Below are 144,179 nucleotides of genomic sequence, written 5' to 3'. Positions count from 1 at the left end.
ATGGGCCGACAACTGTGTAATGTGCGTTGGACATTACACTAAGGAAATGAGGAAGGGAGGGTCAGTGGAGAGCACCGGAGCTGAGCCTTTTTTTATTCAGTGTCATCAACAGAAAGAAAAAAGGCCGGAAGAGACGATAAAGACGATAATTAAAATGAGGTCGATAGATTTAATTTATCGTCCAATTAATTGATTTATCGTTTATCGCAACAGGTCTACTTGTTAGCCATGTTTACTATCGCTTTCTGAACAGTTTGATTCATGTGCCTCTTGTGATGTCATCAACTCAAACAAATGAGAAATGGCACCTTTTTTTTTCTTCCCCAAGAGTGCACTTTTTAAAAACGTTGTGTATTGTGAAATTGAGTAGAGGAAATGCACACTTCCTTGCGCAGCTACGGTTTTAATTGTCACTCTATGTCTGCTAGTGAACAAACAGACACACTGAGTTGTATCTTTCACTGAGATCTTTGAGCATCTATACAGTTAGACAACAGTGGAAATAATTTCACAGTTGAAAATCTCTATGTGGACTGACAATCCCTAAAAAAATTATTTGAGTCATGCTAAAACCTTTCACTTCATTAGCTGTGTTTACCCTTCTCCAGCCAGGACCGTTTCTGTAAGAGAACAATAACGTCATTGTTTTAACCACGGAATGGGACGATTACTCCACCTGTCCAATGCCAAGACTCACACATACTTACTGAGTTTACACAGCTTGATTGTGACTGGGCACCTTTTTGTTGGAGCTGCTAATATGTTTGCTGCTGAACCCATGTTTTGTGCTCAGACATGTCTGAACATTTGGTCATTGTCACATGCTTTCTGTGTGCAGAAAAGCCCAGCTCTGGTGGCCTCGGTGTGCCTCCAAGGCCCCCACAGTGTGTTTAGTTTGTGCGAGGGTCATCCATCAGAGGCTTCTCTGTGGTGGGGTTGGTGGTGGTGGGGGTGGGTGGGACTCATCTCTCACCCCTGCTGAGACTCAATCTGGAGAGTGGAAGAAGTCTCCATTGTGCCCGCAGCATCCTGATCCCTGCAGCCCTCTAGAAGATCGCATTTCATTTATAACCCTCTGCTTATGGAACTGGATTGCGGTTCTTGGCGGTGGTTATGGCCTGAATGCAGACATACGAGTTCATGTTTGCGTGATTGTCAAGATCAGAAATCATTGGGTAATTAGGAGGAAATATTTTTTTAAAAATTGCTTTGAATTGAGGCACAATTAGTCCACAATTAAACAGTCAATATCTTCCTTTCAGAAGAGTTTGCTCTTGGTGTTTTCTTTTAGTACAAATCAATACTTTTGAAGTTTTAAAACAAAAACATCACAGCGGTTTATGCAAACACTGTGCTAAGAACTTTTCACACTCGGACGCGGATGATTATTCACTCGAGTCATGGAAGTAAAGGGGGAAAGTTGTGCCTCCAATATTCTTTTTATGGCGTCTTACTGTCGGAGCGTGTTTACCATTACTGGAAAACGCATGACATGTCAGGATGGCTTTCTGGTAAAGATAGATTAAGCTACTCGCTACTTTCGATTTATTTATTTTTTTTCAGAAATGTTGTATATTCCAGAATACCTGTGATTGTATTTCAAAACATATCCTATAGCCAAAATACACATTTTCATTCTACTAGGCCTGCTACTAAAAAGATTTGCCTTTTGCCAAAAATAATAACTAACGCAGAAAAGAACTGTGCTGTTCCGTGTGTCAGCACTTCTGGAATTTAATGTTAACTTGCGCTGTATTTAATGAGAGTAAAAATGTTAAACGACAGATAAAACAATATTTTTAGTAAACTGCAGAGAATGTGAGTCACTGGTTGTGAATTGTATATTTTGCACTGGACTTAATTGTGTTTAACCCAGATTAGATGGATTCTCCCATGTAGTCTTCCATGTGTTTTCTTTTTTTGTTTGTTTGTTTGTTTAGTTGTTCGTTTCTATAAGCATTGCTGCTGCTAAATTTAAATCCCAAATAAACTAAGCTACCCAAACCGTGACTGTAAATGCTTTACATGTTCCATAATCTGTACATGTCGGAGCTTATCTTAGAAAAGTCATTGCATTTGCATTACGTGGCTGTTTTTACAGCATCTGATGATTATTTACATGTGAAATGGAGGTGGGAGGAGGTGGTGCGCCTGCAATGATTGTACTGTGTGAAACACGTACTGAGTATGAAACATGTACAGCACTTATGGTCACAGTAGAATCAGGCACACATCAGCTGTGAGAGACACATCAATAAATGCAGTCATTTGTTTCTTAAAACATGCAAACCTGTAAAATCTTGTTCTCTGTTCTCAAAAAGGAAGACCATTTGTGACGCACGACCTCCGACTTCTATTTCCCTTGTAAATAATCATCAGCTTCTGTGAAAGTAAACAGGTTCGAGTGTTGTGGCACAAAGTTGTGTTTGCATAAACGGATTGGAGTTGCTTTAAGATGCAAGAAGTCTGTTTTGGTCATGGAGCGTCTAAGATTAGCTGTTAGCGTTAGCCTCAATGAGTAACTAACTTGGTCTCTTTAAAAAAAAAAGACATTATTCATGTAAATCAATATTTTTGCTTGTTACATCGGTTTACGTTTATACCAGGTACCGCATTTCACACAAATAGCCACCCAAGGCAAACTTGACCACGGTTTAAATGTTCCTTGCATAAACTGCAACGGGTGCTTATGAGATTTGAGTTGTTTTAAGACTATAAAAGTTGCTTTGGTTTTAATATTTCAGATTTTTGGGCTGTGTTGGCTACTCTGACCAGAAATACTTTACATGTTTTAATCTGCTTCACAAGGGAAGCTTAATGATGTCGGACAACCTCCAGCCTCTATTTTCTGTGTGTATAATTAAATCATATATTTCTTTATTTCGAGCAAGTAAAATGTAATAAATAATAACCATCTGCCTCTGTGTAAACAATTGCCCGATGCAAACACGACAGTGGTTCAAGGCCCGCTACGTCATGGAGGCTGCGCGCTATCCCTTTAAATGAAGTACGATTCAAAAGAAAAACATCCTCACATCTTTCTGCTTACAGGGGACATGCCTTTCTTCCCTCACCATCTTCCTCTTCTCTTGCTCTGCTGCCTCCCTCACAGCTGTATAATACATGTGTTGCGTTTGTCGTGCAAACAGAGCGAGGGAGCCCATGTTAGGTAAGAACAGGCTGTGGCGTCATGCACCTTGTGCTTGACTGGGGAGAGCATACACCTCTGCACTGCACAACTGCTAAGAACCAATAGTCAGTATACGGCGCACACTACAATGAGTTGTATCACAGGAGATAAGCTGCCAGCATTTTCTGAGGTACACAATGTTCAAAATGTGCTGGGAATGCAGCTGTATCAGTATGGCTCCCATCCTAAGGGAAGGCTGTTGAGGAAGGTTCAGACACACGTTTACAGCTGGTTCAAGGAACATCAAAATGTCATTGGAAACAGCTAGGGACACAAGCGGTGACAGGTGTATCCTTCCGCCACAGAGGAGATCTGTTTATCCCTGAAGTGAACAGAGTGGAGGTAATGTTGAGTTTATTTCACTGTAGTATATTTTGTACAGCCCTCATAACCTCAGCATACTCTCCATAATAATCAGAAAAGATCTCTAATATGGTCGTTGTTGTCAACCACTGCTAACCACTGATAACATCTAATGAAAGAAAATTCTAATAAAACATAAAAACGGAATATTAACTCTTGACGTAACGTTTGCCAATCTATCATGTTCAAGTTTTATTAAAATGTGTTTGATCCCACTTTGATCGAAAGCTTTTGAAATGTGTACTCTAAAATCTGTTCTAATAAAGTAGTCCAAAAGGCTTGAAAAGCAAGCCACTACCGTAAATAGAAACCTACTCTTGACTGAACACTTGGTAATCCAATCAGAGCTCTGGTTTAGAGGGGGTTGACAATGACGTAGTAGGGTTCAACCAATAGGAAAGGGGTATCTGGTAGCCGTCCTAGCTGAGCCGCATCACCATCTCCTCGATGTCCGTGGCGGAGGACTACTATATAAAAACAAACCAGCCCAAGTTTTAAAGGGCAGAGTTGTAAAAACTCCCAGGCTGAAGGGGAGTTATCTTGTGGACGCCTGTATCCCGGATTCATCCTTTATCCCGCAGACACAACACCGCCTGGATCTACAGCTACAACGTCGGCAACAATTTTCTATTTGATTCGTACAGCTACAGTAGTGCTGCGCGAAGTTTAACATCTCCAGGAACGGGACTGTTGAGCAAGAAAGGGCCTGCTGTGAATTTCTAGGTAAGTAAATATTAATGAAACGTTAAATTAATACTCATTTATGGGTGGAAAAAGTCGCGCATTGTTTAGTCATTTCGCTTCTCGACAGCGACAGTAGTTGTCGAATATGTCTAACCAGCTAGTTTATTATAATCCTACGTAGCTTCCTATCCGTCAAGCTGGCTGTCAGTTCAAATTAAACCCGTTTCTCTTTCTTCTGTTCGCATGACATGGACTTGAGCCCTTTGCTCTCTCTCTCTGTGCGATTGTATTTAATTTGCCTTAGTGCGAAGAGCGCAGATAAGCAGCTGGTCGAGCTAAACATTAACAGTTCCTGTGGGTTAGCTGGTTAGCTTCCTACATTTGTGTTCACACCCTCTTTAAGTTGGCATCCGAGCGCTATCTGCTCATCACTGACGGGGCGCATAGTGGCGATAAACCAGTTCGGTTAGTAATTCTCTCTATATATAGTTTTTCTAAAAGTGTCTTTTTGTGATGAAGCGTCTGTTTTAACGGTTACGGCTGGACCCTGAATAATGATTATGTAATTGCAATTCCTGTCGCGAGCTCCTACGTGCTCCTCTTTCCAACTGTAGCACAAGCCGCGCGAGAAAACACAGGAACCTCCCAGGTCGGAGGCATTTTTCAAAACACATTTTCTCCTGCTGAGCACCACTCTGGAGGGGCTGGGTTGCCTGAACATGTCCGTGTGTCCAATATGAGGTAGCTGCAAATCCGACCCCCCTAGAGTTGGCACTTCCCCCCTTCAACCCCCCCTCCCCAGAGGTCAGCCACATGAGCGTTTATCTGTCACACTAAACCGCTGGGGAACACGCACTGCTGACACCATCTCTGAGTCAGTGGACTGCGTTTATTTATAGCTCCCGATTATTGTGCAGCAAAGCTGCATGCCAGGCTGCCCAGAGTAAATGGGCACGGCTAGGTTTAAGAATCTCAATGCAAGACCACCTTGAGGTGGAAATATCGCGATATTTCTAGTAATAATAGCTGCTGCTCCTGCAGAAATAATCTAATATACCGGTTACAGTTATAGTGATACCTACTGTGACATTTGTTTTGATAAATGACATAAGAGTTTTTAGGTGTTTTGTAAAAGATTGTTTTTGCTGCTGTGCTTTTTATAGAGGAACACAAGAAGAACAAGCTCAGATCTTCTCCACAATAACAGATATTTAGCAAAAACAAACATCTGCTCAGTCTGCTCCTACTGCCCACATGCTGAATGTTTTTGGTGACAAACTGAAACTCTTAGTAGCTCCATAGTGTGTTGTTTTGCACTGAATAACTAGATGATGATTTAAAAATATCACCATGCCCTTTGGGACTTGGCCGCCTTAGTTTTCTGAAATACTGAAGGTGTTCTTTTTTGTTGTTGTTAATTTTTGGTGTTCATCTTTGTTCAGATTTTAGTTTGTGTCAATATTTAAAAGTTCGCTAAAGGAAAAACAAATTCTGGTAGCATTGGTTTCGAGGATGTTCTTCCTTTTGCATTTTTATGTAGTTCGTATCGACATCATCGCCCTCTGCTATTACATCACTTTTGGATGTTGGCTGCTTAACAGGCGTGCTGGTGGTAGTTTCTGTATTTTCAGACGGCTCTTGTGCTAAAAGGAGTGACTGGGTGTTGCTCCTTTAGCTTCCATGCCATGACTGGGCATGTTTCTCAGGCTGGAAATATTAAACACAGTTGAAAGTTGTCTTTCTTGTAATTACAGTAAGCATCTTCTGTTAGCCAGCTGATCAGCAATATGCAGCAGAAAGTAGGGGGATTTGTTGATTGTAGCTGCGGTATACCTGGCTATAGAAATCAGTCCTTGCCCAGTGGCTGAACAAGTTAACAATTTCTTCATTTTTCTTTCTGTTTCAGGATCTTCAACCAAACACTGTCAGAAGGATATTGACTTTTCAAATTCTCAACTGATCCTGGCTGCTTTGGAGGCTCGCAACGCCACGATAAAGCAACTGTGACGGTCGAAGCTAAGTCGAAGCAGCTATGCAGCTTGAAATTCAAGTAGCACTTAACTTCATCATTTCCTACCTGTACAACAAACTCCCGAGGCGGCGTGTGAATATTTTTGGCGAAGAGCTCGAGAGGCAGCTGAAGAAGAAGTATGAAGGCCACTGGTACCCGGACAAGCCGTACAAAGGCTCGGGGTTCCGGTGCATCCACGTAGGCGAGAAGGTGGATCCCGTGGTGGAGCAGGCGGCCAAAGAGAGCGGGCTGGACATCGAGGACGTCCGGAACAACCTGCCCCAGGACCTGAGCGTCTGGATCGACCCGTTTGAGGTCTCCTACCAGATCGGGGAGAAGGGCCCCGTCAAGGTGCTGTATGTGGACGACAACAATGAGAACGGCTCTGAGCTGGACCGGGAGATCAAGAACAGCTTTAACCCCGAGGCGCAGGTGTTCATGCCCATCAGCGACCCCGTCGGGGCGTCCTCAGAGTCCAGCTCGCCGTCACCTCCCTTCGGCCAGTCGGCTGCCGTCAGCCCGTCGTTCATGCCGCGCTCCACCCAGCCCTTAACCTTCACCACCGCCACCTTCGCCGCCACCAAGTTTGGCTCCACCAAGATGAAGAGCAGCGGCCGCGGCGGCGGCGGCAACAACAACAACAGTAGCACCGCCGGCGGCGGAGGCAGCGGTGGCAGCACCAAGGCGGCCCGCACCTCCCCCACCAACAACCTGGGTCTGAATGTCAACACTCTACTGAAGCAGAAAGCCATGTCCACCTCCATGCACTCGCTGTACGGGCTGGGCCAGCAGCAGAAGGCCTCCGCCCTGTCGCCCAACGCCAAGGAGTTTGTGTTCCCCAGCCTGCAGGGCCAGTCCAGCCCCGGGGCCGCATTCCCCGTCGACGGCCCGCTGGGGCTCGGCCCCCTGCAGTACAACAATGCCTTCGACGTGTTTGCGGCCTACGGAAGCCTGAACGACAAGTCGCTCATGGACGGGCTCAGCTTCAGCCTGAGCAACATGCAGTATTCTAACCAGCAATTCCAGCCGGTCATGGCTAACTAAGCTAACATCATCAAATATGCTATTTATGAATGACGGTGGCTCAAAGAGAAGGGAAAAACAACTAAAATGAAAAAAGAAAAACGCACACCTATCAACCGAACTGAAGGATTTAGCTGAATAAGCAGTGATGCGCATGTGCCCAGATGGGTGGGGGCCGTTTTTACTGAGCCCCCTTTGAGTTTCTACTGAAAGCTTGTTGTACAAACACATCCAAGCTTGAATTCAACATGCATCATTGTTTTTCTTTTTCCTTTTTGCCAACCAAGCACAAACTTTTTTTTTTTTTTTTTTTTTTTTTTACTTTGAGGAACTACTCCCAAAAAAAATAAATAAATAAAAAATAAAAGCTTCAAGTTTTGGCCTCTTACAGTATTTTACAGGTGGTAAGACGAGGCTGATTTTTACAAATTGGCACTACTAAGTGGGGTTACTTGGTCTTTTTCTAATTGTATAATTTAATTTAGTACAGAGTTTGTAAGATATCAGAGTATATATTGTTTCTATGACATGGTGTTGCATTTATATCTTTTTACTACTCCAGTGATCTGTGATGGCTGCAGCAGCTTTTCCTTATTTTTTTTTTCTTTTTTAAGGATAATTGTTAAAGAAATCCATCTTTGAAAAAAAGGACAAAAAAAAAAATCAAATATTCAGAAGATTGTGTACAAAGTTACCTTAGTGGTGGAATTGAAGTGTAGGAATATTTGCTTTTTTCTGAAAGATGAATTGTATTTTCTGTTAAGAGGTTTAAGATTTTTGCTATACTATGGACAAAAAATGTACTCGTATGAATATTAATTTTGTACCTACATTGTGCAATACTTGATAAAGAAAAAATACGGTATAACAAAGTATTTTGAGTCAGTGTCTTACATGTCAAGAGGGACTGAAATAGTTTATATTGTTAAGTTTGTATTAAATGCTTAAAAATGATATGCTTGTCTTTATTTTTTTTAATTTCATATTTGCACCCTGGTCTTTTTAATAAAATAAACTGCAGTTGAACATGATCCTGTTGAAGTGGCTTTTTTTAAAATTTTATTCTTAATTACCCCTGACGTCCCTTATGATTTAATCTGTAATAGTTTTCCAATGGGTGATCAGGCAGATGAGGAACGCGTCATAATTTGTGCGCTCTAAACTTTGAGTCTGGGGAATTGCAGGTTGACGTATCCGAATCCGCCAATAAAAGTCAATTTATCAGCTGTTCTGTAAAGGGCAGAGCATTATGTAACTTTATGTCTTCGTCTTCCTGCTGATTGCAAGGAACATAAATGTTGGCAAATGCAACATTTGCCAACAAACGCTCTGGATTTTGGAGTCGAGGAAACGACCTTGGAGCAAGTTGAACATTAGTTAGCTGTTGGCAGTGAGTCGCCAAGATTTCAAAGTCTGAAAATAAACTGTCAAGTAATGCAATCTAAGATACCAAGTCTAACTTTGAACCTTTCTAAAAGGCTCACTTTTGCTCCTCTTAATGTGCTTTTATCTGATGGAAGCCCTCAAAAAAGTAGCTGTCAAATTAAACAATCTGGAAAGTGTCAATTTGTATTGAGTCGTTGTCCAGCTTTACACATCTAGAGGTTCAGGTTTGTGCCAGTTCATTTGCAAAATAGTCAAATTTCAAGTTTGCGTGAAATTATTGTAGATATAATAAATGCAGCTTTCTGGAGTTTTCTCATTTCTTTAATAGAATAATATTTCTACAACAGTGACACAAAGTACCAGTTAAATATAGTTTTCTTGCCATTGGCTTGGATTTCTTATTTATTCACATTTTTCCATATCAGACGAAATATGTCCATCTTTTTTTACTATTTTGTAAAAGTATGTTTTTTTCTCTATCCTTAAACTTAAACATCAAAATACAATGACTGTACGTTAGAAATGACATACATTTCCTATATTAGGTGTTAGAAGGAGTCTTTTCTTTTTTTTCAAAATGTCAACATTTGTGGCTTTAAATTTTATTTTTGCTGGTCTGAGGTCAAAAATAGCTCTTTTGATTGTAGAGTTTCAAATGACTCGACCTCTGTGAGATGCTCAAGATTACAAATATTGTTTAACTGAACACAGGAGGACTCGATTTATAAACTGGATGCAGTTTGTTGCACTGAATTTTAATTAAGTGCAACAGATTAAAAGAAATCTGGAAACTAGTTATAGTTTTTCTTCCACTTCCAGATTGTACTCCATTTTGTGTTGTTCTAACAAATTAAATCACAAGAAATGCAGGGAAGTGTGTGTTTGAAATGTGACAGAGGAGAAAATGTGAGTAATTTGAAAACTTGCAAGGCACTTTTGCAAAAAGGCTGATTGTTTTTCTCCTTTTATTTACTTCCCTTTGACCAAAACATGTTGGGACATGTTTCAGCACTGTGCCTCCTTTGTGGTCACACAAGTTGTGTCCTAACCATTGAACTGCACAATGTTGCTCCTTAAATGACAATAAGAACCACAACAAGTCGCAAACCAGGAAAGCAATTTATGTGTATGAACATGAATGTCGGAATTTGGTGGTGGCAGCATCATCATTTGGGGTTATTTATGTCATGGTGGATGGAGTCACAGCATTAACGTTTACCACAATTTTAGCTTCTATTTAGCTTTCTAACAGATTTCTTTACTTTTCAGTGGAAGTGTACATGATTCATTTTTAATTGTACATTATACTTATAATGTACACATATATATGTAATATACAACGTCTATGCTGCTGCAACCAACATTGCGATGCTATTTTAAGCTTGAGTAGCTTTTGTGATATGCTATCTCTTTTTTAGCATAACCCGAGCACAACAACTAAAACAACAGTCTTTTCCAGCGTCCCATCAGATGTTTTTTTTTTTTTTTTAAGTAAAAATTAAAATTTAGCTGCTAAGAAAAGCAGGTTTATTATCCATCATTGTCATTTGCAGCTGCCGCTTGTGCGTCAGGTTTATGGATGTATCAGAAACACCCAAGTACAAAGGTTCCATATGGAACTTTTGTATGTATAAAAAAACAAACAAAAAAACAATTGTGTTTAAATGTTTGACATGTAAAATCTATGTAAATTAACATGTTAAAGTCCCAATTGCGATGATGTGATATGTATGTGTGTGTGTGTGTGTGTGTGTGTGTGTGTGTGTGTGTGTGTGTGTGTGTGTGAGTGTGAAAAAATGTTTACATCATAAAAACTCGGGATCTCAACAGGAGTGTGTACATAGATATTCACTGCGTTGTGATACACCTAAAGTGCAAATACCTCAGATCAGTTTTCTCATCCAGTAAGTCATCCATCAGTGATAAGTGACAGCATAGTCGTTATACAACATGGGAGTGGGAAGCTTTGTGCCTGTTTTTGGATTCTGTCTGCGCTGATGAAATCCAAATCTCACCTCAGATTGCTGTAGCAAATAAATTGCTCCAAATCCCTGGCGTGGCAAATGAATTCCCGTGGGCCTCACGGGGAGGAGAGAAGCTTGTAGGAAGGATTAGACAGAGAAGTGATTTTTGGTTGTTGCCATTCCATCCTTGTAAGCCGTAGTCACACCGAAAAGAAAAAAAGAAAAAAAAACAATTTCACTTTCAGAGCCAGTGGCGTCAGCTCTTTTGTGTAGAAATCTTTTGTGCTCTTATAACTCTTATGCTTTATGGGTTTATTGTCAGCATTCCAGGGCACTAAATTGAGAATCAGCAAAGAGTCAAAACTGCTTATCTAGTCAGTTTTTTTTTTTTTTTTTGCATTTCTGGAACTCATTCCATGCTGGAAGTGGTTTACTGCCCTCTCTTTCAGCCCCCCTGCTGCAGCTCAGATGGATGTTTTTCCATGAGCGCAGCGGCCCTGCCGTCAGAGTGGACAACAATATGCAGAACACACCAAACACAGGTTGGCTCATGGACCCCGAGTTCCACATGACCACCTCAGCTCTCTGCGATAAACAGGCCTGCAGATGGTCTGGAGTCACACCAGCTGGGAGACTCCCAGGGTGTGAGGTGTTGCCTTGCTGTGACTCCATCTTGTCTGTTCTGCAGACGGCGCGCTCTCCTTCTGCTTCAAAGGGAAATTTCCGCACACATTTCCCCGCCCCCCACGGTATTAATCACAGGTCCACATCATACTGTGCTCCTAACACACCTAACAAGCGTGTTGAATTTGGTTTTGTTTTCATGTGCATATGCCAGTGAGAATGCTGCATTTTGAGGCTGTATTTCTCATGTTGTGAGGAACAATCATGGAAGATAATGTAAGACATAAGATAAAATAAGATCAGAGTTTTGTTTTTAGCATACCTGTAAAGGTGTGCAACACCGCAAACAGCATATTTTGTATTCGATCCGTCACCGAATAAATACAGTATCACACAGATATACAGTAAATGTTTTATGGACAATTCATGACAGCACTCAATACATCAAAGAATACAATTTGCAAACCGAAGTGCACATTATACCGTGATTCTGAATATACAAAACACGTAAATACAAAAGTAGGTTTATCTTTACACCATATATTACGGTATCAGACTGGAGCTGCCGTGAGACGTTCAAATAAAATACCAAGCACCTGTTTGCGTCTCAGTAATAGCAATAAACTGTGAACTCACTGACTTCCTTGTTAATAAGTTCAATTTTTCCCGATGGACGTGACACACTGCTACATGGGTCAGCCTCTGCTGTGGCGTAGATGTGTGTAACCAAGTCTTTAATCATCCAAGAGCACGAAAGTTCCTCTCTGCCTCAGAGGAAGAGACTGGTACCACAAGGAGTAACCCCAACCAGAGGTTCAGTTTCAGTGAATAAAACTTGTGGCTCTAATGGCAAACCTTTGAGAATGTTTGTAGCCTCCTCACAGGAACTGTACATGTAATTACATTTGAACATGGGAAGCTGGATTTCCAGCTGCTGGGTAGTCATGAGCCACAGGGTCAATACTTCCAGAAAGCGAGATGTTATCCGCCCTGCTGGAAATGTTCAGTGAACTGTGTGTGAATAGGATCAAGTACCTTAAAAAAATCAAATCTGTAGAGTAGGCGTTTTAGGAGCGAAACTACTTGAGTATCCACTAAAGCACTTGGGTGGTTCCCACACTCTTGGCAATGTTATTGTCTAAATCTAAAGATGCCTTCTTAAAAATATTTTTGGAAGACATCGTCACTTCTCTTGCCATTGAGAGTAGAGTCAATTTCCCAAACAGCAGCCTGCGTACCAGAAACAGTCTGTGTCCTGCTTTGAGGAGACCTGTTGAGACACCCTTGCTCTCCTATGGCTGCTTCTGCCACCACACGTCCTTTCATAAACTGCTGAAACAGGCCATTTGCAGGGGCTGCATTGGGAGAGACACCCCAGGCCATTTCTTCTAAGGCAGTAAGGATAGAGTTATACTGTGCGAGAGCAGAAGATATAGCACTGTGTCTTACAATCCAGCTGGTTGCACACAGTAGCTTCAGGGCAGTAGTGGTTTCATGATCACATATTGCTATCTGACAAAACAACTGTTTGAATTTGCCAGACTCCCCACACAAAACTCCCCATCTGATCAGCCCAGTCAAGGGTATCTTGCACAACTCTAGAAGCTGCGCATGCCTTCTGTGCTACCAAATCCACACTGTGAGTTCCACGGAGTACATGTAGAGCTGGTGGCTAGTTTTCCTGTGTCCCAGATATGTTTGCATTGACATCATAGGTCTGCCTGTGCAGTGTCTATGGCAAGTTTAGTCTGCAAAGTGCATCTAAAGCAACTTTTGAAAGATACGGCCCTGTTGTTTCGGTCACAGAATGCATCCCAAAAAGATTCTTCAAAGGGTTCAAGTCATGATCCACATAACAAAGACATACAGATTCTTGCTCTTGACCTGATATGTTTTGTGTCCCATCAACAACAAATGCAAACTTTGAAAAACAGGGTGGTCTTCTGCCTTTTCTTTGAGATGTTGAGATGTTACTCTTCTTGTAGAGCCAAACCTTTCCGAACTAAATATTTGATGGAGCCCACATTCTTTGACAAGCTGTGCCTGTTGTCTGGCTATGAGGCTACAGTGTTACCCTTTTTGAGCACAGACATTCATTGTTTGGACGTGCAGCTGACTTTTCGCGCGTCCTGAGAACTTCTTAAGAGCCTTTTTCCAATTCCTCAAGCCTACACTCACAAAGGCAGGATCTCATTTGCTTGCAAATGATGACGGGGAAGACGGAAAGACAGTTCTCGCTGGCTCGGCCTCTTTCTTGCCTCATTTTAAGGGGTTTAGGTTATCCTTAACTACCTGTGTAGTTTTGTTGCCATAGGCTTAGGCTGCTGGAGGACAAACGTACCGCTTTCCTTACTTTGCTACTTTCTTCTGCTACTCTACAATTTGCTATTATTTCAAATGTTAGTTTTTATGTTTTCTCAAGGGTTGGTTTCTTCGCTCCATTGAAGTTACATCTGGTCTGGCATTCTGTTTGGCTTGAATACCTTCCTGAATTATGCTCTCCCTCTCCTATAGTGCTTTTCATTAACACAGAAGGTACTCCTACATCAATTTCATTTTCGTCTGTCTGCTCTGTCTTCTCGGCCATGGCAGACGGAGGTTTCTTCCTGTTAAAGGAGAGTTTTTCCTCTCCACTGTCGCTGCATGCTCTTCCAAGAGTGAAGGCTACAAGTCAAGCCGATCTTGATGCAGTTTGATAAGTACGATTAACTGGAATATAAGTATGATGGAGTTGAAGTGACTTTTTCTGTGTAAGGTGCCATGTGTGTTGTGAATCGGCGCTGTAAAAATAAACAGAAATTGAAATAATAGGGAACGTCTTGGCCTGAATGTAGATTGCGACCTTGATCGACACCCCAGTTCTATTCCCAGCCTGTGATCAGCGTTGTTGCTGTCATTGTTTGAAACCGAGGACGGCACCTGTTCCCGAGCTGCTGGCCGAGGCGGTGACATTTACGAGACCCTCAGGCCGGAGGGTACGAGCTCTCGGGCCGTGTGAGCGAGTGGGAAGCGCGTCTGCGTGTCAGGCAGCAGAGCCTGGCGTTTCCCTGCGTCGGAAAATAAAAACAGAGTGGGGAAAATGAAAACGAGTCTCATCCACTCTGTGTTATTTGCTGATAAACCCCGAGCCGAGGCCCTAATGAAATCAAGCTGCGCCGTGTTTGGCCAGCACTGAACCTCAGTCAGCTGCTGCTTTCAACCGCTGCCAACTCATTTTACAGGGGATCATCTGGTCGACCCGACTCTTTATCTGGAGCCGTACCATCACTCAGCCTAAGAGCAGCACGTCCCAACTATATGGACTCCTAATCCATATTTCATTGCCACTCTATAACCGAGAGAGGAAGGTGCAGAGCTGAGTGTGCTGCTGCTGCCAGTGCAGTCAGTGTGTACTCACCCGCCCCCCTCTTTTCCTCCCTCTCGCTCTCTTGTTTGTTTTGGTCTGAAGGCGCAGTTGAAGGCTGCTGTACCGAAAGGGTGTTGCACACTTGAATAGGTTTAAAAATAGAAATTGCAGGGTTTCTGCGTCATCACGGGAGAATCCTCTCCTCCGCCCTCACCCGCCTCCCCGCAGCGCGCCGCGGCTGAGTGCACAGAGGGAGCCGCTTGTATGCTAATGCACCGGCCGTCATCATAGCTCGCTATGACGTCAACGCCCTTAGAGGACTGTGCTTGGGTGAGTCCTTGAAGTTATTCGGAGCGCGCGTGTTCATGGGCCTCTCATGTCCATGGTATGAAGGGAAGCTGGAAAAGCAGGCAGGTCAGGAGGAGAGAAGTGTGACGGGAAAAAAGTGGGACAAAGAAGATACAGAAATTTTTTGTTTTTTGTTTTTTTTCCCCCCAGGCTTCAATAATGGCAAGCAATGTAGCCATGACAACACCTTTCCATCACCTTTTTATGAAGATAATGACTCGCTGGAGCAGAAAGGCGTGCAACTGCTTTTGAATTAAGCCCCTAGCAATTGACCAAAGGTGTGTATATATATATATATATATATATATATATATATATATATATATATATATATATATATATACACACACAAAACCTGCCGCGGAAATAAGTTTGTTTTATTAGAATGTGGGAGGTTGTGAAAACATTCAGGGTCTCTCAAGTAATAGTTCTTACACACATAATAATGGAAAAATGACAGCATTGGTGAGAAAGTGGGGTTAAAATGAGTTGGTGAGCAGGTTAAAGTATTTCACAGCCTTTGATCTTTTCTACATATTGTTGCGTTTTAAAGAGTAGTAAGCACACTTTATTAGGATTTAATGTGATAGATTAACACAGAATAGTGAATAATGTTGGAGTGCAAAGAAAATATGATTTTCTCTTTTTCAAAATTCTGAAATGTGTGGCTTGCTTTTACATTCTATGGCAGCTCAGAAGGGTCAACAAAAGGCAAAACCCACAATACAAGCTATATGCTAAATTGGCGGTTGTGCCAGAAAATTTATCATGACTTCAATTTTAGCATAACTTCCATTGAGTCCCAATAAAATACACCAAAACCAGTGTTTTAAAGTGACTAAGGGTGAAAAACCTCAACAGCTTGTCATTTTAGCACTTTCTTGTAGAGTTAACATATATTTAGATAATATTTCAAAATGAATCATTAAAAAAAATACAAGAAAATCTTTTGTGTTCTTCTCATTGACCTCCCTTGAACACAAACATGTTGGGGCATGTTTCCACACAGGAACGTAGCTCCATGGTGAAGGTGGGCTCCGCCCAAATAACTTTGTGGTTTACTGTGAGGATCCTTATGTTCACATAGAAGTGCAACGCCAAACATTTACGTTATAAAACATATTGAGGCCTGTCTGAGGTTGGGTCCATTGCTTCATTTTTTTGAGTGGTAATTTACAGATACTGTGACTTGGCTGGTTGGCTGCAAGCTTCTCCCTCACAATTATAAACTCTGTAAAAAGTACTGTAACTTACCTAAATGCAAACTAAAAGTTGCTGCTAAAAATTTGATATCACAAAGGTATTCTCACGGTAAGGAGATAAGACCCTAATTGGACACAGAAAAATAATGATTTTATAAGATTATTTTATTAAATGAAACAAATGCCAACCATAAGACACTGTAACATAACAATGTTAAAACCAGCCCAATTCCTGGTTTTCTGCCCAAACTCAATCAAATCAAAATTCTGTTGTGTCCTGACTGAACTTGGTATTTGATCATCTGCTTCTGATGTTTCATTTCACTATAACAATGTAGCTCACCTCTATTAGCATTGCTAGGATTTACTCACTTTTATTGAGGAGTTTTCTTTGTTCATTCGTCTTTCCACTCCCTGATTTGATGTTGTCCTCTTGTGACATCATGGCGAATAGATTTCTACATCTCCCCTCAATTATGCTTATGTTTATGGCTTAATAACAGAAAGGGGAGGGAAAAAGCCTGTTTGTTAATACTGAAGACCCCTCAAACAACCACACCGTCCCATTTGTACACCTCGCTTCGCTTTTATAGCCTGCTGTATCCTCTGCTTCAATTTACCCTCACAAATCCCCAGGATCCCATTTCCACCTCCTAAAAAACTATTGAGCGCTTCTTTCCCATCACTAAACTGCAGACGGGTGCTATTAGGACTCTCCAGTGAGCGTTCCAGGGATCCAAAGAAATCAGAAGCCGTAATCATTTTTGTCAGTGAAAACCTCGGGCTGCACAGGGCGATAAATTGGTGAGCATCACAAGTGGCGGTTTTCTTTCTTGCAAGAAAAGACTTTTGTAGCTTTAAATCTTTATCAGCTTGGTCCAAATTCCCAGTCTCTGCTGAAAATTAACAGTCAAACAGTGAAGCATGATGCTGCCACCACCAAGCTTCACTGTGGCTTGAAGAGTGCCTGATGAAGATTTCTCCACACTGTAGATTTTAGTGGTCAACTCAGATTTTGCATGGTTGCTTACATTATAATTCAAATGGGCCGACCATCAGACTCCAAAACTTACCTGGATCATTACCTTGATTCTTTCATGCATGTTTAAGAAATCATTTAATATCCCATGGCAACCATTTGGCTGTGCAAACGTCCTGGGTGGACTTAGCCCCTCCTCCTAGGACGAAACTCCTCCTCTGAGCTACAACTTCCAAGTTTTCGCCGCACTGAGTCGCTCTACAGTGACTTCCCCACTCAACTCCTTCAGACTAGCCAGCAGCAATTGGCAAACCCTTTCATAGGTCATCGCTGGTAAAAACGTTCTTTTAAAGGGTTGATAGAGGAGCCATGTTGTGATGACTTCCTGAAGGCGGAGTTTCATAAAGAGCAGGAGCTTCTTAAAGAGACAAAGGCCCAAACTCCAGGCTCAAAATTGCTAACTCGTGAACGCATCAAATTTCAAAGCCGTGTATTTATTTCTTTCCTCCTCAAAATAATGCACTATTTTTTGCTGGTCTATCACATAACCTGCTGCAATAAAATATGCTGTGGCTTGTGGTTGTAACATGAAAAATTGAGAGAGAAAAAAGACTACTTTTGCAAGCTAGTGTCGACTAAACTATGTTTTTTAGCTTGTGAGCTTCATGGCCACATTGCTCCGGTTGTTTGAAGACAACCGAGTCATAAGGAGATGGCTTTGGTGTAATACACCCTCCTACCCGGCTCAGCTGTACCTCTTCCGCTCTACTCCCAGCTCATCGCTCTCCCCAGAGCCTGGGAAGTTTCCCCGGTATTTGATGTTCCCCGTCTGTGTAATTTAATCTCAGTGATTCCCTGCAGCTCTCCCCGACCATAAACCTCTCCTCTAATAATAGGAAACCCAGGCACAGCCACCTCTCTAATCTGTGCCTCAGTGCGTGGATGTTAGGGCGCAAGCTACTCCTGCCTCTGCGGCGCAGAGATAAGGCCGCGGTTATTTCAGCCTCTCTGAACTCATTCTCCCACACTGTGAAAGTGACGCCAACTCAGAGAAGAAGGATGGTCTCTGCGAGGAGGACCTCCGAGTTTACTGCGGCAGAGTAAACTGCTTCTGTTGTCCTCCTGTCTGGAGAATGAGCGCGTTAACGCTCGCTCGCTGGAGTTTAAGCGCAGCATTGAGACGTGAGAGAGAGGAGTTAAAATGATAAAAGTGTTTGGAAGTAGCTCAGCTGGCATTTGGAGCTCTGTGATGAGTCTGGAACATTGTGACACTGATGATGTGGCCTATTTGGGAAAAATAAAAAACAACTCTTCCAAATGAGGTTTCCTCGTGCTCCAGTTTTTTTTTTTTTTCAGTTGACACAGAACTGTAAATAGAATCCACCTTACAGTATCTGTTTCATCCTTTCTGATATTATTGCTGTGATTAATGAGTGTGCTTAGGATTCATTCTTTCTTTTATATGCTCTTTTTTTGTTCACGTCCAGGAAATGGAGTGTAGGGCTGACCCACTTTTTCATTTAGCACTTAAGCATTTATGCTAATGTTTAGCGCACCTAGCTTTCCCTTAATACATTTTTCTGGCTAAATTCTAAAGCGCAAATCTATTTGACAACCTTTATTATTATTGTTGAGAATTCTTCAAGTAGTTAGTCGTGTATATTTGTGCTCTTATTTTGAAGTGGGTGAAGACTGTTAGCAGTTTTGTTTCCTCTCCTTCCGTTCTCCACCCCTGACGCGGCTTGACAAATTACACTTCATATGTACCCAGAATGCATTGCTGTAGAACGACAACCTGTAGCTCAAATCAGTTTAAAATTTGCTTACACCCTTTGTGCTTTCTGACTGAAGCCCTACTGAGCTCAATTAGGCAAAATCTGCTACAAAGTTAGCGATACTCAACAACTATAAAATTGAAACAATGAGTGAAATGTCTGTTCCAAAGCATCATGGGTAATAACAGATTTAACCCCAGTGAAGGTGATGTACTACAATACAGGTTGTGTATCAACATTACCCACCATGTAGCTCTTTAGCATTAGCTTCAGCTAATTGGTGTTGGTGTAGAATGTTAGCAGAACTAATGTTTGTGATTAATGATTTATGGTTAGCAGCACAACAATCTTTTTAGCTGGCAGTGCCTCCACTAGTTAATTTACATGAGCAAAAATTCCTTGGTATTTTCTACTTTTACTTCCTAAAAGGGATAACCAGATTGGGCATTCAGAGAGTCAGCTGTAGCATCCATGTTCTGTCACCATGGTCTTTGTAACACCATGAAAACGTACCTGTATCCTTCTGGATTTCTCCTGTTTTTGTTTTCCCGTCACTCAGAGGTGTTTCAGGAGCAGACTAGGATTCAGTCATACATCTAGTTCTATACTGGCCTTAATCCACAATTGGTCATGGAGGGGTGACCAATCATTTACTACGACAGCAATGTACGTATACGCTCTGACCTAAGGGCAGTTTAGAGAGATCTTAGCCCAACATGTTGGCCGAGTCACATGAAGCTTCATCATCAGAATGATGTGTTTGAAGTCTATACTGAAACAACTGATGAACGATGTTGGCACATGGGTGGAGTTTTAGTTTCTGGTTTCTCACTTGCTTAATTGTTTTTTACTTGCCTTGAGTAAATATACACTAAAGGGGAGCCACCCGAAGATGACTCACTGTCAGACATTCCTGAGTCTGATAAACACAAGTTAAGTATCCACCAGTGCAACAACGCCTTGCATGAGCATTCATACCACTTAAACACAAACCTCATTGTTTTACTTTGGATATTTTTTTAGTGACTTATCACTCTGACATCCCTACCCAATCCAGCCAACTGTCTTCAGAAGTCATCTTTGTGTAAGAAAAACTCATTAAACTAGATGTTCTACAATAATGAACAAACAGCATTATGAATACCTATTTCATTGGGTCATTGGGTGAGAGGCACAGTACACCCGGGACAGGTCACCTGTCCCTTAGAGAAACACACACGCACACCTAAGAACAATTCAGAAAGACCTATTAACACGACTGTCATGTTTTTGAACTGTGGGAGGAAGCCAAAGTACCTGGAGGGAACCCACGCATGGAGAACGTCCAAGCTCTATTCAGAAGGACCCCGGGTCGAGATTCAAACCCGGGACCTTCTTGCTGCAAGGCTAATTTGCAAAAATAAAAGAAACAATAGGGAAATGTTCAATCTGTAGAGGTCCAAAATGAGGTCTAGATCAAATAAAATCTGATAAAAATACATGGGCGAGTGTAGTCGTTATGGCATTAAATGTAAGAATCTTACTACATTTCCTAGATTTGTTTCTCTTACATTTGCTGTCCCTGTTTAATAAAGCAGCAGACAAGAGACAGTTTTACACAGAGCAGGAGTGAAAGCTGCAGAAGACGAACGTGTTCGGCGTTTGCTGATCAGATAGGGCAGCTGAAGTTTTGACTGCGGATGTCGTAAATCATGAACGACAGGAGTTTTCCTGGATCATCTTTGTTTGACCAGGCCGAGGTCCCACCGCGCCGAAGCCGCCGCCATCATGTTTCATTTATGGCCCACATCAAAATAGCCGCGCCGCAGCCGGCTCGGGCTCCAGCCGTTATTATTATTTCACTTTTGGCAAAGAGACGAGCCGAGAGTTCAGTGCCGCACGTTAAGCAGCCCTCTCCCACCGTTTAAATATTTCACCAGCCGGGGAGAGGTAATGGCATTCTGATGCGCTACGCGGTATTCAGCAAAAGGTCAAGGTGGAATGGAAAGATTCGCATCTGTGCCATTTTTAGGACTCCTCAGCAGCAAGTACTGCTGGGTAATCTGTCAACTGGAGGAGCACCAACCTTAGATCAGTGCTGTGCGGGTCGATGGAGCTTTCATTACGGTACTCACACCAATATTGACCCATTTCCTTTCTTTTTCTCTCTCTCTTTTTTTGGTTTGCAGCCCTTTAAGAGTTCCAGAAATAAAATCTGCCGATATACTTTGACTATTGCAAAAAATTTCCACTTGTCCGACTGGACAAAACACATCCAGAGCATCGTGATGTCACTGCTGGTGATAATGGGCGGACTTTGAGCCTTCAGGCACACACAGATGCTTCCTTGTATCACGCTTTCGTCTCTTATCGGGCCACAATAGAAACATCGAGAAAAGAATGCGGCCTCCGCCTTCCTCCTTTGTTTCCCTTACAGCGACTTGAAACTTCTGCCTGTGAGAGCAATAGTTTCATATTAGCTGCCCGCATTCCCCTCATTCATTGAGGCGGATGGTTTGACGCGGTCAAAATACGACACACATTCAAGGCTGATGCTCGTTGTTCCTCCCACGTGGTTTTCATCAGCTCATTTCAGGAACAAACCACTGTTGGCACGGTGATGATATATATAAGAAATGAAACTCAGCAGGTAAAAGTGTTCATTACAGTTTTTACTTTTGTTACAAAACCCGTTCTTTCCAAAAATTGGACGACTTCTTATAAAACCGTTTTGAACTGACAAATTGACTAAATTTCTACAGAGCCTTTCTGGTCACACTCACCGCTGATGATGCTTTACACTCAAACACATGACACTGGTGCTGTGTTACTGTGTTTTATGCAATGAAATGTTTATCTTCTTATTTAAAAAAAAAAAAAGAAATTTAAGTATTTGTAAATTTGCATCTTTTAACATATTTCTAATAATCCTAAAAAAATCTGCCATTTTTTAAAACTCAATCAATCGATTAATCATCAGAATAATTGATAGAATAATTGATTGCTAAAATATTTGTTAGCTGCAGCCCGATTGGTGTACGTAGTCTTCCAAATGTCTTCAACTTTTTCACAACTTCAGATGATTTCACTGATGGACAAAGTGAAGAGTAGAATATATGGGATTCAACTTATTTTCAAATAAAAATCCAAATAAGGTGTTGTGAGTATGAGTATTAAGCCTCCTTGAGTAAATTCTCCAAACTTTAGATGTGCTTACGTTTTAGCCTATTCTTCTTTGCATAATGGCTCCGTTACACCATTATTCATATTTATTCACTGGTGGATTCGAATTTCAAATTATGAGACTTATTAAAGCAGCTTGTTGGATTTTATTTCATTCCTGGGGATCAAAATAGGCAAGAAATGGGCTCACTAAACATATATGTGTTTGTATATTACATAAAATATACAGAGGTTCTTGTTTGTATTTTAAAAAAGGTATTTTTTTATTTTTTATTTTGCAAGGCTCTGTAGAGTTGTGAGTCTGGTCACGTAATAGTGAATGGAAAACCAATATTTGATGGCAGTAAGAAAATCCTGAGTGGGCTCCCACTTTCCCATTCTATTAGTTATGCAATTTATCACCAGTATGATTGTAATGCTGATAAGAAGTTTAGACAAGTCTGTTTAAGGAATGCTGCTCATGATATGGATCTGTTTGATTAACACGCCTCACACTCTCAGGAGACATCAGTATTTACAATATAGAGTTTATGACACACTGCCTTTGATTCTGTTGCTGAGAATATAACCTTGTTGCTTTGTGAATAGATCTGAAACCATTACTAGAGACTTCCCTTAGGTTTTGTGAACGTGTATTAGTATATATACATATAGCCTGTTACTGGTTTTAATAAATAAGGAAAATTCTGCATTTTGCACACACTGTGGTGTTGGTTTTCCTCCCCCTGCAGGGAAACAGTCTAAGGCTGGATTCACACCAGGCCTGTTTGGTCCGCTTTAATGGAGCTCTGGTTTGGTTGCCTGGAAAGTCTGGTCGGTTTGATGAGGTGTTAATGCGCAAACCTACAAACCTCGTCTTGGTTTTGGTTGAGGGGAATTTGGTGCAGTTTGAATGCATATTTGAACGCTGAGCGGACCGGAGTCAGCGGGAGAAATGACTGATGAATGACTACAGTTGATTTGAAACTCCATTTCTATTTATGTTTCATGGAGAATGAAGTTGTGCTCACGTGTCTTCTTTGGACGTTTTTGTGTCATTCCCTTCAGTGGTTCTTGATGCAGCACCGTCACAGGCGAAGTGATGAACAGGTTTTTCAGTTTTTGGTTCATTTGAATGCAACAATGTAACATTTACGTAGCAAATGTTGAAAGTTTGGTCTCCAGTCGCCCGATAGTCTACTGGACTGGTATCTGGTCTGGGATCAGAGGTCACGCAGTCCTGGACTGTAACCAAGCAACTGATTTTAAGATTATCAATCTGGTCATAGACCTGCTGTGGTTATTATTATTATTATTATTATTATTATTATTATTATTATTATTATTATTATTATTATTATTATTATTATTATCAAAGCACCTTTACTAGCTTTCAACATCAATGCAAAGTCTAGTTTCTTTAATTTAGTTTGACAGGAAAGTTCTGTCAAACTCAGTGGTTAAATGAGAGACGTTTGTATTTCGGATTTCTGTTTTAGTTGCTGCTCTGAATACAGTTAGATAGGCTGTGTATGTACAATCAACATTTTTCTTTTCTTGCCAATTCCATGACTTGCCATTAAGATTATTCAAACAGGTTCAGGTGAAGTCTCTAAACTTCAGCTGGTGGTAGTTTTTCCAAGTGGTGATGCTTGAAAACAAAACAAAAATAAAATGGGACACAATATCTGAAGGGTTCTCCCGTTGAGATTGAAGTATGTCCAACACTCCTTCATTCTCACTGGTTGGACATGAAGGGTGTCCAACACTCCCATCCTGTTTTGGTTCCATAACACCAGCTGGATCTCGTGTTCAAGACAACGACTGGCTCGATTGGTGACAAACTACCAGAAGAATTTCAGCATCTGGCCGTCTTATTGAAGCAAATAAGCCGTCTTATTGATGCTTCTTCTGGAATTATAGAAAGACTGCAGTCCTGGTGCAAAACCAGTGTCCATACTGGAGATCAAGTAACAATACCTGAGATGACAGAGCATTTTGTCACACCTAATGTGTGTGTAGTCTTATTTTACAGTCTCTGCAAACACACACACACACATGTGGCTTGTTTACTTGCGAGTCCTATGCTCTGAAAAGCAACTTTTCACTTGGAAATTTCCTCCACCCAGAGCCAGCGTGTGTGTGTTTGCGTGTGTGTGTGCGTGAAGGGGTGTGTGTGTGTGTGTGTGTGTGTGTGTGTGTGTGCGCGTGCATGTATGCATGTGTGTGTGTGTGTGTGTGTGTGTGTGTGTGTGTGTGTGTGCGTGCGTGTGTGTGTGTGTGTGTGTGTGGGTGTGTGTGTGTGTGTGTTGGAACTAAACAGCTTCTTGGTATGAAGACTCTCATTATGGAAGCTGCTCTTTCATCCTCTGGTTCAAAGCGCGGCCCGGCCGTCGGCGGTGGGCGAGCAGACACAGACTAATGCTAGACGGAAGGAGAGCAGGAAGGGGAAGCACAGAAGATCAGGGATGGACGTTGGGATACAGTGGAGGGAGAGACGAGAAGGGGAATGTGAGGACAGAAGAGGATGGACCCCAGAGGGCCGGAGCTAAACGGCAGGCAGAGACAGGTGGCCTCGTTGGGTAAGTGAGGTGGGGTTGTTATGTAACCACGGTGACAGTGATGAAGGTCTCAGTCTGCATTCATCCATTATGCTCTGTCGAACGTCGCTAAGCCGCCAGGGCTAAAGACAAAATGTGAGCAGCGTTTCAAATAGGCACAGTATAACTCTGTCGTATGGTGGAGCTGATTTCTCGGGCACATTTTTAAAATTCATTATGGACAGACGGATGGACGAATGGATGGATGGACGCCAATTTCCTAACTTTTATGTTTTGGTTCCTTACTCATCCAGATCCTTAACAGATTTAATTCATCTCAAATCAAATTCAATACCTTTCAAAACTCACATTTCTATAGTTTTCTGTCTATTTTAACAATTTAAAAGGTTCCATTTTTATTTCAGGCAAATATTTCTTGTGCTTTTCAGTAACAGTCCCTGTTAGCATGGATGGACAGATGTCTGCTAACGTTATTTTTCCATACTTCCTGTACCAGACTGAACTCAAAGCTCTCCACATGTTTCCTCCTATCTACACTCCCCGCTCTCCCTCCTTCCGCCTGCTGACATCACGCCGCATATCAACTGTTTTCATCAAGCTGTTGTTATTTTCCTTTCCTCCTGCCATGAGCTGGCCTTTCCACGGGGGCCACAGATATTTTCTCCTCTTTTTTTTTTTTTTTTTTTAATAGCCTTCAGCTCCTGCAGCAGCAAATCAATGGAGCTCCATTCTGCTGGCGCGGCTTGCAGAGCGAGCGTTCAGCTGCTGACATCTGCCCCACCGTGTAACCGAGTGGATTGGGTTTTCATCTGTACATCGGCCCCGTGTCACGAGAGGCGGGCGAGATGAGATGTGGCTGCTTACTGCGGCTCGCGGCTAAGTGTGTGTTCCCATCTGTAACCCACCCTCATCATCATCCTCCTCCTCCTCACTGTCAGCCGTCTTTTGTGATCAGTGTAGCAGAGGTCAGTGTCAGGAGGTTTTGCATTTCATCTTTCCGTATACACAAGTGTGTCTCTGCCTTCCTTTATCTGTGTGTGTGTGTGTGTGTGTGTTGTTCTCATTCATCAGGCCAATAAATTATTAGCAGGTGCGACCGCTCAGATGCCTTTGAGGTACCGGGGGCAGCGAGGAAAGAGAAGGTCAGTCCTCTCGTGATTCTGTCAACCGCCGGGTTTCAATCATAACCCAAGGCCTCGGTTCGCTCTGTATGAGCAGCCGGTCAACCTGCGGCTCTGTCTGTTAAAGAGTGGAGAAATCAAGGTTCACGTTTTCTGCTCTTTTGGCCTTTTCAGACAGGCTGCGTTCAAAGCCTAATAAGAGAGCAAAGGAAAAACTGGAGGTTTTTTCTTTTTTAGCCGAGGTTCAGGTTTAAAATGTCAGAAGTGACAATCTGGTGCTTGGCAGCTATTGGTCATAATTGGGAGTGTAGAGATACATTTGGTTCGCGATACATGATATTTGATTCTTGAGAATAGATTGGGAGGAAAACTGAGATTTCACAGCAATAGCCTAGGGAAGAATGAATAGGAATAATTTTTAAAAGTCTGGAAAATGAAGGTTTCAACTTTCTCTAGCCGTGCGTCGGCTCACAGACAGAATTTATGTAACCAGGAGCAACTTAAACTCCTTCTATCAGTCTGTAATAATGACAGTAAACAGATGGAAAACTCCCACGGTCTCCATGGAGCGACTGGCAAGGAAACATATCTCGTCACCTAAGCAACAACAGAGTCTGATTATTTTTCTTTCAAACTCTCCTCTTCATTTCCTCATTGGCGTTCCATCGTTTTTTGTTTTTTTTTTAAGGTTGGGACTCGATAAACCTGCTGAGCTCCATGCAGGAACTCGGTTATTGCTGAATGTTTGCCGACCTGTTCGGGGAAACACCGGCAGCAACGCTGGGTACCTGCTTCCTTCCTGGTGCCGAGCACTCAAGCCAAAGTCGCGGCGTCCGTACGCACAAACACGAGGATTTACAGAGCGAGCCTCACATCATTCATTAGGATTAACTTTAGTGTTTATTTGTGAGCGAGTCAGCAAAGCGCTTGTGTTTGTCATTGATGCAATGCACTTCACACCTTTATGGAGTGTAAAACAAACGAGCTGTCAGTGATGCGGGTGAGATCAAATGCTGTGTGCGTGTATGATTCACTGGCGGTGGGCGTTTGGAGAGCTTCTTCTTCTGCATGCTAAACTGATGCCACAGGCTGTGAGGGTCAGCACATACCAACGCTCAGGCAAAGGACAGCTCAGGTTGGGAGGACGAGCTGGATTCCCGTTTCTCTGGGCGACAGAAACACTTTGAGAGTTTGAGAGTCTACTGAACCCGTCGCCTGATGGTTCCTTTCGCACTGATGGTCCTGTTGTGTTTTACCTCTCTCCCTCTTTGAAGTAAACTTTTCCAAGCTGTCTGGAACCATTTGTTTTGGAAGCAGGGTAAACAGTGGCGCACACTTCTTTCAGCTGGCTTAGAGCTGCAGTATGTAATTTTTATGAGAAATGTTTGTTTTTTTTAACATATTTGTTGAAGCTGTCACCGTTCCGTGACAGAAGATCTGTGAAAAGATCGATCTCCTCCGACTCCTCTGGGAGCAACTCGATCTTTTAACAGATTATCTGTCTCATGATATACCAACGACATAGCGACAGTTTTAACGAAAATTGGTAAAAAAAAAAAAATAAATAAAAAAAAATATATATATATATATATATATATATATATATATATATAATTATTATTATTTTTTTTTAATAAAAGTGACAGACTGCAACTTTAACTAAGTTCAAGATTGCTGTTCACAAATGCTTTCCACTCAACCTTAGTAGAGCTAGCACTACTTTGCAAAGAAGAAAAATCTCAGTCGGGATCGATGGCTAGAAAACTTGCAATTAGAAGAGCAGTAACATGTGCAAGGTACTGTCTGTGTGTGTGTGTAAAGTAAAGTTTGAGGGGTGTATAAATCCATCTGCGTCTTTTCCTAGGAGCTGCAGTATTATCCTGTCCCAGTTACCACTGAGGTTTCTTAGCTTCTCGGCAGCAAACTAATGCAAATATGAAAATTGCATCCCCTCCAATGTGACAACCTAAAGGCAAACAGCTAAACAAATCAGTCTCCAGACTCTGAAGGCAGAGCTCGCCTGCTGCTCTTGTTTAATGCAGGAGGCATTTTGCAGTGCGGGGATGAATAAAACATCAGAGCACCTTGTTTATTTCCATCCTTCAACCGTAACTCGTTCTTTACATAATTGAATTCTATCTGGCCCGTTCGAGGCAGTGCATCTAATTGAACCTCTAGCCGTTAGCTGGGGAATGATTTGTTTCCATAACGCCGACTCTGAATTCTCACCAAGCGGAGCTCGGTGGGATCGCATAAGGGTCGGTGTCGGGGCCTTCGGCCCCACCTGTGGTAAGAGAGTGGATTGTTTGCATCATCTCCAAGCTCTTGCTGGAGGGTTTTCGAGCCGCTCGTGTTTGCTTCTGCCTGGTGTCGGGGATCGTTCAGTGTGTGAGTAGCCATTCTCACAGCGGCCAACACACCAAACAGAATCTGCGCCGCGCTTCCTTCCCTCCTTCCTCTCCTTCTTCTTCCACACAATGTTTTTCTGTTCATGTGGAATGTGTTGCCCGATCTGTTATGTTGCACGTTGCAGCAGACTCTTCCTCCCCACTTGGCAAGCTTTGCTTGTGAAAGATGTTTCCCTCACTCTCTCCTGACTTCTCTATGGACGCCATTGTTGCCTGAAATTGATGGTCACATTCAGGTCCTTCTTCCTCCTTCTCACACAGGACTGCGCCACATTAGGATTCAGCACCAACATGGAAACAGGGGGAGCCACTTGTGGACACATGTGGGAAAGGGATAAAGGAAGAAGGGCAGCTCTTAAAGGAATAGTTCAGAATTTCTAAAGGGAAGTATTGTTAAAGTCGTAACAAAAGTCATTACCTAGTCTCCATAACTTCTTCATTTACTAGAGATCTATGGTTGCTTTTTTACAAGATCGCTGCCGTTTCTTTCGAATGTTGATCGGCAACTCCAAGACACCTTTCGTCAGCTGTAGTTGTCATGACAGGCCAGTAGAAAGCACTGGCCTGGCATGACAGGCCAGTGCTTGAAGCACATTTACAATGTGCTTCCAGCTCATTGTAAATGTCTCACATGTAAAACATATATTCCTTATCAGAAATTGTGCTAAACTGAACAGGCTAAGTAGCACAACGCAGCACAATGCTATCCTCCATTTTTCTTGTTGCGACACACTTACAGGCAAATATGTCAAAAACGTATTGTTATGAAAGTTATATACTGCAGCTCTAATGGCAAACGTTTTCATAAAGTGACTCGGCTTTACTCAAGAGAAATCCTGGGAGGTCAAACAGTTTGATAGAAGATTTACAGGTTCGACATCATTTGCATCTGAAAAGCTGTCAGGCGACATAAAGGCACCCGGTGGCTCAGTGACAACCAGTCAACATCACTCGAGTGAAAGTTAGCAGAGTGTGAGAGGAGTTGTCCGTGTTACTGCAGCCAGCTGGACCCGGAGACTCTGACCAGGTCCTGTCTCCTCCAATTAGCCCCACTCAGCCTCTCACTGCTCCTAATTTAATCCTTCTGCTGAGCTCAGCCCGAAGTAAACAGCTCATGTGCTCAGGCTATTTCACTACTAACCCTCAATGCTTCTCACTGGCAGCAGCTGTATTAAACAGGTCCGTGTGCAACCGATGTGTGTCGAACAGGGTCTTAGCAGCTATTACCGTCCCTCACTCCCTGCTTGTCTCATATAAACACCCAGAATGCCTGTGGATCAGCAGGGAAGAGCGGTTGTTAGCTGGACTCCTGGTTCTAACCTGTCCTGCGTGTCCTTGGGCAAGACACTGAATTACCCGTTGCCTGTCTGCAAATTGATGTGTGATTGTGTGAGCATGGGGAAATTGGACTTGTTGTTGAAAAGTGCTGTGGCTGGCCGGTAAAAGTAGCACACTGCCTTGCAAAAGTTTGGATAACTATTGAGCTTTTCAGCAATAGGTCAAGTTCAAAGCAAGGAATTGGTGGTTAAGCGATGAATCATAAGAAGGAATGGGTGGCATTTTCAGGATTGTTGAAAAATAGTTCCATCAAGAAGGTACACATTAACTAACATGGCCTTTTGTGAAATTGTGATTGTCCCCTGTACCGAATAACTGCTTGTGCTACTTGCTACAATCGGCAGTGAGTCTTCGACATTGTTGGGGAGGACTTTCAACCATTTCTTCTCTGCTGAATTGTTTCAAATCCGCCACATTGGAGGACATTCAACAGGAACAACTTTCTAAAGTCGTAACACCGTATCTCAATCAGAACTAAGTGCAGACTTTGACTAAAACACCCCCAAAACTTTCCAGAGGCAGACCCGCTTGTGAACTTTTGCTCATTGTCCTACTGAATAACCCATGAGAGACTGAGCTTATGACCACAAGCCAATATTTGGACATTCTCCTATAGGATGTTCTTCTAGGGAACAGACTTCAATCCACCATCACTCTGTTTGACTGTCGATGTGATGTTCTTTTCTGTTAGTTTTATGCCAGTTGTAATAGGACGAAGACCTTCAAAAGCCCTCCACTCCTTTCTCTTCTGTACACAGGATCTCTGAAGGTGGGCCTTTATTTTCTTTTACTTCAACAGTTTGCCTGGGACTCTAATAGGTTGCCATCTTGGCCAGTTTCTTTCTTAATGTTAAATCTTGAACACTGACCTTAAGAGAGGAAAGTGAGGCTTGCGGTGCATTATATGTTGTCCTTAGTTATTTTGTGACCTCCTGGATCAGTTGTTCATGCACTTTTGGAGTCATTTTGGTAAGGTTTGCCATTATTCGATGTTTTCTCTAGTTGTAGATACCAGTTTTGATGTTCTGATATATGTAGTTACGGCCAAAACAATAAGAACAGAAGAAATCTGTATGAAGGCGAATACTTTTTTATGATTGTAGAAGATATCCAGTATCTGCACAAACCTATTGGTTGTCAATTTGTGATGCAAATGTAGAATAGTTTTCTCGGTTGTGGTAGATTTTGTAAGCTAACGTGGCCGAGGCAGACATTTTCACTCCATTCATACTGAATGGTAGAAACAGTCTCTGAGTATTTACACTACCACCATAACATTTTATAACATACATTTACGAGCATGTCAGCTTCTGAGGGCAGACTTGACTGATGCCGTCAATAATTATGGAAATTAACATTCTCCAAGTCATCCCAAATGACATCATTCCTTTGAGAAATAAAAGCTTTGAAGGTTCAGACATCCAGCCCTCAGACACAAAGCAGTTTGTTCTTCCTTGCTTGAATGTAGACGTTCTACGGCTGATCACATATTGCTGATTCAGTTACCGAGCTGTGTATCGGTGTATAAATGTGAGCGTTTGTGAGTGCGAATGGGTGAATGTGACTCTAGTGTAGTGTCAAAAATGATTGGATAAAGCGCTATATAAGTTCAGTCTATTTACCATTTAATGCTGCGGAGGTCGAACGAGGCCAAGTTAAAGAGCAGCGCGTACTAGAAAACAAAAAGTAAGCTGATCCTGATGTTTTGGAGTAAAAGAGGATGTGGCGGAGGTGGAGGTTACATTGGAATGAATGGAGCGGCTGAACATGTGGGGATCATGCATGTGCTAGCTGCCGTTGTTGCGGTGATTGACGGCCGGTTTCAGGTGAACTGGAGTGAAACCAGAGACTTGGAGGAGAACAGACGCTCACAGGCTCAGGTTGATTGGGTCAGTGTTTCCACTCACACCTCACCATCCTTCAAAGGACTGTGCTGCAATGAGACACCCTGTCTAAGCAGGTTGTTCGGTATTCAAGGAGGTAAAGCATCTCTCCGACTCAGCACGCTGGAACCTTTGCTAGGCTCACATCTTCGTTTTCTAACTGTTACTTATCACCCATGTGAGTTATAATAGAATCCACATAGACAAAAATCCCTATGTGCCGCAACGTTTTATTTGGATCGTCACAGGAATGCATCCACCCATTCCCTTGGGATAGCTCAGCACATTTTACTCATTCATGCGTAATTTCTGAATGTCGTGCAGCCTCTTATGATTAAACCAGCAACAGTTTGGACAAATCGGAGAAGACTCCGCTTTACAGCCTCTGATAAACTTAAACCCTAAAGACCAACCAGCAGTAAGACCTGCCGTTGATTAACTTCAATTGATTGATTGATTGATTGATTGATTGATTGATTGATTGATTGATTGATTGATTGATTGATTGATTGATTGATTGATTGATTGATTGATTGATTGATTGGCACAAATTGGGAAAGTCCTTTGGAGCAATATCTAAGCAACTCCAGATTCTAAGATTGGAGTTGCTTTACAGAAATAAAAGTTATTTGGATCTGTCACCATTTTGCCAAAGCATGGAAGGTAGACCAAGCTGTTTACTTCACATGACGGGAAGTTAGGATATTCATGAATAACAAAGGATACACAAAGGCTTAAGCCTGCCATTTCCTTGACCATAACAAAACATTGGACTGCCTGTAGGGAAGCAATTCCTGTCACCATTCACTGAAAAAATGACAACAAAAGACAAAAAAAGCATAAAAAACTGACACCTTCAAGACAAAGATCAGTCAAAAGATATGATTAGAGGTGTGGAGGTGAGACTTTCAAATTTAATGAACTGTGAAGCACGGTGGTGGTGGTATCATGCGGTATGACTGTTTTGCTGTAAACACTACTGGTGCAGTGCACAAGGTGACTGAAATAATAAACAAGAACCTCCAGGTTCTTCAAATCGAGGATCGGAGGTGTGAAAGTTGGACCAAGTGTTTCGAAATGACGATCCTCAACAAATCGAAACTGCTTTCATAAAGGAAAAGGCAAAAGGAGGCATGCATAAAACTATTGGAACTGTCCTATTCCCATTATTCCTAATGTGATTAGGATATTTCTAGGTCTGCTGGCCAACAGCTTTTGAATCATTTTTCTACAGCTTTGCTATCCAGTCCAGTAAATGTGCTTCTTAGTCAACGTTTTTCCCAAAAGATTCAGTCTCATTTGTCTTAGTAGTTAGTTTAATATTCTTGTTTTTTCTTTGCTTCTGGATATCCTAAGTCTTTTTTATTTGCCCCTTTAGGCAATCTTTACTACCAGCTCCCTTATTAAATAAACCGTTTGACAAAAGGCCATTGTAACCAACTTCAGTCCTGGTTGGATGTTTTATGTTTTCCTGACAAGAAAAGGTGTGACAAATTTTTTTTTATTCTTTATTTACAATAAATCTCGACAACTCGCTCCAAAGGAATGAACTCAATGATGACATGGCGGAACCTAGAGAAACACCAGGCAGTAGATCTGCTCTCTTTCTTTAAATAGACTTTCCAGACACAAGGCAGACTGCACCTCGCGTTGCCATGGCCCCTTTATTTGTTTACATTTTTAGCTCGTGACATCATGCATATGCCGACTGTGTCACGTGCCTTGGCCGAGCCCCAGCAAGAATTCGTAGCTGTTTAACCTGATCGGAATAATCTGCCACAGCAATGCGCTTTGTCTCACTGCAAGACTTGGAAAACAATGATGACCTAAAACAATGACGGCATTAGTGACTCAACTGGGCTATTTCGGATTTGAAAAGGTGTCGCATATACATGCACAGGCTACGTTTTCTGAAAAGTGAAAGGTTGGTTGCTGTGGTGGCGCATGGGGGTTTAGGACAACCCACTTAAGGAGGCCGTAGTTCTCGACGTCACAGGTTCAAGTCCCGGTCTGATGGCCTCTGCCACATGTCTTCCCACTCTCTCAACCACTCAAATAAAGGCCACCTGTGCCAAAAAGCCTTTAAAAAAGTGAAAGGTCTTCATTGAAGATGGGGTGACGGTAGAGACGGGACAGGTTGTTTGCTTAGTGTTTGAGATATTTCAGTATATCACCTCCAGGCGATAGTAATCAGTGTTTTCTCCACCATCTGAAACAAAACTAACTAAAAATCTCTGCTAGCAGCTTAAATGGACGCTGTATTCAATATTTTTCCCTCTTTGTCACACGGGACAGCTGTTTTTTTATCCGATGCTGATTTCTTAACCCATCATTTGATCCACATCAAAACACTTCTAGTATTTCATGTCCTTTTTGTTTGTCTGCCCACAAACAAAAAGCTTCTCACTGTATTCATATTTACAATTTTGCTCTATGTTGCTCCGATGCACCAAAATGTGCTGTCTTTCTTGCTGTTTCGCAAAAAATTCAAAAAGTATTGATGGTTGTAGAGAGACGACTAATCAGATGGGTCGGTACATTTCAGCTTTAGTTGTTTGTAAAGAAGTACAGTGAGGTTCAGAAAAACAACTTTGTTTGAAATTAAATGTATTGAAATGAATTATTCCTAGAATAATTACTAGTTTCTACTTATTATCATTATTATTAGTAGTAGTAGTAATGACCATTCTTTATATTAAAGAATTACTACCATATCAAAATCTGCCTTTCAATGAAATAAGATTTGAACCAAAAACATTTTTATCTTTTAGCATTTTCTTCACTCAGACATTGTAGGATTCATAATCCAAAGCTTGAGGTTAGACCTTTTTTTTTTAAAGACCAGTACTTTTTCATGAGCTCCAGGTCTGCTCTAGACTCCAAGAAACATTATGAGAAAAGTTAAACTAACATGAATAAGAGAAACTGGCCTACCAGCAAAAGATTAGCTCAGAAATGTACACACACACACACACACACACACACACACACACACACACACACACACACACACACACACACACACACACACACACACACACACACACGCACACACACACACAAACACACGCACACACACACACATACACATACACTCATGTGTTAGGCTGCAGCTTAGGTGCAGAGAAACTAATACACTCGTAAAAACAAACTATCTATCTCATTACGTCCAGAGGAGGAGTTTGCAGCAAGTTGGATTGTGAGCAAATTAGTTTGTACCCTGAGGGCTGAGTCGATGCCAGCCTCAGGGGCCTTCTCAATGTTTGCGTGTGTGCGTGTGTGTGTGTGTGTGTGTGTGTGTGTGCGTGTGTGTGTGTGTGTGTGTGTGTGTGTGTGTGTGTGTGTGCGTGTGTGTGTGTGTGTGTGTGTGTGTGTGTTTGTGGATATCTGTTGTTGCTCTGCCTGAGTTTTCTGGAGGTAGAGGACATCACACTTGCCCCTCTGTCTCTGCCAGAGTCCAAAAATAAGTGGGCACCTTTATCGACCCCCTTGTTGATGAATTCATCTGGGGGTAAATGTCAGCGGTGTGTCAGCAGTGGGTATTATATTAGTCTGCTCATGTGTCTCTAGCTACCCTTCTTCATCAGCCGTACATCGCCTTGCACAGTTTCACCCCCCTCCTCTCATCTCTCTCTTTGTATTTACTTTGGGAGCCGAAGTGGCTCCTTTTAATTTTAGCCCTGTGATTAACTAGATGGCAGGGCTCAGGTTGTAAATAGATGTTCTTGTCATACGGTTGTTGTTTTTTTCCTGGTTAGGAGACGAAGCAGCTGACTGGAATACCTGCAGAATACTAAACACAGCAGGCGCTGCAAGGCTTAGGGTCAACGCGAGTAACACACGTACAGAAATGGTATTCCTAGCGCATAAGCTTTTTTTTTTTTTTTTTTTTTTTACATGGGATTGTATGTGATAGACCAACATAAAGTAGTCAACAGAGAATCGTTGAGGTGAAGGAACAGTGCAGACGGGTCGAGGTTTAAAGCTGAGTTAGGTTACATGGGACAATTTCTTACTTCATATCAAAAATGAGATTTCTCTCTTTGCTCTTTTACCCGACTCAGTCAATATTCACCTGGAAAACCCACTGACCTCGACCAGTGGCGCAACTACACATTATTCAGGTGGATGCGAAAACGTAGAACTGCTCCCCCCCGCGGTAAGGAGCGTCAGGGTGAAGGAGCGTCAGGGTGAAGGAGCGTCAGGGTGAAGGAGCGTCAGGGTGAAGGAGCGTCAGGGTGAAGGAGAGACGCTCACTCGCAGGGGGCTACATGGTAGGAAGACTGTGGGAATTAACTTGTGATGAATCGATGGGCTTAGCAATCTTAACTACAGCACTATGGACCTTCTATTTTTAGTTTTTTGTTTTGTATTTCACCATCAACTGACAATGCGGATTAAGGTTCAATTCTCAACAAAAAAAAAAGTCCAAGAGGTTAAATTATCTTAATTAATCAAAAAGCATGTCAGGCAGTGTCAGTTTGAGCATTCACGATGCTGATGTGAGTAAATCTCCCTCGATGCAGACAGAGCGTCTAAAGAGCATAACATGAGCTTGAGTAAGATTAGGGTTAGGGATCAGTGCTGCAACATTTTACCAGCTCTTGTTGACTGCATGTCAGTTGCAAATATATGGTGGAGTCTTAAAGTTGCAAAATGAGAGTTGTTCTTGTTAACAAATGTATTCCTTACCTTACCTAGACTTAAGTCACACCATAACACCAAGTCGTACACCTAACCTCACAGAAGGGGTTGACCACATTAGGAATGGACATTCATCCCCCTTCAGACATTTAGTGAACTTCTTTTTAAGAATTCGCCTTACCCATTGCCAGAAACCTTTTGCTTTGGCAGCCATGTCAACACCAACTTATCACATGATGGGGGACGAATTCAAAAACCCAGCTGTCTGCATCACCTGATGCCACGGAAAAAATAACCGAGACTCCTGAACACATGGCGGCAGGGTCAGATGTTTAAAACAGGCCGAGGGTTAAAACGGTGGAGACGGTAGCTGAGTTCGGCGCCTGGCAACAGAAAGACATAAAAATAACAACAGTAAGGGTTTAATACACATTCACAATCATGACTCAAGGAAAGACTGGGACAAATAGTCATGTCAACTTGATGCCAACAATAAAAATTCAAGAACGGTGGTGTTGTGTGGTAATGGTGGAGTTGGTTTATGATTTGAGTGACAGGCTAAAGAGGTTAGCATTGGCATCCTTTCCCAGAATGCTTTCTTAGAAGCTAAAACTGTTTTGTCGAAGTTGGGTTTAAATACCTCAGCCCAATTAATTTCTTAAAAATATGTACCAACTTCTTTCTTACTGACATCTGCTGAAGTTAGCATGCTACCTTGTTAGCACTGATCCCTGTCAGAGTAATACTAATTTACAGAAGCTGGAACCTCCATCCATCCATCCATTTTCTTGCACCCTTTTTCCCTCAGTGGGGTCGGGAGGGTTGCTGGTGCCCATCTCCAGCCAACGTTTCGGGCGAGAGGCGGGGTACACCCTGGACAGGTCGCCAGTCTGTCGCAGGGCAACACAGAGACACACCGGACACACAACCATGCACACACACACTCACACCTAGGGGCAATTTAGAGAGGCCAATTAACCTGACAGTCATGTTTTTGGATTGTGGGAGGAAACCAGAGTACCCAGAGAAAACCCACGCATGCACAGGGAGAACATGCAAACTCCATGCAGAAAGACCCCAGGCTGGGAATTGAACCCAGAACCTTCTTGCTGCAAGGCAACAGCTCTACCAACTGCGCCACTGTGCAGCCCCAGCTGGAACCTGATGCTGCATAATAATATCGCCTTTTAAAATGTACGGTTTAGCTTTGAGCTGCAGTGATACTGTTAAAGAACAAAATCAGTGACATGACTGCTCAATAGCAGACAAAAATAGCCTTAATAAATACAAAAATCATTACCCAAATAATAATTTTATAAACTAAAGAAAAAAACCTATCAAACATGAAGATACACCAATTGAAAGAAACTGTGCTGTATTTTTTTTAGGTTGCACATAGCCACAGCAAAATGATATAGCATGGCATTTTATGGACCTGGACACAGAAGTCCAGAAGCACACGGAAGCAAAAATCCATGCAGACACACACACACGCGCACACACACACACACACACACACACGCACACACACACACACACACACACACGCAGAGACACATCTCCACGCTCCCACTGCAAGTGTGTGAGATGAAGAAGTGTGACGCCAGCACCGCACGTCACAGACTTAGTGGCTAAATTTGGCGGCTCTGAGTGGGTGTCGATGACAGCGGCAGAAGCCCAGACACTCTCTGCACATCAACAGGTCAAACACTTTGAAGGAAAATATAAGTGTGTAGCTTTTAAATCACTCTATGTACTGAAAGGCAGAGAACAAACTTCCCCCCTTGAAGTTATCCACACTTTACTGAATTACCGCCACAACATTCAGTGTATTTCTGAGGGCACTGATCTCACAGATGAACACAAAATATATCATTGCAAAGTGAAAAGAAAAAGATAAATGTATTTTAAAAATGTTTGACAAATAAAAGTCGGTAAAATTAGGCATGTGTTTGCTCTGATATCCGCTTACTCTCTACTGTGCTGCAGCTTCTTCCTGATAGGATAACCTGTCGTGAATGCTAAGGCTAGTTAGCATAGCAACAGATGATAGTGGATAAACAGTTTTCCTGCAACAATAACTTGTTTCTCATCCATCAGCACATACACAAGCTTGACTGACAGCGCTAAGACCCACCTCTTGGCTCTGATTGGCTGTTTTCAATCAGTCCCTTTTTTCAGACAGATTGATCTTTTCACAGAATATCTGTCTCATATATGCTTTCGGAATTGATGGCAGTTTCAACAAATATGTAAAAAACATGTTTTTCATTAAAGTCACACGCTGCAACTTTAATACACCATCTCCACGGTAAAACGTGACTGTGTTAGTATCATGGAAGTTAGTTCAACTGGGTAGCGATACATACTGTACACTTAATATTTAAATGCACAACTGAAACATCTCAGTTATGTTCAATGCATTTCCACTCTGACAGTCAGAGTTTTATGTGGACAAGTAATATTCAGACCGGAGCATCATTAGCATTCACTGTGAATCCAGACGACCTTGCTAATCCTCTGACCTTTTCCTCAACTGATTAGCAATTTGCTCATTGTGCCAGGCGTTTCCATTCCCTCCATCTCATCTGAATAAATGTGTGTTTCTTTTATTTTGTCACCTTTAGCCCTTTGATCCGGCGTACATCACGGCTGAACTGAATGGCGGATAATTTTGCCACAGCTTGGTGCCGACGAATCAGAGGGTTGCATTTCTGCTCCGCTTGGCTTTGTCCCTACAGCGTTAGAGAGTCTCCGTTCACACATCTGAAATCCATATGTCACTATGTCTGCAACGCTGATGCTAGGTGTTTTATACATGCTGATTTGTTAGCTAAAGCGTTAAAATATTCAGCATATATTTAGGTAGAAAATGTAAAAAAAATAAATAAAAAAAAGATCATTCATCTGGTCTGGTTGCGTTAGGGTTTTGAAATCATTGCCATTTTTGCACTGTCAGATCATGATGTCTGAAGACGCCTACCTCAACCTTACCCACAGTCTGCACTCTGGTTTAGATGAATCTGTGTGTCTGAACATGCAGGAGTCAAAAAGCAATGAGGGAAATGCGTCATGCCTCGCAAAAGTATTCACAGGCCTCGAACTTTTCCGAATCTCATGATGTCTCAGTCTCAAGCTTCGAAGTTCTTTTTGGGGATTTTATGTGACTGACCTAAGCAGAAAGTAGTCCTGCTTTCTGCTGTACGGAAAGCAATGTAGAGTTTTCACAATGTTTTGTAAATAGAAAAATAAAAAAAGCATGGCTAGATTTGCGTTCAGTCCCACTGAGTCGGCCGTTTCTAAAACCATCTTTTCCTTCTGCAGATTTACGTCTGTAAATCTCTTGCAGAATGTCTCGTTGCACCTCTGGGGACTCAAACCTTTGCACCCAATCTTCTTTGCAGAATAGCTCATGGCTAGTCAGATAAGATGGAGAGCGTCTGTGGAAATCAATTTTTAAAGTTTCGCCTTCAAATTGGTTTTATGTCTGGGATTTGACCGGGCCATTTACCAGATGAATATGCTTTCATCTAAACATTTCTTTGTAGCTCGGGGTCATTGTACTGCTTTGAGGTGATCAACCACCACCACCCAGTGTCAGGACTTACACAGACTAACAGGTTTTCATCCAAGCATGTGCTGAATTTAACTCCAGTCATCGGTTTCCCCGTCTGTTATTAAGTACCACAAGAAATTTCTAGAGTATTCTTCATAGACCTCATGGATATTAATGGTATCCTGACACTTATCTGGATGTTTTTATTTATGACCACCACCAAATTAAACCAAATTGCTCTATTGTGTGGTCAGAACCCCTCTGTACATGCATCTAGTTTATCGATTTGTTACTCATATTCTGTTTTATTAGCTAAACAAGGCAAGTTGATCCGGTAAGCAGCCACTCCAAATCAAATAAGTTATCATTTATTAGTCCCACTTTATCGCACTTGGGAGAAACAACTTGCATACAAGTCCTTGGGGTAAAATGGCTTTGTAGAGGAGACTGTTTTGTTTTGTTTTGCAGGCTTTGTTAATGAAAGCTATAATTATCACACAGCAAAATCAATATTCTCACTTCCTTTAAGGGGGAAAAAAAAAGCAAGAAGAAGGAGGGGGGGGTTCAGTAAGCCTGGAATGAGCCATGGCACTTTGGCTCTGCAGGGCTGGGGAATAAGATTTATGAAGAGGCTGTGTTCATAGCTGATTGGCCCTAATTGTCTCCCAGCTAAGCAAGAAACCCCATTCTGCTAAATGAGCCAACGATCAAATTCTAATTTATTTATTAGCTGGCAGAATCACAGAATCTCTTCATCACGCAGAGGAGAGAGCACCGACAGCATTTTTCAGGGTTTTGGGATGACAAATACTCCATGTTAAAGTACAACTTAAGTACCTTAAAACATTTCCGTGACTTGAACTCTGAATCTGTGTCGCGTAGAGTCTCTGTTTGTCAATTAGTCTTTTGTCGACACTACATTAGTTTTGTTAAACATTATTCTGATTGACGGCTATTTCATGACAAAATTTCTTCGAAGAAAATCCCAATGATGACTTTTTAAGACATTCTTCAATTCTGCTCACTGATCCAGCTAAGTCCGTTTTAATGAGGAAAGGAAAGCCCTCTTGGCAATTACTGAATAATAACTTTCATAGCTGATTTATTGAACATTTGGAAGATTATTGTTTTGTCTTATTTTTGTTATGTGTTGCTGCACACAAGCCAGTTCATCTATTCCTTAATTCCACCAAATTAATTTTGTAAGACATCTGCCTTGTCTGACAAATTTTAATGATCTGAGTGTCGATTTAGCAAAAGCGATAGTGGTTTGAAAAATTCATTTCTATTCAGTTTGGTGCTGTTTATGCTGAGCAAGTTCAAGACAAAATACACTTTTAAAAGACAGAGACTTATAATTTATTCCCTACTAATTAAATTAGAAAAGCCACTCAATTACAACTCCGTCCAGTTAGAGTTCAGTACTGGCAGAAAATAGGATCAGATTTTTGCCAATTTATCAAGTAATAATTTGACCTTTTTTTAAATTTAAACCCCGTCTACCTCTCAAAAAACCAGATGAATCACCAAGACCTTTCTGAATATAGCTATAAGAGTTCAACAAATCATCTTTGATGAATGATCCTTTTTCAATAGCTAGAACACATTTGAAATGGTTTGTCACATTATTTATTGTGCAGTATTTTATTTATTTAATTTTTTTTTTTACAAAAGTAAAGGAGAGCACTTTCTTAAATCAAAGAAGTTCCACTTACATCACTTTTCAAAGTAACCTGACAGCTCAGTTCTGAAATTAAGATGAAAATTATTTCCAGGTGGATTAACAACTAGACTTATCATGTGTCTCCCAAGTAAATTGATTCATGTCATTTTTGGTATGCTGCATAGATATTTGAAACATTACCCAACAGAGTATATGTTCGATATAAAAAAATTCTCAGTTTTAAAAAAGTTATTTTAGTGAGAATTATGAGAGTACAGCATAAAATAACGTATTTTTGAGGTTAGAAAGAAGAATAAGTAGTTTTAGCTAGCACACTAAAAGCTATTAAGTCAGATAGTCTATTAGCCAGTTTGGCTAGATCAATGTTACAGTACAGTATTGTATGGTATAGCAGTATAGTGTGTAAAGGTATACGGTTTGTAATTTTACCATCTGATCTGGTCTGGGATGGGATGGGATGGTACAATAAGGTATTGGACAGTATGTTATGGTACTCCTGTTAAGTAATACATCCTGGTCAACCGTGCTGTGAAAATGGAAATGGACCTTTAACAAAATAAACCTCCAGAATAGGTGACCGCCTGTTGACAGCCTCAACCAGGCTGATGGGGCCTACGTCTGCATTACTAGTTCTGCTTTAGCTTCAGTAAACCTTGGCCTTTCTTATTAAATTGGCCTCTAATTGCCAGTATTAAAAGTCTTAAAAAACACTCCCTACAATAGTGGCCTGCCAAATAGTTGCCACATGGCAAATAAAACAAGTGGTTGATAAATATTTCCACTGTTTAAGGCTTTGCCTCATTGACGTTTTTCTAATTTCCTGAATGGGTTAGTTGTGCTGCCACAGCTGTAAACCCAGCTTAACGATTGACAGGAACACCAAATAAAGATTTGGTTTCAGCTCCTTGTTTTTTTTATTAGCAATGTTTGTTCTCCTCTGTCACAACTACCATAACTAACTACTTTTCTGGTAGCCTCTCTGCCGGCACTGTTAATGTTACAGTATCATTCAGGCACCACAAAGAGCTCTGTCTGTCTGTGCTGTACTTTCAACGCTTAATCCTACCAGGATTTTAAAAATATCCAAGATATTTACATCCCTGTGGTGTTCCTGACATAGGCGTGTCATGAATATATCTCTGTTGAGCTTTGACTGCTCTGCCTCCACCTGACGACGCCCAAAAGGCAAACAGCTTTCTTCTTCTTCATTTGATATCAACTCCCAGACAGAGATAATACATTCTGCGCTATAAACTAGCAGGATATGAATACACCCTTAACGGGCTGTAACATGATGCTGATAACAAACATTATAAAGCCACAAACATCTGTCTTCAGAGCAAACACACACACTATAAGCTTTTTCTTTTAGATAGTAAAAGTTAGGATACATTATTTCTTTTAAAGTAGGATCTGTGTAAAAAAATAAAATAAAATAAAAAAACTCCTTTGTACATTCAGAGCTATTAAAGAAGTCAGACACTAAACCAACAGAGACTGTTTGTTTGTCTGAAAACCGTCTTGCGTCCTGGACGGATTCAGAAAAAAATAATGAGAAGTCAGCTAATGAGGCCAAAGGGTCACTAATGGTGAGTAAATTATTTGTGATGCAGCCCTGCTGTATAATGAACACATCTCTCTTGACACCTTCAGAAAGATTAATCTGGCTCGGATTTTACACTTGATAATTACTTACGCTGCAGCAAATGGAAATAGATATAAGTCTGCCTTTTTGAAGCAGATGCAGTGAATTAGTCACTCTGTGGGTGTGAGTAGAGTTTGAGGGACTTAATTGATTATTTAAATCATGCATTGGTTTCATGACATAGCTGACAGAGGCAACATAGTTTGATAGGTTCACATTACGGCTTTTGGAAAATTATGGTTGCATATTAATCTAAATTTCTAAAAAAGCGGAAATAATCTTCTTTGTCTCTTTATTCATCTTTTTTTGTGAATCCAGGCGAAGATTCCGTTTAATTTCAGCGTCAGACAAATTTAACCTGAGTAAATACAAAATACAATTTTTAAATAATTATTTTACTGAGGAAGAAAATCAAATCAACCTGGAAAAACATAATTACCATCTAAGTCCAAAAGCTGCTATTAAGTTTTTATGATAACAGGCAATTAGTCTTTTATGTTGCTATGGAGAAATCATAGCCCACTCTTTTTTCACTGAAGAGTTAATGCGCATTAACCTCTTATTAAAGGTCACGCCATGCCGTTTCTATTGGATTTCAGTCCATACTTTGACTAGGCCACTCCAAATGTTTTTAATTTTAATAATTTTAGGCATTTAAAGGTGGAGTTAATGGTGTGATTTAGATCATTATTATGCTGTATAACCTGAGTCACAAACTCACGTCCAGACGTTCTCCTCCAGGATGTGATGCTGGAGCTCATGGTTTCATCAGTGAACAGGTGCTGAAGCAGCAAAGCGGTTTCAGATCAGCAGTACAGATGACTCATTAATACTGACCTTTACTTAGGGCAGCTAGGGCCTGCAGTGTTGCACCTGTTTGCTTGGGGTTCTTTGTGACCTGCTAGATGTCGATACCAAACCTAGGGAGGCTCACCGCTTCACTGTGACCGCACACTGCATCTCGTTTGGTGGATTTAACCCCAGAGGAGGTGTGTGTACGTGACTGAAGCGGTTTCCCGGTTGGCAGAGGAAGTGAACAAATAATCAAATCTTAGATTATTGCCATACCAAAGGACGTGTGAGTAATTAGGAGCAGAAACGCCGCGCTGTGACTTGCTGACCTAATTAGCGGTGACGTGCCGAATGCTCCGAATGACGGCAGCCCAACATCATCCCTGTCGATAATCATTCAACCTCATAGAGGTTCTTAAATAAGTGATTTGTAGCTAAAAATGCTGCCACTTTTTGACGACACAGTGATATGTTCTAACAAGCTTGCCCACTCAGTGACCGCTGTAAGTGTGTAAAGAAGACATTTTTTTAATGATCTGTTCAATGACAGACGTTTCCCTCCTAACCAATCGTCTCCCATCCACGTTCTCTACCGTCACAAGTCGGTGAGCCTGTTGCACATCTCAGCTGTTGCTATTTGCTTCTTTGGGTTGGTTGGTTGGTTTTTGATGTGAAAGTGTGTTAACAATGTAATGTGATGTGGAGTATTAATTCTATGCAGCATCAGCAAACCAGATTTTTTAAATCTAGATTTTATAGTCCCATATTAATACTGAACTCAGCTTTTAAAAAATGTGGTTAATCGCAGGTACTTTATGACCTGTGAAAGGGCCAATTCATTTTTACCAACTGCTTGATGTTCTGAGAGGATTTAAAGGGGCAGTATTCTTTTTTTCTTTTTTTTTTTAGCTTTATGTCATGTTATAGTGTTATTCCCGGCAGTGTTATTGATTCTTTCATGCATGTTTGAGAAATCCTTTAATCTCCCGCGGCAACCATTCAGCTGGGAAAAACATTTGTTGGGACCTTCGAGGCGCAGCTCCTCCTCAGAGCTAAAATGTTGCTATGTGGCTAGAAAATACAGAAATGTATTCTTAAAAAAGTCAAAATGGAAGAAGTGTGTTGGTGGGGAAATACGTTTTTATTTATTTCCAACACCGAGTTTGTTCTTGGTTATCTTCTCTGTGTCAGAATCAAGACGTTCATCACCGAGCCGCCCTCGGGGCTGCTGCAGTTTTCTCCTCCATCCTCTGTGGCCCCTTCATCAAACACACTCTTACTCACTATCTTCTGGGTAAATATAGCAGACAAAGTCATCCATGTGTGCTTATTTCCAGTCCAGACACACAGACAGACACACGCACACACACACACACACGCACACACACACACCCTCACACTCTCTCTCAGGACAGATGCGCAGGCTTGAACGACACATTGTCTTTGAGCGGTTGCTAAAAAAAAGCCCCTCTATCCCCCCTCTCTCAAACCCCTCTACCCGCTCAGAGGTTAGAGACAGAATTGCATAACGGCTGTGATGTCAGCGCCGCTCCTCGCGGCGTAACAAGTGACGCTGATGGCCATGAACACAGAGGGAGGGGGAACACAGATGGAAAAGCTCAGAGCGGCAGAAACAGGGAGGAAGGAAGGAGAACGTCTGATGTCACGCCGCGGCTTGCTGCTCGCCCTGAACACGTTAGGCGTTTGTTTGCAGGCTCGTCTTCCTCCCACATGAAATGATGACTCAGAATTAAGCAGCAAGCATTTTTCATGCAGCAGCGATTGGTTGGTGGAAACTTGCCCTTGAATGTTTTTCTGCTCCGTCTCTCGCTCCCGGTGGGTGTTGGAGATTGGTAGACGTTAGTAAGCACGCTGCATCCATAAGGAACAACTGTCTGGATTCTTGGTTTTGTTTTGTTTTGTTTTGTTTTTGTTTTACTCAACCAAATCCAAGTCTCGTGGAATCCCATTTCACACGTCGGGTTTGAATGCATCGTTGAGGCGTAGGGTTGGTTTGAGTTATTTCATTGCGAAAGAAAACCGTCACACCACCGCTCAGGCCTGGACGAAGGCATTTCTTCCACTGGTTTGTGCTTTGCAAAAGTATTCACATTCTGAGAAAAGCAAGGATGTATGCAGGGATTTACACTGGGACACTTTGCACAAACAGTAAGAAAGTCTGTTTATTTCTCCCTCTATGGTGCCACATTAGTAAGGAAATAACTAAATTACCCAAATTCTTGAGACACCCTCTAGAAACACTTATTTTAACGGTTCAGACTTAACACTATCGCAGAAGCTAATATCTACCATCTTCTTTATGTCTGCTCTTGGTGTTTCAGCCAATCAACACCAAAGGAAAGTGAATGGAGCTCCAGGATTGGCTGCTTTGCAAACGCTGGCCGGTAGCACGTCAAGTAGCATTGAAGCTAGGAATTACAGCTTCTCAAGCTCAAACCTGGAGAACGTCATCCCCCAACCCTAAAGCTGTTCACAATCAGCAGAGAGAATTTGTCAAATTTGTTTACATATTCAAACACATTTTCCTTACAAATGTGGCCCAGTTTGAAGGGAGTCAAACTGGTTTTCCAACTTGTTTCTATAGCAAAGGGAAAAAAATAAAGAACAACCAAATTCCAATTTCCATTGAAATTCCATTGAAACTGATTCAATGACAACCAATCAAACTGTCAGGTCTGCAATTAAAAAGAAAACGAAAGAAATAAAAATGTGCAGAATCTGCATCGCTAGTATCTTTCCTGACCATGGTGACTTGATGATGCCGACGTTAGCTTATGGTTGTGGTGCCTCGGCGGACGGCGTCCTCCTTCGCTCATCATTCTCTGAAATGAAACATCATTCTGTTTTGTACAAACAAGAAAGTTTTATACGAAACATCATGTTTTTCATCATTTTTGACCAAAAAATTGCAATAATTAGCATTAGCGCAAAATAAGAAAAATTGCAAGAATTTGTTGATTTTGCGTGAATTTCCACAAAAATTTGCAAGAAACTGGAGGCACTGATTGATGTAATCTGGTAATAAGTTGATAAAAACTGTTTTGATCAAATAATATTTAAGCACACAATGAATATCTTGGCAGTTCTTGGTGTCCCTCTAAAGACTAGAGGGCCACATAAAAAACTATAGCGGGCCAGATTTGGCCCCTAGGCCTCGAGTTTGACACACGTGCTCTGAAGGATTTCAAGTGAATTTTATGATAGGAACATCGGTGCCTTTCAGCCAAAAAAGAAAAAGAAAAGAGAATTAGCATTTTTATTTGGAGAAATGGCCGCCTAATTAGAGAACAAGATTGAAGAAATAATGAGAGAGCAGTGGATCGCAGCGGGGACGACGGAGGAGGCAGATACTTTCGCCTGTATTGTCCTGAGCTGTGGAGAGTCCGGGTTAAGCTGCGGTCTGACGAACAGGAGCAGGTGTTAAAAAATAAAACTCTTTCCTTGAATACAGGTGAAATTTAAACCGGACAAAGGCAGTTGCTTATTTTGACACTTCAGCCTACATTGTGGCTGTTGGATTAAAATCACCCGCCCTCCCTCTACCCTGCGTGCGGTGCAATCAGAAACCTTTTTTATTGCTTCCAGTCGTCCAGACAGGAAGCCCAAGTTGCTGTTGCTATGCTGGAGACGGAGTCCAGGCGCTCGGCGTCCCGACAAATATTCCACCGCTCAAGCGAGCGGAGAGAACACCGGCGCTGACGTGAGGCCGCTGATGTCACGCTCTCTGCGTGATGGCAACAGCAGCAGTTGTTCCCCAGCTGTGAATGTAATCATGTCCCCAACACACACACACACACACACACGCACACACACGCGATCCCCACCGCCGCACACACACACACACTCACACACACACACACACACACACACACACATGCACAATTTGATGTTTAGTTGAAGCCTGGAGATAATTCCAAATATAGCATGGGGGTGAGGGGGAGTTGAGTGAATCATCAGGAGCTGCTAAATGTGTGTGTGTGTGTGTGTGTGTGTGTGTGTGTGTGTGTGTGTGTGTGTGTGTGTGTGTGTGTGTGTGTGTGTGTGTGTGTGTGTGCGTGCGTGTGTGTGTGTGTGCATGTGTTTGCCTTTTGCTGAGCTTATATTCATCAGCCGTTCTCTTTGAAATGCACACAAACAAACATTTTAGCAAATATCGGTTTCTGCATTTTTTTTTCCGGTTACAGTTGCCTGTGAAACTATTCCTGCATTTTGAATGTTTTTTATACATTAGGTGAACTAGGGTGAGAATTTATTGTATTGTTTATCATTTATTGTGAACATTTCTTGTCATGATAAGAATTTTGATTTATCGCTGTCTTGATAAATCTCAATTATAAACTAAACTGACATTGGAAATATTATTTGTAGTATTTTCTAAACTGTTCCACAAGAGAAATTAACAGCGTTAGCTTCTGTGTGTGTGCTAACACGGAAGTTAGCAGCGTTAGCTTCTGGGCTAACACGGAAGTTAGCAGCGTTAGCTTCTGGGCTAACATGTGAAGTTAGCCCAGAAGCCTCTAAAAAAATGCTTGTTTTAGAAGCAGTAGACTTTTAACTTCTGGGCAGGTATCGCCTCTGGAAGCCCACAGACAATATGCTCCGAAATATGTAAAGAAACTTGTAGAATATTTTTCTCACTTTCATTCTCTATTCAATACTTATTTCATTTATTTAGCGTACATGCTGCCCCATGCCTACCAATTTTAGTTAGCTATGCTATGCCAGCTTGAGATCAAAGCATTGATAAATCTGATTTGCAGCCAATCAGAAAAATGAGCATGACAAATAGCATTTCTATAAATTATTTTAACTTATGCTGTATGATAATGATTGAGAAACAAATGAGATGTTATGATTTTTAAAAAATATATTAGAATTAATTATTTTTCTTGCATTTTCTCCCCCTTATCTTCCCTCCAGTTTTCTGAAGTCCTCCCTCCCCTTTTCTTTTTTGTTTGATCTGCTCCTTTAAACTCTGAAGAAAGGCTCACAGTGTATGTCACATTGTGAAGGTTAAACCCACTCCGGCCACAGACGCGTCCAGCCTCATGAAAGAACATCATGTACTGAAGCCTGTGCGCGTGAGCAGCCATTAGCGTCCACCGCTGTGGAGCAGCTGGAATAAATGCACAGGAGAATTGCATTCAGAGTCAGAGGACTTCAGAACAGCAGTTTAGCCTGAAGGTTAGCTTAAGAGACTCTGGGAAAAAAAATAAAAGAAAAAAGAAAGGAGATTCACATTTTCAGGCTCCCCGGAGACAGACCTTAAACCTTGAGAAAGCCTGACGAGCTACATGAAAAGGCAGTGACTCATCTAATCTTGTTTTATCGCCGTGCCAATCTGTATTCATGCAGACAACTCATCCCAGTAAGTCTGCATGTTCGCCCCCCGCTCTGCTCTCTGAGCTCACGTTGCTGCTGCTGCTGCAGAGGCTTCCTCTCAGGTTCTGCAGATGTTCTGTTTTCCATTTTGCCGACACGCTTATCGAGGATTCATCAGGTATAGCTCTGGAGGGTTCACGACCTCACATCGGGGAAGGTGGGGGGAAAGGATGAAGGGGTTGGGAGGAGGAGTGTTGTGGCATCAGCTCAGATGGTGTCTGACAGCCGACTTTACAGAACAAAGCCTTCCTTTATCTCCTGCCTTTTTACGCAAATATCTTCATCACATTACATCAAGAGTGGAATGTTCCAGTGCTGGGTTTCCTTTACCTCTGCAGGAAAGAAAAGACCTTAAATCCCTGCAGGCCTGGATCAACCTAAGGAGGGGATGAGCCTAGTTTATTCTGTTTGGTAAAATAAACTACAATATTTACAGTATGAACTACAGATGCTTGTTTTAGAAGCAGTAGGGCTTTCAGGTTATTAGGCAATAATCCGATTCCAACCTTGACCGTGTAACAATGGTGTCTTTATTATTTTTTATTCTTTATATATTGTTTATATTCTGATTATTGTTGCCTTTGGACAACCTGGACAATAAGTCAATAACAGTATATATCGTGATAGGCACGTGATGAGTATCAATGAATAGCACGTCTAGAATGTTCTGTAATTTCACTGAACCGCATTGCATTCTGGGAGAGGCAGAAGAAACGCTCTGGCTGCTCAACCACTCACGGCTAGCTAAGCAAAGGTTGGTGGCATCAACTAACTCACTTACTCTTTGGTTACCTAGCAACAACCCATTGAGTAACCTGTGCAGCAGCAGTTTCAGATTTTGCCGCATCCTGCCTCATAAATGCTTAAAAATGAACAACAGTGGCATGATGTCACCAGGGAAAATGAGAACAACGAGAGGAAACTGGATGAAACACACACGGTCACATCACCTGTTTGGCAGAATTTCAGATATTTCAAACAAAAGAACTATTCAGTAATTATTGATATTGACTGATATAAAATGCTTATCACGATGCGTTTTTCAGCCTTAGGTAAGACTAACTTATAACTTAGTTTTACATTAGAAGCTTCTTTTAAGTCAATATTTCCTTAATATTGATGAAAAAGAAATAATTAAAAGTCAAATAATCTGCCAGTTGAACTAGTTTTTTCATTTTTATTAAGGAATTATTGACTTGAAACAAACTCCTATTTCTTGCTGAAAAGCTACTTATAAGTTAACTTGTACTTATATTTCAAATGCACCAAGATATGTTCACTGGAAACCAGACCAAAAACACTCGGTAAGATTTTGTGTCTCATGCAGTGTGTAAAATAAATAGTACAACCTGTTTAACAGTTTTGTTTTTTTGTTTTGTGTTTTTGCTGAAACTCTGAAAAACTTAAAGAACTTAAAGAACTATGCACTACTTTCTGTTGGTGTAAAATCCCAACAAAATATGTCAAAGTTTGCAGTTACAACTTGACAAATTATGAAAAAGTCCAAGGGGTGCCAATCCTTTTTTTCCAACACTCTTCAAACATTTCTTAAAGGTGCAGATATTTTATAATTAGTTCTCGTAAGCTGCAAAACAAAACTCTCCAGAAAAACGATCCCTTTAAAGCGTTTCTTTTTTTTCTTTTTCCCAACCTTCAGATAGTAAAAGAAAGGACAACACAGACCGGAATGAGAACGCCTAGGCTTCCAGCGCTTGCTTTGTGAGCTCCTGAATCGCGTATTGTTCCTTTAATAGGAATCATTTCCCACCACTCAGATCTGCTGCAGTTCCTTCCCATCACATCTTGTGATGTAAATGAACACTGAGCAGATGAGCTGTAGAAATAGAAATCTTCTTTAGTTCCAGTTTACATGAAGCAAACACTCATTACTTGTGTGTGTGTGTGTGCGTGTGTGTGTGTGTGTGCGTGTGTGCGTGTGTGTGTGTGCGTGTGTGTGTGTGCGTGTGTGCGTGTGTGCGTGTGTGTGTGTGTGTGTGTGTGTGTGTGTGTGTGTGTGTGTGTGTGTGTGTGTGTGTGTGTGTGTGTGTGTGTGTACTGGCGTCATCGCGGGTTAGCAGATTGTTTTCTGTGTTTAGGCTGTTATGTGTGTCAATATGTCTCAGCAATTCTGAACAAATTTGAGCGTGGGAGTGTTGGCTCGCCGGCCCCCGTGTGCCGTTGCATGTATATGTGTTTGTGTGTGTGTGTGTGTGTGTGTGTGGTCGAGGGAGAAACGAGAGAGCGAACATGATGTACCCAGGCACAGTTTTCCTGGCCCGTGTCCAGCTGCAGGAGACCGCTTTGGGCTATGTACTTTGGGGACACCTCCTGTCACGTCTCCCTCCGCTCTAACCTGATCCGCCCATGTGACCTCACCTCTCTGGACCCCCCCCCCCATCCCCCCCATCCCCACCCCTTTCACATGTCCTGCCACCGATACCCATACACACTTCCTGCCCTGTCCCATTTCTTCCCTTGTGCCCACTTCCAGTCCACTCCTGGTTTCCAGGCAGCCCCTTAATCACCTGACCTCCCTCGGCTCCCTAGTCGTGTGTGTGCCAAACCTGCAGGAAGACCAAACAGAGCTCTCACGCTCCTCGCCGCCACGCGCACCGTGAATTTAAAGGCAACACCTCTGAACTCGTTTTAAGTTTTAAGTTCATCGACAACCTGTCTTATGAAGCATTAGGGCAATTTTGGGTCATCTTTTCTTTTTCAAAAATGTACTTCATTTCAAATAAATAACTTTAAATTGAAATATCTTCAACACAATAAGTAATATAAGATTGCATTAAAGAATAAATAATAAGCAGCGGGTTGACATATAAACATCGGCTCGGTTCCCGTACTTTTGGGAGATCAGTCAACGCTTCAATGTGAAGCTGATCTGATCCACCGATCTTATCGACGACTGCAAAGGTTGTTCAGAATGTTTTCATGTTAATCTATATCTCCTTGTTTGCTTGTTTTTTTTTTTTGTTAGTTTGGTTATTTTATTTTATTGCTGTTCTATTATCGGCTCAATTATTTTGTAGATCAATAGTCCTAGCTTTTTTTTCAGTTTGTCATGTTTATTGTATACACACTAATTGGTGAATAAAATTTTTATATATATATATATATATATATATATATATATATATATATATATATATATATATATATATATATATATATACAGTCATGGCCAAAAGTTTGAGAATGATTCAAATGTTAATTTTTACAAAGTCTGCTGCTTCAGTTTTTATAATGGGAATTTGCATATACTCCAGAATGTTATAAAGAGTGATCAGCTTAACAGCAATTAATTGCAAAGTCAATATTTGCCTAGAAAATGAACTTTATCCTCCAAAACAGATTTCAACTTCATTGCAGCCTTAAAAGGACCAGCTAACATCGTTTCAGTGATTGCTCCATTAACACAGGTGTGGGTGTTGATGAGGACAGGGCTGGAGATCAATCTGTCATGATTAAGAATGACACCACTGGACACTTTAAAAAGAGGCTGGTGCTTGGCTTCATTGTTTCTCTTCTGTGAACCATGGTTATCTCTAAAGAAACACATGCAGTCATCATTGCACTGCACAAAAATGGCCTAACAGGGAAGAAAGAGTATCGCAGCTAGAAAGATTGCACCTCAGTCAACAATCTATCGCATCATCAAGAACTTCAAGGAGAGAGGTTCCATTGTTGCCAAAAAGGCTCCAGGGCGCCCAAGAAAGACCAGCAAGCGCCAGGACCGTCTCTTAAAAGTGTTTCAGCTGCTGGATCGGGCTACCAGCAGTGCAGAGCTTGCTCAGGAATGGCAGCAGGCAGGTGTGAGTGCATCTACATGCACTGTGAGGCGGAGACTGTTGGAGCAAGGCCTGGTCTCAAGGAGGGCAGCAAAGAAGCCACTTCTCTCCAGGAAAGACATCAGGGACAGACTGACATTCTGCAGAAGGTACAGGGAGTGGACAGCTGAAGACTGGGGTAAAGTCATTTTCTCTGATGAATCCCCTTTCCGATTGTTTGGGACATCTGGAAAACAGCTTGTTGGGAGAAGACAAGGTGAGCGCTACCACCAGTCTTGTCTCATGCCAATTGTAAAGCATCCTGAAACCATTCGTGTGTGGGGTTGCTTCTCAGCCAAGGGAGTCGGCTCTCTCACAGTCTGGTCTAAAAACACAGCCATGAATAAAGAATGGTACCAGAATGTCCTCCCAGAGCAACGTCTCCCAACCGTCCAAGAGCAGTTTGGTGATGAACAATGCCTTTTCCAGCATGATGGAGCTCCTTGCCATAAAGCAAAGGTGATAACTAACTGGCTCATGAACAAAACATAGAGATTTTGGGTCCATGGCCTGGAAACTCCCCAGATCTTAATCCCATTGAAAACTTGTGGTCAATCATCAATAGACGGGTGGACAAGCAAAAACCTAGGAATTCTGACAAAATGCAAGCATTGATTGTGCAAGAATGGACTGCTGTCAGTCAGGATTTGGTCCAGAAGTTGATTGAGAGCATGCCAGGGAGAATTGCAGAGGTCCTGAAGAAGAGGGGTAAACACTGCAAATATTGACTTTCTGTATTAACTCATTCTGTCAATAAAAGCTTTTGTTACTCATAATATGATTGCAATTGTATTTCTGTTTGTGATGAAAACATCTGACATACACACATGAAAACCAGAGGGCAGCAGATCATGTGAAAATATAATATTTGTGTCATTCTCAAAACTTTTGGCCATGACTGTATGTATATATATATATATATATATATATATATATATATATATATAAACTCACAGATTGAAATAAAAGAGTTTTTAAAATTAAAAAATGTCCAAAAAATAAATAAGGTTTTACTTCTAAAGCACTTTACATGTAAATCTAAAAGTGCTTCAGAATTATAATAGAAACATTAATTTAAAAGTGATTAAAAACTCTTAAAATATTAATCACAATATCAAATTCAGCTCTGCTGTGAGGTCTGACTGACAGTCTGGCAGGTTTGCAACTATATTCTCTCCACTGCCGCCAACTCAGCGACTTTCTTGCTTCATTTAGCAACATTTCAGTCAAACAAAACCAGCTTCGGCCAAAATTGGAATCGGCAGGTCAAGCTTTTTAAAGATCGGTGATCGGCCGGAAAACCGCAGTCGGTGCATCCCAACTTTAATCTCATCTCAGTTCTAAACAAAAGTTTTTAAAAAATGAAAAAAATAACCCCACAGTGTGATGCTGCTGTGTTTCTTAAGTTATGAGATGTGTTGTTTTCATCGATTCAAAACATGAGGTTTTAGGAGATTTCAGACAGAATTTGAAGAAAAGATCAAATGACATAATATCTATAGTGTATGTGTGTCGACATAAAACTGCTGACTAAAGACTTGGATTGCCACACACACACACATATCAAGAGATTTTATTTATTTCTGCTAATCTGTTTAATACCAAAGAAGCTTATGGAAAACACTCCCCCAGATCAGGGAGGAGAGAAGTACATCCAGTAGTAATTAGCAAACACTGCTACCAAAAGACAGGAGGAGCAGGGAGGACGACTGAGGGAGGGGTGAAGAACGAGGGAGAGAGAGAACAGACAGGGTAAACGAGGGAAATCAGGGTTTAAGAGCTTTACTGCGCTTTAACTCCAGCAAATTATTCCGAGCCCCGAAAACAAAGAGGGGGGAACGACGAGGGTCTCGGCTGAGATCAACACAGTGTGTAAAGTAATGAAGCTCTCCGCCGACACACACACACACACACACACACACACACACACACACACACACACACACACACACCAGAGAGACTTCAGAGTCTGGAGGCCGGAGACGCTCTCTTAATTGTGTTTTGACAAAACAGAAATGTCTCATGCCTCATTTTCCAATTATAGCTGCTGCTCCGATTAAGACGAGGTATCTTTTTTTTTCCTTGTAACTCGCAGGAATATTACCTTGGGCTAAGCGCAAACATCTTTATTATTGAATAATTACTGAAATCTATAATAAGGAGTGTCATAAACAAACTGCTTATTGGAATGAACATAATCTCTGCAGTGCTGTCTGGTCTTCAACCACGTCTTCCAACGAGAAAGCTCCTATTAAAGTTCATTTATAGGTCTGAACGGGCAAAGATCACATACGGAGTTCCTCAAGGCTTTGTTGTTAGACCACTTCAACAAGCTCCCTCTCTTTTAGATTATAGAAAACCAGATTTCATTTTCACTGCAGAAAGGCTCATTCTATTACAGTCGCTGACTGCGTTTTTTTCAGACGCACTTCACTTCATGAGTCACTGAGTACGTTCATGATAATTAATACATGTGCTGTAATTATCTAAAAGGAAAAAAAAAACAAGTTATGGCCTTAATGGATATTAACAAAGCCTAATAACAAAGAGCAGGTAGGCCTGTCATGATAAGAAATTTTGGACGATGATAAATTGTCCCAGAAATTATTGCGATAAGCAATAATATTGTTTTGAGAAAAACTTCAGAAATGATCAATCTAAAAAGACTTCTACTTCTGCTGCTTGCAGGTATCTGCAGGTTGAATGTGTAAATAAAAAACGCCGACTGCAAGTCAGAAAAAGAGAAAACTAGCTGCGTATATTAAATATTTAGCAGTACTGCACTGTTTCTGGAAATGACAGAATCAGCTAAAATCTGTCTGCCTTCCACTGCTCTGAGGAGTCCTTCGAACTCACCGTACGATACGACATCTTTCCACTAAAAAGTCAGGAAACTATCAGTCCTAATAACTTCAGAGAACCCAGCTGTGAGCTCCCACCTGTCTCTTCAGCATTTATCAGTCAACAGGTGTTTGCTAATGCATTTGAAACAAACAGAAATTGTTCAGAAACGTTTTTTTTTTTTTTACGCAACCAGCAGAGCTAATTTACATCATAAATTATGTCACACAGATTTAGACCGAGGTGGGTCAGGCCCGCTCGGCTAAATATACACGTTTTTTTTTGTAGTTTTTTTAGCTTGGCAAAGTTTACCCTTCGTCACTGTTATAGGAAAGTTTGTCTATCACTGATCCTTCCGCCGCTGCTGACCATGAGGGTGAAACATTGCTTTTGTGTGTGACAAACCTGATAGATCCCTTATTGATCTTGAACACACACACATACACACACACACACACTGTGTACTCTTGCAGTGTGCCAGCATCCTGATTAAACTTCTAAAGCAGATTGCATAATGCGCGCAACAGAAGCAGGGCAGTGGAGATTTAGAACAGCAGCAGCCTCTCTGCCTGCGCTGAAGGGATTGCATAAGGCGAGGAGAAGGGATGGATTCGGGTCACGGAGGCTCCAGGAGCCGTCGTGACTGATTGGACCAGACACACTCAGGCAAGCGGAGCTCGCTCCGCGTCTGGACGAGAGCGAACGAGGGGAGACGGAGGGGAGACCAGCCTTCCAGCATGTCGACCCCTTCCACTCGACTGCTGGTCTATTTCTGACCAGCTGAAAATAACACGTTAGGAACAAGTGGGCGAGTGCATGGGTGCGCAACAAACGTTTCCCCTCCCTCCCCTCGCCTGTTTCTTTACTGAGATAATTCTCACACGTCTAATTGAGTTCATGAGCAGCAAAAATAAATAATTACATTTTAGGACATTGAGGAGTTAGGGGTCCCCTCAAGGTGTATTGATTAAAACCTTAACATAATTTTCCAGCAACCTTTAAAATCTAAATAACCATTTTTGCCCTCAGTCCAGCAAAAAAATAAAATAAAAAGCAGATTTAGAGCTACAAATACGTATAACCTAACCTGATGAAAAAAGACACCTTATAGATTTTAAGTATTTACTACAGAAAATTTGTTCTAATGTTTAGAGAGTGACCATTTTATTCCTATTTTTAGGCTTTAATATAAAGAAAAACTTCTTTTAAAAAAAAGAAGATGATGGCTATATTTTCTTATGTGGGATGTTGATAGTCACACAGTGTCCAACGTAAAGTAGAGCTAAATAAAAATGAAATAAAAAGTATTTTGTGTAATTCTGTTATGAAACATGAAATGTTATCTGCATTTGTTATTGTGTCTATTTTTTTAAACTTAAGTTCTTGTAATTATTTATTTAACCACTTTAGTCAAACTTTTTAAGAACCATTATGGAAGGTCCAAAGAGCCACTTCTGCTTCCAGAGTTTTCAAATCAAACATCCATGACTTTTAAGCTAGTTATCATGTAGCTAGCTTTACTTTACCTAAAATAGGTAAAGTAAAATAGGTAATTTACTTTACCTATTTTAGTTTCCTTATCAAAGTATTAACTAATTAAGTAAATGTGAACAGTGCTATTAGACTTAATAATTGATAATTGACTCGCTCTAGTTCCAGGATTTAGTAGCAAAACCAGCGTGAATAGCCATTTGTTATGCTATCAGTGACAAGGCTAACAACTATTAGCGATATTGGTTAATTTGATATAACTCTGTTGTTTATTCATGCAAACATTGAATAAATTGTTCACAAATATTGTGTAGTGCTATGCATACACTGGTTTAACAAGATAGTTTAGAAGCATGAATTAGAGGTACAAATAAACTGTAAGTCAATAAATAAATGTTTGTTTTCTGTGTCTTTATGCCCAGGTTGGAGTTTGAGAAACTTTCACTTTTACAGGTGACTCTGACTTCTTGGTCTACTGCAGCTGGATTTTCCGAGTTAGAGTCTGTACATCTCAACTTTTAAGACCAAGCAGAATGCATCACAGCCACTGCAGCTAAAGCTGAATGCTAATGCTATTGTTACTCCAGCCTAGTGAGTCAAGGGGGAGACAATGAAGTTTTTCCCAAATTCTGATAGGAAAGTTAATTACAAACCATTCAAGGGATAAAAGTGTGTTTGAAGGTGTCACATGCGTTGCCATAGCTAAACAAGAAAAACAGGAAGCTAATGTGAGTAGCTCTAACTATTTATCTACATTCTAGAATCAGCTAATGACCTGCTTAGCATGGGAATTTTTAAGGCGGGTGTTTATGTATTTAAGCTCTTAGTTGGCAACATTCACTTTCACATGTTATATAATTAATGCTGTTGTTTGCCACTGCTAAGCGTTTCATACTGTGCCTCACAAAGTATTCATAAAACCAGAACATTTCCATCATTTGATGCGTCACAACCCAAAACCTCAATGACTGAAACAGTGTTGAATACATGTGAAGTGGGTCTAAAAAATCTGAAAATTGTGTTTGTGTTCAGCAAGCTTGACTCTGATGTCCCGAAATAAAATAAAATCCAACCAGTTGCCTCAGATTAGTAAACAGATCTACATATGTGTAATCTAACTTTATTCTACATATTCTGTTAATGTATCGCAGGTTCATTAGAGAACATTTGTTAAAATGCATCATAAAAACCATGCTGAACACAGCACACAAGTCAGGGAGAAAGCGGCTGAATGGTTTAAATCAATGCATATGCATGCGTTATAATGACCTAGTCAAAGTCCAGATGTGAATCCTGCAGATAACCTGTTTCAAGACTTAAAAATTCATGTTCACATGCTGTTCCTTCATACCAACAGAGATCTACTGTCGGGGTATGAAAATGTCTGAAACTAGGTGCACGCCACACTTTTCAGATCCCTTTTTGTTATGGAAAAAGGTAAAACTTGAAAAAATGTTTCCTTTGCCTATAATTTTACAATTATGCACAGGAGTTTTGGACACAATATGTCAAAAATAATTTTAAAAAAAAAGTTTGACAACATGTGTAAAGTGGATACCTTATCAAGGAGCTGCTCTAAAAGTTTTGTTTTGCATCAAAAACAGCTTAACGCCTATGAAAAATGCAGGAAGACACCAATCAGATCCACAATTCAGTCAGGAGTCACGCATGTTTCAAAAAGTTTGTTTTAATATTTTTATGTATGTCAAAAAGATTTACATAAAGTGTTCTACTTTCATTTTCTATCAGACGATCACTGCTTTCTTTGCTTATTGCACTCAACTGGAGTCTATACTTGTATTACATCATTTGTGGGATGTAAAGTGTGTGCGTGTCTGCGTGTGTGTTCCTGTCGTCTCATTACATAAGGACAGCATCAGCAGCCGGACAGAAGTGACCCCGGGCTCAGTAACTCAGTTTGCTGAGTGAGGTTGTAAAAAGCATAATTGAGCATTTGGATGCGGGACAGAAGTCTGCGGTCCATTTGAACAGTTCCCCTTTGTGTCTTTATTACATAGTCAATTATCTGGGTCTTAGATAACAGAGCTTTTTTTTCCCCCACCACAGGACAATAAAAGTGATGCGCCAACAGAACCACAGTACTTTTCCTGAGCGGTTCCCTGCATTGCAGATGTTAATGGCTCACCAAGTCCTCTGAAAGCTTTCCTGGGGAGAGCAGGACATACAGATAACATACTGACGTTATTCACTAACACTACGACACCAAGTCTCTGGAGTTCAGTATGGACGCCAGATGTCGGAGAAATGTACGGGCTTGTGCTGCCCTCTGGTGAAATGAAGGACACACTGTTTTAAAATGGGTTTAAAAAAATTTGAGTTTTACTTTTTTTTCTTTTTTAAACACTGCTTTTATTTTATGCATAACCTTACATATCACTCATCAACTTCCCTGTTTTAAATCAACCATTGCCATAAAAAAAAATCTTAATTCTTAGTTGTATTTGTTGCAGTTTTGTTTCTTCGTTCAGTCAGAAGTGTGTTAAGTTAGAAGACTCAGTCTGTTGGCCGTTTACCACCTCATAGCCTGCGCAAGCTAGTGCTAGCACTAGCTTTGTTTAGCAATCACACTTTAGTCAAAATGTGATGCATACAGAAATTATTTAGTCTGCAACTCAAAATGGGCCTTGATAATTTGCCAAAACACAGCAGTTGTGCCAGATTTGATTGACAGATCCGATTAAAGTGAGAGGCACCGGAGAATCCCAGATGTGGTAGCGCTCAACTCTAGCGATTGCTCGCTCTGCAGTGATCCGCAGCCGAGCAATGGTCTGGGTCTCCTCCGTCTCGTTCTTGAACTGGCTAGGATGCCTAAATGGTGAAGTGGTGAGTTTGGCTCCAACTTTATGAAGGAGGTCTTGAATGAGGAAGCCTTCATCCGCCATGACTTCATCTCCTGGCTCAAGCAGAGGAAGGATTCCACTGACCTTCGTTATGTCTTTGTCTGAGATGCAGCCTGTGTACAACGCTGAAATAAATGTCACCAAGCCACAGGGAGCAACTCCGATCAGCCCTTTCAGAGTGGTGTGGTTCTTGTAGGCAGAGAACGTTTCAGACTGTAAGGTGAGGAATGATGGCGTCTCCAGAGCAATTTCTGTGCAGTCCAAGATGACACGGACATTTGGAGAGAACTTCAGAAATCTCTGAGGCATACTGGCTTTTGCCTTCTCACGACTAATCCACAGGTTGTTGGAAGAGAACACAATGAAGAGGTAGTTGGCCCAGGTGATGGTCACTCGGCTGACAGAAGCTATGCTGACTTGAAACATGTCAGCAATGAGCTGCTCCTTCATGCCCACTGCTACCCTGAATGAGTACATCAGGAACTCATCAATCAGAGGCATGCAGCGGTCAGGGCTGGCTTCAGCACACGCTTCCTTTCCAAGTTCCTGGGCTCTGGCCCAGTACACAAGGCGTGACGCAGAGGGTGCAATGGACTCCCAGAAGATCCGGAACACACGTTCAGATGGAAATTTGGTGTAGAATCGGATCTGGTCATCAGAGGCACAGTAGCGGCTGAAAAGGGTGGCAGACAAATCCTCTTTTTGAAGTCTGGCCTTCAACTCCTTGATATAACCCAGAGTTTCATCAAGTGCACCTGTAAAACCACAAAATAAAACAGCAAAACATCCGGTTAGCAAGAAGTTTTAATTATATCAATGTAACATTATTTCTCTGAAGATCAATACATGTTGTGAGTCCGAGCTGTATGTATATAGCCATTGCCTATATACATACAGCTATGAGATTAGTCTCATAATCAGATTAATCTCATTATGAGACTAATCTCATAATGAGATTAGTCTCATAATGAGATTATGCATAACTACCACATAATCTCATGATTTAATTATTATGTGATAATAATAATAATCATAATAATCACATTATGATAGTAATAGTTATATTTGACTGAAATGATCTTACATGGCAAATGTATACAATATACTATCTTAATTTGACTTTTACCTGTGGGTGGATGTGCTACATAATCATGGTCCGCAGTAGCATCTTCAGTCTGGCTAGCTTTCTGAGAGAGGACAAACTCCCGTTTCTTATCCCTCTCGAAAGCAGACTCTAACAGGTCGCCAGTCTGTCGCAGGGCAACACAGAGACACACAGGACACACAACCATGCACACACACACTCACACCTAGGGGCAAATTGGAGAGGCCAATTAACCTGACAGTCATGTTTTTGGACCGTGGGAGGAAACCGGAGTACCTGGAGAAAACCCACCCACGCACAGGGAGAACATGCAAACTCCATGCAGAAAGACCGGGGCCGGGAATCAAACCCAGAACCTTCTTGCTGCAAGGCAACAGCTCTACCAACTGCGCCACTGTGCAGCCCAGTACCAAAACTAGTTTAAACCTTTTTAGAATCCATTTGTACCATATGATTTGCCCAAGTCTTATTATTATTATTTTACTTAACACATAATGCATGTAGATGTATAAGTCATTCCTATCATAAAATTATAAAGATTTTTTAAAAAATCAAAATTAGCAAGAAAACTGTTTTTAATCCTGATGTCTACAAGAATGCTGACAGTTCTTGATGTTCTGCTGTCGTCAACAGGAAAACAAAGGTGCATTGAGAACCGCTGACACTAGAGGGCGCTGTTGTTACTGCTCCATCTTTAACCAAGCAAGGTCAACGTATGCAAAAATGAGAGAAGACAGCGGCACAGCCTGAAAGCTGCTACTGGTGGGGATAATCATGGCTGGGTCCTGTAACAATGGCAGTATGTACATGAAAAAAAGATCCTTATGTTTGGAGAATGTCATTTATTTTAATTTTTAGAAATTCATACCTGTTTGGCTGATTTTTGTGACTGTACTGACGGTACTGACACCAAAAATAATAAAGATTGACATTTTCTCATTTCACCATTCCAAAAAAACATTTTCTTTCAATACTGAGTCATTCCATATTTATTTATTTCTGCTTGATTTGAAAAAGAAAATACTATTAATTCTAACCAATAATTAAATCTATATCAGGTGTGTTTAAAAAAAAAAAAAAAGATTTTGTGTTGTATTTTCTATTTTCCGCTACAAAGTAAAGCAACTGACCAATCTGTATTTTCTTCATGCGTTGTTAAGGCAATGTCATATAATGTATATTTCTGTGTATTTTGCAATTATTTAAATGAAAAAGTGGAACCAAAATTGGCATAGTGAAACTCCATGTTTACAGTGAAACAATAACAAACTTTTTGTGTTTTAGCATGATAACTGCAGACATGTTGGGCTAGTGAAAAACATAGGTTTTTATGAACATATAAAAGGAACAAAAAATAACTTTTTATTTCAGTCACATGTTTCACAAGGAACGGTTATTGCAGTCGCGCGACATGCTTCTGTTTACAAACAGTGTGATGAACAAAATACCTCAATGTTTGGGACAAATCAAACAAAAGACGTCAAAATGCTACAGTAAACCGTTAGCTTAGCATCACAGAGCAACGTGAACAACAACAGTGGAAGGTCCTGATTTTTCAAACAGCTTTTCCTACAGACATCTTCAACCATTTTCTTTTGCTAATGGCAGGAAAAAAATCTAGCGCAGGCTTACACAAAACACACGAGACACTCTCCTGATTTCCTGAAACAGAAACGTAAGGTCCAATCAGCACATGGGGACACCACCTCCTTGACTGCACATACTTAAAACCAATGGAAAACTTTATAAGAAAAAAAACCGAGCGATAGAAGATATATTTTATCATAATACTGAAGCCACTTCCTTTTTACTGTTGCCCTGGGCAACTTTCTATAAGGCCCACATCATCCAAAACAGAACAATCTGATGATTGTGAGCATCTTTATGCAGATCTTCAACAATTACCAAAAATGAAATCGTCTCCCTTGTGCTTCCTTTATGTTCTCATAAAGGAAGCACAAGTTGGAAGCACAAGCGTATGATTTTAAAATATACTTTAAAAGGGATTTTGTACATCAACTGGGACATTGTGGACAAACTTGAGTTTCTAAGGTGCATTGTTAAAAAAAGAAAAGAAAAGCTCCATTGCAGCTTTCTTCATCTTTATTTCTCTTTTTTGTCACTACTGTTTCAGATAATCAGATTTTAAAATCAAACTAAGACAAACTGAGTCATTACAAGATACAATTTTAAAATGACAAGGATGCAGTAACTTATTTTAAAAAATTGCTTTCTTTTATATATTTGTTGAGACTGTCACAATGTTGTGATAGTGTTTTATGATATGCATAAGCTATGAAAAGATCGATCTCCTCCCTGAGCCACTATTGTTATTGTTATGGTAAGCATCAAATCATACTGAAGAAATTCAGGGACAGATTAGACCTGTTACAAAACTGAATTTTTCCAGGCGAGGCTGGGTTACCAAAATCACATCGACAATTCACAAAAGACAAGAAAATAACTCAGAACAACGAAGACCTGAATGAGAGACAATGGGCTCAGGATTGCAGATAAAAGTACCAGAAAAATAATGGTTGGAAATGGCAAACGTTGGGCTTGTGTATAAGATTATATATTCGGAGAAAACCTAACTATTCAGTATTGGCAGATTTAATCCTGATACAGCCTTTGTGTTGGGTTGTTTCTATGTCAATGGTGTGGGCTTCCTCCCAGTTCTGACCAAGACCACTGCCAATAAAAAAAAAGATGCATCAAATCATCATCCAAGAGCAACGTTGGGAACAATTTGGGGACGATCTGAGGATTTTCCCGCATGATGTAGTGTTTCACTGTGTCGCAATACTAACATCGACCGTATATCAACATCTTGAACCTACGCCCAGAAAACTCGCCAGATTGTGACCCCGCTGAGAACCTGTGGTCATTTCTCAATCCGTCAAATTGAGTCATGTCTCAATCTGACAAAAACTTTGATCATCTCCAAGCACTAAAAAACATTAGACTCTCCTTAAATCAGATGAGTTTCAACATATCAGAGAAAACCAATTAAGTTATTCAATCCAATTCAATTGAAGAAAACCTGACTCATCCCAAGGGGAAATTAAAGGTTGTGAGGATCCTCATAGTGGTTGCGGATGGTCAAAGGTCAAGGACATCATCAGTTGTTTGCTTGCTTTTGCCGCTCCTCTTTAAATCTCTGTATTACCGTAAGAAAACAGCACAGAGAGACTTTCTGCGATCTATGGAGAATGGGAAAAAGTTAGACGGATCAATTGTTTTTATAAGTTTTCAGTGTTTTTTTTTCATTTTGTGTAATTGTAGAACTCTTAGATGGATTGAAGTGGTTGTTCCAACTCCCTCCCCCCCCACACATTTTTTTTCTCTGCAGGTGAAGTGCTACACTCAGCCTCTGCAGGTTATACAGTAAAGTTATTTTCCCACGCACAGATCCAAACATCAGTTTCAGACCCGCTACCACCTACCAGCTTCAAATCTTTCGGCTCCCTCTGCCACGGGATGATATACCGTAGCAGCTCCAGTCAATGCGTGTGAGGTGGCCGCTCTATCTTTTCAATAGATCTTCCGAGTCGTATGAACATAACAGATGCAGGGTCATGAATCAAAGGTCCTAAACCACCCATCTAGCTGATCTTTTCCACAGGCGCTCCTGTCCGATCTCGCCCGGATCCAAAACACCGACGCGTTTTCACAGATCTACACACACACACACACACACACACACACACAGAGAACTGGAGAGGCTCCCCCAAACCGAGCCTGTCCTCCTCTGTGGGTCCGTTCTGCCTGACCCAGCTCTACGTGTGAGCTCCGGCCTCGTGTGAACTGAGTCTGTGAACGCAACGACCCCGTCGGATCGACAGAGGAAAGGACGTAAAAAAGAAAAACTATACTCGAGCAAAAAACTTCTGCACCGCGTATCAAAGCATAACTCATGTACCCCTTGAGTTGGCCCACTGCAAATTAGAGAAGCATCAAAGTGCGCGGGTGTTTGAAAAATAAAGATCACACATGTTTCAAATATGTCTGAATTTTAATTGATAATAAATTGTGCTTTTGTAGACCCCGAGCCACACGTTAAAGTAGTTAAAGGTGTTTTTTAATAGACATAATGTTGGAGAAATAACTGATAGTGTGTTGTTTTCTTTTTTTTCCCCCTTCCTTTTTGCAAATGATGGTTGTTTTGTTTTTTAATAGTTGAACTCCTCTCCTCAGCTGAACTGTTGGTTGTAGCTATAAATGTTTGGCTTCAGTTCAAGGTGCTTGAAGAGACAAGGTTGTGCAAAATGAACCGATGTGGAAATCATTATGACCACCCCTGATGTCCATTCTGTCGAACCTCCAAGATAGATCTGACACGGCAGCACGTTGTGGCAGTACCTGAAAATGTCATAAGTTTGGAACTGGGTGCCAATTTTTCCTTTGGAACATCCCAAATCATTTGTCGCCATGTTTAGAAAGTGAGTAGGTACATGTGGTTGATGTATGGAGACGTATCCAGTTCATAAGATGATACCGTACATGAGGCCAAAAAGAAATCGATTTTTGGGAGGTTTTACAAACAGAAAAACATAGGGCTGAGCAAAAAGTGGCCCATGCAGCAGATGGAAACTTTTTTTTTTTCAGAGACCATTTTTAACTGCCAAATTGAAATCTTTTAAAAATTAAATATGGTAGTTTTCATCTTTTAACATTCACAAATTTTTAAACAATCTATAGAAAATAAGACCACTGCAAAGGTAATCTTCTTAAAACAAGTTCAAAAATATACACAAGTTTTTCTCACAAGTGAAAAAATCTATCGATGGAACTAGTGCTTTTTAATCAATATTTAATAATTATTGAGTTAAGCTTATGTATTTAGATTACACGTTTCTTGCATGTTAGTTTTATTTTACTTGAAGTAAAATACAGTGAAGTATTTTTGCTGTGGAAACTAGACAGAAATACTTGATAGGTTTTTGTGTTTTATCAGTGTAAGAATATCCTTCAACGTTAAGTGAACATTAGACCCGGGTGTATCAAAATCTACATTTAAGGGATTTATTAAACCTTGATATGCCATATATATATATATATATATATATATATATATATATATATATATATATATATATATATATATATATGGCGTATCTTTGAAAAAATATAGTTTACGCATTATAGAGCTGTATGCATACTATATCAGATTTGATTACTTAGAAGAGGTGAAAAAACCCTTTTACTTTAGTTCTGTTATGTTCTGTAGCAGATGCCAACGTTAGCATTTTTGACGGCTAACGTTTAGCTAGCCTTCTCACGACCCTTTTGTGTCTTTGTTCTCTTTCTGTTGCAGTTTTTTATGTACAGGCACCCATTATCAACCTGCCCATCAAATGATTTGTAGGCACATCTTTTTATTGTTTGCTAGCTGTAGATTGGCAGCCAGTCCGACGTGCCGTCCTCATTAGCCGCCTCTGCTAGTCAACCAGAGAATGATTAAAGAAATATGTCCTCCATTTCTTAAAGGTGTGGATATACACCAGAGGTGTATTTCTTATTTTAGCGACTCTGCTGTTATTACGAAATAAAAGAGCAGGAATTTAACCAAAAGGTTGTTTTTTTTAAAGTCAGACAATGAAAATGATTTTAGAGTTTACATTTTATGTGTTTGCAGTCCCATCATTTAGCGATAACAGTAGTTAGCGCTGTTGGCATTATAACAAAAAAAAAAAAAAAACACGCTACCTTGTCTGAGTTTTTCCAACAACTTCTGAAAGTAATGAATTTATTGAAAAGACATTTCATAACAAGATAAAAAACAACTGAAACAGAATCTTGAAATGTGTAAGCTGTTTGGCTTGGCTTTAGCTATCTATGTAGTAATGTTTAAAAGAAAACAAAAAACACAACTTATATGTTACGGTGGAGCACACTGCTGGGTTCAAGATAATAAAAACGACCCTGACTTAAATTGAAAAAAATGTTTTGAAATGTATGCATTTTAACATAAACTTTGGAACACAGCTTTTCTTATATCTTGTGTTTTCTCACATTAATGTATCAACGACGGTGTATTGTGAAAATTGAACACAGAATGTAGATGTTTCACTTTTGTGATATTAATTTGAATGATACATTTCGTAAATAAAAGCATTTCCAGGCGATACATTGCCCGGCAGCCCCATGAACATTTCACAGCTGTTAAGTTTATGTTACTGATGACTTTGTCATTGGATCCCAAAGCGCTGTAGATCTAATATTTCTCCACTCAACAGCAGCCAGTAAAGGAGCCCTGTAGTTGCGGTAATGTCCTGCCTCCATCGCCGGTGTGGATGGGGGAAACAGAATCTCATCTGGGAAGTGGAACACCCTCGTTGTAGCCCACCAAGGCCTTTTCCTAGGAACCCAGAGAATTCTGTTGGCACCGCATGAAACACATAACTCCTCTACGGGAGTGGATCTGAGGTTTACAACTCGGGCTCCTCACCCAATTAGGCTGGACCTCGCAGGCAAATCAAAATAGGGTGAAGTTTTTTACAATGCCACTGGGGTCTTTAGAATGAATGGTTCTGTTTTGAAGTTTTTTAGGGTAAGCATTGGGGGGGCAGAGGCAGCTGGGAATGTACGACTCCCAAGTCTCTTTTATCAGCCTGTCAGATAAGCCACAGAGGTAGAGAGAGCTTAATGTCAGCGCACAGGAAGTATCCTTCATATGGATTTATGTGTGTGTAGTTTATGCACATAACAAAACACATAAAAAAATCTATTTATTTATAGAGATATTACATACACAGTAAAATACAAAGCCTATATGGCAATAAATAGCCCCAAAAGAAAAGCAAAGTTAATAAAAAAAGAACAGAATTGGTTGTAAAAAAAAGAAAAGAAAAGTTGCAATAACAAATCATTTTTAATAAAAAAAAAATCAAAGCTTATATTACGTTTAACAGGTACTTTGGTTTGATATAATGTGTATATACAAAGTTCTTGATTGGAAATAGAGCTGTAATAATAGACTATACACATACAAAGCCATTTAAATTATACAAAAATAGAAAAAGATTTGTTCTCCATTCTGCTGGAAGTCATGAAAAGTAACAATAATTAGCAATAAGCTACAGTGCAGTGAAAAAGGATTGTCCCCCAATAAATGTCTGTTGTTTTTGCTTATTCTTTTTGGTTCATTAAAATTGTTGGTATCATAAATTCTGTTTTTATATTGGACAGAAAACTTGGGTGAATACAAAACCACAAAAGCATTAAGATTAGAAATGGCTCTGTAACCGTTTCCATACCAAGATGTTGATTGAAACCAGCTTTCCAAAAAATACCCTCCTGACTACCAGTAGTTCATTTTTGTCGTCTGTCGAGGACATTTCTAAACTTGAATATCTCCCACCCCCTGAATTAATTCCTTTTGGTATCTGGAGAGGACATTAGGGCTTTTCAGTGATACCACATGTGAAGGGGTGGGACTTTTGTACTTACCATTTTCTAATTCATAAAAATGGCATTTATCAGTAATAACACATTTTATGGGAAGAGACAAAGTAAGTGCATAAAACCTTTTATTACCTTACAAAGACTGTGGGATTTTAAAAAAAATGGTGATTGGACAATATTTTTTTTCCTGGTAGTCAGGAGGATATGGTCAATTGCAGGAATTTTGTTATTTAGCATTTGTTATTTTGTAATTTTAAAATGTGTTCAGTTTTATAGTTTAACAAATTTTCACCTTAAACAAGGTTGATTTGTTTTTACTTTTCTTCTCTAAATAAGTAAAACAATTTAACACTGCATTTAAATGTTTTCAGGTTATCATTAGCAATCTGAAACCATTAAATTTAACAAAAGTAAAAGCAAAATAAATCTCCAATGCATATGCCTGTTCACAGCACAATAAGACAAAAATTGAGGACATCTCATCCTACATTATTAAGCAAAACAGAAACTAAAGTATACAAAATCCTAGATGAACAAGATACAACTGGGGAAAATAAACGAGCAAAGAATTCCAAAAAACATGAATTTTTGAATTAAAATATTCAAACAACGCCTCAGTGAGTTCGAGCTCACAACAGTTTGTTACAGTTTTGTCAAGTCTACGTTTTGTGCAGTGAGAATCCTACTAAGGGCTGTTGTTGATTGCTTTGAGGATGTCGCAGGTGTTCTTCGAGATGACCTCTTTCAGTTTCCGTACCCGACGGGGAGTGGAAGCGCCCACGTAGCTTTCAGGCTGGAGGACAGCCATGCCTTCGCTGACATTGCCCATGATGATGACCTGACCTTCCGCGGCCGCGCCCGTTATGTTTGGGCATGGGCAGTTCCAGTCCATGTTGAGGAAAGTGACTTCGAGAGGTTCTTTGCCGAAGAAACGCAAACCCATTTCCTCGTCCTTAAAGATCTCCTCCACAGTCACGAGGGCGTGGCCCGAGTCTTTCTCTTGCGTAATGTCCGTCATGCGGCCCAAGACAACAAAGTCGCTCTTGCAGAAGCTCGTCACCATCTTGCCTCTTGGTTTGCAAGCTTTGCAGTGGTGGTTTTTCGGGAAGGGGCACATCTCCTCGCAGAGCTCTTTTGACTCAAAGTTGTTGTCATTTCCCTCACAGCCTCCGTAGATGAAGGACTGACACTCGCCCATGGTGCTAATGTATGCCCACCGGGGCTCATAGGCCTTACAGCGGCCCTGCAGGGCAGGCAGTCCGCAGGGCCTGGACAGTTCCGGTCCACAGCACTGCATGCAACCCTCGTATGTGTCAAACACCTTTCTAAGTGACTGGTCATTGCTGCTGTGGCAGTGTCTGAAGGGAAAGCAGTTGTTGGATTTGGGCTCATAGAACCAGCTGACTTTCTCCAGCTCTGTTCCACAGTCCTCCGGGCTGTCAAAGGGGTTTTGGCATTCTTCAGGGAGGCAGCGAGTCAAGTTCTTGGGCCCCAGAGTGCTGAACACCCCTGCTGAGAGTACAGTGAGCGGGTGGTGGACCTGGACTGAACCAGACGGGTTCTGAGCCATGCAAGTATAGACCCCAGAATCTTGCAGCCGGGTGTTGTAGATGACCAGCTGGCCGATGTTTGTGACCACCATGTTCCCCAACACATTATTGGGCCTCATGATCACCCTCACGACTCCCAAGGGCAGCCGCTTCTCCCACGTGATCTGAGGCTGGGGTTGACCGGTGACATCGCACAGGAAACTGGCTGTTTCACCCACGTTTACGATCTGATGAATGGGGCTGGTGACCAATGCGGGTTGTTCAGGTTCCAATGGTAGCGGGACGGTGGGCTGAAAGGGGGCAGTCGTAGGACGAAGCGTGGTCACCTGGGGAAGCGAAGGGCTCATGTTGGGCCAGGTGAGGTGGAATCGACACATGACAACCGAGAGGGTGATGCCCTTAGAACATGCCTCTGCATCCATGAAACACTTGTTGTAGTAAGTCATGCCATCTGAGGCGCAGGTGAAGTTCGGCTCCTTCTCGCAGCGGTCCCGGCATTTACACAGGGGGTGGCCGTCCCAGATGACACACTCGGAGCCCTGCTGGGTGCACATGAAGCTGGCACACGATGCTTCCCTGGGCATTCCCACAGGGCCCTTCTTCCCATCCACGTAGCGGGCAGCAACGCAACTGTGGTTCCCACAGACATTTTGGCAACACTTTTCAAAGGACTCACACTCCTGTAAGAATCAAAGAGAAAATTGCTCATGAAGGATGTTCGGTGCATGGGGTGGATTTTACAAGTGAGGAGTAGGAAGTGCTTCACACACTGCAATCAACAAAAACAATACGACAACTTGCAAAGCAGCCCAGCACCTGGCACTTTCTCACATTTTGTCAAGTTGCTTCAACTCATTTACTTGGATTTTAAGTCAAAGACCAAAATAAAGTATCACGTCATTTCAAAGTAGGTGTTAAATAATACCTGATTTTCTGTGTATTTCTTTTTAAAGAAATACTCATCTTAGGCATGGATTTCTATTCAACTTGTTATACACATAAAATCCACTGCAGTTAATTACCTTCGGAACTCATGTAACTTAGCTTATAGAGTTCAATTGTATGTATTTTACTCTTGCTATTTAATCAAGATGGTTTGTGAGGGACTTAAGACTCTCTCATGTTTCTTCTGTAGCCAAACAGTCGATGCAGTGTCAAAGGATTGCATGACATTTGTATTTACACACAAACCCTTCATACATGGCGCAGACCACCTGTGGAACACTCCTTCCGATTCAGTATACATCAGAGCCTTAGAGATGAACATGTATAAATTCACTGAACAGGTGGAGGAAGGGACGATGTTGGCTGAGCATGACAATGAGATTTGATGAGGAATTATACAACTGTACCTAATTCCTCAACCTGAATGATGTACATGATAAGTAATCTTCAAAAGTATCTGTCGCCGACACAAAAACCAGATAGTGAGAGTGGACTGAAGCGTAAGATCAACATTGCAGTCCGCAAATGTCTGACCAATCTCACCCAATCTCACAATACATTGCATAGAGCTCTGGCCAAATAGACCAACCAGGGCCTGGTGTCAAGAAGAAGACAATTTTCGTCACGGATCTACCTTAATAGCTGCATTTCCATAACAAATGTGCGCAAAACTTTGTCAATATTCCGCTAATATTGAAAGTCACAATTTCATATTTGTGGTGTTTCCATTAAATAAGAAGCACAACTAAAACCACGTGTGAATAAGCTTGTTCACACAATAAGTAATTAAAAAACACACTGCGTCATGATCCCCCATCTACTTCCTGTTGCCGTCTTCTTTGTGGTTTGCGCCAGTGGCAACATGTGATTGGTGATCATATGAAAAAAGTGTTTCCATTGCAGTTCTGCAAAATAAACCAATTTTTATATGGCCAAAAAAAACCCATCCTCATCCTAGAGCCAAAACTTTTGATCAAAAACCATTTTTCTTCCTAAAATGTCAAATTGCATAATGATATGGACGATGGAACGCAGCTAATGAGAATTGAGTTCAACACTTTGGATGAAGTATTTGCACAACTGAGTAACAGGAGAGAAACATTGTTAAAAGAATGTCATAAGAAGTTCAATTTCAGACGACTTATAGATAAACATTGTGAGAAGAGATCAAATTTGAAGGTTGAGGGCTACTTGGCAAACACTGTGTGACAGAAAACTAACAACAAGCCTAAAACATGGTGGTGGTGGCATCATGACCAGGTAGACTGACAGGAAGCTGATCAGACATCAGAGGGATGCATAGGGTGAAAACTGGATGCAAAAATGTGAGACTTGGGTGGAGTTTCAAAGGCAGAGGTTCATCTGACTGTAAACTTAAAGGTAGATCAATAAGGAAACAGTGCAGGTGTTGAGAGTGGCCCAGTCAAAGTCCAGATTTAAATCATATCAAGAATCAGTAGAACTCTGACTAAGCTTTAGCTTTTTTTCCCCCCAAATAGCTAAATTTACGGTTAAACGCACACAAAAAAATTTATTTGTAAGAAGAAGAAAAAGAAGAACGGAAGACCGCGATGTGTCGATTTCCGTTCATATTGCAATTATGTAATACTATTTATCGGTCTTTCAATCTGTACTCAAGGAAAAAAACATGAACAAGTTCAAAGGGTGTGAATACTTTACGAAGACACTTTATAGCCCTAAAATACAGATATCAAACTTCAAAACTCTTCTGCATACAAGTGATTAACAAAAAAACGTAAATTACCTCATCAGAATCACATTCCCGCGTGCAGGTGCTCATGGCATCCACCCACAGGTTGGGGTTCATCTCATTGGGGCAGATGCCCGCGTGCGAGTAGGTGACACGGGGCAGATCTGCGCCGCCGAGCTCCATCCACGCGGACGCGCACGCCAGGAACCAGATCCACCGTGGAAACAGCATCCAGCGCATCTCAACTCGACAAGTGGTGAAGATCGGAGACAGAGCTGCGGGTCTGAGATCCAGCTCCCCCCTTAAAAAAAAAACAAAACACTTACACTTGTTCAAAGAAATGCCGGGCGATAGGAAGCAGCAACCTGATGCGGTCTGAGCTGATGAGTCCCGGTGAAATCGCGGCGCTGGCGGTCTGCTCTTCGCTCCCTAATCTGCGGCCATCACTCGCCAAGTGGCTCGCAATAAGACAATTAAGAGTTGCTCCTGCGATGCAGGAAGAAGCTGTTTTAATAAGTCGGAGCTCCACTTGGGATTGGGGCCGAGGGGGGGCACCTGCCTGTTAAAGGGATTGCTGGTAACCCCGTTTAACCCTTTGCGGTCTCCAGCGGCGCCAGGGCGCGCGGCGCGCCAAGGCGCGCGGAGTTAAGAAAGGAAACGTGTTGCTTTGAGAAGATTTATTTAACGACTGCTGACATTAAAACCAGATGTTCTGTTTATCCGCAGTCTTAAGGTGGAAATGAAAAATTAAGAGCTTTGCTCTAGAGCAGGAGTGATGTCGACGCCGCTCGTCCTGCGGCAGAAGGTCAGGCTGACTTAACGTACGTGAGTCCAGAATGATTGAATCGTTAAACCCGCTGGCGGATTTACAGCCGTTTCTCAGTCAGACATGCAACTCTCTTGAGCAATAATAAATTTTGAACATAAAAAAAATCATATTAGCTTACACTTTTATCAGAAGGTGCCAGGCATGAAGTATTTATGCTCTTCTCAGTATTATGTGTAGATATATTGGTGTTAAAGCAGTACAATCTTTCTTATTAAAACGCTAAAATGTTCAACTTTCATCTGATGATGGGACTGACTGTGGCATGATAATTCATTTTCTAAGAACAAGAACAACTTTTTTTTTTCTAGACTTCGGTATAAGTTGTGATGAAATAAATATTGCAGTAAACATCATACTGATCTAAACCAACAGCAGGGAATTTTTATTTAATAGGACACACAGTGGAAAAAAATATTTTTGTTTTTACAAATCAATCAAGATCAACGAAAGTGGGCTAAAAAAAGAATCTTTTTAATGTCAAAGTGACAACTGATTTCTACAATATAATGAAAGTCGTAACAATATCCAGAGAGAGACAAAGAGGCTGATCAGTGCTTTCAAAATCCCAATTGAAAAAGGTCCAATATACTACTATAGAATTTTAGATTTGCTTGGTATGTTTGTGCTCATTTTCTTTTGTTGTGGTAAAAAGAAATCAATAAAAACATGGGACACAATCAAAATGATATCCTTCATAAGTTAGGTTTATGTGTGGAGGCTAGAGTCCTCAACGTTGTTGGTTCGATTCCCGGTCTCGGACCGTTCGCTGCACACCGTTCCCCTCTCTGCCTTCTGTTTCCTGTCTATTTACTGTTCAGTAAAGGCCGATGGTGCCATAAAAGATTTAAAAATAAAATTTGTTTCCATCCATCAGTACAAATATACAAAAGAAAGTCATCATGTTCACCACTATTTTCTCAAATAAACACAAAGTCTTCATCTTGTTAATGCTGCAACATGCTGAGAATAGAATGAAATTTGTTTGTTTGTACTCAAATTAAAATCAAATTAAGATGCATTGGAGTTTTAGTTTGTATTTTCTGAATGATTTGTAGTTTTTATCACGTGTGAGATGTTTAACTAGCCTAAAACACAGTAGAAGTTTAAATCCCATATAGCCCAGACAGTTCAAAGTTGTCAAAAAAACAACAACAAAAAAGTGGAGAAAATACCAAAGTTTTAATTTGGGAGATCTGCATGATCCATGTTTAGACTTAATTTTGAAGTTAGGTTTGTTGCTCTAAAAATCTTCTGTTGGATTATTTTTAAATTGCTAAAATCGGACAAAATTGCGCATCTTTCCATCTTCTGGGCTCTGAGGACTTCAAATGTTTATGAACATTTGTATTCTGCAATATGACGTCTGTCTGTCCGTCCATCTACCTGCAGCAGGCGCTGGATCTTCTTTGGTCCAGAGACTCACTGTGAGGACTGTTAAATGAAATGCTTCATGGCTCAGCTGAGCCAATATTTATGAGAAAAACACCAAAAATACTCTTAACTTTTCCTTCGGCTTGAGGTGGAGATGAACCCCCAACCTGGAGGGAAGAACAATCCATCAGTTTTTCCAGCATGGCCCCAGAATCAGAGAAGCTGACTCTTACTATCACCACCTCCCACTCAGCTGTAAATTACTTGCCTGGGAGGTCATGAAAACAACAACATCATGGGTAAAATGCAGATAAAATACAGAGAGATTCTCAAACCAGAAAACTGACCTTGTCCTGAGGTCACAAACACCACATGTGTCAGGTTGTACCAGCAGTAATGTCTGTGTGATGTAGAAAAAAAAGTGTTGACACTTAAGTTTTGTGAAATACACTCAAAATACACAAAACATGTCTTTTTTAAAAAAAAAATCTGCATACTTCCATTAAGCAAATTTTCAGAATTCCAATTTGTGCAATTATATGGTGAATGGAAATGCAGCTTCGGTACACTCATTCTTAATACTAGTTGCTGCGTTCCCATTAACCACAGAATTGCGCAACTTGAAATTACGAAAATAAATTTAAAAGAAACACAACAGTTTTGGAAAAACTCATGATTTTCTATGGAAAGGTTTTGTGGTAGGATGAAGTGGTTTTTCAGCCTCATCGAAACAAAACTGCAATGGAAAAACTTTATTCACATCAGTCACCTGATCATCAGCTGCACGTTACTCCTGGCAGAGACGACACAGAAGACAGCCGGAAGTAGTAGGTTGATTACTTTTATTTTTAATAAAAAGTTGTGTTTCATTTGGACGTATTGAATTCAAAACCTTTGTGTAAAATTACCCCAAACCGCCACACAGCTACGCCGAATAAGACACCGACGTCTCCTCTGATTGGCTGATAGATAAGAGCGCGAGCGCCTTGGCCAATTATCAGTATATATCACGTAAGCGTTTACATCCGTCACTGCTTGATTTTTAATGACTTGTTGAGTTAACTAGCTTATTCACGTGCGATTTTAGTTTAACTTCTTGTTTTTTTGGAAACGGCGCATTAGCATAAAATGTGTTTTTCGACATTGACCGGGTATGGAAAAGGTTTGCGCACATTTGTAATGGAAACAGCAGCAGGTGTTCCGCATCACTGAATCAAATCATCAGCGAGTTGTCCGTAGAGACTTAAAATAGCAAACATGAACGCTCTCCCTTACAAATCGGAGTTGTGAAGCTGCAGAGGTGAGATGAGGACAGTGCAACTTCTGAAAAAGAAAAAAGAAAAGAAAAAAGAATTACTTTGAAGAGCAGGAGACGTTCCCCTCAGCAGGCGTGTGTGTTGGCGCAGCGTTTAATGAATGAAGCTGTTATTATAATTTGGGCTGCTCATTCCTTTCCTGTGTAAACCGCTTTGAATGGTTTCCCCCACAGTTCAGCTGAGGACAGGGGAGCTATTAGTCTGCCTTCCAGTGCAATAACTACAGACTCACGCTGTGCCACAGTGTATGTGGTGGGGATTGTTTGTTCTTGATGCGGACACTGATTTTTCTGAATATGTCTGTTGCAAACCTCTGCGTTTTTGTTTTGTGTGCAACAAGCAAAGCCATTGTTTATCTGGGATCTTGAAGAGCTGGCAGAGCTGAGGCTCTCAAACCTGTAAGAGGGATTATAATTGTTGTTTCTCCACTAATCACAAACAACTGCTCATGTTATGCACGTGTCGGCTTATCTACTCTGAAAAATGATGTCATTGTTACCTGAACAAGCCAGCTATTTGACGTAATAAACATCAGACCAAGAAAACACGTTGTCCTTTGCTGCGTCTTTAGCCGTAGCATGTTTTTGATGGAGGCTCTGTGCGCAAATTTGTCAACTAAGGAGCAAAATACGTTTTGTTCAGGTCTTCATTATTGAGCTGAAACAATCTTATTATTCAGATGCCTCTTGGGTTGATAAATTATGTCTAAATGCATTAAGTATTCATCTAAAACCGCTTTAAATTTGAGGTGTCAAATAGCATTTTTTCTTGGGTAAGGATCCTGCTAGCTGCTGAAATCAATGTATTCTTGGGTCGAGCCAGTTACATTTCATGCAGTATGCTTTTGGCACCGATTCTTACAAAGAAATGTAAGCACCAGGATTTTCGAATCCATCTTTCTTAACAGCCATATAATGAAACATGGCACCCTTTGCTAAAATATTGTGGTTGGCGGCTCCCAATGCTGGGCCAGCCCTACGAGATATTAAACCAGTGGGAAGAAGAAATATGGCTGGAATGAAAACCAAGCCTGACCCATTACTCTACAATTCAGTTGCAAAATAGCTTTGGTTTACTGTACTTTTAATACTTTGATCTTTAAAGTTCCAGGAAGTTTCGTATCGTCTTCATGGTCTTCTTGCACCCAAGACGAGTCCCCAAATTATCCAGCAGGATTACTTTTAGTGTCTCTTACATGTTCAGTTGTGATCTCCAAAGATAGAAACCACCAAGACGTCCAGACTGTACCACAGAACCAACAGACGGAACAGCTGACTGAGCTGCAGAACCCAGAGCAGAATCCAAGATGGCTGCAACTAATTAAACCATCATCTGAACCAAACATAAACCCTGCTCTCGTCTTGTTCTAGTACTGCAGCAGTTCATGTTGATGGACCTAAAAGTTTCTCCTTTTCCAAACCTACTTGCACCTAAAATGTTTCTGCGTTTGTTTCTCAGAGATAAACATTGATGTACATTTGATAGTCAAATCTATAGGTACGCAATTTTACCCTGAGCATTCGTCCTCTGTCTAATTGTGAAAACATGAAGGTTATTACTGATCGGTTAAATGATCAATAGTTCCAATATAACCGAGTTCAACTGAATTGGTTTATTTTCTATAAAATATCCAAGTAGAGCTCATTGATGGAGAAATTAGTCTAGACAGGTCAGTTTGAACTAATAAGTTTTAAATAAAACTATTTTTTTAATTGTCTTAAGGCTATAGATGGCACACAGAGGAAATCCCCAACTTGTTCTCTGTAATCAAGTGGGAATGAGCTCAGACACTTGGTAGGCATGCCTTCAGGCCAGGTTATTTAAGGATTCAATCTTTGATGCCAGTTTGTTAGAGCACAAAAGTATTTCAACATTAATGGGAGACTAGGATAAGGACTTGTGCTACAACATGGAAAGAGACAGATTAGATTCAACTGGTGTGGTCAAGAGGTTGCACTGCAGCTCAGTTTAGTAGTTTGCACTGTTTAGACATTTGAAATGTTCTACATTTTTCATAATTTGTCATCAATTAACAATGGTAACTTGTGTTCACTTCAAATTCACTTTGTGGTTTGATAACTACCATCCATCTGAAAATGGATTAAAGTCATTTAATTTTATTTCACATGGACAAAGAAAATCTTAATTTATGAGCTTCCCTATTCCAAAGTTCAGGAACTTTTTAAAAAGTCATTTTGTCTTCCTGTTCCCAGTGTCCTTGATGGCGGCCACAGCACCCCTGGTGGGAGCAATGGTGATGACACCCTTGACATCGACACTGATGGGGATTGTGGCAAATGCGCCACCACCACTTTGGTGGTGGCAATAATGGGCGTGATGGCAATCAGACTCCCATTGGTGTAAGTCAAAGTCTTGTTGCCTGCATCCACAGTTCTATTGGCACTGGACCCTGTCTCATTACCCACAATCACAGTTCTGTTATCGTCATCAACCACAGTTAAGGTGATGGCGTTGGCCATAGTCATGTTGCCTATTGGCAGAGGCCACCACAGTCACATTGCCAACTAACACAGTTTCATTAGCACTATTTGCAATGGCCACAGTCCTGTTGGGAAGAACTATTGTCCCATTGGCAGCCTTTCCACAGGTCACAGACTTGTTGGCGCTGGCTACTGTTTCCTTGCCCACAACGATACTCCTGTTGGGTTCAGTGACAGTCATTCCTAGCCTCTATGCTCCTGTTGGTATCAGCCACAGTCTTCTTGTTGCATATTACAGTCATATTGCCAGCAACCACAGTTTCATTGGTGCTGGCAATAATCTTGTATTTGTATGACACATTTGCAAATTGAGTTTAACCAAGAAAGCTAAACAAACAAAAAAATCCATTCACCACATTAAAAACAATATATGAAATGTATCAAAAAGTCACACTAAAATTGAGGATGAAATAATTGTTGATCTAAAATGTAAAAAAGGTCTTGCCAAAATGTTTTAGGTCCATTGGAAACAAGAGTCGGGGATGGGTCAGTGTTGGCTGTGTTTATCCATATAATCAACGAAAGCAGAAGCATTAATACAAAAAGACTTCTGTGTTGTATCTAAAATAAGAATATTTTTTTGTCAGTGAAAATCTATGAAGAAAAATAAAAAGTAAAATTTTGCATCATCATCAACTGCCAGAGGGTCACAAATGCTCCTAATCATGCTCCATCTCCCTGGATGTTCACTGGTGTCAGTGTGATGTGGTCTGTTGGCCACTAGATGGCAGCAATGTGCTTCCAATGTGATTATCGGTATGTGTGAAATAGGCATTTCTGATTAGATTGTAAGCAAATAGAGCTAAGACTAATCTATACATGGTGATGTGGGTTATACGATAGTGTTGAGGCCAATCTGGGGTTTTCTCTAGGTCCCTCTGACCATTTGAAAATCTTCATGTCAAGGTTGTTTTCATTGTCATATTACTAAATGTCAGTGCTACATGGCACAACCGATCAAATCAAACTACATGACAGACTGGGATTGCTTTGTTTCACTACCCTGTTTGTTAAATCAGATTTACCTTGTAAATCTGATTTACGTGTGGGGTTCCTCAAGGTTTGGTTTACGGTCCACTTCTTTGTAACAGTCACATTCTCTAAATAGCTCAGATTGTAGAGCAGGATAATTCAAAATATTTTACCACATGCTGATAACACTCAACTTTTTCCACCCCAACATGACCACAGCGTCTAACAGGCAGAGAGTGAACCTGACCTTACTTTTATGTCAGTGACGGGAAAGCCCAGGACTTCCAGTAACTTATCAGAGAACTCTGGGGAGTGAAAGAACATCCTAATCAGATCATATTTGCAGACATAATATTCAGAAACATTCTGAATAAAGTTTTCTAAAAACTTCAAAACTTTTACGTCAGTCATGCTTTTATGTCTGAGTTAGGCGCCTGTGGTATGAAGTGCTGGGGCAAGTCAGAACCCCAGAACCCAACTCTCCTGCCACTCCAGATAACATTGCCTTTTATATTCATATTACAGACGATTCTGGCAGAGCTCTCACTCACCTCAAGCCATCTCAGCTTTTGGCACATCAGGGACAAAAACGTACATAATCAGTTTTTATAAGTAATCATCAGTTTGGAGCTTATAAAAACTCCAAATATTAAGTTTGGAGGAAATATTAAGAAATGCTAGCCACAGATTGCCTCTTAGTAGAATAAGAGGCATCTTGCCATAAGGGATCTGAAATCTGCTCTTCCTAAAGCTGTTGCTGCCTCTGTCTCTTTTACTGGGTCTGACTTGCGAACTTATCAAAAATAAAACCCTGGTTACAGTTTTTAAAATGACTCACATTTCCCATCTGGTTCACACTGTCTCATGGCAAAGCAGGTACAAGCTGCAGAGGTCATTTCAGGTGTGGGATTTTCATTTGGAATCTTTCTCTTTTTTTTTTCCTGAAAAACCACACTAAGCAGTCCAAGGAGCCTTAAAACGGGGAGCAAAACAGGCCACCGTCAGTCAGACTGCAGGAGGAAAACAAGCCCTTCGGGGAGCTAGTGAGAACATTCTTAGAAAAGCAGGGTGAGATTATAAAAAATGTTTACCGAGAACAACGGTGGTGGGTTACTGCAGGATCCCAAGGAGTAAAACCTCTCTGCAAGAGGGAGGTTGGTAATTACCAAAGTGTGCTACACCTGGATATGTGAAGACTAACAGGATTGTTGTTTATCTCCACCAAGTTTGTTAATCCAAACTTCACATTGCCTGTAGATGAGCTCAAGGACATCGTACCGTAATCTCATTGGAATAAGTTTAGATTGCTGAATTTACATCACCAAGTGCAATGTAAACATTCGGGTGCAGTGGTTTAAAGTTTAAAGAACGCCACCCCTGGAGTAAAAGCGCCATCTGGTGTTTATTATGCGCCTTTGCACGTTTGATAGACTGATAATGTACTAACTAAGCGCCACCTGGCGTTCAAAGAGTATAGCAGCACCATCCGGTCGACGTACCATTAGCAACTGTGCTAATGTTTTTGGTCAGCTCTTTACGAACATTTCAATACAATATGCGCCTACCTACCGGGTTGTTTTGTCTGTTATAAATCAGGTTGCATACACAGATTCAGGAATTCAGGATAAAGAATACTTGTGCTGTGAAAAAGTTTCAAACCAATCTAAACGTGTCTCCACTCAGACACATTTAAAAAGACATTGGTTAGACCTCAAAAAGCCAAGAAAACTGTTACAGGAAATAACCCAAATACTTCAACCCAAAGAGGGGGGCAAGAAAATCCTTAAAAAATAAATTTAATAATATTTATATAAATGTGATAATTTAAAAATAACTGCAAGTAGACACATTAAATATTTCAAGTTCAGTTTAGGACCATTTGATACTTTAAAATGATTTTACTGAACAGTTCAATTAGACTCTTGAGGTGGTTTTTGACTCGGACCATAAATTTGGGTTGAAACTTAAAATGTATATAAAAGGAGTTTCTCCTCAATTTTTAAAATTTTACCTTCTTTTCACACGATGTGACAACACGATCTAGTAACATTTGGCTCATAAAGTGAGCAACAAAGCACACACTGATTAATCTTCCATTGTTTTTTTTCTTTTGCTTTGTTTTTAATAAAGGCATATCATTATTATTTATTTTCATATTTTGGTGGTATACAATTCAAGTTTTTATAGATTTGGTTCACAGAAGAATCACACATATAACTGAAGCATCCCTAGATGATACAAATCTCTCATAAGTAGTTTAAATAAAGGTACAGTACAAAAATAACATGGGTTTTTATCACAAAAGTGTAGTCTTTCTTTTTTTTTTTTGTCTCGTGAGGACGGTACAGTGGCACAGTCTTCTTCTTTGAATAGTAAAATAAAAGTTCCTCCTTGTTAGCTGTTTTGCAGCAATGAGCCAAGTTTAAATATGATACATTCACTGGCTTATCACACTGGCAGAAGGCACGAAGGAGCAGGCTTGGGTCAAGCAGCGTTTGCATGTATGGCTTTTTTTTTTTTCCTGTTTATGAGACAGAAGGACAGCTGGAAGAGTGGCTGCAGGTGTTAACAACCATTCCGAAAAAGAAAAGAAAAAAGAAAAGAAAAATGTGTCTTCTGATGAGAACTAGAACTCCCCGCCCCCAAGTGCAATTTGACCCAAGCCTGCAAAAATGAGTTCAGGCTTCATTCAAAACGAGCAGAAAGTGCTCCTAAAGAAAAACATAAAACACAATCATGTCATATAGCAAGTCAATGTAAGAACGAAGTGATGAACAGCTCGGCTGCCACGTTTAAAGCCCAGAGTCAGGCTGCGATGAACTGAGCTGATCCTCTACTGTGCCAGTCCTGCGTCTTTAGCCATGCCGTAGAAGATTCCTCTCTTTGATATGAGGTTTGTGGGCGTGTCAAACTCTGCTATCTGTCCCTTGTCCAACACCAGCACTCTGCAACGAGAGAGAGAACAAAAGTTACTGACCGTCTGTGGCTGTTCAATCAGGACTTTGCTAACCACTAATACACCCTCGCTAGCTAGCTAGCTTGCTTTTTTGCATGTATGGGTAAGTGCAAATTTACCGTCAGCCGTCAGTCATTCCCTAGATTAGGGCTGGATGACATGGATGGAAAACGTATCGCGATATAAGTGTTTCATGTCAGTCAATATCGATAATTATTGATTTGGTTTTCATTTTGTTGTTGTAAATATCTGAAATACTGCCAAGCTGGTGGCTTTCCTTCTTTATTCTTAAAAACAACTCCCCGTTGTTGTTTTTTAAGCAGCTATCACCTGCTGCATACTGAGCAGGTGATACGGCTATTTGATTTAAATGTGTTGGTCTATCACACAAAACGCTAATAAAATACTCTACGGTTCGTGATCATAGCTTGTCAAAATGTAGGAAAAGTGCCTGTTCTGGTCCCTTAAAGCGTTTAGTCATAACACAGGGACAACACCACATGTTGGCCGTGTTGCCAGCTGCCACTTTCTCAGAATAACAGCAGCGAGGGACGATAATCTGCAGACACAAGTCTCAATCAGGCTTAACCGTAAACGTCAATGGTTTCTTTTATTACGAGTCCTGCTTCCTGCTCCCCCAACGAGAACCCAGCGTCCGCCGGCTCTGTTCCCAACGATCAGAACTCCGCTCGATTCCCCAAGATGGATGTCGGCAGCAGAAGCTGGGAGATGTAATAAAAGCCGGGTTTGAACAGCTAATCTTCTTTACACTCGTGTTGGCGACGGCCATTACCGGAGGCATTAAGGGATCATTCAGAGGACCGAGGCTATTGTGATCAATAATTCACGTTAATGTGTGACAAAGTGTTGACATTGTCCATAAAAGCGTTCGCTTTACCGTGACGTCAGAAGGCTGTAGCTTAGGAACAGACGGAGACTCTGATCTGTGTCTTCACTCTGTGTTTTTTCATCTTCAGTCGCTCATTAAATCGTCTTTTTCTGATCCAGAGTCATGAAAAAATATATTTTATCGTGATATTTTTTGTGAGAAGCAGGGCTGGGCAATTAATCAATTTGATCATTTAATTGCATATTCTGCCTTTGAAAACTTGATTTTTGGTAAATCTGGATTTATTTTTTCACTTTTGCACTTTTTGGGTTTCCGTAGTTCAGACATCAACAGGCCCATGGTCGCCATCTTGTTTGACAAGCGTGCTTCACAGCTTCTATTTATTTGGGCTTTAAGATCAGGTCAACTCACAGACAGGATGATTAAACTAAAAACCAGCTTTTCAAAATATCTTCTTTCATTTGTAATTTTTATTTATTTTAATTAGAGAGGTATGAGAGAAAAATAGATTAAAATCGGTATGAAAAAAACCTGATTTTATGTTTAAGCCGTATCGCCCAACCGCAACACTAATCAGTGTCAAGTGGAAGATGGATTTAATAATCTCACAATCTAAAAATAGTTTTTGTATCAGAGTAATAGGGGCTGAATGCAAATGCACATCACACTTTTCAGATTTGTACTAGTGAAATGTTTTGAAAATGTTTGTTTTTATATAAAAATTACAATAAAATACATTCAAGGTGGTGGGAAGATTTGGGGAAAAAAATCTGCCCTTGTCTGACCTTGTGTAGTCCATAATAGTGTTCAGTCTGTGTGCGATGGTGAAGACGGTGCAGTCTTCGAACTGAGTGCGGATGGTGGACTGGATGAGGTCGTCCGTCTCCAGGTCAATGGCCGCCGTTGCTTCGTCCAGGACGAGGATCCTGGTTTTCCTCAGCAGAGCTCGAGCCAGACACACCAGCTGCCTCTGGCCCACGCTGCAGATCAAAGACCAGCAGACGTTCAGTAACAAGAACCCGATCCGCATCTGTTCAGCGGCTCCTTTTTAGTCTGCTGAGCGCACCTGAGGTTCTCTCCTCCCTCCGAACACTCCAGCCCCAGCTTTGCCGACTGGTTGCTGACGAACTTGTGGAGGTGCGAGTGCTCCAGCGCTTTCCACACGTCGTCGTCGCTGTACTTCTCAAACGGATCCAGGTTCATCCGCAGAGTCCCCGAGAAGAGCACGGGTTCCTGAGGAAGAGACAAACACCGGCTTGTTACAGACAACAAAAAGGAAAATCTTAAAAGAGCACATTTTTAAAATATTGCGAAAAAAAGCAAATTCAGTATGTTTCCATCTGATGGTTTGAAGTAGGGACGCACCGATCCAAATTTTTTTACTTCCGATACCAATATCTGATTTAGTATCGGATGATGCCGATCCGATGCAGAAACACATGTTGACTTCAAAATGTTTCTTTTTTTAAAACACAAACATTTGTAATTCAGAACATTTGTTCTGAATTACAAATGTATTTGATAACTTTGCAGCTCACTGAAATACACCAGCAGCTTCACAAGCTTGGTCAAACAAGTAAAAACTTTAATTTGTTCAGTCAGCGCACTTATGGGTTGAACAGCAAATGTAAAATAAGTAATAAATAAAACTGAAAGTGACAAAAACAACTTGGTCCAACATGTAAAAATAAACTGCAACAAACACTATTCTGAACAAACACTATTGTTCAGAAAGTTCAATTAGGAATTCTGAATATAATGCAAAATAAATAAAAAAACATGATGCTGCTCAGAACACAGAGCATAGAATTTGACTGACAAATCTGTCATATTCTATTTTTACTGGTCACTTTTTAAAATAATAATGACCTATTCAATTAAATTGCATGTCATTTGCTTTAATTAGTATTTAACAAGCTGAACAGACAATCTATACATGTAAATCGCACTTAAATTATGAAGATGGACATGAATTGTGCAGCCGCTTGTGCGTAATCAAATGTCTGTGAGCGCACAGACCTATCAGTGGATGGGAAAATTCGCTACGTCAGAACTTATTTGGTAAATGTGTTTCCATCTCTTCTTTAACGCATTAACACCTTTTCGCAAAATCAAAAAACCACCTCAACCGGGCTTTAAAACATTTTTGCGAAATTGAAAATGTTTTTTTCCATCAACCTTTTCCCCCAGTGAACAATAAGCCTGGCGGGCCACCAGGTTTTATTTGCCACCCGACCAGGCTGAGCGTCGTTTGCGTATTTTAAATAAGGTTTTAGAGACCAGTAACAGTGGCAGAAAAGACGGATTAATCTAAGTTTATAGGGGACGCGTTGTTGCCCCTGCGTCTGCCCGTTGGCCTCACACACATTTCCAAATTATGATGCCTGCTCACACACCTCTACATTTTTGTAACTTTTAACATCTCCAACACAAAAACATGGTGGAGGAAACCCCATTTCCTTACGCAATACTTCAAAAAGCGCATCAAAAACCGGTGACAGAAACAAGGCTGGTGTGCCTGCGGCGTAGTGACGAGATTTGTACCTGAGGAATGATGGTGAGTTTGGACCTCAGGTCATGCAGGCCGATCTCCGATATCTTCACGCCGTCAATGGTGATCTCCCCTCCAGCGGCTTCCAGCAGTCGGAAGAGGCAGAGCGTCATGGAGGACTTCCCAGCTCCAGTGCGACCCACGATGCCGATCTGCTCAGGATGAAACCGGGCGGTCACCTTTTCCGTGCCTGATTAAAAATCCATCTTAATTTAAATAATAAAAATAATATTGTCACTACCTTCTCTCCTCCCTTGACGCTGAGCGTGATGTTCCTCAGGACGAGGTCCAGACCCTCGCGGTACCGAACGCTGTACTCGTTGAACTCCACGTTGCCCTGCGTGGGCCACTCCGCAGGGGGCTTCTTCTCCTCCACCTCCCACGGGGCCTACAAGAGAGAGAGCACACCTTTTTCTGACAGGAACACTTTCTGGTAACTTTTATCAGAAGGGACTTTTTTGTTGTTGTTGTATTTCTCTTTTAAGCCAAAGCATTTCATCAGGCGTAGAGCAGCTAGTGAACGGAGGGAGCCGTGCTGCTAAAGTACAGCGTGTACAAATCGCAGTGTTTGTGTTGGGCAGCAGGCGGGGGCTTGTTGGAAGCAGGTAATGCAACATTTCTGGATCTAGTTACGGTTTATAGGAGCCGCGCAGCTCAAGCTGAGCAGCACAGCAGCTTTATGAAATGTGGCTGAATTCCTGTGTTTTTCAGTCTAGCATTGAGTCGGTCTGGAGGTGTGTGTGTGTGTGCGTGTGTGTGTGTGTGTGAGGATGGGCGGCATCACTGATTTAAAAGCAAACACATGCTCAGCCCTGCATGAGCTTCTGTGGAACATGAGAAACAAGCTTCTGAAAACATTTTAAAAATAAAATAATGATGCAGCTAATGATTATTTTTGTAGCGATAACTCTGACGATTAATCGATTCATCGGATAAAAAAATGTGGTAAATTTGGCAGCTTATTTTATGTATTGTTAGAACAAAGTGCCCTTTTCAGACAACAAAAATAATCATATTGCCTAAAATGCAATAACAGCATTCCATTAGAGAATATATTTACAAAGATGGTTTTTCATCTTTAATGCAAAAAGGTTTTATATTTTTTTAATAGTGCTCTGAACTGTGTAGTTCTTTCAGTATAAAGAGTCTTTATACTCGACTTAATGATTATTTGTTGCACAAATAAGTAGACGATTATTCCAATAATCGTTAATCTGATTAATTGTTTAAACTGAGGATGCTCCACATACCTCGGTCTTGGTTTCGGAGTATTCCTTCACTCTCTCCACCGCTACTATGTTGTTCTCCAGGTCGGAAGTCATCCGCACCATCCAGTTCAGAGACATGGTCACCTGTTCAAATAATCCTGGTTTTAAAAGTTGCTCAAGGCCACATGGTGAAATCTACTGACCAAGATCCCTGCTGACTGGGCTTTGCTGCTCCAACAGAACAGGACTCCCCGTTTTGAGGGGGCGACCAAAAAAAGATTTTTTTTTTTTTTTGGCACAAACATTCCACTGCTTGGGCTCAGTTCACTGGTGGTCATTTTAAAAACATTGTTGGATTTTAATTAATTTAACACTAAAATATCTTCAAATATAAAGATGAAATTATGGCACGTCTTTTTGGGACCAACATGTAGCCACCTTCCATGAATAAAATATATATTTTTTGAGGGCATAGGTCACCAGAAGTGGCTCCAGGAAAGAGGCTCTTATTCTTCTAAATCCTTTTCAAAAAAAAGCATCACCACAGCATGATACTGCCACCACCATGTTTCAGCGTAGAGCTGCTGTGCTTAGGGGGATGTTTTCCTCCAATTGTGGCCACAAACTCATATCGCTGATCAGGACTTGATTTCTTTTAACAGTAACTTTCCTCCTGCCTCTCTGCCATAACTTTCAGTTCACTAATTAACTTCTGAAGACATTTGCTTGTTCTGGATTTTATTTAGAGGCATTAAAGTAAAGGGAACCCGTCACACATTTCATACATAGATATTTTTTGTAAACCTTTTCCACCCACTCCCCAATGATGCTCCTCTGTGTGTTGGTCTCTCGCTTAAAAATAAATCAAAACACACAAATTTGGAGTGGAAAAGGCTCTGCAAGTGCAGCACATACAGCAAAAAGTTGCTCATATGGCATGAGTTACATCACCTGGAGTGCGTACGACACGGACAGACCCACGAGGCCCGGGCTCAGGGTTGCTTTTCCCAACACAGCGAAGAGAGCGGCAAACAACACGATGCAGTTCCCGATGAACTCGATACGAACTCCCAGCCACCTGCGTGACAACGGGCTTCCAGTTAGAAACCGTCCCACTTTATGCTGACATTATGCAAACACTCTGTGTCAGGGTGAAAAGATAACCATATTCTAACTGGTGTGGCCAGAGAGGTGATGGTTGGTGCGCTGAGAGGAAATGAAATGTTTCGTCATCAAGATGGTTATAAGAAATAATTACATCGAGTAGAAATGATTGTCATCTTGCATCTTGTTGGCACTTGAAAACAGATGACCTTAAACAGAACTTTGATTCTTTTTCTCATTTCCATGATACAACATGACTGTAAATTTCTAAACAATTTCTAAATAGTAAAATAACTTTACAGACCATCAACGTTTCCACTGACTGGGTTTTGGGAATGTTAACATGTTTGGAATTTGGTGCCAGAAACTCAAAAATTTTTGCAAGTGTCCAAGTTGTTAATTCCCACTTTATTTTCTTTACTAATAATTACTATTTGCTTTGTGAATCAGAGGCAGAGCAAACAGTGGGAATGAAGACAGGCAAAAATGGTTCTGTGAAGTCAGACATTAGTGGATCCAAAGACTCAAAGTATTTTTTATTTTTATTTTTTTTACATGAATACAAATTGTAAAGTTGAATCCATCTAAGAATATAAGCTAGTTTTTGGATTTCTTAAACTATATTCCCTATTTGAGGGATTCCTCTTTTACAAACAGACACGGTGTCTTAAATGAATTGCTAAACGATTAATCGATGTCTAAATTAGCCATGATTTATACGATTAATCATTTCAGCCCTGCATCATATTAAACCCTATAAATTAAAAAGAAAATGTTGAATGAATTCATATCTATTCAAAGATAGGCGAGAAAATAACTTTGGAAATACAGTGTAAAAAAAAGAAAGAAACCTTGTTCTATTTTAGTGTTGTTGGGATTAAACCGCCATGATTTCACTCTGCTAAAGTTACTCGGTCAAATATTTACATTTTCTACAAGCATTTCCTCATAGACCAAGGCAGTTAGTGTTTCCTGACTAAACCGGAGGGAGACTTACCTGTTGGACACGATACCAGGGTAGTAACTCTTTTGGTTCTCGTCCACCTTCATATCGCTCATCAGGACAAAGGCAGTGTGTCTGCCGTAGGCTCGTATTACGCTGGAGCCGGTGACGGTCTCAGAGAAATGGGAGTATATGGGAGAGCGGCTGACCGACTCCAGGCGCTTAAGCTGCCGCGACGTGGCAACGTAAAATCTCTACAGGCGTCGAGGAAGGAGAGAGACAAACATGGCGTTACAACCTGACGAGGCCCTCCCACGTGTTTAGAAATTACAGAAAGACAAAAATGCACAAAGATGAGTTCAAACACACACACGTACACACACACACAAACATGCGTACGAGTAGTAATAATAATTAAAGCAGCTAAAAAAAAAAGAACAAAACACCTGCAGAGTTATTTGATATTCCGGTATTCAGATTTTTGATCATTTTCCAATCGCAATCGGCTCATAAGCAGCACGCTGACCTCAGGAATGCTGTACGCTCTTTGCGCTGCGGCATGTAAACACTTTAATGAATTCGCCGGTGCGCTGCTGGATAGTAATGTTGCAACAACAACTCAGCACCAGTGGAGTGGAGCTGCTGGTGTTTTGTTTTTTATTACAGATGCAGCATATTGCCTTTAAAAAAAAAGGGGGAAAAAAATCACATTTATAGTCTTGTAAAGAGGATTCATTATAAAGTGTTAGAAGCCCAGAAGCCTTTAGAATCGACAGTATGTCTGTCCTCAGTTTGTTTCCTAGATCAGTTCAGGGAAGGAGGGGGTAAAAAAAAAAAAAAAAAATAGAAGAAGAAACAAAGAGTCGTGCAGCAAAGAGCAGACCATGCAGGGTGGATGTTATGAAAAAGCAGCAGGACAGAAATGACCCTGTTATTACTGACTTTGCTCATTTGGAGGTCCAGGTAGAATCACAGCATGAACACACACAGAGTCTTCCTGTTATAACCACCAACTCTGAAGCCTGGCGCGTAAATACCGACGCGCTGGTTTTGATCCCAGACAGGCAGCGCTTTGCAAAAGTGTTCCGAACCCTCAATGTTCTTCACATTTTGTTTCCTCACAGCCACAAACTTGAATGAATCATAGGGATTTTATGTCGCATACCAACAAGTGGGGCATGAAATTTGATTTCCAAAGATTTTTTTTGTTCCCCCCCACTGATGAAAATCTGTAAAGTGTGGCATACATTTGCATTCAGACCTTTTAGTCTGACACCAGCACAAATGAAACAAACAAATGTCTGAATACAGCAAATCCAAGCATTTAGTGCCACTTTCTTTTGCATAACCAAGTAACTAAAAAATGCCATATAACTTTAAAAAAATGACCATGTAGTTTAATGCCTTAAAACTAGGAATCCGTCTCTTAAAAACTCCTGTTGTTTTTGAAGCTCCGCCCTTCAAGAAGCCATCACAACATTAACGTTTTTACTAGTGTTGCTCTGAGAAGTAGCTCGTATGATGAGCTCTGCAGGTGTTTGCTTATTGCTGCTGGCTAGTCTGAAGGAGCTGACTGGGAAGTAGCGGGGAGGGATGCGCTGTGAGTCAGAAGCTTGAAAGCTGCAGGTCGGAGGAGGAGCTGCGCTCTGAAGGCGGTGCTAGATCTGACCGAGCATTTTGCATGGCTGAATGGTTGCCAGATGGTCAAAAGGTTTCTCAAACAGGCATGAAAGAATCAATCAACAATCCAGGTATGTTTTTGATGAGGGATTAACATTATAACTTGATGTAAAGCTCAAAAAGGTTGATTTTTGATTCAACAGATTTGAGCGTTTCCATTTTGTTGTACTTTCTGTTGGTCTGTCAAATAAAATCCCTAAAAAACAGAGTAAAGTTTGGGCTGGTAAACTATCAAAATAACAAAAGGATCATAAACACTTCTGCAAGTCACTCTTAAATGTCCCTAAACCAAGCCCCATGATGCAACCACTTATGCCCAGTTCTCCTTCTGATTGTCAATATGATGCATCAAGGAGCTCAAATCCCTTGGTCAGTAACCAGCAGTTTCAAACAGTTGTACAAAGCACTAAGTAGCAGCTTTTACAGTATTCATTTTTTATTTGAAAATCACTCAATAAAAACATGATTACTGCGAGGATAAATGTTTCACACACAGAATGTGGTTCTTTTTAGAACAGCGATTTTTTAGGCTACTTTAGTAACCTTGTGGACATTTTTAAATAATATTTAGCTAGAAAAATTACATTACAACAAATATTCCGAAAAGAAGATGTGTAACTTCTAAGATAATTGCCAAGCTAACATTTAAATTAGTCTCTGGAAACGGTGATATGGGTAAATATCGTCATATCTTCAAGATTGTGAGGTATTTAAGTGAAGCACAGAAGCAACGCTGCTGGGTTGAAAGTGCAGAGAAATATATATAATATATGTAAATATTGGTTATCAGTTTTAGCAGCAATATCAATATTGGATATCAATATAAGCCCAAATTTTAATATCGGCCCATCCATACACTTAACTAATCAAAACCTGTAGAAGCTCTCAGAAATCATATCGCAAGTTTTGTTTGTGAGCATAAAGTTTCTCTGGTAAGAAAATCTAATGTTACACTATGATTTCTGCCTTTTATGTTGTCCTTTGTTTTAGATTTTGATTGGAATGACAGAAAGAGTCCTTCGAATAATCTTTTTGCAGCTACATCACTTTAGCAGGTAAAGTCTCCCAAGTAATCTGTGTATATAATAGAGGGACTTTCAGCTGTTGCCATTCATTAGCACCGGATGTCTTGATGCTAATGATGGCAGAAAATAGGCTGTGCTGTATCACTGGCAGAAACAGGAGTTTATTTATAGTCTTCTGAATCACAAATTTACTCAAAAATGGTCATTCGCTTCTGGGAAATTACAGACAGATTGGGTTTACCAGAATGGTTTTAACTCCCTGTCCAAAAAGGATTACTTTACTTTTCTCAAACAACATTTCTCCCAGCTTCCTCCTCCTTACTAGACAAATGACCATACAATTATTTGCGTTATAAACTGGAGTTTTTTCTATTACTACTTTTTTGGGTCTCCATTGTGTTAAACTTGATACTCTATAGTCGGGTGTTTCAAACCTAAAGTCATCAAAATAAATACAACTATGGTAAGCTCAAACTTAGGCCTAATCTACATTTCATCCACACGAAAACGCTGTTTAATATTGAATAAAAACAATTATTTATTAAAAACTATGACCAGAGTGGAAATTTAACAAAAAACTGTGTTTAAGTGTGAGCATAGAAAAACTGAGATTTAGAGTCCCGCGCATAGGGGTGATAAAAAAAAAAAATCCAGTAATAAATCCACAGACTTACTTTAACATGATTCCCAATTAACATTTTCTTGTGTTTTATTAACTTTATATTCTAATATGCTATATAAAAGTAGAACCTGTAAAACCTACACATCTGTTTACACAAATGAACCTCCTGGCGCCTCGTTTAAATCCCAACAGGAAGCTGTGGTAGTTTTGAAGCAATCTGATTGGCTGACAAAGGTTTTAGCTTTGCTCTACACTGCCCCCTGCGGGTTTGGCATGTTTAAAACAACGCTCAGGAGCGGATCTGTGCGTGTTCATGCGGATGAAAACTTTTCTGAAACCGATCAAGTGTGTACAATATATTCTTAAATGTCCTGACGTGTGTACAACGCCACAGTTGAAAAAGAAAAGCTATTATTATGATGGCAATAATAGACCTTTGATGTTAGCCTTTAAAGAGATCAACACATTTATTTCTGCCATAAATAAAACCCTGCCTCAAAGAATTCACTGTAGCAAAATTCAAATTTAAATCCAAAATTTCTGATTTTTCAGCTAATGTTTTGCTGCACATCAAATACGATTTGTTGATGTACACAGCCCAGCTAAATTCTGCTACTAGCTAACGCGCTACCGCTCTAACCTTCAAAGCTACTACACGTGAAGCTGCTACGACTACAAACTAGCAAAAACAAATCAAACCACAGCTGATCTAAAACACTATAGCGGCAACGATTACTGCCTCAAACACACAGTAGTCTATAAACACCACACTCGTTCAGCAACACTCACACCCATGCATGTTGTATTCATGAGTTAGCACACTTGTTTCCTATTTACCTGAACCCACCAATAGAACACCATTAACGGGGCTATGACTATGAGGAACATTGGGGTGAGGGCAGAGCATATGAGCAGCACATTCAGTGTGTACCAAAAAGTGCGCATCCATATGTCAATATTATCGGGGATGTGGGAGTCTATAGCATCCACGTCTTTGCTGAAGCGGTTCAGTAACCGCCCAGTCGGGGTGCTCTCGAAGAAGGCCTGAGGGGCTCGCAGGACCCCCTGCAGCATGTTGCGGTGTGTGAGCTTGGCAGCCCGCAGCATACAGTAGGCCCGGCACAAGAGGCAGTTAATCAAAATGAGCACACCTGCGAGAAGGGGGAGGGAGGGGAGGACAACACAACAACACCTGTGTTAAATAGTTAAGGATCTGCTCCAACTGTCTGCCGCACACAAGTTCAACTTTCTCAGATCAACAGAAAACTATTAACACCTGATGAAGTGAGAAAAAAAAAAAAAAAGAGTTAAATCTGTATTTTTATTTTTAATTTGGCACAGTACGTTTTGCTCTGTGGAAAAGTGGCATTCTTCACCGTTCTGAGGGATTTCTGTGCCTGCAGAAAACTTGTGACAAAGAATATCAGCTATTTCAGTAAATCAGTTTGGCTTGTTGATTGTGAATAAAGTGATGAGTGCAGGCAGTGGTTAACTGAGGCAGAAACACTTTATAATCCACCTGCTCACAGGTATCTTTACAAATTACATAACTAATCCAACATTAAACCAATGTAATAATATGTGTGAATTATTAAAAAGAGTGTAACGCAAAAGACCAGACATTGTTTTACTGAGAAAACATAAAATCTAAATTTTGGCCTAGTGCAAACATCCTAGTACACTTGAAAGAAAAGAAAACTTACAAATAACTCGGAGAAAGAAACTGATGCCATCCAGGCAGCTGTGTACTGCAGGTAACATACTGACTGGTTAAAAGCACTCCGCAGAACCCCACTTTCGAAAAATATAAACTACTAGGAATTGACTATGACCCTAAAACAAATTAAAATATGTATATCTAAAATTCATAGCATATGCAATGAAATACAGTGCTTTATTATACATCCTTCTTAAACCTTCTTAAAATGTTGTATATCTTGTTATATTACAAAGTAACATTTTTTTTATTAGGATTTTTTTTATCATTAGCATAAAGTACAAAATATTTGGGTAGTAGAATAAAATTGATAAAGTTTTTTTGACTTTGAAAACTATACGGCATCTGTAAGTGTCAATTTTCAGGTTTTGCCACAGGTTTACAGCTGGATTAAACTCTGGACTTTAACTGGGCCAGTCTAATACTTGATATACTTTTATCTAACCAAGTAGCACAATTATTAAAGTAGCACAACTATGTTAAACTACCTAAAACTTTAAAATAAACACATTGAAATTTAACGGCACGAAATGTGACAAATTGGAGGTGTATGAAAACGTTTGCAAACCATTGTAAAATCCAAAGCAGTACGGGTCTTATTGTGTGTTTTTGTTGTGTTTATATTGATTTAAAAAAAAAAGTGAACTCTGATAGTGTGCACATCAAGCCTTTGTTTCTAATCAAAACAAATCTTTAAAAATGTGGCTGGCCTTGTCTAAAAACGAAACCGCTTACAAAATCTTTCAAAACATTGATGCACTGTGGTCTGAAAGGAGGGAAATGAGAGGAACTCTCATCAACCCAGAACAGCTGTTATTACGCCACGGGAGATCTAAGGTGCTCTAGGTTTCCATGGCCATAACCTAAACATTGAAGAGATCGTGAGAATATCACTGATGCAGCAGTGATAACCAACATGGACACCCTAATAGTAGAAAGAGTGGCCTACTTTAAATTAGGCTGAGATGCATCATCACGGATCCACTAGAGGGCAGTGATGAGCTATTTAGGACACATTTAGGATACTTTGACAATGTCTTTTACCCTTAGAACAGGGGTGTGCAACTCCAGGCCTTGAGGGCCGGTCTACTGCAACTTTTAGATGCATCTCTACTTCAATACACCTGAGTCAAACAATGAGGTCATTAGCAGGACTCTGGAGAACTTGACTGCACTGAGGAGGTGATTCAGCTACTGGATCCAGGTGTGTTGGACCAGGGAGACATCTAAGAGTTGCAGGACACCGGCCCTCAAAGACCAGGATTGCCCACCCCTTCCTTAGAAGGATTATGAGACATGTGTGTGTTGTGTGCGTGTGTGTGTGCGTGTGTATGTGAAGGGTGTGTGTGTGGCAGCACGCTGCAGGTTGGACAGAAGTGTATTGGCTGCAGGGAGAGAGCAAAGTAAATCCAGTAGCAAAGAGGAGTAAAATCAGCAGCAGCACGAGGCGCTCATCATCGACATCACATGCTAAGGGAAACAAAAGCCGTAACTGGAAGGTTAAGAGATTTGCCGCGCCAAACATGCAGGCCGCATGCCACTCCAGGAGGAGGAAGAGTCAGACATGAGCGAAGAGGAGGACAGAACGCTTTTATGGCACAGCGGACGGAGGATCGCCTGCCCTAGAGTACCTGGACAAAGACGTAAATGAAAGCCAGGGGGGCAATGACGACGGCGAAAATGGGCGTGCTGCTAATGATAACAATCATGGTGGAGAGGGAAACGAAGAAGGTCCCGAGGAACATGAGCACGGTGGACGGCAGCGCCTCGTCGATCACATAGATGTCCTTGGAGAAGCGGTTGATGATGCGTCCTATGGGAGTGGTGTCAAAGAAAGACTGGGGTGTGTGAAGTTTGTTGTCGAGCAGGTTAGCGTGCAGCTTCTTGGCTGCGCCGATGTTCCCCATGGCTAGAGTGAAGGAAGAGATCATGACCAGGATACCTGGGAGGGGGTTGAACCACACGAGAGGGAGAAGGAATGAAGGTGCAAGGTGGAGACACTGGTAGGTCGCACTAGGAGAGGAGGAGCGGGAAACACCAGGCTTCAGATCCACAGTCTCCTCCGTGCAAAAACTGCTTTCTGTCAGCATAATGAAATCTCTCTGCACAAGAAAAACAACAAACTACCTGCAAATCAAACCATATTAAATTAATTTTCCAGCACCAAGAAGCTGTGTGGGTGGAAGTGACAAGCCGTAGCATGAACTCAGAGTATCTATGCTCAGTTTCAAGACAAATAATGAGAAAAGACAAGTTTAACTTTTTAAAAGATGCTTCGAAAGTCAGTGTCTGGTTTCTTACCTTGTGTAATGCCCAGCGCTGCGTACACCCCCACCCTCATGTTAACGTTTTCCTTGGTCTGATTCGTCAATGAGTCACTGGTCCACTGGCTGAGCCAGATGTTGGCGCCGATGGCGGCGGCGCTCTGGCAGCCGTAGAGCAAGCAAATGATCACCGACAGCACTAGTCCCACTGCCTTCGCATACTCCAGGAACACTTTGGTTTTTACCTGTGTCAAATTCACAAATGTCAGCAGAAAGATGGTTTTATCTGCAGGTTTAACTAATTCAAGTTTAATACCTTTTAAGATCTTTATGAAAAATTTTTAGACCTGTATCGGAAAGGAATTGTACAAAAGTGTCATATTTTCTGATGCTCTCTACAGTCGTTACCCCCGTAGTTCCGAATGAACCTAGCCTCGTATGGGATGGCGACAGAAGACGAATGCTGTCCAGCCAACTGGTGATAAATTTGAACTTCCCCATGATAGACGCAAAAAACCTTAGCTAGGTGTCCAGCTACGTAACAAGAGTATATTAGCAGCTTGTCACCGGTGGGGCAACCTCCTTAAGTCACAGAATGCAATAAAGCAACTCAAACTTTGGCTGAGAGAAAAGTCCTGCGAGAAAAAAAAGTATTTAGCTAGCTAGCTAAATGTTAGCATGTTTTCTTTTCTTTTGTTTAAAGATTCAATTATTTGGCTTGTTATATTTTAATGATGTCCTTGTTAAAAATTTGAAGAGAAAACATTGTGCTTCATAAATTTAGTACTACGCTTTGAATGTCATAACATTTAGTGACTAGTGTTTCAGCTGCTCTCTGCTCAGCTTTTCCCTATGGCTGTCTGGCTCACAGAGCAGAGAACAGGTACCGTCATCATGAAGGCTAAAAAACTGTTTTTATAGGAACTTGATGACTTGTAAATTATTACAAGCGCTACCTGGATAAAGGCAAACATCTATACAGACTGATCAAGTAAATTGCATTGAACTGCCTGATGGGGTGAGTTAGACATGAAGTTAGGAACTTTAGGGATCAAGGATATCTCCAATGTAAAAGGCGAAACATCTATTCATTTTTTAATTAACCAGCTTTTTACACAGAATAGTATAGAAACAAAAGCCGATGACCAAATTGCTTAAAAAATCTATAACAGATTTGTTTTTGAAGTTAAATATTAGTGACTTTAAAAGAAAAACTTTCACTTTAAAAGAATTGATGCAGTCCAAAGCTAGGAAAAAAAAAACCAGAACAGAGTGTTCTCAACTGACCCGGCCCGTTTCTGTCGTCTCCGCCTGGATGAGTTTCTGGACCTCCTGGGGTTTCTTCTTCTCCTGAGCCTCTTGGTGCTTCTTCTGGCTCTGTCTCCTGACTGAGCGGCACCGGAAGTTCTCGCTGTCTCCTGACAGGATGCTGATCTGTCTGAAAACCAGAGAGCAGCCAACGGATTTAAGTCAGTGGACATAAAAACAGAAAGGCTGTCTGATTCCAGTAGGATGCAGTTATGGAGGCTTTGCTACTTCTAATTTCTCACACCTCATAAAACTTTTCTTTGCCTCATTAACCGTAGGTTCGTTGTCCACCATGTCCGTGTGGTGGTTGCTAAGGACGTCGTCGGGGAACAACTCGTCGTCTATTAACTCCTCTGGGAAAACAGAAAGAGACAGTGTGAAACCAGCAAACTCAGCCGTTAAAGTCAGAAGGGATTGACGGGAAGAGGGAGAAAGTGTTGCTCAACCGGTGGCCTCGTCCTCCTCCACGATGTCTTCCAGAGCGTAGTTCCTGAGGAACTCCGCGAAGGCCCCGTTCTGCTTAAGCAGCTCCTGGTAAGAGCCCATCTCCGACACCCGGCCCTCCACCATCACCACAATGTTGTCCACCTGCGGCAGGTAGCTGATGCCGTGTGTCACCAGGACGCGAGTCTTGGAACCAAACAAAGGAACTGAATCAATACCAATAAAAGAAACCCCAACGGACACACCTTTTATTTACAAGCCCAAGTTCAGAGAAGCTTTCCACACAGATTCCCTTTGAAAACAGGCTCTTATCAAAGGCCAAGGATTTTGTTTACGAGCAGAATGAGTAATTTACTGATAAAAACCAATACGGCTTCCTCACTGGGAGAGTGATAGGATCCAACTTCCTCTCCCGAACGCTGCGGTGGTTCCAGTACCTGTGTGGATTGTCAGAGAGTTTCCTCACCTTGCCTTTCAGCACGCCCTCAGGGCCGATGAGATTGTCAAAGATGTGCTTGGACACGTGGGCGTCCACGGCGGACAGCGGGTCGTCCAGGAGGTAGACCTCGGCGTCGCTGTACAGAGCTCGAGCCAGGCTGACCCTCTGCCTCTGACCGCCGGAGAGGTTGATGCCCTGCAGAGAGACAGGATGGTGTCATCTTCTGTCGTCAAAGATGTTTTATTTTCTGTTTTGTATGTCATCAAATCAGAAACCAAAAAATTTTTAAGACTTCCTCTAAGGAAGTGCTGCAAATGTGTTCATGCAAACGAGAGAGTTATATGGTCACCCTAATGACAAAATTTAATCGATAGTGATGTATGACCCTAATCATAAATCATATCTTTCCACACTTATGCGTGGAAAGATACCTCTGAAGGAAAACAACAGTTTAACTGTTTTACTGCATTAATTATGGTAGCACGAGAGAATATATGATCTTCTTAAGAGAAGATCAACACTGATCTTCTCAGTGCTCAGTGTTGATTCAACAACAGGAAAAAGACTGAACCAAAGTTGCATTCATAATGATGCGAGGACAAATTCTGGAAAGGGATTGATGTTAGGGGTTGTCTTTCACGTTAACTGCAGAAAGCCAAAAGTTAAATTTGAGTAGCCTCGCATAGGCCTGTTTAGTCCCTATCACATATTCTTAAGAAATTAATTTACAAATGAGGAACATTTGTTACAGCAAGTGTTACAGAAAAAGATCTATGAGTTTAAAATTTAAGCGACTGTTTTCGGAACGGATGAAGGAAATTACAAACTCATAGTCAGCACTGACTAGTCGTGCTAAATAATGCAGTAAAACAGTTAAACTGTTGTTTTCCTTCAGAGGTATCTGTCCACGCGTAAGCATGATAGCTGTGGTGAGCAGGGGCAGGGGTCGCTCCCCTCCCCTCCACGCTGTGCAACAGGAAGACAGTTTGTCTAATGTAGGCCTGTTTACTGCCAGTCACATATTCTTAAGAAGTACATGTACAAATGAGGAACATTTAAAGTTTAGCTCTTATAGATTCAGGGTTTTTTTGTTGTTGTTGTGGTTGATTGAATGAAGGAAATCACAAACGCTACTTAAAATGTGTTGTACTTTAATTCTCTAACACTGAGCACCAGTGCCATCGAGCCTCCCCTTTGTGAATGTGTTGTACTTTAAATCATTCACAAACAGATGTCCTGTGCTGGGTTTAAATTGTACCTACCAGAGAGAAATGTTTTATTGCCGATGGGAATGTTTATTTTTAGTTATTAACAGGTGTGAAAGGAATGCTTATGTATGCACTTATGTATTTTTAGATTAACAGGTGTTGGGGGGCAATTAATGATTAGGGTCATAAATCACTATCGATTAAATTTTGTCATGAGGGTGGCCATATAACTCTCTCACATGGGATTTTACGAAGTGTAATGAAAATTGTGATGCTATTGGTACTTAGAGATGAACATTTCAACTCTTTTTCTTAAATACCTCACTCAGATTAGAAGTATTCAGAAACCTTTACTCTTCTAAATAAAACCCAATGTAACCATTTGTCTTAAAGACATTATCTAATTAATAGATGTTTATTGAAGAGTTTAAAGAGAAACACTACCTTACGAAGCCATAGGACTTTTCAATTTGCTTCAAGTTACGTAGGAAAAATGATTGAATGTTTCGGTCAACATGCATAAACTTGAACACATGGTGGCGGCGGCATCATGGTATGGGGAAGCAGGGACAAACCAGCAAATCTGAAATATTTTAACGCTTCATGAACCAAGTTTCAAATCTGCCTGGATATTTTTGCTTTTTTTAATAGTACACAGTTCTTATGAATGTCATATGAGTAAATATATTTGCCCATTTATCCATAACAACTCAAATGTTCAATATCTAGCAAGTTATTTACGCAATTTTACCATCTATTAAAATATGGTAAAAAAGATTTCCCCTGCTAAGGCGGGGTTTCACAATATTGAGTGAAACCCGATATTGTCTGGAAAGTGCAACTTTTCCCCTTTCAGAAATCGTTGAAAGTTTTCAGATAGAGCAAAGTGTGGCGCAATTACAGTTCTGCAAATGTGGCTGGATTACTAGCGCTCAGTTTGGTCTGGAAGGGTTAACAAAACAGGACAATCCAGGAAGAAAACCAAACCCGTTGGAGACCGCAGAAGGCTTACAGTGGAAGAGTTTGCAAAATGTTTTATGGCCAAGTCAAAGTCCAGACCTTCCTTCAGTTGAGTATTCACACCACACTTTTCAGAACTTATTTCAGTGTTTGAAAATTATGCATACTCTTCTTTCCACTTCCCAACTACACACTGCTATGTGTTGGTCAACCACATATACCTCCTGAATGCAGAAACATTCAGCAGGTAGGAATACTTTTTTCTTATTTGTTGCTTTTCTACCTTTTCTCCGATCTCTGTCATGTCTCCTCCGGGCAGCACTTCCAGATCTGGCGTCAAGGCGCAGGCGTCCAGAACACGGCGGTATTTGGACTCGTTGAAGCTCTTCCCAAACAGGATGTTGTCCCGCAGGGTGGCATTTTGTATCCACGCCTGCTGGGGAACGTAAGCCACCGACCCCTGAGAACAGAGTCAGATTTCTGTTAGTTCTCCCAGTTTTTTTGTGTCCAGTGTATGAAATGTTCACATTCTGGTTGTTAGGGATTCCAGCTGGCTGCACAAAATAAATCAAGCACTTGAAACCTGACACTATATAGCCTTAACCCCGACAATTTACGATCTACAAAGTGACGACCTGGAGTAGCTGCTGAACATCAAAGCTGAACTCATTTTTATTTATTTATTTATTTTTATCGGTCTAATTATTTTTTTAATCCAAGGTATAGCTGTCAAAAATGCTGATCTTTTAGAAAACATTGAACTTCAGCTAAAAAAAAAAATACAGATTTTTATAGAGTTTGCTTTTTTTTTTAATCATATTTCACTGCTTCAGATCATTAAATACATTTCAGGAAAAAACAAAGAACTTGAGCAAACAGAAATGTAACAAGTGATAATTTTATTCATTAAGGGCGAAAATATAATTGGACCATGAATTATAGCCAATAACCACATCTGGGCACAAGTACTGACTGATTTTAGAATAAAGAAAACACTTAATTAAAACCTCTTTAACGCAGGTCTGGGCTGTATGTATAAAAGAAATTGCTAAATACTTTGAAAAATATAGTTGTCAAAGTATTTTCCGATAATTGGGAAAATATTACTGCAATATTAAACAGTTGAAATAGGATTGCTGAAAAAGTATCTGTTGGAAAAATATGTTGGTCATCATTTTTATAACCCCATATTTATTTATTGAATCATTACATTTATAGTATTTGTTTTACTTAGCATCTTATTATATTCATAGACTCAAAGAATCATTTATTACTTGCATTTGTTTAGGTTTATCATGTACTAATTTTTTTTTTTTTTTTTACGTTCTGCTCTCCGATTCGATCCGTCTCCGATTCGATTCCGTCTTGAACGTTCCTAATATTAATTTTTATAACAGAATCCTTGTTTTAAAAATTCCTGCACAAAAACCTATTCAAACTTGAAATTAAGTGTTGATTTTGAAAAGTTTGCACAATAATGCAACTGTAATCTGTGAGAAAGTATGAAAGATTTCATCAGTGGCGTAAAATGTTTACTTTTAAATAATTCTTGTGGTCACAGAAATCGTTAAAGTCTTTTGTTTCAGTCAAACAGAAACTCTTCAGTTTTTACAACAGTGAGTCACATGTTCAACCCTTGTTGGGAAACGTTGCGGTAGGTTCATCCGCAGTCTCGTAAAAAAAGGGAGACGCTACATTACAGGGAAAGTAATTCTCGGTGAAGTCGTACCCGAACAGAAACTTCGCCTTCCACTTTCTCCATGTCGCCCAGCAGCGCAGAGATCAGCGAGGACTTCCCGCAGCCAACGTGACCCACCACTGCTACCAGGGAGCCCTGGGGCACCATCACGTTGATGCTAGCAACACACAGCAAACATGTCACAGTTAGAGGAGTAGAAACACAGGACTTGTGAATGGACGTATCTGTGGCTGAGCGTGGCGTACTTGTCCAGAACAGGTTCATCTTCTTTGGCCCACGTGAATTTCCCGTTGACTACAGAGACGGCGAGCTCTGTTGAGTAACAACGGGATAAAAGACTTTCTTTTCAACAGCGTTCAACTGATGACAGATGAGAAAGCTTGAGTCATGTCACTGCTCTTTAAATCTAGAGACATTGGGTGAAAGGCAAGGCGACTTTGCAGAAGGATTTCCCTTTTGGAAGAAGTCAAAACAAACCCTGACAACGCCCTTTAGGTAGGGATTGAGCTTTGCTTTTACCTGAGCTGGTCTTTCTGTCCACGGAGTCTGGGTCCAACTCATCATGACTCAGGAAATTTTGGATGCGCTTCAGTGACACGCTCGCCTGAGTAGCAGAAGAGAGACGTAAAGCTGCAGAAGAAAACGACGCAGGGAAGAAGAGGAAGAGAAGAAGAGGGGGAGGAAAGGACACCTGTACGAGACTGCTGATCACTTGGGGGAGCATGTTCAGAGGAAATCGAAGGATGTTGAAAAGGGAGAGCGACACAAAGGCCTTCTCTGCGTCCAGAACGTTCTTCTCATCCACAGTGACGAACACGGCAAACGTCGTCAAGGCAACCTGGGTGAAGCAGCAAAACGTCAAGGCCTATTATTGCACTATGGTAATGCAGCAGTTAGCATCATGTAAGCACATTATTTTACTTGTTTCAGAAAACAAAAAAACAAGTGCTTAAGGCATTAGTTTCTGCTTACATTCAAAGATGACATGGGGCTCCTCAGGGCTACATTTTCGGTTATCTTTATTCAGTCTCTATTAGCTGTCCCATATTATATAGTATATCTCCTGCCATACATATACTGGATTAATAAGGATTCCCTGTATTATGTGGCATGCTAAATGTCATTTGTATCCTGTGAAAATGTAATTTGTTTCATATTTCTAATTGGAAAACTTGAAGAGGGAATAAATTAAAGGGAAGTATCTGCTTTTAAGACATACTGGAAAGAATATACGTCAGAAAACAGGTATTTTAAAATAACTATATAATAAAACCAAAACTGACCAAAGTACTGATGCATCCAGAACCAGCTCTCTCTCTGATTAAAAATGCCTAAGTAGTCTAAACCAGTTTAACTTGAATTCTATATATCAAATCTCCTATTTAAGATACTTGTGACATTTTTGGGGGCTCTTCTAGGATTTGGACCATCATCAGCTACTAAATTCTTTAACTATACAACATTATCAAGATGCAGCAACTTTGTAAAGGTTCAAAAGCACAATTATAACAAAGATAAGTGACGACAGTCTCCTGCTAAAACAAACTGAAGAGGAAGGAGTTTCAGAAACGACATAAAAATTATTGACATTTTCGTCAAAGTTAAAAAAGAGCAATGTGGTCTTTTCATTCTTTTCACTTCTTACTATTAGTAAACAGTCAAACATTAAGAGCTTACAAGGAAAGGGGCACTGGTCCAGGCCATGGTGGAGAGTGCTCCCAGGTAGGCTGTTTTTCTGAGGACGATGAGCTCCTTCTGCCGGATAGCCAGGACCTTTTCTTTGAAGGAGTTCTCCCAGGCGTACAGCTTGAGGACTTTGATGCCATTAAGGATCTCATTCATCAGCTTGATACGAGCGTCCTTGTGCTGCATCTGCTCCACCTGAGGATGACAAAACGGCATTGTTTTTATTGTGGATGTACATACCTAGAAATAGCCACTATACATAAAAAGCTAACAAGCTACCTTCAAATTTAAGGCAGATTTTAGAGGATTCAATGACACACGGCAAGACTGTACATGTGATTTAGATGTACGATGCAGAAACCAACCGGTTGGAAACTCAAAAATACATATTGACCATAAAAAAGTGCTGCCATGTTCAACTTCTTTGGCACAGAATGAGGGAAACAATTTTCAAGTAATTTTCTCTATCAGCCAGGTTTTGAAATTAGAGGAATAAGAACTATAAAAGGCTTTTAAAGGGAGACTGCATCTTCTTCGACCCAGACGTGTCATTTGGGCCACAGGAGAGTGAGACTTTGATCAGATAACAGGAAGGCTGAGTAGAGCACAGCAAAGGTGCGAGTTTTCTAAATCTCCCTAGATTGAAATAAACTGATTTTTTTTTTATCTCAGTGTTAAGGCAAGGAACTTCATTCTCCTGGGAATCCATATGGAAACTGTTGTGTTAATGTTTGCCTGCGCTAATTGCTAAAATAACATCCTTAAGACTATTTAAAATGAATCATAATTAGCATATCAGCAATGTTTTCAATTTCACATTGGATTAGTTTTGTTACTTTCATTGAGATCGTTTCTTTTTCCAAATTTTCGCTCCTGTTTATTTTTATTTTTTTTACCGTTTCATCTTTTTTCTGTGCAGCTGGGTTAATTTTAGCCAATATACAGTATATATTTTTTATTTTGCTCCATTTAATTTCCATTTGGGATCAATAAAGTATTTTTTAACTTGAATTGAATTTAAATCAGTAGGTTGGAACTTTTACAGAAACTTGAGGTCAGAAATGAACCTAAAATATCTAATTGGGGCATCTCTGTATTAGAAAGTTTAAGTCGGTTCAGCACTGGCACCCCGGCCTAATCCACCCAAAATGTTAGAACCTGTTTTCTGTTCCGTAGTCTTGAGAAAATTCACAGTAAACAATTCAGAAATACTGCGTAATAATTACAAAAAGTACTAAACAGATAATCATGAATCCCACACAGCTTCCCTCTATCTACCTGGTAAGCGCGCGTCTTCATGGCGATGACGGCATTAAAGGGGATGAGCATGATCATGACAGCCACACCAGCCAGCACAGATGGACCAAGGTTCTGCAAAATGTGAAAGAGACATTAACTTTCACAGTGCTGGGATTTTTAAATGCGGTTAAATTTGCTATAATGTCTGTGTTACGTACCTGCCAGAGGAAGTAAAGTGCCAGCATAATTTGCAGAGGAGCAGACCAGAGCATGTTGAGGAAGGTGGTGAGATCCATGAACCTCTGTGCGTCGACAGACATCAGATTTACGATTTCTCCCACCGTAGAGGAACGCTTGGCAGCATTTGTTATGACCAGAGACTGAAAAAAAAACAACAAAAAAACAATAAAAAGTGGTGAGGAAAAATTAATACTCCTTAATGCAAAACAATTATTATTAAAACTGCTGCTTAGTCCACTCTGTTGACCGTTACACTTTCATTAATATCTTCAAAGCCAAAGCAGCGCAAACGGAAATTCTTACTCCACAAACCAGCACAAACACAGCTGAGTTGATTGACACCAACTTTGCTTGACCTTTCATGACCTCTGAAAACATTTACCAATATCTTTAAAATGATAAAAGCACAAACGTAGCACAGACATTTGCCACCCATTTTGTTAGATTTGAAGAAAGCGGTGCGGTGAACTGAGGTTTTAGAAAGTGACTGTCAGACGTGTACCTTCCTGTAGATGGCTCCTATGAGAGCGGTCCGGACGTTCATCCCCGTGACAAAGCAGTACTGAAAGTGCCGGTGGAGGATGAGAGTCTGCAGGATGGCTGTGAAGAACATGAGGAAGGCCAGCGTGTAACCCCACCAAACAGGGGCGTCCTCCTGTTTGGTGAAGGAGATCAACATCCTGGAAAAGTAAAAAAAAAAAAAAATCAAAGTTACAAACAACCAAAGCGTTCAACAATCTGCACCTCATTAACAGTCTGGCGGAGTGATTTCAGGTGTCCTGCGTCAAACGTTTGTACAGATTGATCAAATTAAGTTGATCAATTTGTACCATGGGACAAATTATTATCAACTAAATCTCTTTATCTTTTTGCAGCTGATGGAGGCTGCAAAGCTAAAAGAAACACCTTTTTCTTTCCAGAACTTTGGCAAAGTGTAAATCATGAAGGCCCAGTTTTGTCATTTTCTTACATTAATTCTTAGCATTTGAGCTATATGGAGGCACACTGTTCAACATCTGATTCTTTATGTGACATTATAGAAAAATATAAAGATAAAAGGAAGATCCTGAATGACCTCCATAAGTCTGGATATGAAAGCAAAGACTCTTCAGGTAGGAGACAGCTAATGTATAAGGGTGAAGGTAAACATTTGCCGTCATTATTTAGGAAAAAGAAATAACTTTGGTAATCCTTACTGACCTTAAACTGAATGAATGTAGTTTAATTTATGTCAGGAAGTGAAAAGATTCTGAATTTTAAATAGTGTAAGTAAATATCTTGTTTCAGGAAAACCTTCCTGACTACTGAAGTAAGCTAGCATGTCATCTTTCAGCTAACTTTTCAGACAGCCTGAAAAGGGTTTTACTGTTGCATGCTAGTCCATTTTAAACCAGTTAGCTTTTTTAACAGTGCTGTTTTAGCTCCTTTTCCCTTTCGTTTCTTAATAGCTAGCCGACCAGGCACACTGCTCGTCATTTTCGAACTTTAAATTCTTTAGGGTGGTTGCGAGCATTTGGCTACTAGCAAAACTAGAGAAACAGGTGGCAACACTTTATTTGAAGGGGTGTGCATAAGACTGACATGACACTGTCATAAACATGACACAACACATGTCATGAACATAAAGAAGTCTTTACGAATGTTTATGGCAGTTGTCATGAAGTGTCATTCGGTAAATAATGACATTTTTAATGCAAAGTTGCTCTAAAAGTTGCATTAAAAGTCCATTAAAAGTGTCAACTTTGCATGATTTTGCAAATTATGATAATTTAACGCAAATAAAGTGTTACCAAACAGGCAAACAACAGCTGCAAGATGTTTGTTGCCTGATGAAGAGACAATCAAGCCTTTACTATCAGCCTGGGTTATTTGACTTGTGTTAGCAGGTGAGATTTAAAGCTCAATAAGATCGGACAAACGATTACCGGCTGTGGGTCAGAGAACATGTAATTAAAAACTAGACAGAACTAGAAAAGGCATCTTGAATTTGTCTGACATACTTGACTAAACACACCAGCACACTTACAGTTTCATCACGACTTCATTTTTTATCCATTTTTAACAGAAGATTTTAGGATATGCAAGTAGAGTGCTGCATCTTGAAAACTCAAATTAAGGGTGCTTTGAACTCTTTGCCTGTGCTGCACAGAACAGATACAATTGGTATTAGTTAACAACCTTGAGTCATATGACAAAATGCATGGAGGGAAATTTGTTGGTGATCAGCTACCATATCTTATCTCACTGAAACTTGGAGATACGGTTTTCACAGAACATTTGCCTTAATCAAATTTCCACCCAGGGGCCATTAAGGGCCCAAAGAGGAAATCTATTTACATCTCAGACAAAGCTAGCACACATTTTTTACTTAGAAGAAAGCAACCCTACTTTGGATAGATGCAAACACAACATGCAAAAATAAAAATAAAAAGTGCTGGAAATAGTTGTTTTCAGAACTGGAACAAAGAGGGCTTTATTTGCTAATGTGCTCCAGCGCGGTTAGCGCGCTGACGGAGACTCTAAACTTTATTATTTCATTTTTCTTTACCTGAGCAGCTGGGGGTTGACGAAGGTGATGGAATCCTGCAGGAGCTTAAAGCCTGAGCCAATCAGAAAGTAGGGGCCAAACGCTTTGATGAGGGCTCGGAGGAAGGACGGCTGGTGGGGAGCCGCTTCCTGATTGGACAGCAGCACCTCCACTTCCTCCGGGCTGGTTTTGCCCCCCGCGGCTCCTCCTGAGACGTGGTTTGTGGCTGATGGTTGCTGCTTGGCGTACGTCGCCTTGGTGGTCAGATTCTGTTCACTGCTGTCAGAGGGGTAGAAATAACATTTTTAAAAAGTAAATGGAAACGTCAAAATAGGCTTCATATGTCATTAAGGCCATTGTGACACACAGTAGAAGACACCTATTTAAAAAAAAATTTTAATCACTCAATGCCTCGACTATCCTACAGGTTTTATAATATTCTTTTTCTACTGAAACGATAGATTACAACCAATTTTCACTTTTTAGGGCAAAATTATTAAACTTTTTCCAGTTTAATCACTGATTCTTATTACAAAACAGCTTTTAACAAGACATAAAGTAATGCAGGAAGCAACATATTTTCTAGTATTTTCTAATATTGGTAAAATTGGTATTTGTATTTGTTTTGTGTTTTTATGTTTGCTTTTTTTCCTCTCATTATTTTTCCCCCACTTTGAAAAACTCTGCTGTAACTGATTGGAAAATAAACTCTCCTTGAAACCATAATTATCTATCACTGACTGATCTGCAGTCTTGTTTGTGAAAAGGCGTAAAAATGAAACCATTTCAAACATTTAAAAAAACATGGGTTTGTGTTTGTAGATAATTACAGATCTGAAGGTGCTTTAGTCATAAAAATGCAGTGAAAAAGGAGCTGCTATAACTCTTTTTTAACGCGTCAATAATTATTTTAGCTCCAATTTCTACATTGTAAAACATTTTTATTAGTTATTTTGTCTCAGGATGAGATGGACACTTTTACCAGCGAGCAAGTTTCAACACACAGCGGGAGCAAAGCATGAATAATCGTCCCGTCCAATCAACTGCACTTGTTTAAGTGGTGACCGTTAAATCCCTCAGCAGTCAGTAACAATACGGGGAATGAGTCAGCTTGTTAAGGAATATACAATTATTTACATAAATACAACAAACCTGTTCTAACACAAGCTTAGGGTGCAGAAAATCCTTCTTTCGTCAACTAATCGGCTGAATACAAACAGGTTTGTGTGCAGCTCAAAGAAAAAGACCAATCCAGCTTTGACATATCAATTTACGAGTTAATCTCAGTCCAGAATGAGACACACAGGAAAAAAGTTGTGGCAGTGAAACAGGAAACAGCCTCCAGGAGGCCAGAGTTCAGCAAACCTGTTATGCAGGTTTTCTTTCTTTTTTTTTTTTAAGAGTAATTAAAAACGTAACAAAATTGGGCTCCAGGGCAAACTAAAAAGCCAGAGCAATTATAGCTGAAAACATGCTGAGCCATTAAATGATTTTTATTATGAATTAGCAATACAGATGCAAAGCCACATCTAATCATCTTAAATCTGAATCTTTTAGCACCCTTTTTGTTAAGCTTTATCTTTTCTCTTTACTCTTTAAATCTGACAAGTTGATGAGCTGGAAGAGGTTGTACATATTAGAGGAAACCATCCCACTGTGTGGGTTACATAGAGCGTGTTCAGAGTTTCACTTGTGCAGCTCAAAGACCATGCAGAAAGAGACCCGCCTTCTAACACAACATCCTCTGCTCTCTGTGGTCTAACAGGGAGGCAAAAAGCAACACGACTCAGCCGCACCAATTATGCACAATTAAAAAAAAAGTTTCTAAAAGTTTTTACAGCTGCGCATCTGAAAAGTCTGGCGGACATTTTGTGTTTAAAGCAATGAGGTTTTTCGGGAAAGGAGCTTTGCACATGAAGAAGTTGCTCCGTCCATATTAGTAAAGTAATTTAGGGTCAGACAGACTCAAGAGAGAGAAAAAAAATTAGTTAATTTAATTTGACTTATAACAAGACATGTTTCCCATGTTCCAAGTGAAAATCTGCCAGTGGAACCAAAATGTTTTCATTATTATTTAGGAATTAATTACTAAACACAACTTCATATGTCTTGCTCAAAAATTACTTATAGGTTAGTTTAGTTTTATTTCAAGTGTACCAAGACATTTGAGCACAAAACTTGATCAAAAATACTTGGTGAGGTTTTGTGTTTTTGCAGTGCAGTTTCCTGCAGAAACCTGCAAAGGTTTCAACAACTCAAAGACCTTTTTAAGACCATCATAAATTAGATTTAAGACCTGTATCACAACAGATATTTACACAGAAAATCACAAAATTTATATACAATTGTGAAGCTTCTTGGCACAGAGCGCACATAGCATCAAATGAGTTGCCGACAGAAGTGGAGCCAGTGGCAGAGACGAACGTCGTCCGGGCAACAGGCAGTAAATTTACACTTTCCAATGATAGATGCAAAACAAGCTAGCTAGCCAACAAGGGTATAGTCAGTGGTAGCTTCCAGCGCCTCGAGTCACAAAACCCAATGAAGATGTCTGAGTGCAACTCAAACTTTTGCCTGATAGAAAAGTCCCACAATAAATATAAATTTCATCGAATATATAAGATATAATAGACCGGCCACGACCAAATTTAAGGCCTGTGATTAGCGTATTTAAGACCAACTTACAAGTTTTCTAATGAATTTAAGACACTTTAAGTCCTTAATTTTATACACATCAATTTATGACTTAAGACTTTTTAAGGGTAGATTGTATTTAAAAGTATTTTAATACAAAAGCAAACCACTTGTGTCATATTATGTGTGTAAAACTAAAAAATGGAATTATGCTTGGTCTATCACATAAAACATTAAAAGACATTTAAGTTTGAAGTTGTGGCTTGACGAATGTCTAAAGCTATTCCGACATTTTTCTAGATAACATTAGACATTAGGCAGCATTTTTACAGGTAGAAAATAATGAGTTGCAGACACGGTAGAGCTATTTTTCAGTTCAATCTGACATTTTAAACACTCTCAGATTGAGCTAGACTTTATTTTTTAAAGTTTTCATTGTTGGCAAACTTTCTTTTTTAATGAGAAGCAAAGACTGAATGAAAGCACTCCACGCCTCAGGAGCCGGAAAGCGGCCCCTTCGCTCCACAGCTTTTAAACTCGTACCTCTTGACCTTGGTTTGCTCCTTCTCCCACTCCTTCAGGAGTTTCGGCACCATCGTCTTGGAGCTGTCGCGCTGGTTCAGCGACCACAAGTCTTTGGCTTCAAGGGGCATTTTGTAACCTTTGATGGCCAAACTGGGAGAGAGAAAAAGCAGCTGAATTCAGTCAATCACATACAGGAAATAAATACATAATTTTCACTACATTCAAGTGAAAAACATCAGTAGCCTCAGATTTTGTGAATCTAATTTCTGTTCCAGTGATTAACTCCAGACTTCAGAGCAAGCCTGGGATGCTTACTGGTTGCTAGATTCAATAAGGTCTGGAAAAGTTGTGGTTTTAAATGCTTTTCCATTTCCATTTAACCGGCGATGAGTTTCCACTTACCCATGATTAAAAAAGCTATCAAGGGTGTGTTAGCAGCTAGTTATACGGTAGCTTCAACCGTCCTGAGTCACAAAATATAATATATAATATAATGACTCAAACCTTTGCCTGACAGAAAAGTCCTATGAGAAAATCAAATTAAACAGAATACAAGAGATTAAATAGTTCTGTTAAAACCTGTGATTAATATATTAAAGGCCAACTCACATTTTTAAAATGAATTTCAGATATTTCAAGGCCTTGATTTTAGATCTACGAATTTAAGACTTTTTAAGAATGCCCCGTTTAACTAGTTCTGCCACGGTGAGTCCAGTGTTGTCTCCATTTGCAGGTCCTCCCCATTTTTCATAACCCCTTCAGAGGTGGTACAAGCCAGACCAAGCCATGCACTGCACATGTTGTTTTGGTTAGGTTTTAATCTCATCAACTCAGCATTTCTGGCTTTTTATCTTTAAGATGAAATGAAATATCTGGCTTTATTTGAATCAACAATGATAACAGCCACACGGAGGATGACATGCAATGTCAATTTAAGTTTCGACCATCGATTTGATCTCCTGCGCAGTCGTGTTCCAGCGCATATTCACGCTATATGTAACAAATAAAAAATGCATAATAAAAGTTGAAAACTTTTCATGGGTTTTGCTGGCTTTAAAATTTTTTTTGTTTTTCTGAAGTTGGGAGAAACTTCAGCCAAGTTTCACCCAACTTCAGAAAAACACAGCCAGTGGAGACACACCCAGCTTGGCTGAAACTGAACCAAACATTATGAGACTCGGTAATGAAGAAGTGACCTTAGAAGCTCCTGCAAGCCAACAGGTTTACAGGAAAACTGCCTTGTTAATGTATGTGGTTTACCAAATAATGTTCTCCCTACCACCAAGACAGACGGTTTAGGCACAGACCTAGAAAACCAATGCACAGAAATCAAAGGGAACTGTTCTTTCACACAGGAAAACACCAACGTAAACTGCATATTGAAAGTGGGAAGAGAAACCTTTTCCTGTAATACTGATGTCCTCCCACTCAGTCTTTGACACAGAGCAGAGCCTCAATGTCATCTGAGGTCGTCTGAGCGACGGGAATCAGAGCATAGAGACTAAAGGAGGCTCAGAGTTTCATTCACTTCTATGTGGGTCACAATTCATTACACACAAGGTTTGCAGCAGTCATTCGAGCCTTCAGTTTTTCATATTCATATTTTTATGCTAAATGATTTATTAGGTTAGACTGGTGGTGTAAAAACGTTTTGCCGTAAAGTCCAGAATCGTTAAGTTGCGTTATAAATGACCATTATCAATGGCATTTAATACCCTTTATCTCCATAGAAATGTATGAACTTCCTCCATCTAACTGGCGATAAATTTGCACTTACTCATGAAAAATGCAAAAGGCTAGCTAGATAGCTAGCATTGGATTATTGGTATACTCAAATGTCTGCAGCCACAAATCACAATGAAGATGTCTGAGTGCAACTCAAACCTTTGCCTGACAGAAAAGTCCCGAAAGAAAAGTTTTTTTTTTTGTTTTTTTTTATCTATGTAGAATATACAAGACGACCAAATTTAAGACCTGTGACGAACAAATTATATTTTCTTTAAAAAATGAATTCAAGACATTTTAAGGTCTTGCTTTTAGATACATAAATTTAAAACTTTTTAAGGATGCATGAACACTAATAATAATTTCTAAAGCTTGGTGGTTATGGGCTGTGTGTTTTCCAGCATGAATGAGAAGTCAGTCAAGGAATAGACAAAACGATCAATTACAGGACATAATATGGCGTCACAATTGGTCAGAAAAGTTATTATGATAATAAATTTGATATAGTAGCTAATAAAACTCTTTAAAACCTCCCCCCATAAAAAGTCCCCCATAGAAACCAATAGAATCAGTCCAAAAAAAGATGAGAAATTAATTATAATGTACTGTTACATTAAAGTTTGTCTGTATTTCTCCTTCTTTAGCAAATTAACAAGTTGCCAATCTGAATTTAGATATTTCAACACAGTTTCACTCAGCAGAAGGTTTGGTTTTTAACTTGGATTTGTTAAAAACAGAGCTGCTGCGCAAAGCTGAATAAATAAAGCAGAAATATTCAACCTTTTATTTTCTAATTCTGAAATATTGTAGTTACTTCAAACTAAACAGAGATGATAGATTTCAGAATCATTATAAAATCATATCACAAAAAACAAAAAGAAGCAGCGGCCCACCTTGTGAACCACCAGAAGGTCACGGTGGACAGAAAGCCTGCTGTAGTTTCAGGGCACGGATTCTGAGGATAAATCAAAAGAGGAACTCAAGTCAGGGCAGTTAAATATATATAAGACATAAACATGCTGCATAATGCTGCAACGTGTGGGACTCACAGGGTCAGTGACCACATTGGAGAAGAGAGGAGGTTTCTCATTCAAGCAGCAGAGGATGAGCTCTAGGAGGATCAGACCGAAGTAGAAGTAGAAGGAGGTGAAGCGCAGCTTGTCCGAAACGCCGGCCTGAAATGCACAAAAAAAGGAAAAAGAAATACTATCAATTATTTATCCAGAATAAAATAAGCTTAGTCTGATTTAACTTCAGACAGAGAAAAAAAATGTGTTTGTGTCTTTATATGTGTATGAAAATGTCTGGTTAATAACCAAGTTTCCAAATTTGGGCGTTTAGACAAACGTTAGATTCCACTTTATTACAAAACTGTGCAGTTTCAATATCAAGCATTTCGAAGGACTTCATACAGAAACCAATAACTTTCCAAACCTTGACAACGCCAAATTGAAATTGAAGGATTTCAAGCACCTGTAGGAATCCCAAAATAAACTTTAATTTTGCACATAACACTCCACACTGGAAGACATTTTAAATATCCGAAATAAAACAAAACAAATAGAAGGGAAATTTTTAAAAAACACACACAACCGAAACTTCAAATAAAACAGAATTTGAAATCTCTGCATTTCAAAAAAAATTAATCATTTTCATTTATCGTGATTATTTGCTCAGGTTTCCCCCCAGAAATCTTGCCACGACTGGTGGTTGGATGCATTCATCCAGTGGCCTGTCGAGTTTCTGAGTTAAAAAATGTTTAAAGTCGACAGGAAATTTTAAAATATCTCTTGATAATTATGTGTCATTGAAAGATTAGAAGATTAATACCTGAACACCAACTATAAAGTTGTAAAAAATGCTAACATTTTAAAGAGAGTTAAATAAATAAGCAATACCAAGCCTGGTGGGAGCACAAGTAAAGCCTGGTGGCCCTCCAGGCTTATGATACAGTGAGGGAAACCCTGATTGATTAATTGCATATTGCGGCCTCAGACAAATCAAATAACCGAAAACGAAAGTCGTGTGAAAACGAAACGACGGTGACTGTTTTTAATGTAAAGCTGTTTTAAAGCCGCAGTGCGTGTTGAGCAGCTAACTGATGATTCATCAGAGCAGAAAGCCTGAATAATGCATGTGTCACTCTATAAAGAGAAGAGCAGCAACAAAATACAACATTCTGCATCTTATAGACACTTGAAAGTGGCTAATAAGTTTATAATAAGCTTCAGTCTAGGTATCAAAATTAAATGAAAACATTTTATTCTTCCAATAATTAATAAATATGTTTAGCATTTAGCAGCAATAGAAATATATATTTTTGTTTTAATTAAAATCTATTATTATTTCATGTCATACACTTTTTTGAAAGTACGGCTTTTTTTTTACCAGCCTAACATGGAAATCTCACGGCGGCCCATACTTGTTTTCCTGTATAGGTCAGAATGAGAATATTAACCTTATAAACAGGTTAGCTGGGGGCAAAGCCTCCTCTGATTATGGAGCTTAATCCAATAGCTCGGGTATTTAAACACGAGCTCAAACCTTCACACAAAAAGCAAGCGGCGATGCCAGAGAGAGCAGAGGAGCAAAGCCTCCAGCAGTGCGAACAACGCTGACCTGGAAAACGCCTACGCTGCACCGACTCATGCTTTATGACCCGTAAATGAACATTTAGCTGCGACGCTGCGTCACAGCAGAGTCAAACTTTGAGTCTGGTTTCGGGGGATTTTTTTTCGGGGCCCCATAGTGGTTAGACCATGTTTAAAGTCATCTGTTTCTCTCCTGATTGGGGATTCTGCTCATCTGTCAGAAGAGAGACTTGAATCATTAACAACCTCTCAGATGTTAGAACGGGTGATGACTCAAATGTTTACTGTTTATGTCGTCTAGTAGAAAGTGCTTACATTCCTAAAAGTAACTATCATCTTCAGCCGTGTGCATCAAACGGGTTTCTGTCCATATAAAGAATGAAGATGAAGACGTGGTGGGTGAAAGTCTTCATCTGCTACGCTGGTTTTCTATTGTTTTGTATTGGTTTTCTCAGCATTTTTACTACTTTCTTAGCTAGCATGTTGGTTTTAACCAGTCATAAATGCTGGGAAAGTTGTACGACTGTGAGAAAATATAATCTGGTGAAAATCTGGGTCCTAAAACTCAACACAGGGAGACCAATAATCCTGGAAGTGTTTTTTTTTTGTTTGTTTTTACTGTATCATCTCATTCCAAAATAGTTGGAGAAAACAGCACACAGAGCTCTGTGAGTAAAGTGCCATAAATATTTAAAAAACGGATGTTTTGGCATGTTACATTTAGAAAAGGTGGTGGCAGCATCATGCTGAGGGGTTGCTTTATTTAAGCAGAGAAACTAAGACTTGACGACTGATGTTCACAGACGCTCTTCGTCCAGTCTCACTGCAGTATTTAACTTTATTTTTTTATTTTTCAAAAAATGCTTTTTACATGTTTGTTAAACGTGTCACTATGACGGTATAATATGAAACTAATAATCTGTTGGGGGGGGAAATCAAGCCTTTCCACCTCCTCCTACGGCCATCTGCAGAAACACACCTAACCAGAAACAACCAATCAGAACCAGGAGGAGGGTCTTTGCGCTGTCAATCACCCTACTGTATTCCCAAGAACATATCCGACAATGTACAGCGATATTTTAAAAATCTCTACATTTAGCTGAGGCTCATTCGACAGATTAAAAGTATCTTTTAAAAATAACAACCTTTATTCGGGCTTTCAGCAGTTAAATGTCATGTAAGCCTGTGGCAGCAAATCAATTTATCGCGTGATAAATTAAAACAAGCTCAATAACTTCTTCTTATGTGATTGTTTTTCTATAAAGGCTTTAAAACATCTGTGTGTGATGACTCTATATAAAGTGTTTCACTTAGTAATAAAGTTCCTAAAATAATTGAACTGTTGAACATTTACATTTATTGAATGGGCCTGTAAGCTTGTGGCTTTAATAAGACACAAATGTACAAAAAAGTTTGAGCACGACAGTCACCGCTTGCTTAAAATAACCAGTACAACTCCATAAATATATACTGTATCATATCCTGTTATTACAGTTGATATGTATGCGCTGCCATGTTGTGGATGAATTTTCAACAAAACCTGTGCTTTTTTTAAAAGAACAGGAAAAAAACAACGTTTCTTTCCTTTGAAGCGGTCGTATTTATTAGGTCACTCGTCCTTCTGCTCTTTTCCCCGGGAAAGTCTCAAACTCAGCTAGCTGAGGAGCTTACAGCGCTGAAAGGCAACAATCTAAGAACTCAGCCATGTAATGACCTGCGTCACTGGAATTAAAGCGCATGCCTTCCTGCTTCCAACACACGAGTTGCAGTTTGTTGTCATTTCTTTTTCACACTTCCTGCCCGTCTCGCAGCCTGCGGGTTCATTTGATGCGGAGTCGGCGCGGCGCGCACGCTGTAAGTGAGCCGCCAGGAACAACAAGTCCAGTATTCTGCTCCCTGTGCTTAGTGTTGCCCTGAGCCGACCCCTGCTGAAACATCTACTCACTGTAAACACCACAGCAGCTCCCAAAAACAACACACAGGCAGTGATCAAGTGACCTGAAACGACTTGGGAGTCTGAGTGGTGCATTATGTAAAAGACTGCAGAGAACAAAAAAGAAATAAAAAAAAGGCAGATTTGGCACAGTTAGGAGCTGCAGAGCAAAGTTATTAGACTAAAACTGACAAAAGCTGAAATTGAGAAAACATTTTCGTGAACTGAAATGAATAAAAGCAGTACTTAAAGTCCCTACACTGGCTCCCTGTAGCTCAAAGAAGAGACTTTAAAATAGTGTTGTTAGTATATAAATCACTGAACTGTTTAGCACCACAATACATTAAAGATCTGTTATTGCTGTACCAACCATCTAGACCCCTCAGATCTTCTGGTACTGGGCTGCTCTGCATCCCCAGAACCAGAACCAAACGGGGAGAAGCAGCATTCAGTTTCTATGCACCACAGATTTTAAACAAACTTTCAGAAAACTTCAAAACAACTGAAACACTGGGTGCCTTTAAATCTAAACTTAAAACCCACCTGTTTAGAGTTGCTTATGGCTAAATTAGGGTTAGAGTGCGGGTTTTGATGTCTTCGATGTTTTAGATGTTTTTATCTTTACTTTTTATCCATTTATTAATTTCTTTTTATTTCTCTGTCACTGTTTACCTTTTAATGAAAACGTCCCAGTAAAACGATGTTTAACTAAATAAAGTCCTACAGGGTTTAGAGTCCCAGTTGACGGCGTTTCAACTAAAAACCTAGAGGTTAGAGTCCTTGTCAAACGGTGTTTTTGACTAAAGTCCCAGAGGGTTAGTCCCAGTTAAACGACGTTTAACTGAAGTCCTAAAAGGGGTGCGGGTTTTAAGGTTTTTATCTTTTTTAATCTTTTTTTTTTTATCTCTCTCACCGTTTATTCAATGTCACATGCTCTTTTTATTTTAATTATGTAAAGCACTTTGAAATGCCTTGCTGCTGAAATGTGCTATACAAATAAAATATGATTGATTGATTAATGAGGGAAAAACTACAACTAGCTGGAGCTATGTAGTGCACATATAAACTAAGTAAATTACGTCACTCAGTGGTCCTCCTGACGGCCCGAACGCCAGTCTACAAAATCGAAACAGCAAAAGTTGGAAAAAAACACGAGAGTCAATCAGTTGTTTAACAATAATTGAATCCATTTTGTTAAAAAATGATCTTCTGTTAAATATTTATTACTGAACCGATGCATGCATAATCACAATGCAATACTTTGGTTAATTTTTAGGTGCAGAATTTTAAAAAGGCAAAAGATTGAGTCACACGCAATCGTTTTCATTGTGTTCTTTGACTTGAAGCTACAGGTAACTTATTGTTAGCTAGCTAGCTACCAAGGTCAAAGAATAAAAAAACTCAAACTAAACAATGTTTAATAGAAAACTAGCAATCCTACTCTAAAAACCAATTAAAACTAACCGAATTAGTCAAAAAGTAACAGCGAAATACAACTAAACTATAATGAAAAACCCCAAAACTATTGAGGTGGTCTGCACTCTTACTTGGCTGGAGGCCTTCAGGATCTTGGAGCGGAAAGGCACGATGGCGCACAGTACGGACAGGAACCAGAAGATGAAGAGGACCCCCGAGGACTGGACCCCGTGTAACCTCTCGTACTGGATCAGGAACGTGGCCAGCAGCTGAGAGAGGAAGAGGAGGAAAAAAAGGAGAAACTGAGTTTTATATTAGCCGGAGCAGAGCGGCGGAGGTCGCGTTAGGTGAGCTGCACTCTGACTGCATTCTGATTACAATCTGTTTTCCATCAAACATCGGGTCAGACTCCCGTTAATCCACAAATTTTCTGGAATTGCCGTAAACCGGCGCAGCTCTTCTGAAGTGTACGGATTATCTGAGCTGTTCATCTGAGCCTTTTTAGCGCTCCATCGCTGCTAAATCCTGGAGCCAGAGCCGCAGGGGGAACCGAAACTAGCTGTGATCCGAGATTACGGACTACGACTTTATATTAAACTGTGAGCCTTTATCAGAGATCAGATGGGAAAGTGGATATCTTTGGGCTTAAATGTCGGATTTACTGATGCTTTTGCAAAACAGGAAAAAAAGAAAAGTCACAGCAAACAGAAGATTAGTGACCATGGATCAAATCAGAACATCATGATTTGCTAAGATCAGATGGGAGAAGGTTAAATACTGGAGCAGGTCTTGAAGAAAGAAAAGGGCTGCAATGATTAGTTAATGATCTTTATGACATCTGATGGTGATGTTCCTCCAGAGATCAGCGCATTCTTTCCGTTACGACTCAGAGAAACAAGAGCGCATTTATATTCAGCTGTCCTCCGTCTCAACCTCAGGTCGTCTGCAGCCTCCATCAGTCGGAATTAGATTTTTTAAAAATCACACCCATTAACCAAAAACATATGTAAAAACATGTAAATGTGGCGAGAACGAACCCAAGCAAACCAGTAGCTAGACATTAACATTTATTGTAATTCTGCTTCACAAAATATGACAGACTGCTGCAATTCAACAAGTGTTTTCTATCATTTTTTAAAATTAACTCAATATGTGCAAATCTAACTAGTTTAACATAAAAGAAAAACGTCTTTCTTCTCAGAGTTAAACTGAACACTGAAGTATTTGTCACAAAAAAACTGCTGAAAGTATTTTAATTTCTTCCATCTCTGCACTAAAGTAATGACTGCAGTGTTTTTATGTTTCACCTTCATGATTATGCTGAAAGTATTGCCAGTGATCGTTTCCTTACTTTAATTCTTTCAGTTTGTCTTGTAACCCGGGTCTCTGCATATTTCACAAAGTCAAATTTAAGACTTTTTAAAACCTTTTTAAGACCATTATGAATTAAATTTAAGAACTAAATATTCACAGAAATGTACGAACTTTGTTCAGACAACTGGAGATAACTTTCCATTTACCTGTTAAAAACACACAAAAAAAGCTAGCTAGCTAGCAAGGTTAGCCTCAAGTCAAAGAACGCAATAAAAATGTTTGCATGCGTCTCAAACTTTTGCTTGAAAGAAAAGCCACACAAGAATATATAGAATATATGAGATTAAATAGTCAGGAAAATTTAAGACCTGCGATTAATGTATTTAAGGCCAACTTACTTTTTTTTTTATATGAATTTAAGACAATTTAAGGTCTTAATTTTAGTTATATATTAAGGTACGAAAGTCTTAATTTAAGACTTTCTAAGTGTCTGCCCTGACATGACATTCTTACAGCAAATTCTGCAACAGGTTCCCATGAAATGAACGACGAGACGAGTTGTTTGCCTTCACATTTATACGTTTTCCTATAAAAACAGAAGGTTTGGCTGCCTTCACCGCTGGATACCAGCTTGAATGCTTAACCACAGGGGAGCTGCATGAAATTCAGCTCCACATGACACTGCTGCGTTAGAGCACAACAATCTTATGCTAACAAAGTTTGTTAGAACAATAGCTAGCATATCATTTTCATACGAGACGAAACCTGCATTCTTAATTTTTAAAAAAATCTGTAGGGAGTGCTGCTGGTCCCATCTGTTATCACTGCGACAGCATCACAGATGTGTGCTCCACACTTTGAATTTGCATATGCAAAAATAAATGTACAACCCCTATGCTGCAGGACATACAGTCCATGAATGGCCTTTTGTAAAGCTGTCGCTCTTTGACCCATGCTACGCTGCACGTTCCTTACCATGGTGATGCCGAGCACCAGCGGGGTGATGAAATAGATGGGGGGTGGGGACTGACCCTCCTGCAGCTCGTAAAATGTGTAGAAGAGGTCGGCCCAGCACACGATCCAGAGCAACAAGCCGAACGCCTGAGGGAAAAGGAAAAGCAGAGTGAGAATAAAACAAATGAAACAACAGAAAAACAAAGAAGAGGTGGGAGAAACAGGAGAGAAGAGTTCAGCAGTTCACTTCCGAGTGGGAAAAACGGGAAGTTGATTATTTAGTTTTTATTTGTCTGTGGTGTGACGATTTGAGTGAAGCCTTCCTTTACTTCACCTGTTCTGTTTTACAGATCAAAGGTGCATGTGAATTAAAATTAAACACACTTTTTAACAGTTTCTATTGTTTATGAATACACTTATCCAATAGTAAAGTTCAAGCACTTTTCAAGCATTTTCAAGGTAAGTTTTCAAACCTTTCCAGCACCACACTTTGGAGATGAAAACAGAATAAATTAATTAAAAATGACAGATTCAATTCACTATTAAATGACATCATTTATTCCTGTGGTAGTACCCTACATTGCAGGGACAAAGAAAGCTAAAACACAGTTTTGTTTTGAAAATTCTCTCACTTGGTCCAAGAACAAAGCAAAAATTTTACAATTTCAATAACCTAATTAAAATATAAGCCAACATTTTTTTCAAATACACAGATTAATAAATCGTTGAGCCACTAGGAGCAATAAATATTCATTACATTGAAACAATCCAAACAAATCATGATAAGGTAAATTATCTTAGAGTTCAAATTAAGTACTTAAACACAATATACATTTAAAAATATGTATTTTTTAACGTTCTCTCAACGTTTTCTGGCTTTTAGCAAATAGAAATCATTTTGGTAATTCTAAATTACCTGAAACAAGAAAACAATTGTCTTATTTAACTTCTGACAGTGAGGAAAAAAATGTGTGTGTTTTCATTCAGTGTATGAAAATATCTGGTTTCAACTCTAAATAAAATATAAAATTTTAATCAAACATTTGATGGCACTTTGTTACAAAAAGGCACACTTCGAAAATCACACACTTTCATGGACTCCAAACCTTGAAAACACCTCATTTAAATCAAGCATTTCAAGCACCTGTACGAACGCTGTCGATTCAGAAATCTGGACTTTAAGTTTCAGGCTCCTCCATGGTCGAGCTCCTTCCTATATTAATGAACTATTAACCGTTTTTTTCCCTTAAGATCTTATTTAATGCGACAATGTCCCACTTACTGTTTTGAACCTGTTCAGCAGCGACATCATGATGTACCCTCGGCTGCTCTTCTTCAGGTAGTAGATGTAGGCCGGAGAGGCTACCCACAGGAAGACGCAGGGCAGCCATGCCAGGACGGACAGCTGGAAACACTCGGAGAGGTCGGGCAGGTCCGCGTGGAACGTCTGGTTGGGTTCCTGCAGAGGACCAGATGATTGGTTAGTTCACACAACAGGGCGCCTCAAAAAAGAAAAACTCCAGATTACAACACCTGGGTCATCTCACTGGACAGGACAGAAGCTTCAAAATAGACTGAATCAGAGTCAGAGAGATTAAACAACACGGTTATGGTTAATTTTTTAGATAAAGTAAAGGAAAACAAAGTAATAGTGAGCAAAAACATCTCAGTTGTTACTTTGTTGCACCAGAAGCCCAACAAAACTTTCCTCAGTGCCTGGAGTCAAGGAGCAACAGACTTCCTCCCTCCAAAAAGTGTTCATAGCTCTTGAACTTCACCACATTTTGTCACCTTACAACCATAAACCTCAGTGTGAGTACAAGTTGATTCTTTTTTCTATTTTCTGATGACAAAGTCTGGATTATCATTTTATAAACAAAGCTTCTTCACAACTATTATTCTTTAAATGTCTGTTTTATTCCTTTGTCTTCATGGTGCTACCTGTTCACTAATGTTCTATAACGAAGCTCTGAGAACATCTCAAATTAAAATACATGCAGAGGAACTTCGTTTACTTATCATTTGAGTTGTCAAAGTCTCTGAGCGTTTTTATTGGGGACCAAAATTGCGACATTTGTTACATTTTCAGCTGATGCGGTTCGCTTTCACACTGCAAGCTAAACTCGTCAAAAACCTGATCACCTCCGCATCTGTGGTGGCGCTGTATACAGATCCACAGAAGGAAACGACACAAAAACCGCTGAGGAAAACATGAGGGCGGCTTCCTTAATCACAAAATGTAAACAAATGTGGAGTGACATCCGATTTTAGCTTGTGTAGGATTGGATTGGTTTGTAAAAGACCACAGGCCATTTCTCCCGCTAGCGTCGGACTCGTTTGTTTTGGTTAAATTTACCCATAATGCCCTGTGCTAGACTCTGCTTCCTGCTTTTGGAGCAGGTCTCTGGTCCACTTTGTGTTCAGATAGGCATTCAAACAGAACCAGAGTTCACTTCAACTGAACCAAGACCAAGGTTTGTAGGCAGCTCAGACTTTGTAGGCAAACAACTAGAGTTCGATTAAAGCGGACTAAACGGTTTGGTGTGAACGCGTCCTAAAAACATTTATGAAACCATGAATTATTTTCTTTTCAACTTCTTTTTGCTCTGTGACATAAAACCCACTCAAACACATTCAAGTTTGTAGCGGATGCAAGAAAGTTCAAAGGTCATGAATGCTTTTCAAAACACAGTAGCAGCTGGAGGATCAGGTTTACATTGTGGAGCTCCTTTCATGCCTGACGTGCATTCCTATTACCTGTAGGAATATTTTGGCCCTTTGCAGATTCCTACACAACTTCTTGAGGTGAGGAAAGGAGACATTTTGAACTGACTTTGACAACTAACAACTAGGGTGGACAATATGGACCTAAACATTCTACATTTCTTCCAGTGGCAACTTTCTATTTATTGAATTTACACTCATAAAAAGACACGAAAAGACATTTTACTAGAATTGATTAGGTATTTCTCATCTTTATTAGAAATAACCTTCAAAATGCTTCAGACTGAAGAGAAGCAACCAAAGCTGCAGGAATCTGACACACCATCCTTCTAATACGAGATGAAGAATCTGTCTTCATCTGCTCCCCGTAGCGATTTCAGTAAACAGTTATTTGTTGCCTCTTAAATGTACAAGAGTGGTATTAAAAGATTTAATGCAAGAGTGCTATTAAAAATATCCAATATTTCAAAGAGTGCTTAACGATATTAAAAAAGACACTGTCCACTGGCTCTGAAGGCCAACATTTGGGTTGCCTGAGGCACTTAAAGAAAATAAAAAATCAATATTTGCCCCCGTCGTGAATCTGGATCTGACCTCTGTGTACAATTGTGTACAGTGGATATACTGTAGTCACCACACTGTAAAAAGAATTAAGATTTTTTTCAGATTTTTTTTGTTTGTTTTTTGTGACACAAACATTTCAGATTATTAAACAAATCTGAATGCAAAGATAACCATCAAATCAAACATTTCTGAAAAAAGGGTCATTCAAAGTGTTCAAATGTGTTAATCAATAATCCATTTTTTATGGTTCAAAGCAACTGTAGACAGGCGGGTTGTTAGTATTAATTTAAAGGAGCTCAGTGTTTCAGCTGTCTTATAATCTTATTTTCTTTTATAACTTGCAGTAGTAGATGTTTAATAAGAGGGCTAAAAGGACTGAGCCTTGGGGAACCCCGTATGTAAACTATAAAACAAACAGTCTCCAAGTAAAGATTTTACTAATCAAAGCAAAACAAATATGCAATTGAGCAAATAAGTTTTCTACTGAACTCTAAATCAGCTGTGCAATTCAAGATTCTTATTACTTTTTCTCCTATTTTCATTTTGAGAACAAAACAAGAATACTTTTAACTGCACTGTGTCTGACTTCGAGATTTTTCAGACTTGAAAAATGTTAACCTTAATATAAAGTTGTGCCTCTTACTTAGAAGAAATCAATGAGTGTTCAACCAGTGAACTATGAATGAACTTAAACTCTTACAGCTACACTCCATGAGTTGTAACAGTGATTCAGCATTAATGCGAGACTCCGTCACGTTAAAACTTGTACAATAGTTGTGACTCATCCTTTAAGGTTGTTGGAACAATAGGAACAGCGGAAACCATTCGGAGGTGAAAGATAAAGTAAACATATTTCATACTGCAGTGAGTCGTGACCCCTAGTGCCGCTTCTTTGGACAAACACGTCTGAAAGCCCGCCCACAGGCAGAACCAAGATAAACACAGCTGCCAACCTCCCCTGCTCCGCAGACCACTCCTATCAGTAACCCGTGTCCACCACAAAGTGAGTGAGCAGAAGAAGAGTGGAGAAAAGAGATAAAAATGTCTGCGTCTACCTCAGAGACCCATTTCAAGGAAAACATTTTGACTGCTTGACTAAACAAAAATAGAAATTTGGTACGTTTTAGTTTTAGGTATCGAAATGGACAAATTCAGCTTGACGTCTCATGGCTTTCTTTTCACTTGAGACCTTCTCTATATCGCTCTATTTTAATAATTCAAACATAGAAATATACCGTAATATGTGTGTCACAACGCACAGTGGAAACCAACTTTGTGATACGGCATAAACTAACAGCCCACATCTTCTGCTCTTGAGGGTTCAGCCGATCAGCATTAAGGAAAAAATAATGGTGGTCTTGGATTGGCTGGTTCTGCAACCACCAGTCAAAGCATGTCTAGCAGCATTTCTACTGGGTATTTCTAGTATTTCAAATATGCTCTACAAAAAAAAAAAAAATCATTAAAAAAAATTTGCTAATACATTGGCATTAGAAAAATGAAGAGAAAAATCAAATAACCTGTTTAAAATATTTAAAATATGTGAACAAGTTCAAATTGTGTGAATACTTTTGTGAGACACTGCACACCTGACAGTAAGTTAGCAATTGCTGAAAATGACAGAGGCTTAACTCTAAGTAGGACTATCTAAATCCCCAGTTGTTGCCTTTACTGTTTCATATAGAGCTTAACTAAGTCAGAGGACTCCAAAGCTCTTTACACTGCAGTCAGTCATTCATTCGCACATTCACACGCATGATAGTCTAAACTACTGAAGATATGTAGATGCAGTGCAAAGAAAAACGTATGTTGGACTGATTTTGCCAACATCGGCAATCATTAAAGAAATAAAACAATATCTTAAGACAAATTAATGTGGCAAATATTCCAACAAAAAATAAATAAGAACTTTACAAACTTATTTGATTACAGTGTGGCAAAATTTCCAACAGTTTTGATTTAACATTGTTTAATCTTCAATTTTTTTGATTTTTCAAAAGATTTTTAGTCTTATTCAAATTTTTATTTATTGTCACTTTCTTAGATCATTCATTGATTTATTTTCTCGTATTTCCTTTTGTCATTTTCTCTTCTGTTTTTTTCTAATTTACCTTTTTTCCCCTTCATGTTGCACTTAGTTTTTCCTTCTGAATCTTTGCAGGCGCTAAATTAACCATTGGAGAAGATGGTCTAGTGGGAGAGCATTCAGAGCCCGCTTCTCACCTATTGGCCAATATCAAGATCCAAGCTGGGAAAGATTTATATTTTTCATTGTTCGATACAATGTTTCCCACATTAATTACACTTTCAAGCCATTTATATATTCCTACTTTTATTGCCAATGTTGGCAGGATCAGTCTTCCGTAGAAACAAAGGCGCTTCTAAAAACAGGCCAATTATTTGTAGAAACAAATTATTCTGGAAAGATTTGAAGCAGAGACAGAGGAAGCAAAGCCAAAGAGTTGGAGAAAAAGGCAAGAAATTACATCAATGTAAATAGTTTATATTATCTGAGGCCAGTTCGGCGAAGGCAGAGATCATGTGAGGAATTTAACTATTCGAGAATTTTATACAAACAAAATACAGCTTGGACAGGAAATGAAGTAAATCATTTCCTGTCCAAAAGAGAAACAAGAGCCACAGATGGAGCTGTGATAACCGATACGGAAGAAAATTTAAAAAAGGAGTTATGCATGTCTTCAACTTAATGTCGCAAGATGTATAGTTCATAATCTCACATGCAGCACCATTCCTTCCTTATTAGTTACCCAACATGTTTCCTTTGAGCCCTGAGATGTGAGGAAGAGGTAAAAAGGGGAAAAAGAAAAGATAGAGAAGCTAAATAAAAGAGACAAAAATTTGTTTATCCATCTCCCACTCCATCCCAATATCATTCATAAACAACATTCCTTCATATTTCGATTCCTCTGTTTGAGGCAGAAACCCAGACGAAGCAATTCTGATTATAATCAGTCATATGTGCCTCAAAGCTTTAGAACAAAATGAAACATTTTTATTTTATTCTGGCTTTTATGGCGAGGATTTATTGAACCCTCAAACCTGCGTTTGAATTGTTTGTGCAGCAAATCCTGTTAGCTCCCCCTCCCCCAGTTCCACTGAGCAGCAAGAAAAAAACGTAAATTTGAAATTTAAAACTATGCTTCCAAACCACACAAAGGAGGAGGTGGAGTGGAAACTGATTGACTGCTGTAAAGAGTTCACACCCAAACCACTAGAACAAGTTTTTAATCAGGTTTAAAATTAATGTACAGACATAAGTCTGAGTGACACAAGTTCCTCGCATTTTGGGTGAACTTCCAAGTATTCTTAGAGGCAGCTTTGCTGCATAAACACACTCCCTTTTAAAAAAAAAAAGAAAAAGAAAAAAAAAAATAAATTAAATTAGATGCAAAGTTGTGTTTTACGATTAGTGGCAGATGATTTTGCAACTGCTCAAGCATTTGTGGAACGCTTAACCCGCAAATATCAAGCTACAGAACCATAATTCAAGAAGTTAGCACAAAATGAGAAGTATAGTTCGCATTAAGAGGAAATGTGTGAAGGGTGTTTAGAAAAACAAAGGGAAACATAATTGCAAAAGTAGAAACATAATTTCTACTGATAATCATCGAAAAAGGGGGAAGCTGCTGTTGAACCATTATTGTCTAACAGTGTAGTTCAGGCATCCCAGAGAGCTGAAAGACAGCGACGACAGAGCGAGGCCCGTCGCGCCTTTTCATTCCTCCTCCTGTTGCTATGAGATGAAGATGACACAACTAAACTGTAGCTATAGTTATTTCCTCTCCAGCGACTCTTTATTCCTCTGGAGGAGAGTTGCAGAGCATGCAGGTATCGACAGGAAAACCAGACTGAAATGTGGCCTTTAAAATTTCTGTTACTGATTGTAACCACACGTGTCACTGAACGGGTTTGAATGAGCTGGTTACTTGGCAACTATGCTATCAAACCGTTTGTCCATAAAATGAAGGGGAAAGCCTACATTTGCCTCGTTCGAATTTTAATGCTGGACTCAAAGGAGGCCAAAGGAAATCCAACATTTTCATTATGACGCAATTGGAGGAAAGAAAAAAAAAACAGATGGGAAAGAAAGTCTGAGAAATGTTTCAGACTAGAAAAGGATTACACTGCCGTTTCTGCTGTAGTGAACCAGAGTTAGAATCATTATCTTCAAACGGAGAAACCCTGGAAGAGAGGCAAATCTTCCCTGACCTGACAGAGTTACCCCAATAGCACCAAGTATTTCTCCATTCTGTTCTTAGCACAGCCTAAAATGTACAACTTTGCTAACTCAACAATGTCACATTTGAACACAGCTAAAGCACAACAGGAACGCCATCTCCGCCTGTCAGGGTTGGTGTTACATGTGCTCGGCCTGCTTTGACCTCGTCAGATTTATGTTCTCTCCTAATAACTAAAGTCATTAATTTGACAAAGAGCAATTTCCTCTTCATAATTTGCAAGTTGGCTGGCAAAGAATAATCTGTTTAAACTCCCACTGTCAGCACACAAAGCAAGGCATATCCTGACAGTCGCAGCCAGTTGTTTATGCTATGTTAACGTGGACTGATATTTAAATAAGGATATAAAAGTCAATCCAAGGTATTGGCCGGGGTCTTTTTGAAATAATCAGCCTCACCAGGTTTGAGAAATTCCGACCCTTTCTCAGTGAGTCATGAGGCCACATTCTGTGCAGAAATGTTGTTTTTTTTTAAATCATTGAATTATAAACAAAACTGTATTTTACAGGCTGCACATGTTGATGGTAAAGAGAGAATCCTCCAACTTTCTGGGTCTTTTGCATGATGTGTTCAGATTATTTGGGCCAGATATTCCCAGGATCCTGATAAAGGTGTATAAAGAGAGCAGCTGGAACCCCATTACAGTGGATCTATCTGTGGATTTTTATGTGTAATGTAAACCCAAATTCATGAAAAATTTGCCACTTCACTGATTTTTTTTGTGTGTAAATTTCATCTAAAATATTTGAAAGAAAATTCCAGTTAGTTAGCAGGAAAACCTAGGCACAATGCTACGGAAGAGTTTGGAGGCTCTGATTGGTTGTACCCCCAAGACCGGACTTCGGTGAACTATAGTTAAAAATAAGGAAATAGATTTTTCCAAGTGTTTTTAAATGGAAGATTTTAGCTATTTGCTGGTGGCTGTGGCTCCAAACTCATGACTACCAGGGGTCTGACTGTATTGCCAGATTATAAGGCTTTTTCTTTAAGTTTTGTTTCAAATCAAAACATCCTCAGGAGCAAGGAGCGAGTTTACCAAAGACTGGAGATGTCAAATCAGATGGATGTGTGGAAACTTAAGATAAAGCTACACCCCATAGGTTACATGTTAGATGATAGTAGACCCTAGGGAAGCATATTGAACTGACCTGCAAAATCTCCATTTACTTAACACACAGAAGACAGTAGAGAGTGCAGAGTGTAGAAGGTCATTGGTGAGAGAGTTAAGTAAGACAGTCACAATCACACGTAGAGTGTTATTGGACTGATTTTATTGAAGTATCGGACTATGACAGAATGTCGATTCATCAGTAATGCGTTATATTTAGGTACAAATACCGCCTGTTTTCAATCATAGCAGTCAAGAAGAGCTGCAAAGATCTGAGCACACAACAGAAATATAATGATGAGTTTGACCAGTGGGACAGAACCCTGTCAGAGGTAGAGACAGTCACCGACATTGTTTTGTCTTAAGATTACTGCTGGCCTATCAGTAAATTCTGCGTAATCACAGAGGGCTTTTATTGACGGTAATGTGTCTACTCGTGTCGGAGCAGAAATGCTGGAAACCCAATATGTCTGCTGTGTACTCTCCCCTGTAGATTCAATGCCAAGGAATAATAAACGTCCTCCCCGAAGTTACGACGTTACAGAGAATATTGGAGCGACAGACAGATTGTGGCCAAAATGCGGCGCCAGATTCTGATCCATTTTGGGGAGTCATTCAGAAAAAAAAGTTAATTTGAGAAGAGTCAAACAATTAACCTGGTGGAACAGGCCTTAGCTGGTAAAACTAGAGATATTAGTTTTAGGCTACCACTTAACCTTAGATAACGCGTAGTTTATAATGCAGCTAGAAGTGAAATCAATGCAAAATGGGGAAATTCCTTATTAACCTTTGAATTTTTATTGCGTATTGATTCGCCGGTTTCTCACCTGATGACTGGAACCATTCATTATATCGAATTTCTCAGACATTTCTATAAACCCAACAAGTACAATGCCTTTCCTTCAGACTATGTTTGCCGTTTCTAATGACCTAGACCTTTCTGCTTTGCTTCTTGAGTTCCTGCCACACGACTGACTCAATACAGATTTGTAAAGTAAATAATAAGATGAGGTAGTTTATGCTTTCAATTTATATGAAAAGTTATGTTGTTTTCTAAGAAATCTAAACAGTCAAAAAGCCACAATCTCCCAAGTCTTACAGTCTGTCTGCTTGGTATCTTAATTTAAAGCTGCACATCTAAATAATGAAATTAATACTTTAACAACATAACAGGTTTAAAATATGTTTTCCACTATTTTGTTTTTTAGTTTCTCAATGTTCCTACTTCTCTCCATGGTCTGCTCATGCTATATTTTACTGATCTGATGAACTTTGTCCCGATCAGAGATGCACAGATTTTGCCACAGTCTCTTGGCAGATGACGCTGTTGTTTTCTTCTTCTGCTCATCATCTGGTCCCGCAGGGACCCCTAGTGGGTGGATACCGTTGTCGAGATTTAGGTCACACTGGCTTTGCAGTCAAGTGGACAATAGCGCAGACAAGGAGGTGTAAAACAGAGCTTTCACACATCGGTTGTAAGAATAGGGTAGGGGGAAATGAGGATGCATCGGCTGGTAGGACAAGACAGTAGACCGTATTGGGTTCACCAAAACAAGAAGATACCTTTTTTTAAAAGATATAATTAGAACACAAAAAAATCCCACTTTTTAAGTAAAAGTTTCACAAACTGTGTTTTTAGGAATGTCTGTAGAATATTCCAGTCCAGCTATCACAACATAACGTTATTTTTCTAGCATAATCCTAAAGTTGTTCTGGTGACAACATAGCATTGATTTGTGTTTTCACAAATAGAATAAAGGTTTCATAAATTTCAAACATCCAAGTTGTTTTTAGATCAGACTAAACATTTTAGATTGTGAAATAGCCCTTTAGCTTAGCACCAACAGGAAGCTCAGAGGCCAAGTTCAGCCTTGTTAGCAGCAAACGGCTGGCCAGTCAGTTTACTGCAACACAATGCAAAGAAAAAATGTGCATAATATGCATACCGCAAATTTCTGCTTGGAGTGCAATAAGTGTTAGCCAATTATTTAAATCACATAATCATCCCATAATCTTCATCTTCACATACAGGAATCATAACAGCTCACATTAGTTTCGCCAGGTGAAGTCCCACCATGACTGTGTTTGTAGACTTAAAGTGACAGAACAAGCAACTTCTTGAAAAACATTCCAGAAGAATCATTTACAAAAACAAGACATGGAAAGGTGCTTAGTCCTTTGACATATTAGCAATAAAATGCAGTTTGAATCTGCCAAATAAGGATTAATAAGGACCTTTTTAAATTACATTTAAAAAATGCCTCAGTATGATGTGTGTGTTAATCAGAAAAATATTGGATTTTTGAGTTTCTGACTTTTCAGTCAAGCGGAAACTCATCTGATCAGTTTCTTGGAGAACCTCTAAAATATGTATATTTTTAATTAAGAATTGAGGAAGTATCGGTGTTATGATTTAAGTCTGTGAAGGTTTATGAGGGGAAACAGCTGTAAAATTATCTCCACTCAGAATGGGAGGATGGAGACTCTAGAAGAGGAAGTGCTGCCAGCTAAACTCATTGACACTGATATGGAAATTATTAGCACCATTGTTCAGGCGTTTCAGACAAAACACTAAACTGTGCATCAGAGGATTTTCTGAACCTAGACGCTGACAGAATTGAACTAATTAAAGTAGATCCACTGCAGGCCTGTTGCAATAAGCAATAAAGCAATTAATCACATAATTTAAAACAACCTCAATAATTTCCATTTTCACAATTTATTGTTTTTCTCTTTTGTCTCTATCAAAACCTGGAAGACAAAAGTCTTCAGTCTGGTGCATTAGTCTCCACTAGCACCATTTTGTTTTGTTGTTTAATTTACTTTAGATATTTGAAATGTCTTCCAGTTTTAAATGTTCATTAGAATTTAGTTTATTGATATCTCAGAATGTGTTGCATTATTTTCCCATTACCGTTATATTACTTGAAAATGATCTCAAAAGAACAATATTACTGTTGCAATTTATCGTCCAGCAATATCTGTTATCATGACATAAACTAATGTCATTTTGACTATGAAAATACATAAGATAAATGTATTCATCAAATTTAAACCACTTTACTTCTGCTTTCATAACCTGTAGTTTTAACAACATCACGCTCCTTCCTTCAAATTTTGAAATACAGAAAACACATATTTCACAACCTTTGTTCCCTCTCTCTCTGTGTCAGGTTTTATCTCTGGTTAGCAATACTGAAGTCAGCAACATTTTAGAGATTTTTCTTCAAAATCGAAAACTGAAGTGACGCAACGTTTCTAAATATACAAAAGAAGCAAAACTGATCCTGAAAATGCTTGGCAACTGTAGGGAAGTTTCTCCACAGAACCCAACGTGTCACAAAAACTCGTCGTACCGCAGCGACTTCCTCTTCGCCGTTTCGATTCAGCTCCGGCTGCAGCCGTGTCCAGACCCTGATGCCCGCAGATGAATCAAAGAGCGGCCCCTCCCTGCGTCTCCTGTCAAGGCTGCTCTTCCTCTTACCATACCATACCAACTTTATTTATAAAGCACTTTAAAACAACCACAGTGATACAAAGTGCTGCACATTAAAACACAACATAACAATAAAAAAATAAAAACTTAAGAGTTTAAAAACAAAAACATACAATTCAAAACTAGATCCCGCTGGAGTTGAAAGCCAAGTAAAATAGATGGGTTTTAAGACGAACTTTAAAAGTGGACAGTGAAGGGGCCTCTCTGACCTGCAAGAGCAAGTCATTCCATAACTTAGGACCCATGACAGAGAAAGCCCCGTCCCCTCTGAGCTTCCTTCTGGATCTTGGTACCTCCGAGAGCAGCTGATCTACGGACCTGAGAGACCGATAAGAGTACGTAGGGGTGAAGAAGCTCAAGAGAGGTAAGCCAGGGCAAGATTATGTAGTGATTTAAAAACAAACATAAGAATTTTTAAATTAATCCTAAAATATACAGGCAGCCAGTGAAGTGAAGCTTGACTGTAATCCAAGATGCTGTTGACAGTCTGAATTGTTAGTGTATAATGCTGCTGATGAACAGGCTTCGGGTGAGTCTGGCAATGTCTGCGTTACATGCCATGCATTCCGTCTGCTTCTGCATTCATCCGTGAACAGGTGACGCCTTTGAAGAGAATATTCTGTTTATTAAATTATACACACGTCTGGCAGAAGTTTTCCACATTGTGTCACGCTACACCCACACAACTTAATGTATTTTACTAATATGTTATGTGAGGGAGCAATGCAACACAGTTTATAATTCTGAAGTGGAAGGAAAGCAATGCATAGATTGAGATTTTTTTTTTGACAATTCTTCTTTGCCTTTCACAGCGAATCCTTAGTCCATTGGGGTATGTCACTACTGACTCTGCATGTCATTTAGGCCATTTTGTCTTTGCAATGTAGCTCAATTTAGGTCAGAGTACACGGAAATTATCTGCAAACATTAATTTTATGGACTTTGACTGGGTGATTTTAAAAACATGAACATGCTTCATCCCTTTCTTTGACTACATGCAAACAGAAGAACTTACTAAGTTTTTTTTTTGCTAAAACAAATTTTTGGGGGGTTGGTAGTTCATATTACCAACTAAATGCAACCTCAATCAGACTTTTGTGTGAACAGTTTAGAAGCTAAAAGCAACCCACATGTGCAGAAGAACACAGACGCCTCACCTCAACGCATTGTTTACGTAAGTGATCATGGATTTCGTCGTCACATATAATATTGTCACAATTTCATAACAAGATAAAGGGAAGTACGAACAAAGTGTGCCAAGTGTCGACACTGCTTTCTTCAGCCATTATTCACATAGGAAATTGCCACATCTGGCTTCTTCTGGTGCAGAAGAAGCCAGACGCAAGTCTCACATCAATGAAGTAAAAAACTGATAAAATGCAACATCACCGTTTTGACTGCAGACACTTTGAAAACTATTGCATACGTACTCAATTTCGTACCACATCGTGCAAATAATTGGTTTATTTATACATATGGAGGTGGGAAAAATTTTATGTTTGTGAAAAGATCATAATTGGGCCATTCAGACTGCTGTGACAAAGCTGCCCCCATGAAATTATAAAGGGGGCTGGGTGATAAGTCAAATTTTCAGTTAATGGAAGATTTATCTTTGTGAAATTTGTATTATTATTTCTTTTTGCACCAATGCACTCCTCTGGTTTCCATAGTTCAGAGTGTGAGCCTTCCTTGGGCCTGCCACCATCTTGTTTTATAAGAATGTTTTATAGCTTGTAATTATTGGGACTTTGTTGTGTCAGGTCAACTCCCCGAAAGGACAAAAATCAGAGCAAGTTTTGTAGAACATTTAGTTTTCTCATTTGTAATAATATATAAAGACAATAAAGTGGGAAAAATGAAATTGATCCAAATCGGAAATTGAAAAAATAATCACATTTGGGTCGCTTTTGCCTGCTGTGTTAATGTAGCTTTAATTTATCCTCTGTATGGCTTATAGCAAATTGCTAAGTTGAGTTCTCATGTCTTTCTCATAACAATGGCTTTCTTGTTGCCAGATTTGTGAGGGGAACTACTAACAAGTGTCCTTTCCGCAGATTCTCTGCAGTTTCTCCTCCATATCAACAACGGGCCACAAGGTTGCTTTTCTCTGTAGTTCTCTCCTTTGCCTCGCCTATCATTACTCCTTGAAATTTGGGATAATCACATTGGGTAACTTCCTAAGAGAGATGGCTGAACTTAAGTTGCACTGAACAGTAGATTTGTATTGTTAGACAGATTCGTTTTGGTCAAGAGCATCTTGCTGCAGTCTTTGCCGAGTTTATGACATACTTTGCCATGCAGTTTCAAGGCATTTCTTCAGAAAACCTCTGTGCTTCACTACAACCCTTATTGAGCATCAATGAGGCAATAACAATATCACCTCAAAGCTGTTAAAAACCAACCAACAAGGAGAGACATTGTTTGTGATTGGCCTTCTCTTGTCCCCAACGCCAACCCCTAACAGAACCTGTTTAGGTTGGGTTTGACTTGAGCATGCCCTTAACAAACGCAATGATTTTCTGGGCATGTTTGAACTGCGTGGGGAAGGGCCGTCCCCCGCAGTCTCTGGAAACTCACTGCAACATCACTAGAGCTGTAGCCGAGCCCAGATGAACATGTAGATCTTGTTAAAATGAGGAATGACAAGCAAACGCTCCCTCTGGGGCAAGACTTCAAAAGCTCTTTGTCTTGACGGGACACACAGCGTATTTCACTGAGGAACCACAGTTAAGCCCATAATTGTTAACACCCCTGGCAGACTTGGATTCCAGATGATTTTCTTTAAACCAAGAAGTTTGTTTCCGAGAGGAATTTTGAAACGTTGAACAGTAAAAGCCTTCCTATAACTGCGGACAAGGGTTTTGCATGTTTATAATGGTACTTTGGCAATTTATCTTTAATGACAAGCTTAACAACATCACACTCCTTCCTTCACATTGAGCTTCACATCACCCTCTCTCCACTGACTCTCTGGCAGACTTATGCAGGGCTTTGGCTGGACCAGTCTAAAAGTTAATATTAGAAGAAACATGTTGGTGAAATAAAAGATAACGGTATACCTAAATCATGCAGGGTTTTACTACAATTTATATTACCATGAATAAAGCAATGGGTAATAATGGGTAGCAAAAAGTCTGTTTGAAAACTGCCATACTGTTTCTACTGCTTCATTTTTAAGCCTCCTGATGTTTTAAAGAGATGGGGTCATTTGGATCGAACAAGTTTGCTTTTACGAGGTTTTTTTGTGTGTGGTTTCGGGAACTGACGGTCTGACGGGACAAACTTCACCCCTGCTTTCACGCTGTCTGACCGTGACATCTGCTCCTCCTGTGAGTCACACTAGGACCGTGGGATGGTAAACAAAAAAATAGAGAAGATATTTGCAGATTTACCCATTTTCAAATGGGTAAATCTGCCCATTTGTGGGTGAATTTTTTTGTGGAAAATTCACCCATTTGCGCTTTTTTTTTTGCAAAACCAATCTAAAATATTCTGGATTTTGGGAAGGGGAAATGCAGCTTGGGAAGCTGAGATATCCAGACACAATGCTACTTGACACGCTATTGTCAAACCACCCAGTACAGGAGTACCATTCATTTTCCTTGGTGCTGATTGGCTGTAATCGCTAAGAGTCGAAGACCGTGGATGTTAGCCTATTCAGTAGTACCGAGATGGCTTGCACTTTGTGTGTTAATGCACAATAAGGCATATCTGGTGTTTGAACAATTAAAGTTGGCAGGTATAAGCATTTTCAGAGGGAATCCCCGGTATTCTTGCACAAGACCAAAAAGCAGAACAGGAAAAAAACAATATTTACCACAATGAGCATTTTAAAACTACAAAGTCTGACAAGTGTCTACATTTCTTCATTAAGCTAACTGTATGTATAAAAGAGGGATAAAATAACATTAGTTTATTATAATTGCAACTTGTTTTTTCTACAACTGTAGAAATTATTACTTTTCAGTTTTTATTAAAAGAAGTAAAAACATGCAGTACGCAGCTTTAACTATTGATGAAAACGTCGGGGCATGGAGGAAGTGAGGTAGGGCAACAGCAGATCTACCAGAGCAGCTTTGGATGGAAATTGTAAGGTCCCCTTTCGAAGAACCACTTTTGCTCAAAGTGCTCTGTCCGTGAGAGGATCTGCAGTTTGGAACTCACTTCTTGTTCATTTAAAGTCTGTAACCAGTTTAAGTACGTTCAAAAATCAAACAAAACTCTAGTTATGTCAAAAACAGAACTGTACCCATTTTTGATGTTTTACATTGTTCAGGTTGTATACATTATGTTGTGCTATTTTAAATGATTATCGCTTCAATTTTTAGAGTTACTTCTTTAAAGCCCAACTAGGGACAAGTGCTGCGAATTAGCTGTTGCTATTGCACCATGATGCAAACATGGGACTGCCGTTTTATTCAGTTTGTCTATGTTGATGTGTGTCTGTCCCTATCAAATAAATTTAAAAAAACTTTATTCAAGGGTGTCATATTCTGAGAATCTTACACGCAGCAGTTTGTCCTAATATAAACCTTGTTTGAGCTGTCAAATGGACTTCAAGCTGCTGCTTAGACGTCTTAAAAAGAACAACTCTGTAAATAGGGCAATTGATCAAGCCTAAGTATTAACTCTGACCTGCACTCAGCATGTACTGTTGAAAGCTGGGGGATTACAGATGCCTGTTTGTTTGAAGTGGACGTGAATAGCAGCAACTAGTTTACGCCACCTGTCATGGCCTCACAAAACGGTTACATCTCACAGCGGGTGCTACCCAGAGGCAAATCAGCTGGACACTCAAGCACAGTGATGTGTTCGTGGTGAAGGCGGTATTTAGAAAAGAATGTGGGCTGCATGGAGGAGAGGGAAGGAAATCCGGTGTTTGATAGAAACTTAACATCATTTTAGCTGCTCAAATTGTCATCAGAGCCATCAAGATTTCTGTAACAAGCATGTTACAACATAGAAACTAACCACAATAACCCAGATTTTAAAAAAAGCTTTTCTTTTCAAGATGAAGCCAAAAAACGATGCAGGGTTTTTTAAATATTATTATTATTTGCCTGAAATGGATGCATTTAAAACAGCATTTTATTTATTCTATGTCACCACTTCCTGACTTTTCTTTACTGAATTAGGTGCAACGCCTCATCAACTTCCCTTCGCTGCCTGAGAAATACTGACAGGAAGAAAATATGCTGACTTTTCTGTCCAGCAGAAAGGACAGAGGTGGAGAATGTGACCTTTGGTGAAGTGAAACAAAACATTGGTGTTAGGGGGACATGAATGCGAGATAAAAAAATAAAATAAAATAAACCTTCATAGCAGTTGCTCACATTTGCAATCATTTAGACAACATGAATGAAAACCCAAGTCCCATCTGCATATCCAGCACAAAACAACAAAAAAAGATATCTTACTATTTATTCTAGAAATAATAGAAATATAAAATGGCTGACATATCAATCATGATCAATTTATATAAATACTAAATTAATACTAATTAATCACATTAATTGATTACTTGCGTGATGTAATTCTAGAACTGCTGCACTTTGATATGGCTGTTTTGATTAAATTTTAGTGCAAGATGTCTGAGTGATCTCCCAGCATGCAGTCCCACTAACGGCCTAGTCATGTGATTCAGGTGTTGGAGGAAAGGTGAATGTTAAGGCTGCAAGATTCTAGGAAAAATAAAACCAGGAACGTCATCTACCTCTCGTGTAAATCCAGTTTGGAGGGCCTCAATTCAAAAACCTGATACATCTTTTAGAGCAAGACTCAGCCACTCCAAGATAAACAAAGCGGGCTACACCTTTCTACACACTATTACTATTACCAGTGGTGGGAAGTAACAAAGTACAAGTACTTTGTTACTGTACTTAAGTACAATTTTTGTGTATCTGTACTTTACTTAAGTAGATTTAATAATGGGTACTTTCTACTTTTACTCCACTTCATTTTACAGTAAGTATCTGTACTTTCTACTTCACTACATTTCTACAAAAGTGTCGCTTTACTCGTTACATCCAAGTCGCATTGCTCTTTTTTTCCGTTAAAATGTGAAGCTCAGGGACTTAAGGTGGCCCGTAAAATCCGAGCAATAACGTGACTTACTTGTCTGTTATCACCCATCGCCTCCCCTCCCCCTTTACTCGCACGTGGAGCTCCAAGACATGCGCAGTGGTTTCCTCTGAGCGGGAGAAGATGTCTGTCTAATCGTCAGTAATATAATAGCGCTGCATAAATTGATATGGCGACATGTAAAATCAGCAACGCTTCGCTTTCACAGACGGTTGGGACTTCGTCCAACTTTTAGCATCACTTGGAAGGAAAGCTTAAAGAAAGGTAAGCTCCGTGGACGTGTTGATAGCAAAGCTAGATGTACAGAAACACATGTTGTATCTGCGATGAAAAAAAGTTGTCACTCATGCGCTGAATCATTGTGTGGAGGTGTTGACTGAGGTGTCGCATATATGGGACAATGCTGGTACCAAAGTGCAATAAAGTGGTACGATATTCAGGAACGATCCGATTCTTCTGGACTGATCTTTACTGATTAAATTTATTTCAGTTCTAAGTATTTAATATCTAGTTTGTTTTATGGGAATGTGGATCTTTCAGATCAATTTGAGAAGTAATTCTGATAGGTAAAAGTAAATTTTTTTGTGTCATGTAGCGCGGGGTGCTGGTCTTGACATGGTCTTGGGTTGGTGGTCTTGACTACAACACTGCTACTGACTCCTTGGTTGCCTGTCCTCTCCCACCCACCTTCTTTCCATCCCCTTTCTGTTGGATTTCTTTAAAAATAAATGCCACTAGTGGCTAAAAAAAGTGAAGTTTATGTCATGTTTGAAGAGGAGACAAGATTTTTCCATCCCTGAAATTATGATGCATAGAATCACATATCCAAGTCTAAATTATGTTACAGAGTAAACATAATAAAAACATGCTTTATCTGTGGCATTGTTCATTAAAATGGCACATTTCTAAAGTATTAAAATCGAATACGATCGGTACACTTAATGATATTAGCGATTAGGTAATCCATTCAGCAAGTACTTTTACTTTTAATACTTAAGTATATTTAAAAGCCAGTACTTTTTTACTTTTACTTAAGTACAAATGTTAATGTGGTAGTTTTACTTTTACGTGAGTGCATTTTTGTCTGTGTATTTGTACTTCTACTTAAGTAAATTTTTGGGTACTTTCTCCACCACTAATAATTACTAATAATACTATTTTATGTAATAGCGCAGTAATTTGTCTGAGCAATACAGTGAAATTATTATACAATGTAGTTTTGTGTGAAAACCAAATACAGTATTAGTGCACTCAGTTACTGTCAACTGTTGTATTTTTTTATTGAATTTTGTATGACTAACACAAAGTAGTACATAACTGTAGAGTGGGAAAAAAATTACACATTTTTAACCAAAAAAATATCTCAAAATTGTGGCGTACTGACTTACTAAGTCAATGTTTTGTAGAATCACCGTGCTTTAACCACCTGTTTTTCTAAGTTGGTTTATCACCAATCCATAATACAATTTTAAGACATTTGGGAAAAAATGGAAAAGTATGAGTCACTTTCCTTTATCGTAATTATGTAGATTGTAGTTTTGATTTTGTCCGATGGCAATGTTTTTGGTTTGAAAAGAGGCTGAATATGGCAACGATGTAGACCTAATGGGTGGATCTGGCAGTCTGTCATTGGGGGTTAAGATCGGTTTCAATACATGTACGTATTGGCCAATCGCCGATCACCCAAAATTAACTAGATGAGGGCTAATTTATCAATCGGATGATGTATCCGACAAATTAATACAAATAAAACACGTCGAAGTGAGACAAAAAATTAAAATTTATGAACACTTGGGTAAAGGAACTGTATGTACACAATAAAAGGATGCATAACTATGATTGTGTGGAACTCAAAAGAAAAAACAGAGCAAACCGTAAGACTATGCTCTGGTTGTAAAATTGCATTTACGTCATTTTCCCTACTTTGACTTCCAAATTTTGACGTCCAATTTTGCTTCCAAAAACAAAACAGATACCTGAAATCATGAGCGTCAAAAGCAGCTTGCAAATATTCTGGATCCGTCATACAGGTGAGACTCTGTTCTATCCACCATCTGCACCTTTTTGTCACCGCTTCCCATAAAACAACTTTTTCAGTGAGGAACCCTTTCATATAATTCAAACACAGACTTGTACTGTGGACAATAGAGGTTAACTTAACCTTCTGATAAAAGCGTGTATGTAAAGCTTAATCATAAGGGTAAGGAGAAATTAATTTTGTGAAAAATTGTGGGAAAATGTATTATAGACAGGTAAAATGAACCGGTAGAAAAATGATGGAGAAAGCTCAAGATCCAACACACGCACACGTACAGTTACAAACAACAAATGCATCTATCAAGCATGGTGTTTGGATGTGTTATGATTTACATGGATGTCAGGAAAAGCAAAAAACAGGCTGTACTGACCAATTGGTGAGCGAGTTAGGTGGAAAATAACTTTTTTAACACACATCAGCTTCTCTATGCTAAAATAATTCATGGATTATAAAAGAGCAAACCCTCCACATGTTATCACTGCATACAAGTGATACTCAACAAAGAATTAAGCTTTACTGTCGGACTGCACCGTATATTGTCTGTCTGCAGTATCCAATATTGGAGCTGCACAGGACTGATTGGATGCAATACTTGGCACACTATTATGTTTTTTTAGAAAACATAAATTAACGCTCTCCCAACGAAAATATGTATGTATATGGCCACTTAAGACTTTTATTGCCCTTGATGTATAATCCTGATGCAGGTTTTAATGGCCGAAATGTTAAAGCTCATGGAACTAGTTGGGGAGATGATGATGATGGTGAAGATGATGATGTTGATCATGGAAAAAAAACAAAAGAGGCATGAAAACCTGAGTTAACTTATATTAAAGGCAATATTAAACAAAAATAGATGCATCTTGAAGCCCTGATTTGTTATTATGTTGTTTTTGGGACAATTTTATGATTGCACCAAACGAAAAAATTATGTGTAATAGAATATACATTTACAATGAAAATGTCTATTGCACTTTAATCAAATTTTTTTTTTGCATTGGAGTGTCGGGGGGATATTTAAAATGTAAGTGTGCCTCAAAATGATGGAGGGAGCAGTAATAATGCCACTAAATCAGTTTTCTCACCTACCTCCTGGACTTTTTTTTGTCTTATCTTTCCTATTATGCAGTTATCTGTGTGCTATCACTCTAATAGTCTTGGCAAGGCTACTGTCTAATGAACTTATCAGAGTTACGTTTGCACAACGCAAAGCGCTTTAAACGCACTCCAGATGTAAGTTTGAGTGAACATTCATTGGCTTCAATATGTCTTCCGTAAAGGCAACACGAAAGTCTTCATGTTATTAACTGGGAGCTCGTTAACACGGTAAATGCAATTAGGGGGCGAGAAGGGGGGATATTTATAGGAGCTGCGACAGATACTTCAGCTACCCGGAAAGACAAGCTTTTCAGGTTCCAAACCACTGAGGGAGTGTTATTTAGCAGCATACAGCAGCGGTGACGAGAAACGCACTCACCCAGAAGTGGAGCTTTGCTCCGCACAGCCACTCCATCTCCTTTGTGGCGGGAGAACGGGTATCACCGGAGGAGTTCATTACTCCGTCGGTCTACGCGGAAAGGTCGAGTCCTGTCTGCGGAGCCGCTGTCCTTTATCCCCTCTTCACGCGGCAAGGCGCCCGCGAGCTGTCACATGCCACACGGACAGGTATGCGTCGCTGACGGAGGGGGCTCCCGGTTTCCTTTTTGCGTGTCCGACCGCGAGCCGTCCTGTCTCGGGAAGCTGTCGGCTCCTTTCGCTTTGACGAGGATCGGGTGGGGAAGAAGTCATTCGTATTCAGCCAAGAATAATTTTCTACAGGAGGAGGCTGCTCTGTCTCGATGGAAAAGGGAAGGCGTCAGCTTACTACCAAGCTCCGCCCCCTTCGTACCGAGTCCCCACGCCCCGCCCCTTTGCCTTACTAACACAGATCTGTGATCAGCAGCGGGAGTCTCGGGTTCATTGCTGAGTCATGACTCATGACAAAAATAACGTTAGAGGGACACCGTGCTTTGTTCATATTTATTTTTACTCCAAATTAACAAAACAACAATGATCTAAACTCATGTGATTTATCTGAAGTCTTCTGGAAAAAGGTCAGAAGGTGACACTCAGTTAAGCAAACAAGAAAAACCATAAAGAACTACCTCATCTTGCAACAGATGGTGCTGGCCCCTCCAAGTAGTGATAGTCACATGATGACTGTGTGAGATTACACGAAAAGAAGAAAACACCGACAGACGCAGGTGTGCGTTCATAAAAATGGGAAACGATGATTTTATAGCTTGGAACTAGTAAAGAGGTGTTCAGAAAAATCGCTGGAATCTCTTCATAAAGTAAAAATTT

General features: G+C 40.0%; 3 protein-coding genes across 11 annotated transcripts; 1 reads left to right on the top strand and 2 right to left on the bottom strand.

The window, feature by feature from the left end:
• The first annotated feature begins 4,035 nt into the window (after positions 1-4,035).
• On the top strand, positions 4,036-8,302 carry tob1b (transducer of ERBB2, 1b). Its single transcript, XM_008437773.3, has 2 exons — positions 4,036-4,276; positions 6,144-8,302. Exon 2 carries the CDS (start codon positions 6,270-6,272, stop codon positions 7,290-7,292), a length of 1,023 nt encoding a protein of 340 aa, XP_008435995.1. The 5' UTR covers positions 4,036-4,276; positions 6,144-6,269; the 3' UTR covers positions 7,293-8,302.
• A 58,048-nt stretch (positions 8,303-66,350) lies between these two features.
• On the bottom strand, positions 66,351-74,544 carry wfikkn2b (WAP, follistatin/kazal, immunoglobulin, kunitz and netrin domain containing 2b). The gene is made up of 2 exons (XM_008437769.3): positions 72,870-74,544; positions 66,351-70,839 (listed from the first exon to the last, which is right to left on the bottom strand). The coding sequence occupies exons 1-2, from the start codon at positions 73,053-73,055 to the stop codon at positions 69,295-69,297; spliced, it is 1,731 nt and encodes a 576-aa protein (XP_008435991.2). The 5' UTR covers positions 73,056-74,544; the 3' UTR covers positions 66,351-69,294.
• A 7,345-nt stretch (positions 74,545-81,889) lies between these two features.
• On the bottom strand, positions 81,890-143,694 carry abcc3 (ATP-binding cassette, sub-family C (CFTR/MRP), member 3). Of its 9 annotated transcripts, none has more exons than XM_081600355.1 (31): positions 143,314-143,691; positions 122,849-123,025; positions 121,588-121,713; positions 119,430-119,567; positions 114,408-114,533; positions 114,252-114,313; positions 111,652-111,783; positions 108,496-108,753; positions 106,450-106,627; positions 105,926-106,087; positions 105,747-105,839; positions 104,460-104,663; positions 103,474-103,620; positions 103,302-103,386; positions 103,028-103,094; positions 102,813-102,939; positions 101,367-101,543; positions 98,943-99,110; positions 98,479-98,662; positions 98,277-98,385; positions 98,012-98,162; positions 96,762-96,969; positions 96,092-96,402; positions 89,471-89,670; positions 88,321-88,447; positions 87,412-87,513; positions 86,403-86,549; positions 86,155-86,313; positions 84,677-84,843; positions 84,396-84,590; positions 81,890-82,749 (listed from the first exon to the last, which is right to left on the bottom strand). In XM_081600355.1, exons 1-31 carry the CDS (start codon positions 143,389-143,391, stop codon positions 82,638-82,640), a joined length of 4,677 nt encoding a protein of 1,558 aa, XP_081456481.1. In that variant the 5' UTR covers positions 143,392-143,691; the 3' UTR covers positions 81,890-82,637. The 9 variants fall into 9 exon arrangements, with proteins under 9 accessions (XP_081456481.1, XP_081456480.1, XP_081456483.1 ...); XM_081600354.1 differs by lacking the exon at positions 96,092-96,402 and adding an exon at positions 93,581-93,894; XM_081600357.1 differs by having other exon boundaries at positions 108,496-108,750.
• Between the last annotated feature and the right edge of the window lie 485 nt (positions 143,695-144,179).

The sequence above is a fragment of the Poecilia reticulata genome, chromosome 19 (genome assembly GCF_904066995.2).
Source record: "Poecilia reticulata chromosome 19, P_reticulata-male-v2, whole genome shotgun sequence".
NCBI lineage: Eukaryota > Metazoa > Chordata > Actinopteri > Cyprinodontiformes > Poeciliidae > Poecilia > Poecilia reticulata.
The sequence above is the reverse complement of the archived record's forward strand: the minus strand, read 5'-3'. Positions and strand labels throughout refer to the sequence as shown.

Coding starts and splice junctions, on each gene's coding strand:
- tob1b (XM_008437773.3), top strand. CDS start 6,270: ATGCAGCTTGAAATTCAAGTAGCACTTAACTTCATCATTTCCTACCTG.
- wfikkn2b (XM_008437769.3), bottom strand. CDS start 73,055: ATGCGCTGGATGCTGTTTCCACGGTGGATCTGGTTCCTGGCGTGCGCG. Junction 70,840..72,869: donor GGGAATGTGATTCTGATGAG/GTAATTTACGTT, acceptor TGATTCTTACAG/GAGTGTGAGTCCTTTGAAAA.
- abcc3 (XM_081600354.1), bottom strand. CDS start 143,391: ATGAACTCCTCCGGTGATACCCGTTCTCCCGCCACAAAGGAGATGGAG. Junction 98,663..98,942: donor AGGGCGTGCTGAAAGGCAAG/GTGAGGAAACTC, acceptor TTTGGTTCCAAG/ACTCGCGTCCTGGTGACACA. Junction 96,970..98,011: donor AGACGACAGAAACGGGCCGG/GTCAGTTGAGAA, acceptor AATTTGACACAG/GTAAAAACCAAAGTGTTCCT.